Source organism: Ovis aries, chromosome 7 (assembly GCF_016772045.2).
Source record: "Ovis aries strain OAR_USU_Benz2616 breed Rambouillet chromosome 7, ARS-UI_Ramb_v3.0, whole genome shotgun sequence".
NCBI classification, from domain to species: Eukaryota; Metazoa; Chordata; class Mammalia; order Artiodactyla; family Bovidae; genus Ovis; species Ovis aries.
This window is the reverse complement of record NC_056060.1, coordinates 55831718-55975896: the sequence shown is the minus strand read 5'-3', so window position 1 is coordinate 55975896 and position 144179 is coordinate 55831718. Positions and strand designations below refer to the sequence as shown.

The window sequence follows — 144179 nt, the reverse complement described above, 5'->3', positions numbered from 1 at the left end:
ACATAATACAAACATAATGGTGTGACCCATCAGTGATTTCCAGAATAAAACCCATAGGCCCACCTACTTTAAAAGGCAGGAACTAGTGAAAGTTATTAAAATCAGCATTTTTATCCTTATCAATCCCAGTTTTACAAGGTGTGGTGTGGTGTGTCAGGGGGAGAAGGGATAAGGTGGGAGAAGGGACATGGGGGAAGGCTGGCAGTGCATGCTGAATTGCAGAATTAGGACAGTGGCTCAAAGCTGTCACTTCCAGATGAGGATAGTGTTTCAGAAAATTCTAAGTGGGTCTACAGTTGCGGTATATTGGGGAGAATATCAAAGGACTGATAATTTATCAAACCTAAACATTTTACTGAATGCCATCAGGGGGCTTAAGAGATAGGCAAGGATGGGAACGGGGGAGAAGTGAAGGAAAATGAGGTGAAGAAGGAAAATGAGGTGGAAAATGAAAAATGAAGAAATGTGTCTGAATGTTGGGGAAACGTGGAAAGGCCACCAGAGAAACTCTTTGCTGCCACTCAGACATGCCCTTCCTACAGGATACCTGCCCCTGAATCACCAGAGTTTGGGGCACAATTCAAGTAGCACTCACATTTCAGTGTTGATGAGACTTCACTAATTTGGACTGAGAAAGAATACCTGTCTGATTTAGTAAAAAGTATCAATAAACATTTAGAGGTATAGTTCTGTTACATCAAATAAAACAAGGAACAAATTCCAAGCTAAGTAAGGACAAATACAGGCCTTGATGAACAGTTAAAACGTTTTTTTTAGGTGAGCAGCACAAGAATATTGAGTAACTTGTAAAGAGACTGCAAACATGCTCCTTCCAGTTCATCAAAACAATCCAACAATTCTTACTATCCCAACATGCCAATAACTAGAATTGTTTTACTCAGATATAGTCTTTAAAAATGAAATGTTTCTAAGAACTGTACAATCAAACAGGAGCTACTGGACATGAAACAGGTAATTTATTTTAGCCGGTTTTCATGAAGTATTTTTCTCCGACTTGTTTATGCCAACATACATTTACAATAAGGACAATGATTTAAATTGGCCATTTCTCAAACCACAATTCTGAAACCATAAAAATGTTTGATGAAGCCCATCTTATTCAAAAATCTTCACTCAAGAAATGGTGAAACAGCCTGCAACTATACCTTCAATAAACTGAGCTAAGAAGCAGAACAGAAATATAAAAATGTATAACCTCTATCCCAAGCACCAATAATGGAGACTAAGTAATTACTTAGACCTACAAGTCCTACATGACCGCTCTCCTGATGGAAAATCCTGAGATTTCAATCATTGTGACTTTACAGAAGGCAGGCTGGTTTAATGAGGGAACTTACTTTTAATAAAAAGACAACAATATTTTATTTTGGGCACTTACTCAGTATTTCACAGATCCTCAACAAGTTTTGAGGTAGGTTAATATTAGTATTTATTTTACAAACTAAAACTCAGGCAGAGATTATATCACTTATTGCAAACCATAGCAGGAGTCCTACTATAACCAAGAACAACATGGTTTTTCAGATTAATCTGATGTGTGTGAATTTAACAGTGACAGCTTCCAAGTAGTCATTAAAAACAAAACCCAAACCCCACTAGAGATTGCAGAAATTCTACTTTGGGTATTTTGTAATTCATAAATCAATCCTATAATGATTATACATGCTTTTGAATAACCTACTTACTCTCATTACAAATCTATTTATGTATAACTGATCCTTACAATTGAAGAAGGAAATGGCAACCCACTCCAGTACTCTTGCCTGGAAAATCCTATGGACAGAGGAGACTGACAGGCTATAGTCCACGGGGTCGCAAGAGTTGGACACAACTTAGCGACTAAAACTAAAACCACCAATCCTTATAGTAACAAATTAGCACATTATTGATTTTGTTGTTCTCTTCTTTTGGGGTGGGTGGAGCAGGAAGATAGTCAGCAAGCTTTCCTCAGAGTGCTAGGCAGCCTTTAGGTGCAGGTGCCATGCTCTACGCACCATCTATGGTGATTTGGGATTAAAGGAAAGCAAGTATCTAATGAAGCCAAGATCCAGAAAAGATGCCTGGACTCAAAAGAGGTGGAGGCCCTGCACAAGTCAAAGGAGAAAAAAGCACTATCATCTCAGGCTACAGATCCTCTGCATCATGCTACATCACAACTTATGGGAAGAGCTCTTAAAAGACCAGTAGATTTGTCCCAGCAGTCTGTTAATTAAAGTTCTTACTAACTAGACAAACCACACATACAATTAAATTTACATTTTATTAAAATGACATCTATAGAAGCAAAATATCTAAATACATATTATCTGTTCCACCTATCATGTAAATTGCTCTAACTGTCACAAGTCTTAGCTTATTATTACTACTTAAAATTCAGCTCATCCTGACTAGATTCCTGGGCCAATCTTCTCAAATACTTGTTTTATTATAAATTTCCTTTTATTTAAACAACTGTCAGTTAGTAATAATACAGGATTAAGAGTGGTTAACAACTGAGAAATTATAAGGAAAATGTAATTATTGGGTTAGAAAATACAGCATTCAGCAGAGCAAATTTCAAGAGTGAACATACAGACACTTATGTTTCTGAAAAGGCTGAATCGCACAGCCCAACACAATGTGAGTCAAAGAAGCAAAAAAAAGAAGGGAGGGGCCACAAGAGGCGAAGTATTTTATTCTAGTGTCCCCTAAATTGACTGTGGAAGTAAAAAGTTTCTACATTAAAAAAGTTTATATAAATTACATGAATAGTAATTTTCATAAAAGTCAAAATGAAACGTTCTGCATAGGACAAAAGATACGCCTAAGCAACATACCATATTTGCACAAGGCCACTGAATGTCATGGGTACTACTAACAAATGAAAAAGCTTAAGTCTATGGCAGACTGAGCAAAGATTTCAGTTTGGTATTCTATAACCCCAAGACTATAAACCACTCTTACTATACAAAAGCTCTAATGACATACAGAGTTTTTTGTAGGAACTCTTGTGCTTCTGGTTGGCACATTATCTACTCTTTAATATGTGAAAGTAATACAGACAGTTGTGAGAGGCTGTGCAAAACTATTGTATTTACAAAAATGGCACAAAAGTGAATTCAACAGTCGATGCACATGCACACTTCATTCACATCTTCAATGACAAAAGGTATTCTGAACACTATAGAACTGAACAAGAACACTAGCTTCAACAGCAGCTGTTAAGCAATAGAGTCACGTAAGTTACACCAGAATGGGCAAATATTGCCCAAGTAAAGTTCTATTGTTAAAGCTGAAACAGATTTAAGGCCATTCACGTTCAAGCACAGGATACAAATCTTTTGGAGCCCCATTTATTTGTGTTTGAAATATGTGACCTTTCTTATAACTTGTGGTCTTAAACTTCTGTTTTACAAAACCCAAAAGGAAAATCCAGAAGAAACCAACAGTAGAGGTTATATCAAATAAGGATAACATACAAAGCTATAGTTAAGATGAATTAAAGAAAGCCAACATTAAAACTGCAAAACTTGTTAGTTACTTGTTGGATCCAGCCCTACACTAGAAGTTAGGTAATATATACAATTATTTTCAAGTAGATTACTTATTGTTGCTCTAACATGTTCTTTTCATCAGTGCACTGTTAAACGAATCAAAAACTCTACACATGTATATTCCCTTAAAATAGCAGCACACACTACCGCTACCTGCAAAGCCATCACTCTCAAATGACATAGGGAGTAAAAGGAAATAAAAAGCAGGGGAGTAACATATTAAGGAGAAATAATGGGAATTAGAAGATTCATGCAGTTCAGCTCTTTTTAATCAGCCAGCCAGTTTGCTAGCAACAAGAGATGGTTTCCGTTGAGGAAGGTCCTGTGGAGTGGGAATGTGGTCACCAGTGACCTCTGTCTTATCCGGGGTTGCAGTAGGAAGTTGCTTGTTCTTCATTTTTGCTTTAGCCATGTTGTAATCCCCAGAATCAAAATATTTTTGCTACAAGAGAAAAAAAGAAGAATTCAGACTAGAGTTTAAGAAGTTTTTATGCAATTACACTCATTTAAGATATAAATGTGACTCTATACTGTCAATATAAAACAAGCCTAAAGTTTAGAAAAAAAGCAAACATCAATTATGTGAAATAGTTATGTCTCTACAGTGAATTTTTTCTCAAGTCAGTAAGTGAGAAGTCAGGCAAGAATACCTTCTTCAGGCTTACTTACATCATTCTAGTTCCAGTATGGAACCCTCAAGATTAACATCAACTTCCAAATCAATCTATTGGGAGTGAATAGCCCTCGACTTTAGAGTGGGAGGCAAGCCTTTCATTTACTAATGTAAACACCTAGGTTAAATTCCTATTTAAATGATTTTGGGGAAAAACACACACATACTCACTAACTTGTGTTTGGGATGTGCCACCCACCTTCAATCAAGCTTACAATTATGAAAACTATTCATAGATGCTGGTACTCTGGCAACTAAGATGAAATTTTCTGTAAGGATTTAAACCATTTACTTGAATTAAAGCAGTTCACTAAAATTAAAGGTTCAAATATAAATGCTAGGGTAATAGAAGAAATAAACTGAATAGAAATTATCATTTAAAATACATAACCCTATTCTATACCATTTTTCACCTAAGCCACTAAGTATAACAATTACTCTTTTTAGTTGGAGAGATGAATAGGTAAACACCATACCCTTTTATCACTGAAACAGAAATTCTGGACTAAAGATCAACCTTAATATAGCTAATCTACATAAACTGGTCTGTTCCAAAGTAAAAACAGGTGAATTTGCCAGGTTCCTACTTTTCACCTATCGTGTTTAGCCTGCCTTTAATGAATGCCTGCTATACTACACAAGGCACTATGTGAATCATGAAAAGAGATACAAAAATGGACAAAAGCCACCTGAATCCACTATTATACTGTCTTAAATACTCAAGATGCTGTGGTTACTCAGAGCCCACAGCATAGGCAAGAATAATAATCCAGATATGAGATGAGGACCTGGACAAAGGGCGAAGGGGGGGAAATATAAATACTCTTTTTGAGATTTTAGAGATAACTCGGGTGGTAAATGGAGGAAATAGGAAATCACAGCTTAGTTTAAGGTTGTTCAGTGGCCTAAAAAAAGGTCTCATCAGCTGCCTTCCTCCAGGGACTATTCTTTTATAAGCACCTAACGTTAGGCCAAGAGACAAAGAGTAGGAAACTTGGACCAGGAAGATTTGCTGCAGCTTCATTTCTGTATGTTTTAAAATGAGTGTACTGTGAGGGGAGGGGTAAATTGTGAGACTGGGACTGATAATAGTATATACATTACTATAGAATAGATAACTAACAAATAAGAACCTGCTGTATAGCACAAGGCACTCCACTTAATACTCTGTAATGGCCTAAATGAGAAAAGAATCTAAAAAAACAAAAAGAAAAGTGGATATAGCTATATGTGTAATTCACTTTGCTGTACACATGAAACTAACACAGCATTATAAATCAACAATACTCCAATAAAAATTAAAAATATAATAAAATGAATACAGTGAGAGAAAAAAAAGAATCCCAGAATTTCTGATGTACTATATATTACATTAGTGAGCTACTTCTTAAGTTTAGTAGCCTCTAAAAGAGAAAGCAGCCTGCCAAATTTTTTAGAATCAAAAGCACAAAATGAGAAATTTAACACACAGTGCAAATTTTAGGCAGATTTTCTCCAATGTAGTAAAGTCAGTTTCTAACAATAGCTATTCTAGGTGGCTCAGATGGTAAACCATCTGTCTACAATGTGGGAGACCCAGGTTCAATCCCTGGGTTGGGAGGATCCCTGGAGAAGGAAATGGCAGCCCACTCCAGTACTATTATTGCCTGGAAAATTCCATGGATGGTGTAGCATGGTAGCCTACAGTCCATGGGGTCACAAAGAGTTGGACAAGACTGAGTGACTCCACTTCTACTTATAGTAACCAAAGATTCATCGTAAGAGGCTCTCACTTAACTGATTAGGCTACTCTGCTTGAGGTAAAGGAATTAAATTTATGTAATATGGCTAGAAAAAAACTAAAATCAATCAAAGTTTTTCATGTGGGAAAAGAAACAGTTCAAGATGGCAACGTCATGTCTTTAACAATTTTTAAATTTTGCTTTTAAGTGGGGGAAAAAAAACCCCAACATACTCTGTATCATCTTACTTTTTAAGAGCCTTCTCCCACTCCCAATTTAAGGGCCATACTTACAACCATATTATAACTGCATATTTATAACTGCACTGGCACGAACGGATCACCTAAGTGACAGTGTTTACCTTTAAGGTCATGTTTCTTAACACTGGATCCTCAGTTTTGGGGGACCTCTAAACTCCACAAACATAAAAAACATGGGACAGACTGCTGCTTGATATCCCTCACATCTCATATTGTTTAAAGCCTAAAAATAGGTATCTGAGTAACACGGAGTACATAAAACAGAAAGAAACTTAATATAAATGATATGCAACTGACCTTCTCAAATGAGTGAGAAACTGGTTAAAGATACTAAGACAATCTGCAAGTTTGCCATTACAACAGAAGAAAACTAAAATCATGTGACCAGATATTTTTTTGAAAAATAAAAATCTTTTAACATAGTAAGAAATGATATAGTTGAATATAAGATTTGACTTCTCTAAAAGTGCTTATTCACTGACATTTTGGTAAAATACAAAATTTTTCAAGAGCTCCCACCTCAAATTCTACATAATTATTTCTTGATTTAAGTGCCATTTTCTTACTGACAATTATTTACATCTATAACACCAACTCCAAGATACAATGTATATAAATTCTAACTTGAAAATACTTAAAAGTCATAAATAGTTGAAGCTAGAGAAAAATGACAAAGACAACAGCCTGACTGTGGAAGAAAGCCTGCTGGTATAAGCTGTGCTGGAAAATAGAGCTCCCTAAACACTAATAATCAGTTAAACCCTAAATTCAAATAGTAATTTAACAATCAAAGATTATTATATAATTCATATTAAAACCAAATCTGGTGGTATTATTTCAAAATGAGACTTGGCACAAATACATTTTACATAGAATGTAGAACATGTCTCCCATTCTGCCTTTTTCTATGTATCCCCTATATTATGGTCTTTATAATTATACTTTTTAAAATTACAGTTACTAATACAAAGAAATAATTGTTCTAATTTACATTTCATTTATTTTTATCCTGTATAAACACTTTTTTCTGTGTTTTAATAACAATACTTCCTCTGTTAAAATCCTTTATCTAGGGCATCTTAATGTTTTTCTTGTATATTTGAAAAACTATTTTATATGTTACAAATACTATCATTTTTGTAATGATTTTCCCATCAAATTACTTTTTACAGAATAAGGATTTTAATTTTAAATTGTTATAATTCTTCCTTGTCATCCTATTTTTCAAAGCTGTGAATGGCATTCTTTCATGCTATATAAAAATGCCACTCTATACTGTGCCACTTTTAAACTTTTAAAATTTTCTTTTCTTAGAAAGACAATTAGTGTGTGGTATTACTTATATGTAGAATTAAAATAATCAAACTCACAGAAAACAGAGTAGAACAGTGGTTGCCAGTGGATGAATGCTAGGGGAAATGGGGAAATTTAACTGTTAATGGGTGCAAACTTTTAATTATAACATGAATAAGTTCCAGGGATCTAAAAAAATGGACAACATGGTTCACTCCAGTTAACAATATTGGATTATATACTTGAGAGCAGAGCTTTAATGTTCTCACCGTAACAAGAAGAAAATGGTAATTATGTGAGGTAAAAGATGTGTTAGTTAACCTCACTATGTTAAGTATTTCATGGTATGTATATGTATCAAATTATCACACTATACTGTTAACTTACATAATGTTACATATCAATTATAACTCAATAAAGCCAGAAAAGATATTCTCTTGCAATTTGATTTGAGAAAATAATCCACATATAACTAGATTTCAACATGTAAGTGCACACACACATATCTGGTAGTAAGGTACAGAGGTATAAATACAGGCACCCATTTCACAGCCTCTTTCAGCACAGAGTTCACAGGGTGTAAACAGTTGAAGATTTACATGTGAGCACTTACCCCTTTCTGCAATCGTTTCCTTAAAAAATCGGAACCTCCAGGCTTTTGTCCCAGATGAGGATACCTTGCTTTTAATTTTGCTTCTTCAGCTTTCTCTGGACTAGTCACTTTATCTTCCATTTCCTGAAATAATTTTAAATAAATTACTTCTGTATTACAATTCAGTTATTTTAGATAATTCCACCTTTTAAATATCTGGATTCTGACTTTTGTTGTCGAATGCCAAATAATGCAGCATCTGACTAAGAAACCAAGCACAGAGGCTTTAAAAATCTGCCTTGTTTTTCAAATGATCCATGTGATAGTTCTATTATAGCTGTGATGCACCCCACACACTGGATAAAAATACCAAGATAGCTCAGCTCTGAAGTCTTGCTTGCCATTACTTTCCGGTCATGTATAATACATTTATAGTTATTCACCTTCTATGGAATGCAGCAGCTCTCTGCCCATATTTAGAGAACTACCTTAATAATGTTAAAATTTAAAAAATCTTTTTGACCTCGTGTTTATTCAAAATCATGTTTAATTGGAAGCTCTGAGATTTTTTAGTAGAAATTAACAGCAGCTTACTTATCTGATACATTTTCCTTGAATAACTCAATGCATAAGACCCTGTTATTTTTAAAGGAGAGAAACACCATCTGTCAATCCTTAGATTCTACTGCCTAATTTCTCCCCATATTTCATGGCAAGCACTGTTCACGCCAAAGATCCTATTCTTTAATGTACTGAAAATGTGTTTTCTGTTCAAGGACTATCAATATTTTAAAGACTATTCACTTTTAACACTAGTTGAGATATAGCCTTCTTTTTTCCAGAGAATGATACATTTGTTTTTTGTTTTTGTCCATCCCACACAGCATGTGGGATCTTAGTTCCCCACCAGGGATAGAACCCTTGACCCGAGAGGTGGAACCATGAAGTCTTAACCACTGGACTGTTGGGGCAATCCCCTGAAATGGTATTTTACAAGAAAGCAGTGTTTACCACTTCATGGCAAGTACTGCAGAAGAAAGAATGAACAAAAATAGCGCTGCCTAGATAGGGGAGGCTGGGCAACGGCAAGGTACACTTTCTAGCTAATGGACTCATTTCTGCCCACCAGCTCAGCAAAATCACACACCTCTGTATATCCTGATTCTTCTAGGCTATTTATGCAGTAAAAAAGCAGAAAAACTATCCATAAATATGCCAAGCCTACTGATCTTATAAAGCAGCAAGTAATCATATTAATCTAGGAACTGAAGAAACAACTTCATGTAATCTTTGCATATAACTTCCTTAAAAGTATATTCATGCATGTTTTATAATCAAGTTTATAGATGGTCAATATTTTTTTTCACCTGAGACAACTTCCTCATGCACTGTTACCTCTTCTCATTTTTAGTCTTAAGAGGATTTTGAGAATACAGCTGCTGCTGTCAAATATATCCTTTCTCTGGGGCTTCTTTTACATGTAAGCTTCCTTCTGTTTCAAGTGTTCTATTCCCTTGAAGCTGCCACTTCATGCATCTACATGTTTTGATTTTCATTCCTTTTACAGAGGTCACATCATTCATTCACTTGATGTATGTGTGCCCAGCCAGAGACTCAAAATAGTATCAGTGATTCTGCCAGTCATTCTATTCAAAAAGGGTAGCTCAAGTGTGAGATGTGTGATGTAAACCTGCTATTCCTATGAGAGTCTCAATCCCAGACTATGTCTCTTTCTGAGGTAAGCATATCAACATACTGTTTATCATTCTAGTGTTTCAAAACTCAGCCCATACAAAAGGAGTCAACTACCTCAGCTGGCAATCAGCTGAAAAACCAGCTGAACCATCTGTTCAAACACTAGACAAAAAAGTGACTATCACTTGACCTGAAAATTGACGTGGGGCTATCTTCAATGTGATCATGACTCTACCAGTATTATTTAAGGGTGATTTAACAAAGCCTTCTTCAGCGATCAATGCAAAGAAATAGAGGAAAAGAACAGAATGGGAAAGACTAGAGATCTCTTCAAGAAAATTAGAGATACCAGGGGAACATTTCATGCAAAGATGGGCTCAATAAAGGACAGAAATTGTATGCACCTAACAGAAGCAAAAGATATTAAGAAGAGGTGGCAAGAATACACAGAAGAACTGTACAAAAAAGGTCTTCACGACCCGGATAAACACAATGGTGTGATCACTAATCTAGAGCCAGACACCCTGGAATGTGAAGTCAAGTGGGCCTTAGAAAGCATCACTACGAACAAAGCTAGTGGAGGTGATGGAATTCCAGTTGAGCTATTTCAAATCCTGAAAGATGCTGCTCTGAAAGTGCTGCACTCAATATGCCAACAAATTTGGAAAACTCAGCAGTGGCAACCGGACTGGAAAAGGTCAGTTTTCATTCCAATCCCAAAGAAAGGCAATGCCAAAGAATGCTCAAACTACCGGACAACTGCACTCATCTCATATGCTAGTAAAGTAATGCTCAAAATTCTCCAAGCCAGGCTTCAGCAATACGTGAACCGCGAACTTCCAGATGTTCAAGCTGGTTTTAAAAAAGGCAGAGGAACCAGAGATCAAATTGCCAACATCCGCTGGATCATGGAAAAAGCAAGAGAGTTCCAGAAAACATCTATTTCTGCTTTATTGACTATGCCAAAGCCTTTGACTGTGTGGATCACAATAAACTGTGGAAAATTCTCAAAGAGGTGGAAATACCAGACCACGTGACCTGCCTCTTGAGAAATCTGTATGCAGTTCAGGAAGCAACAGTTAGAACTGGACATGGAACAACAGACTGGTTCCAAATAGGAAAAGGAGTACATCAAGGCTGTATATTGTCACCCTGCTTATTTAACTTATATGCAGAGTACATCATGAGAAACGCTGGATTGGAAGAAACACAAGCTGGAGTCAAGATTGCCGGCAGAAATATCAATAACCTCATATATGCAGATGCTACTACCCTTATGGCAGAAAGTGAAGAGGAACTAAAAAGCCTCTTGATGAAAGTGAAGAGGAGAGTGAAAAAGTTGGCTTAAAGCTCAACATTCAGAAAACGAAGATCATGGCATCTGGTCCCATCACTTCATGGCAAATAGATGGGCAAACAGTGGAAACAGTGTCAGACTTTATATTTTTGGGCTCCAAAATCACTGCAGATGGTGACTGCAGCCATGAAATTAAAAGATGCTTACTCCTTGGGAGAAAAGTTATGACCAACCTAGATAGCATATTCAAAAGCAGAGACATTACTTTGCCGACTAAGGTCCGTCTAGTCAAGGCTATGGTTCTTCCAGTAGTTATGTATGGACGTGAGAGTTGGACTGTGAAGAAGGCTGAGTGCCGAAGAATTGATGGTTTTGAACTGTGGTGTTGGAGAAGACTCTTGAGAGTCCCTTGGACTGCAAGGAGATCCAACCAGTCCATTCTGAAGGAGATCAGCCCTGGGATTTCTTTGGAAGGAATGCTTCTAAAGCTGAAGCTCCAGTACTTTGGCCACCTCATGCGCAGAGTTGACTCATTGGAAAAGATTCTGATGCTGGGAGGGATTGGGGGCAGGAGGAGAAGGGGACAACAGAGGATGAGATGGCTGGATGGCATCACTGACTCGATGGACGTGAGTCTGAGTGAACTCCGGGAGTTGGTGATGGACAGGGAGGCCTGGCGTGCTGCGATTCATGGGGTAAAGAGTCAGACACGACTGAGCGACTGAAATGAACTGAACTTAGTTATATGGATTTTTGCCTTATCATTAGATAAGCTGGAGACATTAATTAAGTATAACAGAGTAGTCACCACAGAGGCTTCACTTCGCTATTATGGCCCCAAGGTATTCACAGTGGTTAATTCAGAAGTGGACTTGGGAGGGACCTACTCTAGGGGTCCACTGTACAATGGCTTTTTAGATAGGCTGAAGCTAAATTTGGAAACTGGTTGAAAAGGACTCTAACCTGATTACAGCCTGACCACCTTCAAATTAAAGGATGTTAATAGAATCCTACATTTCCACTAAAACCATCCAGCTTTCTTGGGCCTGGGAAATGAGAGCTCTCCACTTATTTATCAGTTCTCTGTATCTAAGAAATATTCTTTAACTTTCCCTAGTTTCCAGTGTTTATTCAGGTTTCCCCATTTTATACACACGGGAAAAAAGTTGTATACAATATGCCATTTTATCTGGCATTCCCTTATTTTAATAAGAATACATTTATGCATATATTTATATATAATATCCAATTAAATGAAACAGCTCAATTAAGTCAAAACAGTTTACTACTGAAAAATACTTTGGGCAAAATAGCACCTACAGCTCAAAATATTTAGATTTACAATAAATCTGTAATGTGTCCTAGAAAAACAAAGCAATTCTTGAACTTTCTTTCCCAACTCACAGCATAATGGAAAGTACCTGCTAGCTGCAACTTTGTGGTTGGATTCAAAATTTCAGCTACATTTAATACCAAGAAGGTGCAAGATGTGACCAAAGTTACATTTTTAAAATGTAGTCAATACCAATCAAAACATCTACAATACTTTTAAAGGATCATACAGAAACATTCTTAAACCTTTGGCAGATGTAGACAGTTTCAGGGCTTATTAATAAGCAATTTCAAATGCTTGGATGTTCACCAATGTTTTGACATAGGTCCAGACTTGCTTGTGGAGAATTAATAACACATCTGGTAGTGGACTATATCCATGGACACTGAGCCCACACTTACCCTTCTCTAAACACTCTTCTGAATCACAACAGAAGCCTGAAAGCACATTTCCCAGACTGAATTCCTTTAAGAGTCTGTCAGTGGCACCTATATCAGATTAAAAGGCATTTTCTTCCTGGTGATGCCACACACATGCAGACAGCAGCAGCTCCTGTGTGTTTTGCAGAAGGGCATTAAGCTCACAATCAGGGGCTATGGTAGCTGCTACATGAGATGGGGGCTCAAGGACACTGGGTTCGGAATACTGCTCACTCTCGCAGGGTCAGAAGTTTTTTTAATTCCTCACTTCTGGAAACATCATTTTCCCTCTTTTGCAACTCTAACCTGGTAACCTAATCCCCTAAACCATATCCCTTTCTGTTTGATATACCCTCAGTGATTTCTGTTCTCCAGAGAAGGACACCAACTGATAAAAAAATCAGGTAAAATGAGCAATTTATTGAAATATCTCCTACAAAGCATTTGCATAATATAAAAGACAGGAAATAATGCAAAGTATAGAAGAACTGGACATGGAACAACAGACTGGTTCCGAATCGGAAGGAATGCTGGGCTGGAAGAAGCACAAGCTGGAATCAAGATTGCCAGGAGAAATATCAATAATCTCAGCTACGCAGATGCCACCACCCTTATGGCAGAAAGTGAAGAGGAATTAAAAAGCCTCTTGATGAAAGTGAAAGAGGAGAGTGAAAAAGTTGGCTTAAAGCTCAACATTCAGAAAACGAAGATCATGGCATCTGGTCCCATCACTTCATGGGAAATAGATGGAGAAACAGTGGAAACAGTGTTGGACTTTATTTTGGGGGGCTCCAAAATCACTGCAGATGGTGACTGTAGCCATGAAATTAAAAGACGCTCACTCCTTGGAAGAAAAGTTATGATCAACCTAGACAGCATATTGAAAAGCAGAGACATTACTTTGCCAACAAAGGTCCGTCTAGTCAAGGCTATGGTTTTCCAGTGGTCATGCATGGATGTGAGAGTTGGACTGTGAAGAAAGCTGAGCGCCGAAGAGTTGATGGTTTTGAACTGTGGTGTTGGAGAAGACTCTTGAGAGTCCCTTGGACTGCAAGGAGATCCAACCAGTCCATTCTAAAGGAGATCAGCCCTGGGTGTACTTTGGAAGGAATGATGCTGAAGCTGAAACTCCAGTACTTTGGCCACCTTATGCGAAGAGTTGACTCACTGCAAAAGATTCTGATGCTGGGAGGGATTGGGGGCAGGAGGAGAAGGGGACGACGGAGGATGAGATGGCTGGATGGCATCACTGACTCAATGGACGTGAGTCTGAGTGAACTCTGGGAGTTGGTGATGGACAGGGAGGCCTGGTGTGCTGTGATTCATGGGGTCGCAAAGAGTCAGAGACAACTGAGCAACTGAACTGAAGTGAACTGACAGAAGTATGTATGTAAATTGCCAATTATACCAAGTATGTATGGTAAACTGGCAAGTTAATTTAAGGCAATAAAACTGTTGTATAACTTTTGCTAGAACTATTACCAAAAAAAAAAAAAAGTCGCCTTGCCTCCAGGATGGTCACGGCAGGGCTGTGGGTGACGGGGGTGTACACAGGGGTAACGGGGAGAAGTGACCTGACAGCCTAGTCCAGATGCCTGACTCTAATTCCTATGAAACCTCATCAACATCGGAGCCTGGAGATGTCTGATGGGAATACTTCACTTCACAGTGATTTAAAATAAAAAAGCTGTAACAGAAATTAAAAGAATTGGGGCAATTTATCCTTACAATCATATTAAAAAACACAAAAGACACAAAATTTGGTGTGACTGCATTTCTAGACATCCTTCAAAGGAATTCTTGAGCATTTATTCCAGCTAGAATGAAAATACATCCTTCAAAAATTTTGAGATAAACAAGGAAGTAGCAAACAAACTGGTATATATGCATATATACTGAGTCAGTTTTCTAATTTTCTCTAGCTTTATTGAGAAATAATTAACAGATTCATTTTTCTGATTTTAAGATCTTCATATGTGAGGCTAAAAAAGGTCAGAGTAAAAGTATATATGTTTTTAAAGTATTGTTTGTGTCTCATTAAGAAAAAGATTTATGATACTAATTTTACAATTTGTTTAGTTAAGGATGCTTGATAAAATTTCAGGGGGAATAAATTTAATAACAGAACTAAAGTATAAAACTTCCAAATTAACAGTGGGGTAAAATGGAAGAAGAAAATCAATCAATTGAAAAAAAGAGGGGAGAACAAGAAAGGAGAAAAAAGACCAAAAAGCTTTATTAGGGATACAGAGGATCTAATGTTCATGCCTCTAATTTCAAAAAAGCATCAAAATATATAAATCAGTCAGATGATAGGGAGCAAATGACAAGCCTATCAGCATAGGAGATTTCAACACCTCTTCCTCATACAGACAGGTAAGAAAGACAAAGTAGTCAAGGTACAGACCACAATCTGACTACAATTCAGAAGTTAAAAGTCAATTATTTCAAAATTATTTCCCTGTCATTTGGAAACTAAAATACATTACTAAATAATTCATGGTTTAAAAAGGAATCATCGGAATAAAACAAATACTTGGAGCTCACTGATAATAAAAATTCTACACATACCAAAGTTGCAAACCACAAGTGTCTAAGGACTTAAAACTAAAACTCAATGAGCTAGGTCTAACTTAAGAAGTTAAGACAAAGAACAGAACCCAAAGAAAACAGGAGAAAATAAAGAACAGAAATTAATGAAATACAGATGCAACAAAAAGAATCAACAGAGAGGAAATGACAAGCTTAACCAAGAATAAAGTATTCTTAAAAATTCAAATCTGGTTTCAAAACTTTATTCTCCAGAAGCCTTTGTCCTTCACAGAAATTTTACTAAAGAAACATGCTAGAATGAGTGACTGCATTTAGCTAAGTAGTTTCTATATGCTGATCATAGCTTTGGGGGGAGGGGCGGAAGAAGCATCATTAGAATTTTGAAACTTCCATTCTAACCTATGAACTAGGAAGGAGAAATCCAGGATATCGCAACAGATACATGCTTATGATGTACAAAAAACCAAAAATTTAAGAACAATATTTTAAATGACTGATAGTCTCTTGACAAGTAACATATGGCCCCAAATAACCCTTGTTACACGCTCTACAACTCGCAAGGGCCTAACGTTTACTAATGTGAGGCATTTACATTTTTGTGAACTACTCCACTGAAATACTTTAGCTATCCTTTCTATAAGTAGCAGGGACATAAGGTATAAACACACAAACATATGTATACACAAACATATATTCAAATAATTAAGGATTAGTTTATAGTCTGTCATGGAACTGACAGCACGTTTGAATGATTATTACCACTCTTTGGCCCTGAGCAGAGAAGTTACACAGCAACATCAGCAAATAAAAATCTGACCACTTTGAACAAATTCTCTATCTGCTCAACAGTATGTTCACTGATGCACTGATTAATGAAAGCCAACAAATCCTTTGGTATACTGTCAGGAAGGTACTAATACTCTTATCAACCTCTAAGGAAAAACTCTAGTTCTACCAAGTCCTTGCTGCTTGCCCAATGCCTGGCGTTTAACGGATGCTCAATAAAAGTCTACTGAATGAACAAATACAATATATTCCAAATGGTTTTTAGAAGTTAAGAAACTTTTCAAAACTTTTCTGAGATTTACCTCTAGACTGCTAAGAATCAATGGCTGCACACAAACAGGAGTAGCAGGTTGTGCTCCTGAATGTATCTTGAGCCTTTTGCTTACCGAAGGTACTGTCAAAAACAGTCTCAGAAAATGCCAATATTAACCAGTTTTTTAAAAACTTGGAAAATGGGAAGGCAATTTATATTCACTCTTTAGTGATGACATAATGAAATAATTTAAACAGTATTTCTCTTCCTCTTTCACCACTCACAAAAGCACCACACATGCCTTTTATTTTTTTATTTTGGCCACACTGCTCTCGACATGCAGGATGATTCCTGGACCAGGGATTGAACCTGGGCCTCTACTGTGAAAGCTCGGAATCCTAACCACTAATCCACCAGGGAACTCCCTGGTTTTCTTTACAATTAACAAGAATCTTTTTTTTTTTTTTTGGCAAGTGGAATCTTAGTTCCCTAACTAGGGATCAAACCCATGCCCCCTGCATTGGAAGCAGGCAGTCTTAATCACTGGACTGCCAGGGAAGTCGACCAGCATACCTTTTAACCTACTAAGAACATGATGAACATTATAATAGAAACTGTTTTCTAGAGAATCTGCTACTAAGATCTTCTTTTAAAAAATTAAAAGCCACTATATGTGTGCATGCTAAGTCACTCCAGTTGTCTCAGACTCTGTGCAAGCCTATTAACTGTAGCCTGCCAGGCTCCTCTGTCCATGGGATTCTTCAGGCAACAATACTGGAGTGGGTTGTCATGCTCTGATCCTGTGGATCTTTCCAACCCAGGGATCAAACCCTCGTCTCTTAGGTCTCCTGCAGTGGCAGGTGGGTTCTTTACCACTAGAGCCACCTGGGAAGCCCTAAAAGCCACTATATATATACACACACACACATATACATACAGATGTATGAAAATATATATATATATAAAAATTCCCCTACTTTCATTCAGATTTAACTGGGTCTAAGGTTTTTTATATTACCATGGTCTAGCCTCTCTTTTTTCTAACTGCAGTACTAGCAGTGCCACTTGTATAGGCACAGTGCTTTGACAATGTGTTCAACCAGAAAGTGTGGAGAAAAATTCATTTAACCAACATTTTCAGAACAATGCCAGAGGCTATGCTAGGGGCCATGGGAGAAAAGATAAATAAAGGAGGGGCCCAAGCTTAAGATGCTCACTACAGAATTACATGTTTTAAATCTCCACATCCCCCTTCTTACCCCCAGGATCAGACTGCATGCCTGTCTCAGCTTAATGTTACTCAAAGTGGATGACTGATGGATCCACGAGGTCTCTGCTAGTATGTTTTGTTTTCACGTCACTGATAATCTAAAGAACAATATAAGCATATCCTAGGGTATCTGAATTGCCATCTTACATTTAAGCACCTCTGTGGTACTTCTTTGTCAGAGCTTTCATTTACTACTCCATTTGTCCAGAATAATGAAAAAAGAATAGAGCTAAATTTAAAATGTAAATGAGGTACCTACGACTACACAGCCTACTCTTACAAAAGGAGAATTGAGGGATCATTTGGTCCAGGAGAGTGTTAACCTGCCAAACTCAAAAATCTCCTGCACTTTAACAACTGCTACCATATTCTCAATATATTAGAAATTCAGTTTCAGCAAAAAAACATGCCACACTGAATCAATAATTCAGATTAGACAGTGACTCCATGCCAGGCTCATCTCTTCATTTTAATTTTTCAGAGGCAATAGGCTAACGTACCATAAAACTATAAAAATATTTTAGCTGACTTACTCTGGCTTTAATTGAAAGGTCAATTGGGTACACAGACAATAATCTAATTTTTTTTAGGTCATCTAACTATTCTTCCAAAGAGAAGAAACAGGTGATTTGGCCCACAGGAGCAGAGAAGTGACTCTGCACATTCTCCTCCTGTTTAGGGACGGGACCCATGCTACAGGCACTTAACAGCTACAGCCAAACCTTAATTCAAGAAGGGACATTATTATATTATTAACTCACACTGGAGTTAGTGACAACAGCCCTAAAACCGAGGACCTGAATTAAAATTTTAATGTAGATACAATAAGAAAACATTCAGGATAGCCTTAATCTTGTTAAGAGACATAATATTAGGCTGTCCCAAGTGAAAACATTTACAACGCAGAAATCAACACTCCACGCTTTAAGAACATAATAGCAAATCTCATAAAGGAAAATTACATAGCACATTACTGTACATCAGCAGTTGAAACTGGGGTTGATTTAGTGTTTAAGACAAGACAGCAGGGATATGGCTTGACCATTTTATTTGGATTCCTAAATCCTAAAGAAATAATGAACAACATGATAAACGATTGCAATCTTTATAGATATATATATATATAACATATATACTTCTCTTTATTTTCCCACAAGTTCAATTTTTATCAAAGTGTGAAAAATACCCAACAAACTTTTCATTGGACTATTCTCGAATAATGTAGTGACTTGGCCGATTATTTACACTGTCTCTTTTTTTCTCCAGTTACTTTACAAGTAATATCATAACAAAACCATCCAATTTAGGAAAAGTTAATATGGTAAAGAACATATGGAATGGGTTTAGAACACTAATCAAATTTCCAGCCTGATTAGGGACATGGCTGTAACCTTCAGCAGAAGTCCTTACAAAATCCAAGTATTAGACCAAATCCTATTTATGATAATGCCCTCTGAATCTCTAAATAATTACGGTGGAAGAAGCAAGCACCAGCCTACAAAAATATAAAGCCTTTATGTTCGTAATTTGAATCACACAGATCCGTGGCACATTTCTCTACACCAGCAAGATATTACAAGTGAATTTACAAAATATCCCCATGTTTCCACACCAAAAAAGCGATCAACTAAATTGGTTAAAAAGAAAAAAATAAATTCCAATTTTTAGTTATAGGCGAATCCCACTGGCTCACATTTCTAAGCACACGTTGCGCCAAAGCACTAAGTTACCCAGCGCACTTAAGCCTAACAACAACAGTATCAAGCAAGGACTTACTATTACTTTACAGATGCAAGAGTTCAGCAACTGACCAAGGTTACATGGCCAACGATGACTGGATCTGAAATTCCAACCTAGGTCTAAGTCACCGCCCAAACAGGAGACACGCCTTTGAAGTGAAGAGCACGCAGACAATACAAGTAGTTGAAGTTAGTTATTCCAGGGAAAAACAAAGGTTCCTAGGTCAGCAGCCCATGGGAAACCTTACGCTCCACGTACAAGGTTCAAGGCTCTAACGAAAAGATGAGTGGTTAAGAAAACCCCGAGATACCGAGGCGTTAAAAGGCACATTTCAAACGCGGAGAATACTCAATTCGGCACCAGGCCGGCGCTAACTACCCGAGCTCCTGCGGACCGCCGACCAAGGAGTGACGGGCCTGCCCACGGAGGAGGGGCGGCACACCCGCTCTGCACCGGCGCCGGGCTGGCTTCGGCCGCGCCCCTCGGCTCCAGGCAGGGCCAGGCCGCCGCCAGGCCGGGTTCCGGCAGCGACGGCTCCCTGGCCTGCTACGCGCGCACACTCACCTTCTGCTCCTCCGCGGAGGCTGCCTCGGGGACTTCCGCAGACATACTGCTCCCTCTATGGACGAGAGGCCGAGAAGAGAAGCGATTACCGGGTGGCCAAGGCCGCCCGACCACCGCGCCGTCGCAGGCCCGCCCGCTCCCGCCTCCCGCCAGCTCCCCGAGCGCCCGCCCGGGCCGCCTCCGCCCCCGAAAATGGCCGCCGCCTTATGACGACAGGCAGGCCCGGCGCGCACGGCGGGCGGCCACCACTGCGGCCCGCCGCCGCCCCGCCGTTTTTCCCGCGCCGCGCCCTCGCCTACCTTACTCCGCTTCTCCAGTTCTGCGACGCCCAAGCACTTCCTTCTTGCCTTCAAAGGTCGCGGCTCGCGCCTAACCTCACATCCGTCTGCCTAATGCTTCCTGGGAGCTGTAGTTTAAACGTGTAACCGCCTCTCCCCGTCCCGCCTGCCTATTCTGGTCCCTTCCTTTGGATCCACTGCTACTGCTACTGCGAAGTCGCTTCAGTAGTGTCCGACTCTGTGCGACCCTATAGACGGAAGCCCACCAGGCTCCCCCGTCCCTGGGATTCTCCAGGCAAGAAAACTGGAATGGGTTGCCATGTCCTTCTCCAAGGCATAAAAGTGAAAAGTGAAAGGGAAGTCGCTTAGTCGTGTCCAACTCTTAGCGACCCCATGGACTACAGCCTACCAGGCTACTCCATCCATGGGATTTTCCAGGCAAGAGTACTGGAGTGGGGTGCCATTGCCTTCTCCGCCTTTGGATCCAAGAACCTGTCTATTTCCACTTCCCCAGACTCGCTGAGTCCTGGATTCCTCCTACCTCATTGCGCTGTGCCCACAAAGAATTTCGGGCGCCCCAAAGCTCTGTGTTTCACAAGTCTTTCCCCACTCTACCTTGCCTCAGTTCGGTTCAGTCGCTCAGTCCTTTCTGCCTCTTTGCAACCCCATGGACTGCAGCACGCCAGGCCTTCCTATCCATCACCAACTCCCGAAGTTTCCCAAACTCATGTCCATCGAGTCGGTGATGCCATCCAACCATCTCATCCTCTGTGGTCCCCTTCTCCTCCCGCCTTCAATTCTTCCCAGTTTCAGGCTTTTTTCAAATGAGTCAGTTCTTTGCATCAAGCGGCCAAAGTATTGGAATTTCAGCTTCAACATCAATCCTTCCAATGAATATTCAGGACTAATTTCCTTTAGGATGGACTGGTTGGATCTCCTTGCAGGCCAAAGGACTCTCAAGAGTCTTCTCCAACACCACAGTTCAAAAGCATCAATTCTTTGCTGCTCAGCTTTCTATAAGTCCAACTCTCACATCCATACATGACTACTGGAAAACCATAGCCTTGACTAGATGGACCTTTGTTAGCAAGGTAATGTCTCTGCTTTTGAATATGCTGTCTAGGTTGGTCATAACTTTTCTTTCAAGGAGTAAGTGCCTTTTTATTTCATGGCTGCAGTCACCATCTGCAGTGATTTTGGAGCCCAAAAAAATAAAGTTTCTCACTGCTTCCCATCTATTTGCCATGAAGTGATGGAACCGGATGCCATGATCTTAGTTTTCTGAATGTTGAGTTTCAACCAACTTTTTCACTCTCCTCATTAATTTTCATCAAGAGGCTCTTTAGTTCCTCTTCACTTTCTGCCATAAGGGTGGTGTCATCTGCATATCTGAGGTTATTGATATTTCTCCCGGCAATCTTGATTCCAGCTTTTGCTTCTTCCAGCCCAGCGTTTCTCATGATGTACTCTGCATATAGGTTAAAAAAGTAGGGTGACAATATACAGCCTTGATGTACTCCTTTCCCGATTTGGAACCAGTCTGTTCCATGTCTAGTTCTAACTATTGCTTCCTGACCTGCATACACATTTCTTAAGAGGCAGGTCAGGTGGTCTGTATTTCCATCTCTTTAAGAATTTTCCAAAGTTTGTGGTGATCTACACAATCAAAGGCTTTGGCATAGTCAATAAAGCAGAAATAGATGTTTTCTGGAACTCTCTTGCATTTTCCATAATCCAACGGATGTTGGCAACTTGATTTCTGCTTCCTCTGCCTTTTCTAAATCCAGCTTGAACATCTGGAAGTTCACGGTTCACGTACTGTAGAAGCCTGGCTTGGAGAATTTTGAGTATTACTTTGCTAGCGTGGGGGATCGGAGAAGGCAATGGCACCCCACTCCAGTACTCTTGCCTGGAAAATCCCATGGACATAGGAGCCTAGTGGGCTGCAGTCCATGGGGCCACTGAGAATTGGACACGACTCAGTGACTTCACTTTCACTTTTCACTTTCATGCATTGGAGAAGGAAATGGCAACCCACTCCAGTGCTCTTGTCTGGAGAATCCCAGGGACAGGGGAGCCTGATGGGCTGCCGTCTATGGGGTCGCACAGAGTTGGATACGACTGAAGCGACTTAGCATCAGCAGCAGCAGCGTGGGAGATGAGTGCAATTGTGTGGTAGTTTGAGCATTCTTTGGCATTGCCTTTCTTTGGGATTGGAATGAAAACTGAACTTTTCCATTGCTGAGTTTTCCAAATTTGCTGACATATTGAGTGCAGCACTTTCACAGCAGCATCTTTCAGGATTGAAATAGCTCTTGGAATACCATCACCTCCACTAGCTTTGTTCATAGTGATGCTTCCTAAGGCCCACTGGACTTCACATTCCAGAATGTCTGGCCGTAGGTGAGTAATCATACCATCGTGATTATCTGGATCATGAAGATCTTTTTTTGCATAGTTCTTCTGTGTATTCTTGCCACCTCTTCTTTATATCTTCTGCTTCTGTTGGGTCCATACCATTTCTGTCCATTATTGAGCCCCTCTTTGCCTGAAATGTTTCCTTGGTATCTCTAATTTTCTTGAAGAGATCTCTAGTCTTTCCCATTCTGTTGTTTTTCTCTGTTTGTTTGCACTGATCACTGAGGAAGGCTTTCTTATCTCTCCTTGCTAGTCTTTGGAACTCTGCATTCAAATGGTTATATCTTTCCTTTTCTCCTTTCCCTTAACTTCTCTTCTTTTTTCAGCTATTTATAAAGCCTCCTGAGACAACCCTTTTTGCATTTCTTTTTCTTGGGAATGGTCTCGATCACTGCTTCCAGTACAATGTCACGAACCTCTGCCCATGGTTCTTCAGGCACTCTGTCAGATTTAATCCCTAGAATCTATTTGTCCCTTCCACTGTATAACTGTAAGGGATTTGATTTATGCCATACCTGAATGGTTTAGTGGTTTTCCCTAGTTTCTTCAATTTAAGTCTGAATTTGGAAATAAGGAGTTCATGATCTGAGCCACAGTCAGCTCCTGGTCTTGTTTTTGCTGACTGTATAGAGCTTCTTCATCTTTGGCTGCAAAGAATAGAATCAATCTGATTTCGGTATTGACCATTTGATGATGTCCATGTGTAGAGTCTTCTCTTGTGTTGTTGGAAGCGGGTGTTTGCTATGACCAATGCGTTCTCTTGGCAAAACTCTATTAGCCTTTTACCTGCTTCATTTTGTACTACAAGGCCACATTTGCCTGTTACTCCAAGTATCTCTTGACTTCCTACTTTTGCATTCCAGTCCCCTATAAAGAAAAGGACATCTCTTTTGGGTATAAGTTCTAGAAGGTCTTGTAGGTCTTCATAGGACCATTCAACTTCAGCTTCTTCAGCATTACTGGTTGGGACATAGACTTGGATTACTGTGACTTTGATTACTGTAACATTGAATGGTTTGCCTTGGAAATGAAAAGAGATCATTCTGTCGTTTTTTAGATCGCATCCAGGTACTCATTTCGGACTGTTTTGTTGACTCTGATGGCTACTCTGTTTCTTCTAAGGGATTCTTGCCCACAGTAGTATATATAATGATCATCTGAGTTAAATTCACCCATAGTCCAATCTAGTTCACTGATTCTTAAAATGTCAGTGTTCACTCTCGGCATCTCCTGTTTGACCACTGCCAATTTGCCTTGATTCATGGACCTAACACTCCAGGTTCCTATGCAATATTGCTCTTTACAGCATCAAACTTTACTTCCATCACCAGGCACATCCACAACTGGGTGTTGTTTTGGCTTTGGCTCCGTCTCTTCATTCTTTCTGCCTTGCCTACTTCACCCTATTTATCTTTAACATCCCCAATCCAACATCAAGGCCTCAGGCTTTTCTTGAGCCCCTACACTACGTCAGAGTCACCTCTTAAATACTGTCATATTTCTGCATAGTTGCTTAAGAATGTACACTTTATCATTAGACAGTGCTTGTTGTGGATTTCTTTATTAATGTCACATTTCCTGTTTAGACAAGCCACATCAGGGCAATATTTGCTTATATTTTGTCCCCAGAGTCCAGCAATTCCTACATAGTCAATAAATACCTGATGAAGGAAGTAAACTTCCATTCTTTGGTCAACTCCCAGGGGTCCATTCCCACTTTAGTGAAACTGCTGGCACCAAACTCCTCCAATGACATTTTAAATTGCCAAAAACTTTGGCTTTACATTTAATCCATATTCTACTTGACATCTGCTGCTGCTGCTGCTGCTAAGTCGCTTCAGTCGTATCCAACTCTGTGCGACCCCATAGACGGCAGCCCACCAGGCTCCCCCGTCCCTGGGATTCTCCAGGCAAGAATACTGGAGTGGGTTGCCATTTCCTTCTCCAGTGCAGGAAAGTGAAAAGTGAAAGTGAAGTCGTTCAGTCGTGTCCAACTCTTAGTGACCCCATGGACTGCAGCCCACCAGGCTCCTCCGTGCATGGGATTTTCCAGGCAAGAGTACTGGAGTGGGGTGCCATTGACATCTGAATACTGGCAATAAGTGGTGGATCCAATGAAGCCTCTCTCATAAAACTTGGAAATAAGATTGCCTTCCAAGTGTTAAGCTAGTTAAAAGCCACAGGTAATGCAATTCTGTGGGAATCTGGTAATCATCAAAACTCAAACCAGTGGGTAAAATTGTTACCTAGTCCAAGCTCTCTATGCTGGCTGCAGGACAGGCCAATGAATCTAAAATAAATAAATGGCAGGTTCTTTTATAGATCAGAGATTATGGGAGGTGAGGAAGCAAAGTAAAAAGGCCATTCATTACTCTTGCAAATATCTCCTAGAATGGCAAGGCTCAGGAAGGGGATGTGTTAATTTCCTTCATCCTGCCATCTACATGTGGACAGGCTTCTGGAAGAAGGCACTTCACCAGTCAGGCAGATGGGCAGGATTCTCTGAGGCAGGTCATTGTATATGATTATCATAACAAAAGCAACAAAAAGCAAGTCAAAGAAACAGTTCTAACATGGAGTCAGAATTGGCTTTTGCTCTCTACAGAACCTCTGGCAGGAAAAATTGCACTGGGGTTGCAACTTCAAAGACAAAAGGTCCACTTCTTTTGGGGAAAGAAAATGGGGATTGTCCGGCAAGGGAGTAATTAAAATAATACAGTTCAAGATGCTGGGCCTGAGCCCACTCTTCTACAGGGATATCTATTGAGATTGACTTAAGCTGGTCCAGCTGAGAAACTTCCCAAGATCAACTAAATATTTGCTCTCATTTCATACTCACAGAGAAGGCAATGGCACCCCACTCCAGTACTCTTGCCTGGAAAACCCTATGTACAGAGGAGCCTGGTAGGCTGCAGTCCATGGGGTCGCTAAGAGTCAGACACGACTGAGCGACTTGGCAGCTGAAGTCTGCTAAGTCTATGACTGAAGCAGTAGCAGCATACTCACAAAGGAACTTATTGGAAACTTGCCTTTACTCTATGCAGACCTACAAGGAGAAGCCAAGAATCACTTTGGGAGTATGAGGTGCCTAAAGGCCAATACTAATATGAAGAAGAGAAAGTGTGGACACAAATAAACATGTTCATAAACAACAGTGACATATAATGTTACTTGACATTTCTCCCACTTTTCCCAGTAAAGTGTGTGTGAGTTTGTCCTTCTGTAATCTTTTTTTTTTTAACTCTGCTGACTGTTACAGGGCTTGTCCCATCACAGTAACAAGAATTATAGGATTTAGGGCTGTGCAGCTTGCAATTAAGAAGCAGCATGATGGAATTAATAGAGATCACTGTTGTGAAGACTTGGATAAAGTATAGAGGGAAAAGAGGGCAAGTTATGTTGTTAAAAATCTCAGCCTGTTCTGTTAATGTTCCAGCTACTGTGAACCCAAAAGCTATTTCCCCCCTCTTTTGACTCCCTGTATAAATTCCTCTTGGGCTTCCCATGGGGCTCAGTGGTAAAGAATTCGTCTGCCAATGCAGGAGATGCAGATTGGATACCTGGGTTGGGAAGATCCCTTGGATAAGGAAACGGCAACCCACTCCAGTATTCTTGCCTGGAGAATTCCACTGGCAGAGGAGCCTGGTGGGCTACAGTCCATGGGGTAGCAAAGAGTCAGACATGACTTAGCAACTGAGCACAGGGAGAATGGAGAATGCACAAGTCAGGCTAACTTAACTAAAATTTTTATTGAGCAACTAAAATTTTATTTTTATTGAGTTGACATTGTGGTATATATCTATGTCAATGTATTTGTGAGATAAAATCTATTAGACATGTATATAGAAAATCAGTATATGTAACCTTAGATAAAGAGAATCTGGTCCTGAAAGATAGTGATACTCACAAGGGCAAATTTGAATTTCTGAAGGGCAATTTTGACCAATGTAGAATTTACAAAGACCAGTGCCCCATTGTGGGGACTGTCTGGGAGGCCATACTCCCCAAAATAATGTTCCTTTTGCATCATCAACCATGTACCTTAATGTTTAAAATTACACATTGATCACCAGTTCCCTGTTTCTCAGAACTTTTCTTACCTTGACCTCTAAGAAACCACTCTTTCTCTTACTTGTCTGGTCATTCCTTCTTAACCTCCTTTGTTGAATTTTTAAAAAATATTTATTTTTATTTATTTATTTATTTGGCTGTACTGGGTCTTAGTTGCAGCATGTGGGATCTGGTTCCCTGACAAGGTATTAAAACCTGAGCACCCTGCATCGAGAGCATGGAGTCTTAGCCACTGGACCATCAGGAAAGTCCCTCCTTTGTTGAGTCTTTATCTGCCTCTTAATGTGGGGATTTTAACAATTCTGTCCTTGGATACCCTTCTCTTATAATTTTACTCATTCTGAGAAATCATTTCCACCCTCATGGCTTCAATAGTCATATATATATTTTAGATCAGTGCTACCCAGGAGAACTTTATGTAATGGAAGTAGTGTGTATACAAGCTAGTCAACAGAGTAGCCACTAGCCATACATGAATGATGAGCCTTTGAACTGTTACTAGCACAACCAAGGAAGTGAATTTTCAATTTAATTTAATTGGCTACAAGGATTAGAATTATTGAGAAAACTTAGCAACAGAGATTCTCATTAAATCTGGGGCAAAGTCAAAGAATTGATGTTTAACCAAAGCTCCCCCTTGTGATTCTGATGCATACATGCACAAAAGATTTTTCAGTCTTGGAACTTGGTATATAAAAACTTTTTAAAGATCAGGGGTCTTTTTGCATTTTAGGTGCCCTAGTTCAAGAGTTTGTAGGAGTGAGTAAAAGAGGTAAGATGTTAAATCCAATCCACTCCTCACACAGCTGAGTGAAGTCTGTCTACCTGCATCACTGCTGGTGTTGTATCAAATATCAAGAACAGAATACATTTTTAAATTGAAGTATAGTTGATTTTCAATGTTGTGGTAGTTTCAGGTGTACAGCAAAGTGATATATCTATATGTTCATTCATGTATATACATATATATGTCCCTTTTCAGATTCTTTTCCACTGTAGGTTACTACAAGACATTGAATATAGTTCCCTGTAGTATATAGTATGTCCTAATTGTTTATCTGTTCTACATATAGTAGTATGTATCTGTTAATCCCAAACTGGTAATTTATTCCTATTCCCCTTCCCTTTCGGTAACAATAAATTTCCTGTCTGTAAGTCTGTTTTTATTTTGTAAATAAGTTCATTTATATCATTTTTTAGATTCCACATATAAATGATATTATATGATATGAACAGAATACATTTTTAATGAAAGGGAAAGACTGCAAGATCAACTCAGGGAAACCAAATGAAGATACAGAATGCCAGAAACCCTGAGTATAAACGGTGATGTCTGTGAACAAAATTCAGGGAACATACCTGACTAGGTCAGATAACTGTAAAAAGCAAAGTTTCAACAACTTGACTGTTGGAAGTAGGACTTAGAAAGTGGGGGATACCATCTCTCTAGGGATTCAGCGAGACAAGAGAACTTTATATGAACTAGAAAGGCTGGAATAGGAAATTCTTGAATGAAGTAAAAAGAATGAGGAACAGTGGGGTCTGGAAGAAACTTTTAAAACTTTAGGCATTGCCTTATTATATATCCTATTTCAGAGCAAATTAACTTTCTTTGCCAAGAATATTGATGAAAAGTATATTTTAATGCCAGGCCACAGTTACCAGTTTAAAAAAAAGAAAGAAAGAAAAGAAAAAAGGGACAAAATACTAGTGTAGTTGAATGGAAAAGTCAGAAGCTTTAACTGAGATTTGAATCCTGGCTCTTCAACTTACTGACCATGTGACCTTGGGCAAGTACTTCAAGCCTGTTTTTTTCTTTCACTGTAGACTATATCCATAATCTCTGAATCATGGCTTTAATACTGAATAACATAGAAATCACTTACAGAACCTGGCACACAGTAGGCATTCATATACTCCCTGCCTTTTCCCACAGTATTCATGTTTAAGACATACATCTCTCACAGATAATCCATGATGGAGAAAGTTGATTCCAACCCACACAGAGACAGTCTTAGGGATTGAGACTGAATTCCTATCATGATGAAAAGCCCGCTTCCCATCTAGACTGATATTGTGTCCCAGGTCCAGTAGACCAGTTGAGGTTTCATATACCAAAATTTGAACAGCTACCATCTCTGTAAAGAGATAGCTAGAAGGGCAGATGACAGGAGGAACTTTCACATTTACTTTATATAACTATGCAGTGTAAAAAGTTTTTAAACATGCATTGCATAAATTAAAATCAAATCATTGCTTCACTCACAAACTGACTAGAGAAGAGTGGGGATCCCAAGGATGGAGGTTTTGGAGAAATTACTTCCTTTCATTAACACTCTGGGAATGAGAGAGACCTGGTGGAATAAAGTGACAGTAGGAGGGAAGCTTCTGTTGGGTGCCTTCCAACCAGTCCCCACTGTCAGCATTTATTACTATTTCTCATTTTCTCCTGATAAAATCTCCAAAGATTTCCCAGAGGTTACTTGTGTCCTTAAGTCTCTTTTAAAAACAAGTTATCCCTCATTTTTTCAGTCTGCAAAACTGCCAAGTGAGCCTGCAGTGAGGAGAACTCTTACAGGTAGCAGTGTTGGTTGTCTTACCTGCATATGTCAAACACTCTCAATGCAGTGACATAATCTGTGAGTACAAAGAGGGGGAGTACAAAGTCTCGGCCTATGACAAAAGAAGGGTAGAAAAAAAACCCGTTATGATAGAGATAGTGCCAGGGCAAGTGAGAGCAGACAGGTGCTGGGTGACTGTACCTCACTGGGGAAAAGAACACAGACAAAAAAGGCCCTAAGAAGTAGATGGGTAAAAAGGTCAGCACGTCTTTACTATGCACAAACTTGGCAGGAAGAGCACAAGATGCATCCAGCTGCTTCAGTCATTTTCTTGAAATCTTCTTTAAAATGTCCAGAAAAGTGGAAAACCAAGCACTAGAAAAAATTCTAGAGGACTGCATTGTAGTATCTACATAAAAGACACCCGCAAACATATATATCACTAATTTTTGGATTACTAGAGAGGTTAAAGCAGTAATAACATTTTTTTAATTAAAAAAAGGCATTTTGATGTTTTAAATGTTTTTGTATTTTCCAAGTTTTATATAAAATGATCAATACTGACTTTTGTCAAGTGTATAAAAAGTCTATTGGGATTGACATATACATACTAGTATATATAAAATAGATAACTAATAAGGACCTACTATATAGCACAGGGATCTCTACTCAATATAATGCCTATATGGGAAAAGAATCTTAAAAAGAATGGATATAGATGTATAACTGAATCACTTGGCTATACACCAGAAGCTAACACAATGCTGTAATCAACTATACTCCAACTATTTTTTTTTAAACTCTAGCTACATGTATTTAAATACTTATTCTAATAATTAGTTGATAGAATTTAAGGAAAGGCACATTAATCTCACCTCATTTTCTCATGGCACCCCACTCCAGTACTCTTGCATGGAAGATCCCATGGATGGAGGAGCCTGGTGGGCTGCAGTCCACGGGGTCGCTGAGAGTCAGACACGACCGAGCGACTTCACTTTCACTTTTCACTTTCATGCACTGGAGAAGGACATGGCAACCCACTCCAGTATTCTTGCCTGGAGAATCCCAGGGATGGGGGAGCCTGGTGGACTGCCGTCTATGGGGTCCCACAGAGTCGGACACAACTGAAGTGACTTAGCAGCAGCAGCAGCACTTCATTTTCTCAATCACACAGACCCAGAAAGCTTAGAGGATTTCTGAAGTCAGTTCCGTCAGATACCATTAGAACTGGGACTAGAATCCAAACCTTTTGGGTCCTAATCCCATTTTGTTACCACATGGCTAAAGATTAAGAACAAATCTTTACAAACTTGTGCCACTGAAAACTTTATTTTTTAGTTTTATGGAATATAAAAAGCCTTTTCTCTTTAAGCTGGTATTTCAAAAGGAAATTTATAAGAGGCTTCTTGCTGACCACCCCCAAAGCCATCAGATACACGTTCATATTCAGTTCAGATTCTTTTGCATGGTCTATCCATTATTTGAGTACCAAAAATAAAGACCTTCCCATCTCCCAAATTCCAGACTGCTCACTTAGTTCTAGGCTCCCCGGTGTTCCAAATCTGGTCTACTTGAACGGTAAATATTTTCTAACCCTCATTCATGGCTTTGGGCATTCCCAGTATTCATCCTTTGTAAGCTGATCTGCTGTTACCCATTGTCTCTGTAGAAAGATCTAAAACTACTCTTCTTTCTGAGGGGACAGATGGAAGACTTGGAAGACTTGCATTCAATCAAGGTCTCTTACTCAGTGGTTTTCCCAGTTGCCAAATGCCTTCCATGTGACCCTGAATGAGAAACTGATAAATTGGGATGAGGCTCAAGACATCTTCCCTCTCCTCTTATCAGCTATAAATCAAGAATAGAAACTGTATGATGGGTACCAGAAATTCACTCAATCGCATAAATGTCTCATCCAAAAATAAAAGCCAAATACACATTTCTTTGTTTCTTGCATATATTTACAATATAAATACTAATTTGTCTTCAAAGTACATATTCTTTTAACAATTTGCAAAAGTTATCTAGAATGGGACAGCGATTTAAGGTAAATCCTCTGTAGTAGTGATTAAGGAAAAAATAGAACTGTTTTGGGGATAAGAGATTTTAGAAGGAATATGAATGGGCATGATGATCTGAAGTTGCAAAGGGAATGTGAAGCAGCTTAGTCCGCATTGCACTGCCAAGACAGCATGTTACAGGACTACTGTGTGAGACAGCAATCGGGACGAGGTGTTGTAAAAACTAAACCCGGGAGATATAAAAAGTACACATGCTTGCATAGTGCGTTAATCTTAAAGAAGCTCAACATTTCATTCTCATTTTCAATAACTTAAATGAACAGTACTTAAAACACATCACGCAAAATTAAAAGACTTGTGCATATATTTCAGATTTCAACAGTAATGTCAAAAATACACAGTATGATTTTACATAGGATTTGTGCTACATTAGAACACTAGAGACAAACATCACTTGAGTATTAAGGAAAACATTAAATATTAAATAACTGAGAAATAAAAAGTGTAAACACTAATCTAATTGTGGGGGGGAAGGGATTTGCTATTGCAACATGTCCAATGAAGTGGTTTCAACAGTACAAAAAGGATTAGGACATGAGTATTTCCAGTCTACTTGGAATATGTAGAGCTCATTCCAGGAATCCTTTGATTAAAAACTGGTCCAGGAAAACAGGAGAAGATCCACTCCCCTGCTTGTTAATTTGGTACACTCCTTTCTATGCTAATTTTTACTTTCAAACTTGGGTACTGGGCAAATACTTTAAGCTGTCACTCTTTATCAACATCTTGGTGAAAACTGAGGGTTTGTTGGTGATTCAGTGTAAGATTTGAGTTCATATGCAGCACCGCTATCAACTTCCATTGACTTTCTAGAGAACAGGAGCCGTACATCTCTATGGAGGTAGATCTTTCCAGATTTAGAACTCTGGAACCTAAACAAAGAAACAACAAAAAGATGCTTCATTTCAGGAAATAAGTGTTTAAAACAAACAGACCTGAGTAAGTTTTGAGTTTGAAAGTTTTAAGTTTTGAAAGCAGGAAGAATCAGTCTTGTTACAGTATTAACAGTCCCTCTTTAACAAAATATTTGACATCTAATATTGCCAAAGCAAATGCTGCTATGTTAAATGCTTCCCCTTCCCTATTCTGTACACAGTTCACACTCCCTTTCCCCCTTACAATGACAGAGGTGCTTTCTGTAAATCTGGGTTTCACATACAATCCTACTTTATATTCCTGACACCAAAGCACATGCATCTTTCCTCATCTATAGCATTAAGTTTCAGTTCATGTCAGCCAGTTATACTACATTTAGGCATCCTCTAGTTCATACAAAGAATGACCCATTTCACACAACCTGCCCTCCTACAATTTTGACTACAATAAAATGGATTCCACACTTGGAAAGTTACCACAGAAAACTATATCAAGCTTTGAGGACAACCACAGGCTGAGAAAGGACTGCTACTGTCCTTAGTGGCTAGCAAAGCCTAATCATCAATAGAAATCAAGAGGAGAAAGTTAGCGGTGAAATGAAAATGGTTATCAAAGCTGTATATGGAACTGTTTCTGTCTTCTGCTAACATCTATAGCATACTACAGGGATTGGAGGCTTTAATCACATAAATCTATCTGGCAGATTATGGGTATGTCAGACATACCCTTTAGTGCTAATTTTTGTGGTTTTCCCTTTGTCTAGTAGAAATATCTGGGACTGTGGATGACATTCCCAAATTAGCTGAAAAATCTGGTGGTCAGTTGTATACATTAAAGCAGACCTCAGGCTGGCTCACTCTCATTCTTTCTGAAGTTTTTCACCTTTTCAATCTGAAAAAGAACATGGTGAACTTTGGGCATTACACCATAGTTTCTAAAGTAGTTTCTTTACAGCATTTAAGGTATCTAATCGTTGGTTACATATGGCTAAGGTTGTTGGAACAGATTAAAGAAAAGGCTGGTACCTTCTCCTGATGAATGGGGCTTCTTGGAGTAAGAAGTTAAGATGAATTATTGTCACTGATATGATCAGTCTCCTCACTGATTGAGTTATGGACAAAAGACTATTGAGCTTTCTACTAAGCAACAGACTTGCTCATGGAACCTAAGAACTGCACTAGGATATCAGGGCTACAAGGGTTACCCCTGGAAGTATGAACTTCAAGAGCAAACAAATGGTTTCTCACAACCTAGAGCTATGAGCTGTGTAGTAAAAGTTTGAGAAAAACATCTTTCTGACAGAATAACCAGAATAAAAACTGTATGAGAACAGAGATTTTTGTCACTGCTGCTTCCTACAGTCTAGAAGCATGCCTGACACATCAATAGTTTTTGAATGAATGAATGAATAAATGAAGGTTAAGAATTTCCCTGTCCAACTCAGAAGCCACAAGTACCTACTGAGCACTTGTAATGTGGCTAGTTCAAATTGAGGACAGCAAATGAACATAAATATCTCACTGATAATTTTTATGTACATTACATTTCAAATTATAATACTTAAATGTGTTCAGTTAAATAAAACATATTAATCCTCTACTACCTATTACTTTTATTAATGTGGCTAATAGAAAATATAGAACTATTTATATGGGTCATATTACACTTCTATTGGGCAGCATTGCTTCAGAAAACTGTTTCACTGCCCCTCCAGATATATTAGCATTTTTTCCCTAGAAAATATTTTACATTACACAGCTACCAATAAAAACTCCCTTAAGTCAACAAGTAATAATGACTGCAGAAAAATATGCCATGTGCTTTCTGCATCCTGGCATATCATAAAGAGTGTCCAAGTTAAGCGAATTCCAAGGGGCAGTTGTCTAGTTAGAGAGAGAGTTTTTTAAACTAAAGTAAAAATTTTAGAATTTTCTTCTGAAGTAACGTATTTTCATATTCATTTAGAACATTACCTCAGATGTATGAGGTAGCGTAATAACCGTTCTTCTGTATGTCGGATGTTCTCTTTATTAACACTTCTTTTCATTTCTTGTTTAACAGGTACAGAAAAAGTTCTTTGTCGTAGGAATGTCTGATGATTGGCTGGCATATCTCGCAAGTCATATATCACAACAAACATCTTCACCACAGTCTTATTAGGATTAAATAAGGTCTGAAGAAACAATATAAAAATTATTTTTTAAACCCAATGATTTGTTGATTCGTCTTACAGTGATTATGCCAACAGTAAAATAGGCTTTGTAATAATAAATTAATCCCGGTGGATATAATTCAGTTTGAAGGAATAAAGCTAATAAAATTTCAGAAGTTTATGAAATGATATTCAGTATTTTTAATGGTTCAATTTATTTTTTATTTATATAAATAAGAGATCCTGTAACAAAATCTTTTAGTCACAAATCTCTTATTAATAATACACAATACACAACTTTCACTCTTGTTCATATATTAAGAAACAGTTCCATTAAACTATTAAATACAGCTTCACTGAATTAAAACATTCCAGTTCATATACTTCAAATATTATTTTATTAAAATTAACTGCAAAATGTTCAAAATAAAATTTCAGCTTTCCTCACATTTTAAGTGAATAAATAGAATTTTTTAAAAATAAAAAGTTTGGTACAACTAGACTTTGATGTTTTAGTTACATACGGTTATTATAAAATTTAAAATATGTTCTCAAAAAAGAAATTTTTGTTTGGAAATTTTTCCAAGTTTAGAAAATAAAGTTCATTATTATTAGTTACAAAGTACACTAAGTAATAATTTATATTCTTACAGTTGGACTCATTTCAGAAACTTCAGTGACACTAGACTTTTTTTTTTTACCACCATCAATATCATAATAGACCAAAATTAAATTCAATCGCTATTTGGCCATGAATAACTGAAGGAATATTATTTTTTTTAAGTACTAATTTTTAAACAAAATTCCAAGCTGCTGATTTGACTTTAACCAAATTACCAACACATCAATAGGTAACTTGGTGCCCATGCTTTCAGAAGCTCATCCGTGGCACTGGACATCACTCACTGAATCAAAATGAGAAATATATCAATATTATGATCCAATTTTTGAAATCTAGTGAGTCTTAAAATTAAGGCTAATATATTTAACAACTACAACAACTAGTAAGCCAGAAGTTCAAGCCATGTTTATACATAATTAAACTTACATAAGGAATGAAAGACATACCCAAGTTTCAGATTTAAAATAGCCAGCAGAGTTGGCAGTCTTCAAACAAGGGGTAAATGTGCTGCCTCTGGGTTTATGCCTCATTATTATGACAACTGATAGCTAGTTTTCCAGTGACCCACACTTTCACAAGAGCTACATAGCCAGAGGCAAGAGATCAGAAGATGATCACTCTTTTAGTTCAAGAAATCCATTCACATAAAAATCTTACTTTAAAATGTGATTTTCCCTAAGTAAAGTTATATATATGTATACATACACTCCAGTATAAACATGCATATAAATTGCTTAGTACTGTTTCATTTCTGTGTGACACAAAATAAACAAATGTACAGACTCTGCCATACTAGAACAATGGGGATGCATGAAAGTGGTCTGACAAAGAACTGATCACACTGCAGTCAAAAGTCATAGAAAAGCTTGCTGAATTAGACCAGATCCTTAGTGTGAGGAACTCAGCTAGACTCTTTTATTTTTTTTAATTTCAGCTTTTTTGAGGTACAGTTGACAAATACAGCTAGACTCTTTTGAAGAGTTACAAGAGTCAATACTGTAATAGACTTTAGACTCATAGGATTATTCTGGGTCTGACTTGGAGATGGACTGAATCACAAACGGGCCTTGATATAAAATTACTCTTCTAAGAGCTGGGGATCAAAGATGATGAAGGATTACTGCACTGGGCTAGAACAGTTCTCCTAAGGCAAAACTAGATCAACATCTAGGCCAAAAGGAAAGATGCATTCTTTACCCTGACGTCTGCAGGACTTCATTTCTGCTTTGTGTAACCATCTCATTAAATCAATTTTAGAAATTATTATAGTAGGGATAATTTTTCTTCCCAAGTTCCCTGCGAAAGCAATACTAATACTTGGGGTCTCCTTTTACATGGGTCAATCTCAATCTGTCTTATTATATTAAATAGAAGATACTGGTAATCTAAATTTTATTTATACTGAAAATAGCTCTATTTAAGTTAACTGCCATATGCTATTTTTCTAAACCATTCACCTTGATTAGCTTATTAATGCTTTCCTTTTATGGAGGTCCCCAAATGGTCATTCCTGAGGCAGAGCAGGGAAACTCCAAACAAAGCTGCAGCCCCACTGTTACTTACCAAAGTTGTTGCAGCAGCAGTAGCAGGAGAAAGGGCTAAGTTCTATATGTATGTGAGAGAATGATTATTGCAATTGTAGGCTATAAAACACATACCACTTGTATTGTTCCTGAAGGAGGTACTCGATAACCCCTTTTACCAAGGGACTCTAAAGTAATCACACCCTTAAAATAAAAGAAGACAAATTGAGTACAAACTGGTGCATATTTATACACACAAAAGACTAAAATAAAAATAATAAATTATGTAATTAATAACTTTTCACAACTGTATTTGTATGGAAAAAAATTCACATTGAATTAATAGAGATACATTCAAGGAATACAAAATAGTAAGGATTTCACCCATAAGGAAACAATTTACTATTTTTCCCGGAGATGTTGCAATAAACAACATATAACATCAATGACCATGCTGCTTGAAATTTCTATTAAGATAAGATAAGATATAAAAGTAAGAAGCTCCTTAACTAAAAAGGAGATAAAGGGAGATTATTCTCTTGTATCATGTGGGAGGAGGAAATGAAGAAGCAAAACAATTTACTGATCCTTGGACATATGAAAAGTCAAAACTGAGGGATGATCCTGTTTATGTCTGGCCCCAAAAATGAAGTCGATTATTCAGTCAGGAAATTAAGTTGTTATATACATAAATGACTTTCTGACTTAAGGTAGACCAGCATCATCAGCATCACCTGTGAACTTGTTAGAAACACAGCTTCTTATTTCTCCCCACAAGCCTACTAAATCAGATCTGCATTTTAACAACATTCCCCAGATGACATCATACGTACATTGAAGTCTGAGAGGTACTGTCATATTACACAAAATAATTTTCTGAGAAAGATGCTGTAATTACTGCAGAAGTCCAAACAATGGCAAACAGTATAAATTAAAACACAGGAAGCTACAATTGAATGTGTGAAAGTTTCTAGATAACCAGGATGACCAAATGACTACAGATGGTGATTGTGGTACTTAATTCTTAGGTAGCTTCAAGAAAAAAATGCTGATTCATTTAACTGGGTGAATAGTTTTCTTTTGAGTATTCAAGTAGAATAATTGCATGTTTTACAATTCATATCCCATCATTTTACATTGTACTTGCCAAAACATGCCAACCTTATGTAAAAGTAAATATAAAATAGGACTGTCCTATCAGGTAATATCTCTGTTGGGTTTGAAAGACTGACCAGGGGTAGGGGTGGGGGATAAAAGGGAGGGGACAAAGGTAAAAGGGAAGGCCAGACTCTAATATGTGAATACCTAACCTTCAAGTGAACAGCACTTGACAATCAGAATATTAAATTAGTATGTTGATAATAGGAAATGTTCATGTTCATTTCAAGGGCACTGAAAAGACATGTGGTTCTTAATGAATCTGATATATCAATGGTCATTTAAAGCATGAAAACAGCATGTTAACAAACTGCATCCCTAACCAAAACAGTAATGAAGCTTTAATAATTTTTCTCTTACAATTTTCTCTACATGAAAAAATGCTATGGTATATATAGTGCTCCTCTTTTTCCTAGTTCCAGAAAGAAAAGCAAAATATATCTAAATAATAGCTACCTTTCTAATTACATTACTCCAGCCAATACACTACTGTATTTCCTTGCCATCCTCTGTTAAATATATATAAGAATATTGGTGAGGGAAAATCTACTACCAAGCCTGCACTTATTTCCTTTAATATAATTCTAATAGTTTTTAGAATATAATAATAATACATCAATTTATAAGGGAAGAATATAGATTTTTCTAAAACCTCAAATTTTAAGGCAACACTTCACAAAATTTCTAAGCAATGTAAGACTAGTATTGACAATGGCAAGTTTGGAATTTTATAAAGAGATTAGGAAAGTATTTGGAATTTCATTAGTATTATTATTAAATTTATTATTTTAACAATTTAATTATTTTAATTGGTTGGCATATTAATATTTATATCTAGAAAATTGCTGTATATAACATAAGGAAGAAAAACATTTCCTTCTGGCATTTTAGAATGGAATAGAAGGATTAAGAAGAACTCAATTTGGCCAAAATCTTACACAAAAACTCTTTCTCAAGTGACTGTGTAATAGAAAATATGCAAAACTAAGTAAAACTGAAGGAAGATATCTTAATATGGCTAATTACAAATAGAAAAAACATATAAAATATATAGTGTTGCTTTTAAAAAATCAATTAATTTATTTATTTTCGGCTGTGCTGGGTCTTCGTTGCCACACAGGCTTTTCTCCAGTTACAGTGAGTGGGGAGTATTCTTTGTTGCATGTGGCCTTCTCATTGTGGTGGCTTCTCTAGTCGCAGAGCAGAGGCTCTAGGGTGCATAGGCTTCAGTAGGTGTGGTGTATGGGCTCAGTAGTTGAGGTTCCTGGGCTCTAGAGCACAGGCTCAATAGTTGTGGCACAGAGGCTTAGTTGTTCCGCAGCATGTGGGATCTTCCTGGACCAGGGATTGAAGCTGTGTCTCCTGCTTTGTCAGCTGAATTTTTTTTTTACCACTGAGCCACCAGAGAAGCCCCTACAGTGTTGTTAATATGATCATAATGCAAGTTATACCATGATGCTGCCATGAGCAAACCTGCTTTAGACCTTTCTAACTGGTACATGCAATAGCTTCTAAACAGTGAAATGTCACATTACCTAACACTTGGAGAATATTCTTAGCATTAACACTGGACTGGAGAGAGAGATTTATCTGGCTTTCAGCTAATCTTAAAGCCCGATACTATCTCCACACCACAAAGACAGAATTTTCTGTGCTAAAATTTCACTTTTGTGAGTCAACTGTATAATTTGTTATGAGAAGTCCCAAGGTCATTATTAGAGTAACAAAGAGGGATTTGGTGTCTCAGTTCCACTGGTCTATGATATATACTACCTTATCAAAACATGATCAGTCCTTTGAAAACAGACAACTACCAAAATATAAATAAGATTCCCTAAAATACAAGATTAATTTTATTAATATACAGTAGGAAAGATCTGTGATCTAAGATTTGGACTGGGTCATTTGCAAAGGCAACTCATTTTTAATGAGTAAAAAATTACATAATGGAAAATTTATTAAAGACAATTATCAGAGAAAAGTAAAAGATTCTTAAAGGATATACTAACTTAACCTAATTTAAACTCTTTTCAATATTTATTCAAAATCTGTGATCACCTGGATGTACCTTCTGGAGACAGCATGATAAAATCCTTTACCTCTTAATCCTTCGTTTTTTAGATGTCAACCAAGGTCAAGGATAAATGTTTTGCTTTTTCTAAAGCACAGTTCAAATTACCTCTTGCTCATGAATTTCACACCAAGATATTTTTTGAGCTCATTTTCAGACAATTCACTCTTTTATCTTGTTTCTAACTCCCCTAACGGTCGTCAGGAACTCTGTACACTAATGACCTCAGACCTTATCTTTCCATTTCTATATTAGTATGTGCCAACAGAATATGTGAAACTAATGAGACTCCTTGATGTTCTAGTAAAGCAAAATGGGTATCTTTATAGATGTATTTTAATACCGTAAGCATTCAGTATGCACATTTTTTTGATATTGAGCTTATCTTAATGATATTTCAATGATATTTTCCATTATCTAAAATTAAGGTTTTTTTTTCAAAATTATACTGAAAAGTGGATATATCTTTCTATGTTAAGTGAATATCGTTTGGTGGATATGATAACTGGGCAAATTTGTGAAGAACTGAGCCTGTTTTTTGTAACAACCATTGTTATGCATCTTCACGATTATTACTCACAAATATAATTATTATCAAAGAAAGAAAACTTTGAATAAATGATTATATATCATTGTGCTTTTTTGATTAAAGTATGAAACACACAGACTCCTGACTCTCAATTATGTAATAGAATTTCCTTTTCATAGCTTTTATTCATAACAAAATGCACTGTTGCTAATGTCCTTGAGAATCTAGAAGATGGGGGGAAAAGGATATTAGAAAGAAAGAAGGAAAGAAAGAAACTGGATCAGGTGATAAGCTAGGAAACTCAAATAGGAAGACCAGAAACATATATTTCTATGTCTATTGAAATTTGTATTTCCCAAAGTAAGGCCTAACATAAAAACCCTGATCTGACTCCATATTTTATACCATCAGTGCAAACTTCTTAAACATTTGTATTAGTAGCCACTGACTTGTCTTTTGGAAAGGGGCTGACAGTAATCACACACCAGGACCTGGTATCATTTTTGCAGTTGAGGGCTTATTTTATCCTCAAATCTGCTGGAATAAAAAAATGAGAAAGATAAAATTATAGGATCTTAAGGTTCAAGACGCTGCTCTTATTCCCCTGAGGTGTTTTACTCACCACTAAAGCATTGGCACAGAGTCAGACACAGCTAGTATTCTAAAGAACCTTGTTGTTGTTCAGTCACTCAGTCTCTGAGACCTCAGACTGCAGCACATCAGGCTTCCCTGTCCTTCACTATCTTTAGGAGTTTGCTTAAATTCATGCCCACTGAGCTAAAAAATCCTGTTCAGTTACTCAGTCATGTCCAACTCTTTGCAACCCCATGGACCGTAGCCACCAGGCTCTTCTGTCCATGGGATTCTCCAGGCAAGAATATTGGAGTGGGTTGCCATGCCCTCCTCCAGGGGATCTTCCCAACCCAGGGATCGAACCCAGGTCTCCTATACTGCAGGCAGATTCTTTACCACTGACCCACCAGAGAAGTCCAAATTCATTTCTACTTGATGTTATTGGCCATATTTAGCAAGCAGGTAAACTTGTTTGCCGTCCTGAGGGTAGATTCAGAATAGCTTGCATTTGTGGCTAATTGTCATAAATCAGTTTACGTACTCTGCACAGATTCCTCATTCTTCCCTAACTCTGATCAGCAGGGCTGTGCTGTTAGACGCTCTCAAGTCGGAGCCTCAGGAAACCAGGCAGCTTCTGGTGTAAAGTCTCACCCTTTTGCATTCCCCGGGTCTGGGCCAATTTATCCATCAATTTCAAGAAACTACACAAGGCCACATTCAGAGCTAAAGAAATAAACTGTGTAATATAGTATCCTCGTCTGTTTTAGGGATCCTAGGATTGGGACTGGAAAAAAAAAATGGTCCAAAGATAAACCAAACAGGAGAAAGGGAGTGAAACGGTTTCACAGAAAACGTAGGTCACTAAATCCTTATTTAAACTCTACTGAGATGAGGCTCATAGTGAAGGCAACACTGATAGGACTAGAGTGCACAGTAAGAACTTAAGAATTTGTGTGAACTCAGCAAGATATGGAATTACAGTGTCACTAATCAAAATTTTATCATTTCTTCGAATTACATAAAACAAGTAAATTTTCAGCATCATCTCAAATACAAGAGAGGATATCTATCATTGGAGCTTGCTCAGAAAGAAGTTGTAAGGTGCTATTTTGGCATATTCGTCTCTATTTGGCCCTCAATCCACTCTTGGGAAATGGTTTATATTTTCAGGCATTGTACCAAAGCAGTACTAAATCTCTTTAAACTTAAAGGCATTTGTCATTAAGATGGCTGATTTCAGCAGAAGACAATTGAAAAATACTTGCCATATAAGGAGAGGGAGCATTATCGTCGGAAACACTGTAGAATGACACTTCAACTGGAAGAGTCAAATGGGTGGGGCAGAAGACACCACTTGCCCCTACCTCTGCAGTAAAGCCATCAACAATGCCGAGAGGATCTAAACGATAGTTCAAGACAGACTCCTGGGAGATAAGATAAAATAAATTTTAAGGAACAATTAAAAGTTAACACGTTCTTTCTATTTAAAGAAATATGTTAACTATGCTTTCTGGCACTAGGAGAGTGGTCACTGCCATTGCCATGCCCCCATTTCAAAAGTTCATCTGGCCAGAAATCAATTTCCTCCCACATCAATCATATAAAGTTTGGCCTTCTTACTATTCCAATCTACACTGAACTATCTTTAAACTTAACCACTGTTTAGACATAATTATGTAATAAGTTATTCTTATCTCTGTGAAGAAAAATATGCTCTACCAGAGCAAGTATAATATTACAAGTTTTCTTATTCCTCACAGAGTATACTCCTAGTGTTAACCACAGAGAAGCACTTGAAAGCTTGTTAACAGGTTATATTACAGAAGTTGCATCAAAACAGAAAGTCAAGTACTCAGCTTTGAGAAACAAGTGCTTCTTAAAAACTGCTGTATGTGACATATGTTTTATTTTTCAGTTTAATTTAAAAAACAGCAAATACATGTTGGGGAGAATATTTAAGAGTATATAAATAAAAGCAGTAGAGAAGCTCCTTATCCATCTCTCCCAAGTTCATTCACTGAGGGAACCACTCTGTTATTTAATATTTATCTGCTCAGGTATGAGAAAAAAGTAAATCTTTTCACAAGCTCTCTTTATGGATACATCATGAAATGTGAGTAGCATTTCTTTGATTCAATAATTCTTTGAAAAGAAACACTCCAAGCCCTCACGAGTCTAAATTTGAAAGAGATATCAGCAATTCTCAAGTTCCATGGTCAAAAAGACCATCCAAAGTAGTCTCTGACTTTAGATTTTTAAATGAATATACTAGCATGCATGCTTGGAGAAGGAAATGGTACCCCACTCCAGTGTTCTTGCCTGGAGAATCCCAGGGATGGGGGAGCCTGGTGGGCTGCTGTCTCTGGGGTCGCACAGAGTCGGACACGACTAAAGCGACTTAGCAGCAGCAGCAGCATGCATGCTAGTCCCTATTCAGTGCAAAACTATAAGAAAAGGAAATAAAAGGCATACAAATTACAAAGTAAAAAATAAAACCTTTCCTATTTCTAGATGATTTGGAAATCTACATACAAAAATCTCCCCCCATGAACAAAATTAATAAGCCAGTTGAACAAGGTGATTGGTGGTTATATATGTGTTTATGCATGCATGCATGCTAAGTTGCTTCAGTAGTATCTGACTCTGTGCAACCCTATGGATTGTAGCCTGCCAGCCTGCTCTGTCCATAGGATTCTCCAGGCAAGAATACTGGAGTGAGTTGCCATGTCTTTCTTCAGGATATGTTTTTATACATGCATATATACACATACAACATACATATGTACACACACACACACACACACACACACACACACACCATCATTGTTGTTTAATTGCTAAGTCCTGCCCAACTCTTTTGAGACCCCATGGACTGTAGCCCGCCAGGCTCCTCTGTCCTACATGCATATATATACATACAAACATACATATGTATATATACACAACACACACACATATATATACACCAACTGCTATTGTTTAGTTGCTAAGTCATGTCCAGCTCTTTTGAGACCCTATGGACTGTAGCCCTCTAGGCTCCTCTGTCCATGGAATTTCCCAGGAAGAATCCTTCAGTGGGTTGCCATTTCCTTCCTGACCCAAGGATTGAACCCACGGCTCCTGCAGTGGCAGGTGGATTCTTTACTACTGAGCCACCAGGGAAGTCTCAGTTCAGTTCAGTCACTCAGTCATGTCTGATTCTTTGCGACCCCATGAATTACAGCACGCCAGGCTTCCCTGTCCATCACCATTTCCCGGAGTTTACTCAGACTCACATTCATCGAGTCCGTGATGCCATACAGACATCTCATCCTCGGTTGTCCCCTTCTCCTCCTGCCCCCAATCCCTCCCAGCATCAGTCTTTTCCAATGAGTCAACTCTTCTCATGAGGTGGCCAAAGTACTGGAGTTTCAGCTTCAGCATCATTCCTTCCAAAGAAATCCCAGGGCTGATCTCCTTCAGAATGGACTGGTTGGATCTCCTTGCAGTCCAAGGGACTCTCAAGAGTCTTCTGCAACACCACAGTTCAAAACCATCAATTCTTCGGCACTCAGCCTTCTTCACAGTCCAACCCTCACATCCATACATGACCACAGGAAAAACCATAGCCTTGACTAGACGGACCTTAGTCGGCAAAGTAATGTCTCTGCTTTCAAATATCCTATCTAGGTTGGTCATAACTTTTCTTCCAAGGAGTAAGCGTCTTTTAATTTCATGGCTGCAGTCACCATCTGCAGTGATTTTGGAGCCCCCTCCAAATAAAGTCTGACACTGTTTCCACTGTTTCCCCATCTATTTCCCATGAAGTGATGGGACCAGATGCCATGATCTTCGTTTTCTGAATGTTGAGCTTTAAGCCAACTTTTTCACTCTCCTCTTTCACTTTCATCAAGAAGCTTTTTAGCTCCTCTTCACTTTCTGCCATAAGGGTGGTGGCATCTGCATATCTGAGGTTATTGATATTTCTCCCGGCAATCTGGATTCCAGCTTGTGTTTCTTCCAGTCCAGCGTTTCTCATGATGTACTCTGCATAGAAGTTAAATAAGCAGGGTGACAATATACAGCCTTGACGTACTCCTTTTCCTATTTGGAACCAGTCCGTTGTTCCATGTCCAGTTCTAACTGTTGCTTCCTGACCTGCATACAGATTTCTCAAGAGGCAGTCCAGGTGGTCTGGTATTCCCATCTCTTTCAGAATTTTCCACAGTTTACTGTGATCCACACAGTCAAAGGCTTTGGCATAGTCAATAAAGCAGAAATAGATGTTTTTCTGGAACTCTCTTGCTTTTCCATGATCCAGCGGATGTTGGCAATTTGATCTCTGGTTTCTCTGCCTTTTCTAAAACCAGCTTGAACATCAGGGAGTTCACGGTTCACGTATTGCTGAAGCCTGGCTTGGAGAATTTTGAGCATTACTTTACTAGCATGTGAGATGAGTGAAATTGTGCAGTAGTTTGAGCATTCCTTGGCATTGCCTTTCTTTGGGATTGGAATGTGTGTATACACACACACACACACACCCATAAATACAAAATCATTCATTTATTCTTTGGCTGTACCTCATGGCATGCAGTTTCTTAGTTCTCTGACTAGGGATTGAAACCCTACGCCCTGAAGTGAAAGCAGGGAGTCCTAACTACTAGACTGTCAAGGAATTCTTTAAAAACACTGTTGGTGGGAGTGTAAATTGGTATAGCTGCTATGAAGAACAGTATGGAGGTTCCTTAAAAAAATAAAAATAGAGCTACCATATGACCCAGCAATCCCACTGGTATACCTGGAGAAAACCGTAATTCAAAATGATACACGCACCCTAATGTTCACTGTTGCACTATTTACAATAGCCAGGACATGGAAGCAACCTAAATGTCCATCAACAGAGGATTGGATAAAGAATATGTGGTACATATATACAATGGAGTAATACTGAGTCACAAGAAGAATGAAATAATGCCATTTGCAGCGAAATGGAGGGACCTAGAGATTACCACACTAAGTGAAGTAAGTCAGGTAAAGATAAATAAAATATAGTACCACTTAAATGTGGAATCTAAAAAGAAGGTACAAATGAACTTATCTACAAAACAGAAAGAGTTAAAGATGTAGAAAAAAAACTTATGGTTACAGGGGATAAGTGGGGCAGGATAAATTGGTAGATTGGGATTAATATATACACACTACTACATATAAAACAGATAACTAAGAAGGACCTACTGTACTGCACAGGGAACTCTACTCAATAATCTGTAATGACCCATATGGGAAATGAATCTAAAAAAGAGTAGATATATGCATATTTACAACTGATTCACTTTGCTATATAGCATAACCTAATACAACATTGTAAATCAACTGTATTTCAATAAAAAAATTTTTAATGTCATTTACAAGTACAATGTTTAAGACTTTTCTAATTGAAGACTACTAAACCCTTGATATACTTGATCTCAAGTACAACAGTCATTAAATAAAGCAGCACATGTATGAGAGACCATTTGACTTTTAAAAAATAATCTCATTTTAGAATAAATTAAGATTAACAGAGAAGTTGCAAATAAAGTACAAAGAATCATTTGATTTTGAAAATCAACCTCCTCTGATGATGAATCAGCTTCTATCAGCCCATCATCAATCCCTTCTGGATCCCAGAGACAGTTTTACCAGATAAGATGTGGTCAGGTCTATTTTCCAGGTAGAGTAACGGATACCTCCATCCAACCTGATTTCACCCATGTGCTCCATCTCTTCCCACCAGCTACCCAACTGTACGTTATCACTGCCAACAATCTCCCAACTTCACTTGTCATGAAAAGGAAAGGGAAAAGGAAAAAAGAAAAAGGAAAAATAGGAAAGGAAGAAAAGAAGGTCATTTCAAGGCTTTAGAAAAATATAATCTATTTATTTCCTTTTCAAAAACAAATGATATAGCACCATGGATCTAGGTTAAGAAACATCAACTCTTAAAATAGTTTTAAAAAACATTACCTCAAAATTTCCTAAGAGACTAAGACTTGTTACAGGTGGAGCACTAGAACTGAGAAGTGGTTTTTCATGAATATCTGGATCATCTTCAATGTTTAAACATGGTTGAGGACTATTTAAAAACAGAACAAAAAATTAAAAAAGAAAAAATCAGCAAATGGGCACATTAACAATACTGTTTTCTAATTTACTTTTGTACAAAACTAAATTAGGAAGATCTGATCAATTTTACTTGAAGTATCATAATCAAAATTTAATGTAATCAAATGTTAAGATATGAAATATCTTAAATTCTGGATTTTATAATCTTTGTTATTGTATTTGATAAAGAATATATATAAAGCATCCTAGATTTCAAGGTGGAATTTATAACATATCACATAGAAGCATCTACTGGAAATATATAGTAGTATAATGTAGTCTTCTTGGACTGCAAGGAGATCCAACCAGTCCATCCTAAAGGAGATCAGTCCTGGGTGTTCATTGGAAGGACTGATGTTGAAGCTGAAACTCCAGTACTTTGGCCACCTCATGTGAAGAGCTGACTCATTTGAAAAGACCCTGATGTTGGGAAAGACTGAAGGTAGGAGGAGAAGGGGACGACAGAGAATGAGATGGTTAGATGGCATCACCAACTCAATGGACATGAGTTTGGGTACACTCCAGGAATTGGTGATGGACAGGGAGGCCTGGCGTGCTGCAGTTCAAAGGGTCGGAAGGAGTCGGACATGACTGAGCGACTGAACTGAACTGAATGCAGTCTTCTATATCAATCTTCATTTTAAGTTAAGAACTAGAATACAAAGCAAAATTATGTGACTAAGGCATATAATGAGAGTATTATTTGTCAACATGGAACAAACTGCCAAGGCTGTTTTGCAAAGGCGTGTAAGACAAAGGAGGAGGTGAATGACCAGAAGCAGACAAACCCACTTAAATGTTAAAACCAATGTTAAGTGTTTGTTTATTATGATGCCATTATATAGTTAGCTATGCATTGTCTTAATCTCTCTCATCTTTAATAACTGAATGTGTGAAATCATCTTGAAAATGATAAAATGAAAAATAAGACTCCTGTTAAAATTTTTATTTTCAGAATCAACATCATTTACTATGAAAGGCTAGAATTTTGTGTAATATTATTTCATATATACAAATCAATTTTAAGATAAATACCTTCTAGATGATAAGCTTTTCAGATGCAGGAATGAAGAATCCAGATCAAAGCAACCTGATTGTGCCTTTCTTTGAGGAACCTAAGGTTAAAATAATCACTTGTTAGGTTTCAAAAGAATTTCAAAAGACTATTTTTTTCTTGACTTGATCAAACAAATTTCAAATGAAAGCTAAGCATATCTTAAAAAATAATAGAACTTCTCTTAATAGCGTACTTAAAATCACCCTTTTTATTACATGTTGTCCCTATGTCTTCATTTTATTAACTAGTTAAAAAATAAACAAGTGATTAATAAAAGCACTTTTACTGTGTTTTTTTTTTTTTGGCCACGCCTCGAAGCTTGCAGGATCTTAGTTCCCTGACCAGAGATTAACTAGGGCCACTGCAGTGAAAGTGCCAAGTCCAAATCACTGGACCACCAGGGAATTCCCTAGGTTTTGACTTTTTTTAAGAACCAGACTGGGGACTTCCCTGGTAGTCAGTCCAGTGTCTTAAGATTCTGGGCTCCCAATACAGGGCCCTGGGTTTGATCCTTGGTCAGGGAACTAGATCCCACATGCCACAACTAAGACCCTGGTGCAGTCAAATAAATGAATAAAGAATCAGAACCAGTTTTCTCTAAAACCAAGTTTTACATGTAATCTTAATATAGAATAAGATTTTTACTTTTTACTTTACATACTTCTGTATTGAATGTGGTAGAAATAAATGATTTATAGTTTTACAATAAAAGGGGGCAAAAGAATTAAACAGTGATGGGAGCCTGGGGTCCTGGCAACTCCACTGTTCCTTTACCTATCCTTACCCCAGTGCACATTTCTAAGAACCCTGGCTGGGGCTTCACAGAGAATAGTTTTGAAAAATACTATTCTGGATTTTCAATCACTATTGTATACCAAATTACATTTAAGACAAACCACCAACTAGCTCAAAATATTCTAAAAGTCAAAGATCCCAGTGTAAATTAAAAGGTAAAATCACATACAACATGCAGGTTAGATGAATTTGTCTCTAAAATTAAAGTTAAATATGTATTAAAGTATCTGAGTTATTGGTCTAATTTGTGATACAGATGATACTGAAAGTCTAAACAATCTCAATATTTTTGAGAGTTGTATAAGTATACCATGCTATATTTTGGAGTCAGAACTTAATGTGAAATAGTCAATCCAAATTCTCATGTCTTCAATTCAGGAACATTTTCTACTTTAATTTCTTCTAATACTGCATTTTCTTTATCTACTCTTCCTTTTGGAATTTCTACTAGGCTTATATTGAACATCTCATTTTATCCTCCAGGCCACTTTCATACTGTACCATCTCTCTTTCCTTTTGCACTTTATTCCAGGTGCTTTCTTAACATGTGTCTGTCTATTTATTAAATCTCTATTCAGATGATTTCAGTCTACCATTTAATTCATGTATATGGGTATGTGCACATATGTGTACACTTCAATTATATTTTTCATTTCTATTTTTCCAATTCCACATGTGCTGTTATCTCAGTTCCCTGTCTTTATCTTCATTTATATCCCGGAAAATTTTACAAAGAATTATTTTTAATTATCTTTCATGCTGCTCTGATAACAAGATTCCTAAATATGAATTCCCTTCCTTCTTTCTCTTGTTGATTCTTTTAAGGTGCTTTGTAATTTTAATTCCCCTGAGATCATCTTTAGCAGGAGCTATTGTTGAAAATAAATCCTTGGTGCCATGGGTTATAGATGTGGGATAATCTCATGTTTTCTCATATATAGCACAAATTTGGAGCCCCCTATCTTGGGGTGATTTAGGCTTAGGTCCAAATTCTTTGGGGGACTTGTTTTCCCATCTAATCTATACCTTCCTGTTGTACCTTTTAATTAAATAGGTGATTTTTTTCCCCTCCTCTCTCCCATTTCTAGAATGGCTGTCCTCTTCTGTTCTGGCTTTATGGAGTTTGGTTTTAGGTCTCAGCTATGACTGGTATAGACCTGACTCCTGACCCAGCAGGAACATTAAATCTTAGCATTATATTAGATTTAGATATTCTGGAAAGCCATAATTAATTCACCCCTAGTTAGTATTTGGAAATGTGTCTTTCCTGCTCATATACTATATTATGTATTTATAAGTTGTGTTATATTTTATCCAGTATTTCTGCGTTTAGGAAAGAGGAAGGATCTTGTATCAACTCAGTTGACCATATTGAACAGAATTCTGCATGTAGTGGTCTTTACATCAGCATGATGCAAGTTTGTTTCCTGATCACTTGGGTATTTTGAAAGCATCTCATAGGTAGGTCAAATATTTGGGATTATTTTATATTGTTTGGAATTCAACTTCTCTAAAACAAATACCTAAGGTCCTAGTTATAATTTAAATCTAGATCTCTTATTCAAAAATTATTTTTTAAACATATGCTTTGCCTTTACTTTAAACACTCACATAAAAACAAAAATTATTTTATATTAGTAGCAAAATAACAGTTTACCTTTAGTTTAACTGAAATGGCAGCACTAGTGACTAACTATCAAATGCTTACCATATGTCAGGAATGATACTAATCATCCTCCTAACACTAAAGCAGACATTATCACTCCCTTTTTACAGATGAGGAAACTGAGGCTCAGAGAGATAATATTTCTCAACTAATGTCACGGAAACAGTGTCAGACTTTATTTTTGGGGGCTCCAAAATCACTGCAGATGGTGATTGCAGCCATGAAATTAAAAAACGCTTACTCCTTGGAAGAAAAGTTGTGACCAATCTAGATAGCATATTGAAAAGCAGAGATATTACTTTGCCAACAAAGGTTTGTCTAGTCAAGGCTATGGTTTTTCCAGTGGTCATGTATGGATGTGAGAGTTGGACTGTGAAGAAGGCTGAGCACCGAAGAATTGATGCTTTTGAACTGTGGTGTTGGAGAAGACTCTTGAGAGTCCCTTGGACTGCAAGGAGATCCAACCAGTCCATTCTGAAGGAGATCAGCCCTGGGATTTCTTTGGAAGGAATGATGCTAAAGCTGAAACTCCAGTACTTTGGCCACCTCATGAGAAGAGTTGACTCACTGGAAAAGACTCTGATGCTGGGAGGGACTGGGGGCAGGAGGAGAAGGGGACGACTGAGGATGAGATGGCTGGATGGCATCACGGACTCGATGGACATGAGTCTGAGTGAACTCCGGGAGTTGTGATGGACAGGGAGGCCTGGCATGCTGCAATTCATGAGGTTGCAAAGAGTCAGACAGGACTAAGCGACTGAACTGAACTAAACTGAACTGAACATCACATGGCTAGAGAATAGTCGGTGTGACTCCAAAACAAAGCTGTTAACCATCACACTCAGATCTGTATTTGTAAATGTAGAAAGGGGAAACCTCTATATCTCAAAATAAGATGATTAATTATACAGGTCCTAAATCAAAGACAGCCACAAATCTGAATCCCAGATGATTCAGCTGGTAGTGTCAACAAGGCTCAGTACTATAACACAAATCTATTTATAAAAAATATACTTGACACTTATTTTCCTTACATTTAGTAGGAATTAATATGCTAGACATTGAGAATTTCAGACAAATTTTATAATCATAACATAATAAATGCATTTTATCCACTTTTCCTTTTTCCATATTAACATTTAGGTATTAAGTATATCAAAAGGTAAAATGATTTCCCACTAAAAATTTATTTTGAAGCACTTAAATTTAAAATTTTCAATTAAAATTTGGATAAAATTATTTGCAAACATTTTACATAATAAGAGAAAAAAAAAAATAAGAGAAAAACACTTACAGGACTGGAAAGAAGAGGCAATCCAGTTCGAGGATGAAAGGCTCTGGTTGAGGTTCCATCCAAGGAATGAAAATTATGTTTCTGCCAGACACTTGAGTGTCTAAATGGTATAGTTTTCTGCTAGGAAAAGAATTAGATTTTAATAGTAACATTCAAGTTTTTTGTTTTCAGATTTAGTCTTAATATGTACTGAGGTATTACATCCTTGGTGGTAAAGTTAATGACCTATAAACCTATCTATACACACATATTCATTATTTGTTGTTAAGTCGCTAAGCTGTGTCTGACTCTTTTGCGACCCCATGGACTGTAGCCTGCCAGGCTCCTCTGACCATGGGATTTTCAAGGCGAGAATACTGGAGTGGGTTGCCATTTCCTTCTCTGGGGTATTCTCCCAACCCAGGGACTGAACTTGCATCTCCTGCAGTGGCAGGCAGGTTCTTTATCATCTGAGGCACAAGAGAAGACCACATACACAAACATTTATATACACTTTAATTAGAAAACAGAGTTTACGAGTTTTTTCTAGATGCTGAATAAACTCAAATAAAGAAAGTATGTCTAATGTATGCCTTGTTGTTGTTCAGTGGCCCAGTTGTGTCCGACTCTCTGTGACCCCATGGACTACAGCATGTCAGGTCAATGTATTTTATACTTAGTCTACCATTAGTAAGCTAATATTAAATTCTTTTAATCTGTGAAAAAAATAACTTCTCACAGTTAGAAAAAATTAGTACAATATTCTAAAATACGAAACTATGTCAATAGCAAGAGCCCTCCTCAGAAAATATAATTTGGTAGTTAGTGCATGATACAAGAATATAAATGTGAATTTTAAAATATACTTAAAACAGTCACAGTACCATGTTTTTGAAGTGATATAAGAAATAGACTATTTCTTAAGAATTTATGCAAGTTTATACTCAGAAATCAAAATTTCATGAAAACACATGAATATAAATCAGAAAGAACTAATGGGTCCTGGCTTTATCATTTCCTAGCTTTATTACCTTGGGCACGTTATATAACCTCTCTAGGCCTAGAGTCCACATTTGCAAACTTTAGTTAGCAACAGCACTTAATCTCACATCATAGTGAAAGGATTTAGTAAGCCAACATGTATAAAACACTCATAAGAATGCCTAGGCACATAGCAAAGGTTATATAATTACATTTAAAGTACTGCTAAGCCACTCCAGTCATGTCCAACTCTGTGCGACCCCATAGACGGCAGCCCACCAGGCTCCCCCCATCCCTGGGATCCTCCAGGCAAGAACACTGGAGTGGGTTGCCATTTCCTTCTCCAATGCATGAAAGTGAAAAGTCAAAGTGAAGTCACTCAGTCATGTCTGAGTCCTAGCGACCCCATGGACTGCAGCCTACCAGGCTCTTCTATCCATGGCATTCACCAAGCAAGAGTACTGCAGTGGGTTGCCATTGCCTTCTCCAATATTTAAAGTAAGAACATGAAAAAAACTAATCACAGTGGCTTGAAAAATACCATGGTCAAAGTAAGCCTCCCTATAATGTACCAGAAAGGGTCATGAAAAGCTAGTATTCTTAGGGTCAGGGTAGGTTTTTGTGACAATTAACGTTTTAGTAAATTGGAAACTGAAATTTGATTAAACCCATGTGTTGGAGGAGAGGAAATCTTCTGTTGAAAAACAGCAATTGGCAACATGGCATAATTTTAAGACTCTAATGTCCAACAAGACTAATCTGCCTGATAAAGAAGATGAACCAAGGTCATTGAGATTTGGGATCAAGGCAGCTAAGTAGTTTTCCATATAACTGAGATATAAATTTGTAATGCTTTTTAGAGAAACAAAGGAAATTTAAGTCTAATAATAATTTTCTAAAGTTAAAAAGTGGTTTGGTGGACAAATAAAATGGAAATAACTTAAGTATGTCTGATTTATGTAGTAAAGTAAAAGTTTAAAAAATGTTTAAAAATCTACAATTTAATTATTACCACAACTATAAGCAAAAGAGATTCATCATTCTTACTTTAAAATTGAGGAGACTGGAAGTTTTAGAAGTGAGTGATTTATTCAGCTTCACTCAAGGTCCAAATTTGTCAGGACTGGAATGTAGGTATTTTGACCACTGGTCAGTGATTTCACTAGATATTCCTTAGCTGGGCAGAGGCATAACACAATGGGCACTCTGCTCGTAAAGGGCCAGAGTTGCTAACAAATAACACATTAAGCTAATGATAACAAGTTTCATTTCTGACTCCTTTTTACTCTCCAGCAACCGTTCCCAGTATTGAAATAAACAAAAAAGGGCAAGAGGAAGAATTTACCTAGCATTTGCTCTTAAGTGGGTAGTTTAATTTATAAGGATGTTGATACTAGATCTGTAGCCAGATAGTCTGCTCTATAGACAATGGGCACCTTGGGCCTTTATAACAAGATCTTCTGTAAACAAAATTTAAACCATAACAAGTATTTGAGGATTATATTTGAAATGTTAGAAATTACTTACCAACACCTCTTTATTTTTCAGTTGTTCACATGTGGACAAACAGTCTTTTATATTCTTTCTCTGAGAAGAGTTTTGAGAGTTTTCATCAATCGGATCTTTCTTATCCTGTTCATTTCTTAATTGGTCTAGCTTTTTGCATTTGAAACCTTCACTATCTTTAATAAGATAATTTTCTATACTATTAAGTTGAGTGTTTTGTTCACATGGCTTAGGCCTTTTTGGGTCTTTATTTGAGCACTCGTTTTCATGTTTACTCAGATATCCAGACATTTCCAACACAGTAACTTTTACTTTCAAGTCATTTTTTTTTGAATTATCACACTGGTGATTGCTAAAAGATTCTGGATTATAATTTTCATTTATTATTTTGTCCTTATACTTATTTGTGTAAATCTGTTTGTCAATACTGTTACAATTTGAATGCTCTTTATCAATCTCATCGTTAATTTCTTGCTTCTTAAATTGACACTCAGAACATGTGTTTTCTAACCTGATTGTCAAATCAAAGTTATTTTCTTTGCAGTGAGATATATTTGAAGGGGTCATTAAACCAGTAGCTTTGTTCTGTGTCTCCTGAAACGTACTTTGGATTTCACTAGGATTGTCCTTATACAGATTTCTTCTTGTTTGAGTTTGCAAAGAAGGCTTGACTTTACTGTTGCAATTAAAAGAACTAAAATATTTATTAGATATTGAGTTTTTCCCTTCACTGATGTCATCTAACAAGGAAAATTTTGTATTAGAAATGGAAACAGAGGTGTCATCCTTGTTTTTCTTCAATAAATTTTTGTCTTCATAGGAACTCCTAAATACTTTAGAAGGAACTGAACTGGAGTCCTGCATGTTGAATGATTGCCGGGGCATGTGAGATGCCATTGGATCAATATGCTCCAAGTGTTGAGCAATCCTTGCAATGATATCTTGCCGTTCTTGGAGTAAAGAGCTTATCAAAGGATTAGTCTCACCAACAGACTGACGAGAATGAAGACCATTAGAGATGCAAGTGTCATTTCGAGGAGTTTCTGGTTTTACTCGAATCTTCCCTTCACTGGTATCTTCTGAAGAGGTGAGCTCTGGACTGCCAAAAGAGACAGAGAATGTTTCTTTACATCTTCGTACACTTTCATTTTCTTGTGAAACACGGAAAAGTTTTGAATTAAGTGAACTAGATTCTTGCATATTAAGTGGATGTCCAGAAACATGGGAAGTACTTGGATCACAATGAATCAGATGCTGAGCTATTCTTGCAATAACTTCTTGCCGCTCCTGAATTAAAGAGCCTATTAAAGGATTAGTCTCACCAACTGACTGCCAGGAACTCTGGCGACTAGAGTCACTGGAATCAACCACTGAAAATGATTTTAAGGTTCTCACTGATGTTTCATGTGACTTTTTCTCTCCTATACTACTGAAGCCTAAAATATTGCCTTGAGATGTTCCATAGTCAGATTTACTACCAGTGCCTGGATATAGCTTGACATTTTTGACAGCTGCACTATATTCTGGAGTTGTGCCATTTTTTGCATGTAATATTATGCTTTCAGGTGCCATGGTCCAAGTTTGTTTGCTGCAAACACGTTGTGAACTGTCTGTACTACAATGATCTGCTTCTGTAGAATTTCGGTGCTGATGGGTTTTAAGTTCATGTTCTTGAATTCTTTTCTCATAAAGGCCAATGTTAGTGTGAATACTACAGGTCAAAACTGGATAATTAGATTGTCTGGGCAAGGACTGAACGCTGACTTTCAAGGCCACATTGTGAGAAACATTGGGAACAGGAAACACATGTTCAATTGGAGTCTGTGAAAAATTCCACTGTAGGTCTACATCAGCAGCACTGATTCTAGAATCACACAGAAAAAAATGGAATCAATGGATTATGAAACATATAATTATTATATATTATTTTCAAAACTTTAAACAATCATATACTTACCTTTGTTTGCACTAATTACTATTGAGATTTTAATCTACTTTACCATGCATGTCACTCTAACAAAACCAACATAAATAGACTATGCCTGCAATACAGACAATCTTCTTTTTAAGAACATTATAGTAATAAAGCACTAAAGTTAAAAAATAGTGTAATTCAAAATTAGTTGTCAAAATAGAAAAAAGGAACTTTCCATTTGCTTCTAAATAAATGAATTCAGTTAATTCTATTATAATTATATGCTTTCTGTGAGGTGATTTAGACATACTCTCTATCTCATGGCTACTGCCTAAAGAGACAGTTAAGACAGCTGTTCAGCAGCTTGTGTGTTTACAGTTTTCAAGATCTAAAAATTAAGTAGGTTTACCATTGTGAAAATTCAGCAGCCCAGAAAGTTTTTCCACTTTATTTACAATGGTAGTATGAATTCATTGTTGGTTCTACAAAGTAAGCTTAAAAGTTCTCTGAAAACTACTCTACACCAAATTTAACCCAAGAAACAAAACTCATCTTGAGTCATATCATATCTAAACTTCTCTAACATGCTTTGAGAAAAACTTGAGTAAATTTTATCCACTTACATTTAGAAATGAAGGAAGTAAACTGCTTAAAAGGTCAAATACCACTCAGTAGTTAACCACTGTAGCTGAATACGCATGGTTCTTTTTCTGCCCTAGACATACCTGTAAAGAATATTTCGTGGAGTAGCACCATGAGAAACACTCAGCCAAGCACTTAATTGAGAAAAAAACACAAATGAGCGGACAGCCAACAGGAGAGTCTTCTCTTCAATAAATCGATCACCACTCCTAAGGAAAGTAAAAAAGCATCATCTAAATGTCAGCAAGTATAAAGTGACTGAATTTTAGAAACGAACTGGTAAATATATCACTCAGGATATATGCTTTCAAGAGTGTGCGAGTACATTTACAAGTGTCACTTGAAGTCACAGAAGTACAAAATAGGTAAATTTTACTACATAAATATAAGGATTCAAAGACATATCATTAAAGTAATTTATAGAAAGTAATGGAAAATCTAATTTACCAGGGACAACTTCAAACTCAGGTCAACTTACTGTCGAGGAACTGGCTCCAATATCCATCTTTCTAATAATAACGCATCTTGTTTAATAGCAGGATCATTTAGATCAATTCCTTCGGTGGTGGGCCCATCATCACTGTAGCAGCAGTCTGGTAGTAGCATCACTTCCACCATGATTGGAAGGTTATTCTTCCACAACAATGCGACCTCAGACCTAGTTCGTCTGGCTTGGCGACACTTGGAGAAGATGGAGGTAAGCAAAATGGCTCAATAGCCCATCCAGTTTTATATTTCAATTCGAAAAGTATAATTGTAAAGCAGACATCTGTATGAAAATGAGTCGCCTATTCAAGGGCTTTGCTCAGGCTTGTCTGTCTGTTTAGGTTTCCTCACTGAACAATGCATCAGCACTATTAACTCCAGAGTGTGGGGATTAGTAGCTAACAACAATTATGATGCAAATTTTCTTGTGGGAGGATATCTTTGCTCTATTTTGTGAAAAAATAACTGCCATGCACAATGTCTGACAGGCCTCAAGATGACCCAGCCTTGTCTCATCTTGATATCATTAATTATAGATGAAAGATTCAGTCTAAGAGCAAAATATTAAAAGTTCATTTTCACTAAACACTCAAAATAGACAAGATTTTAGAAGTTTAAAAATTTGGACTACATTTAAAAAACTAACTGGCAGAAATATCTTTACAGCAAATTATATGCTACATACCAAAATAAATATTTTTAACAGTATTATACAGAAACATTAATGACAGTAAAAAGCATCCTCCCATTAATGTGGGGAAAATAATAATAAACATAAATTGAATAAATAAACAAGAACATAAAGTTGATGAACTAGGGCTGAGACTAAAACTAATGAAATCTAATTCACAGTTAACAAGGATCATCTTAAATCTGATGTGTGTGGACAAAGGTATGAAATTAGCAGCACACTTACCTACTGATGGAAAAAATATGTACTATACTTTTCTTTATGTTGTAACCAATTTTATACTTAAATGTGAATGTTAAAATTGTAATAAAGGTGATGACAGAATTTAAACCAATTTATATAAAAGGCAGATAAAATGCATTCAACACACAATTCTCACCTGGGCCAGCTTGTCACTACATTCATGTTTTGTAGTTATTGGGTAACAGGACTGTGCTGGAGGACAATGGAAACTTTCTGTCCGACCTTTAACAGAACATTCAGGTGTTCGTCCTTCTGTTATTAACAAGGCCAGAGAGACCAAGAATTCCTCTGCATCATACTCAAAATATTCATCCAGAGTATCTAGTATTAAAAGAAAGAAAAGAAAGAAAGATGGGTCCTTGCTTTAAGGTATCCTTGATAAGAATTCATTTTTTAATGTCTACAAAAACTAATACCACAGCCCAAATTCAATTATATCCACTAACAAAGAGTGAAGCTATTTCAAGTCCTAAAAGATGATGTTGTGAAAGTGCTGCACTCAATATGCCAGCAAATTTGGAAAACTCAGCAGTGGCCAGGACTGGAGAAGGTCAGTTTTCATTCCAATCCCAAAGAAAGGCAATGCCAAAGAATGCTCAAACTACTGCACAATTGCACTCATCTCACACACTAGTAAAGTAATACTCAAAATTCTCCAAGCCAGGCTTCTACAGTACATGAACTGTGAACTTCCAGATGTTCAAGCTGGTTTTAGAAAAGGCAGAGGAACCAGAGATCAAATTGCCAACATCCACTGGATCACAGAAAAAGCAAGAGAGTTCCAGAAAAACATCTATTTATGCTTTATTGACTATGCCAAAGCCTTTGACTGTGTGGATCACAACAAACTGTGGAAAATTCTTAAAGAAATGGGAATACCAGACCACCTGATCTGCCTCATGAGAAATCTGTATGCAGGTCAAGAAGCAACAGTTAGAACTGGACATGGATTAACAGACTGGTTCCAAATTGGGAAAGAAGTCCGTCAAGGCTGTATATCGTCACCCTGCTTATTTAACTTTTATTCAGAGTACATCATGAGAAATGCTGGGATGGATGAAACACAAGCTGGAATCAAGATTGCCAGGAGAAATATCAATAACCTCAGATATGCAGATGACACCACCCTTAGGGCAGAAAGCAAAGAAGAACTAAAGAGCCTCTTGATGAAAGTGAAAGAAGAGAGTGGAGAAAAACTAAGATTGTGGCATCTGCCATCACTTTATGGCAAATAGATGGTGAAACAGTGGAAACAGTGTCAGACCTTATTTTGAGGGGCTCCAAAATTACTGCAGATGGTGACTGCAGCCATGAAATTAAAAGATGCTTACTCCTTGGAAGAAAAGCTACGAACAACCAAGACAGCCTATTAAAAAGCAGAGACATTACTTTGCCAACAAAGGTCCATCTAGTCAAAGCTGTAATTTTTCCAGTAGTGATGTATGGATGTAAGAGCTGGACCATTAAGAAAGATGAGTGCCAAAGAATTGATGCTTTTGAGCTGTGGTGTTGGAGAAGACTCTTGAGAATCCCTTGGAGTGCAAGGAGATCCAACCAGTCCATCCCAAAGGAAATCAGTCCTGAATATTCATGGGAAGGACTGATGCTAAAGTTTAAACTCCAATACTTTGGCCACCTGATGCGAAGAGCTGTCTTATTTGAAAAGACCCTGAAGCTGGGAAAGACTGAAGGCAGGAGGAGAAGGGGATGACAGAGGATGACATGGTTGGATGGCATCGCCAACTCAATGGACATGAGTTTGAGTAAACTCTGGGAGTTGGTGATGGACAGGGAGGCCTGGTGTGCTGCAGTCCATGGGGTCGCAAAGAGTAGGACACGACCAAGTGACTGAACTGAACAAAGAGTAAAAACAAGGCAATTAAAATACAATAAACTCTTAATTAACCAGGTAAAAAAATCAAATGTTGATGGATAATCCTCAATTTCATTTATAACAAACCTGCTTAAAATTACGGCATAAAATTATTTTTATGTAAATGTCAATTAAAATATTTAATATTAAGGAATAGAAAAAGCAAGGGAATTCTAGAAAAACATCTATTTCTGCTTCATTGACTATGATAAAGCCTTTGTGTGGATCAGAACAAATTGTGGAAAATTCTTAAAGAGATGGTAATACCAGACCACCTCACCTGCCTCCTGAGAGGCAGATCAAGAAACCACAGTTAGAACAAGACATGGAACAATGGACTGGCTCCAGATCGGGAAGGGGTACATCAAAGCGGTATATTGTCACTTACTTATTTAACTTATATGCAGAGTATATCATGCTAAGTGTGGGGATGGATGAAGTACAAGCTGCAATCAAGATGGCTGGGAGAAATATCAATAACCTCAGATATGCAGATGACACCACCCTTATGACAGAAAGCAAAGAGGAACTAAAAAGCCTCTTGATGAAGATTAAAGAGGAGAGTGAAAAAGCTGGCTTAAAACTCAACATTCGAAAAATGAAGATCATGGCATCTGGTCTCATCATTTCATGGCTAATAGATGGGGAAACAATGGAAACAGTGAGAGACTTTATTTTCTTGGGGCCCAAAACCTCTGCATATGGGGACTGCAGCCATGAAATTAAAAGATGCTTGATCCTTGGAAGAAAGGTTATGACCAACCTAGACAGCATATTAAAAAGCAGAGACCTTACTTTGCCAACAAAGGTCCGTCTAGTCAAAGCTGTGGTTTTTCCAGTAGTCATGTATGGATGTGAGAGTTGGATCATAGAGAAGGCTGAGCATTGAATAATAGATGCTTTTGAACTGTGGTGTTGGAAAAGACTCTTGAGAGTGCCTTGGACTGCAAGGAGATCCAACCAGTCAATTCTAAAGGAAATCAGTCCTGAATATTTATTGGAAGGACTGACGCAGAAGCTGAAACTCCAATACTTTGGCCACTTGATACAAAGAATGTCTCATTAGAAAAGACCTTGATGCTGGGAAAAATTGAAGGCAGGAGGAGAAAGGGATGACAGAGGATAAGTAGGTTTGAAGGCATCACCAACTCACGGACATGAGTTTGAACAAGCTCCAAAGACGGTGCAAGACAGGGAAGCCTGATGTGCTGCAGTCTATGAGGTCGCAGAGTCGGACACAAGTGAGCGACTGAACAACAACAGAAAATCCTTTAAGATAATAATATTTTTAGATGTCAAATATAATAGCTTTCATGAAGAAAACTTCGCCAACAGCCAAAAGGTTAAAATGTCTTATTACATCTTATATTTTTAGTTAAGATGTTTTATTACTATTAAATATTAGAAAAAGAGGCAGATCCAAAAGTATGTTTTTCCCTTTCTCTCCTTTTCTCATTCCTTAACTAGTTCCTAGTTCTTAGAGCCCTAATTCGGTGATGTGGACATTCACAGTCACAGCGTTCTTCTTTTTATTTGCCACACAGTAGCAGTAGTTGCAGAGGTAGACATTTCATAATTATCCAACAGGAGATGCAGGCCTGATTGTAATATACGAAGTGTGATGTTTTTTGGTTCCTATGCAGTTTCAAACAATCTAACCTGCAAATGTTTCACTTAGTTATATTAATTTTAAATTTCTTACAAGTCCTCCAATTTTAAAAGTACAGTTAGTTTTCAAAACTATTAACCTGCTATGCAGATTGGACATGCATGCATATGTACATGCACACACAAAATTCAATTTATAGTACAGTCTTAAAAAGGCTGCTTTCTCTTATCTCTACCAATTAAGCAGTACATACAGGAGACACATTCCTGTAATAAAGGAGACATGCGAGATGGAGGTTTGATCCCTGGGTCAGGAAGATTTGACGCTAGTGGTAAAGAACCCGCCTGCTGATGCAGGAGATATAAGAGACTTGGGTTTGATCCCTGATTCGGGAAGATACACTGGAGAATGGTATGGCAACTCACTCCAGTATTCTTGCCTGTAGAATCCCATGGACAGGGGAGCCTGGTGGACAACAGTTCTTAGGTTCACAAAGAGTTTGACATGACTAAAGCAACTTGGCACACAAGCGACTAAGCACATCCCAAAGTAGATGACGAGAGAACACAAAGTTGTACTGCATATAGCTACTAGTCTCAAATGGTTTGACTCAGAGATGATTTTTAAAACAGTGGAACATTGAAGCACACAATAAATTCCAATGAAGTTCAGATAATACTGGTAAAATTTTGCAAAAGAGGCAGATGTTGGGCTGAACTAGTAAAGGGTAAGTACAACTTGAGGGGAGCATTTGTACAAAAAGAAGTATAGAAACGGTAGGAGTGGAGCCTGATTGTGAATGGCCTTGAGGGGGGTATGATGATAAGCATCTAGATCTAGCCTCAGGAATGCTTATTAGGAAAAGAAGGAACCTTGAGAGCCAACTTGATTGAGCTGGTATTTTAAGGCCATTCCGAAAAGTTTCCCTAAAATGAGCATTTACAACATATAAAATAGCAGTCAACATGACTTGGTGAAATTGTCAGGCATTGTCAATTCTCACTACTTTCTATATATTAACTTATTTAATCCTCAGAGCACCTCTAGAAGGTGGGGACTATTACCACCATTTTTATAGATAACCAAAGCATAGAGAGATTAAATAACTGCCCAAGATCACCCTGCTAGGAAGCTGCAAAGTTGATATTTGAACCTTCGTAAGTCTGGTTCCAGAATCTGAGTCCCTAACTACCCCAAAAATGCTTTCTTTTTCTGTGGCTACAAATTTTGCTTTTATATACTTTAATAGATACTTGTAAAAATATAAATATAAGTAATATATATTCAACATATATTTTAATAATATATTTTGGAATATTTGTGGTACAGGGTTTGTTTCCAGGAAAAGGACCATAATTTATAATATTGTGCCAACTGGGGATAAAAGAGAGGTGTGAACTTTCATTTTTCCTCCAGGAACCAATTAGGTCATAAGTCAAGGGTCTCCTGTGGTCTCCTGAGACACAGTGAGTTAAATCATGATGTCCTGCAGAGGGAATCAAAAGACATAAAAAGAAATCCACTCATCCTTTTTTCTCTGATGGTTCTGTGAGTTTTCAAGACTAGCACAGCTTTGCCATGGGCTGGCAACATGGCGTGATTTTAGCTCTCAGAAAATTTCTCTGGGCTCATCCTTTTCCCTCTCTCAAACTGTGGGGTAATCTTGGAGAGCTAAAAACTGTGTCAGAACAGTTGCTCCTAAGCTATGAAATGCTGAGTGTTGCCAAGATGTCAACTACTCCATGTGAGTACTAAGGATGGTCCACAGCCTAAGTAATGTCTCATACATATTTGATACTATTTTTAAAATTATAATTCATCTTCCAAATGGATAAAGATGTGGTGCATACATACAATGGAATATTACTAAAAAAAAATTAAATAATGCCACTTGTGGCAAAATGAATGGACCTAGAGATTTTGATACTAAGTGAAGTAAGTCAGACAGAGAAAGACAAATACCATATGACATCACTTATATATGAAATCCAAAAAAATAATACACATGAACTTATTTACAAAACAGAAACAGACTCACAGACTTAGAGAATGAATTTATGGTTTCCAAGGAGGAAGGATGGAGGGAGAGGGTCAGATTGGGAGTTTCGGATTAACATGCATACACTGCTGTATTTAAAATAGATAATCAATAAGGACCTACTGAAAGACAAACAACAACAAAAAACAAGCCTAGTAGGATATGGCTTACTCACATACTAGAAATTATTAAGTTTAAAATTATAAAAACCAAACTAGAAAAAAGCATTTTTGAATAATTTAATATTTGACTGAAATTGGTTGTTTTGGTCGTTACCTCCTCAAATAGGAAACTAAAAATACTCCAAAACCATGACTGGAGTCTACAATCCTTTGGAAGGCTTACTGAATTTAGCCAGGGTATTAACTAACTATATGAAAAATGCCAAACAAAGATTAGAGATGACAGTGGTTACCTATTAGTTATCTATGTAACTATTACAAAACTACTGCAAGGAATAATATGGACTAACAATGGTATCATGAAACACATAAAATACTAGCTAAATGCATGTGACAACATGATGACAGCCTTTAGGAACTTGTCAGGAAAAACTTATGGGTATCTGAATTTTAACAAATGATAATACTAAATGACACTAGTCATTAGAAAAGTTGCCTTATTAAAATTTTGAAAATTTCAATTTCTAAAACCTCTGCCATACAGTAGAGTTTACTGTAGTAAAGAATATGACTAATGAACTGGGAAATTTTATGACATAATAAAGAAAATTCATTAGATATGAATTGCTATCTTAAGGACATAGATTATCCCAGAAATAAGGTATAATTTGGGGGGTCTCTGTAAACAATTTACTTTTATAAAAACAAAAAGTGTTTGAAACGTAGACAAACATGGGCTGCAAAGGCTTACCTATTAGCCTTTTTTTTTTAAGAGATAAATTGATTTAAAACATAACTGAACAGAAAGGTTGTTATAAATTTTCACAAGCTATCATTGACCGATCATTAGAGAATAGAAGTCAATCAACTAAAGCATAGTTCTTGAGTCCCTCTCCCCCAAAGACCTCAATGGGGACACTGCTTACACCACTGCCTGACTAGAAGCTGTGACCAGACTGGCTCCCTTTTAGTGGCGTTCTCTTCTAGCTCTGGAGTTCAGCCATCTTAAAGTTCTTCATCGGTTCTCTCCAACAAATAAGTGAATAATTTTCCCATTGGGAAAATCTTAAACAATCAGAATGATCCACAGGTGAAACAGGCTAACCTGGGAAATAAATTCTTCATCACTAAGGATGCTCACAAACAGACAGATAAATAATCGCCCGGGTGTAGCTGAAGGGATTTAGCTGTCAAGTGATAGCTGAATTAGACATCCATTGGTTCTTTCAACCTTGAGAGTCTATGAATCTCTACTCTGAAGTACTTCATAAAAATCCCAGGGGAGAGGCCAGAACCACCATTTCCTTCTTGGGAGGACCTAACTGGAGTCCCTCTGAACCAGAACTTATCATAAACACTTAATGGTGGTGTCTGAATCCTTGATTTAAAAAAAATTCTAGAATACTTCAAAGCTCTGTCCAAAGGAAATGGAAGAAGAATGTCCTTCCTATCACTGGGCTGCTGTCTATGCTGTTAAGTTTACTTCTAAAGTCTCCCAAGGTAGTAGATTTCACATCCCTCATATATGGAATAAAATGAAGCATGAGAACACCTGGGGGACTGCTAAAAAGAAAATTTCTCTAAAAATCACGTCCTTTCAAACATATAGTGAACAATCTGGTAATATGAATAAAGATTCTCCCATGAATTTATTCCAAAGAAATAACAGAACAAGTACACAGAGTTGAATGTCGAAGGATATTTATTACAGCATGTATACCAGTCAAAAAATGCAATCAATCTAAATGTCCAAGAAAATGCCCTGGTTAAAAAGGCACTGTGGTAAAGTTTTACCTAAAATAATGATATAGACCTACTTTTGACAACGATTATCCACAACATAAGTGAAAACACAACTCTCAAAAGAAATAATGTCATGATCATGTGTTCATGGGATTACATATGCACACATGCATAGATTCCTATAAAGCAAACAGACAAACTAAATTTTAAATAAATTTCTAGTCTCTGGCATTAGACAAAAGATAAAACCTATTAGCTGAAAATAATATATAAATAAAAGAATTGCATAGTGTCATATACATTAATTAGTTATTGTTCTGTAAAACCCCTGCTAAGTAGATCACATTAATAGTGTGGTTACTTAGTAGAGGAATTCGTAACAACAGACATAGACAATGGCATTACTGGTTCTGGTGTTGAAATTAGAACTTAGAAGTTTCAAATACTTTTCTGCTTTGTTTTCTTTCTTTTTTTCTCTTTAAAAGCAATCTTTTAAAAATAATTAGGTAAGAACTAGTATCTTATATTGATAATATGAAAAATATATGGATGAATCTGAGAAAGGGTGTTAAGATTTAGGAGCAGAGGTTATGGTTAGAGAATTGGGCTCAGTTGATATAGCCAGTATATAGGTATGAAGACGGTGTTAACTGCTATACTATAACTGCAAAAACTGAGAGGAATTATGTGAATGCTTTATACTGACTGTTGAAGGATGGCTTTTCTCAGCAGATAACATTTAAGCCAAGGTCAGAACAAGGAACAAACCATTAAAAAACTGGGAGAAAGAGCACTCTGAGCAAAGGGTCTAAGGTAGGAATGAAGCAATAATGTCCCAGGAACTAAAAGAAGGTGAGTAAGGATGGAAAGGCAGTAGCAGAGAGGAAAAGTGGTAAGAATTATAGTTTAGAATGGTGATCAAGGCAGTGCAAGTTTGATGCATGAAGTAGGGCACTCAAGGCCAGTGCTCTGGGACAACCCAGAGGGATGGGGTGGGGAGAGAGGTGGGAGGGAGGTTCAGGATGGGGGGACACCAGTGGCTGATTCATGTCGATGTATGGCAAAAACCATCACAATAATGTAAAGTAATTATCCTCCAATTAAAAAAAAAGTGGTCAGCGACTATATCATACAGAATTTTGAAGCAAGGGGAAGGAAATTAGATTTTATCCTAAATGCAGTGGGAAGCTGTTGGACGGTTTTAACTAGAGAAATGACATGATCTGATTTACATTTTAAAATGATCGCCCTGACAGATATGTTAATAACAAAATAAGTGAAAAAGAATCAGAGTGGGTATACTAGTTAGGAGGTTGTTTTTTTTCCAGGGTTAGAGATATAGTTTTAGGAAACATTGGCACTTGGACAGCATTTAGAGTGAAGAGTCACCTAGAAGCACATAGTGAGAATTCATGACAAAGGCCTGAGGCACTCTAACAAGTAGAGATCTGGTAGAAGATGATAAACAAGCAAAAGGAGCTGGTATATGTCAAGTATGGTATAATGGAAGTTCCAAGAAAAAAAAAAAATGTTTCATGGAGGGTGTGGTCAACTGTCTCAAACAGTAATGAGGTCTAATAAAACATAAACACAGAAATGACCACCGGATTTGACACTAAGGAGGTCATTGGTGACTTTGACAATAGTGATCTCAATAGATGGTGATGATGGAAGATTAGATAGACGTGGCTGCTGCTAAGTCTCTTCAGTTGTGTTCGACTCTGTGCCACCCCATAGACGGCAGCCCACCAGGCTCCCCCGCCCCTGGGATTCTCCAGGCAAGAACACTGGACTGGGTTGCCATTTCCTTCTCCAATGCATGAAAGTGAAAAGTGAAAGTGAAGTCGCTCAGTCGTGTCCGACTCTTAGCGACCCCACGGACTGCAGCCCACCAGGCTTCTCCATCCATGGGATTTTCCAGGCAAGAGTATTGGAGTGGGCTGCCATTGCCTTCTCTGATAGACGTGGCATATATTGTCAATTATTCTGAAGGGTACACATGATAAACACAAAAGCCTACTTTCCTAGTCCTCACTTAACACAATGACGATTCATGTATCACAATATAAGTACTACACATGTAGAATCCTCACTCATACAAAATTGTCTCCAAATCCCAAAAGAGAATAAAAGAAGTTCCCTTCTAAGTCTTTGATACAGGGGCAGGAGATTCTCCCTCTTCAGGGCCTAAAATCCAGTAACTGAATTTTACTAATTTGTTCTTCAAATGTCTCTTGAAATTAAACCTTCCTTTTCAACTTCAAATCAGTTACCAAGTTAGATTCTTATTATTTACACCAGTCTCCTAGCTATGGTCTAGGACTCTAGGCCCTTATTTGTCTTGCACACTGATGCAGATTAATCTTCCTGTAAAGCCATTCCACCACATTCCTCTCAGCTCAACATTTTTCTGTTTGTTTTTTGTTTGTTTTACTGGCTCCTTAACTGTCAATTAAACCCAGTGTAAATGCTTAAGCCTGACACTAGGGCCAGGGCCACCATACAGAGCCAGCTACTCTGGTTGTGCACTGGCAGATTCTGATATGAACACTGCCTCCAGAAGTTATAAACCGAGGTGAGCCTGCTTAGGACTTCAGCTCTGGTTCTTAATCTCTTCTTTTACTGCTCCCTACATGTAACCCTGTTCTATCCAAACTACTGTCTATACCAAGCTCTACTCATTTCTCATCTTGTGCCACCACCTTTTTTCTTTTACCTATTAAATATGCCTCAAGTTTTCTGAAGAACTTTCCTGACTCCATTTTTCCTACAAGAGTCCTTTCCTAACTCATTTCCACACTGATCTTTCACTTACTTGGTACTCTTCCCCAGAACTTATGTAAGCCATTACGCCATGAATGGTTACTTCGGGGTATTGGCACGCAATCCTAAGGTCATAAATTTCACCTCCACCTGTATATATTTCACTCTGTTCCATACACAGACTGTACTGCTAACTTGAGCCAACTCTCTCCCAAACTGCAAGAACTTCCAGAGTTATAGTAACCCATCCATTTCTTTATAAAAATATACTTAATATTCTGTTGATGTTTATTTCCTAATGAGTGAGGTTCTACATACTCTGAAATATTCTCGGTTTCTCATTTACATGCTCCAGTCTCATAGGTATGTGTTGAGTGTTTCTGTTTTAAGTTAGAATTGTAAAAGATCTTAGAAATTATGTAGCCTAATCTACCTTACTTTCAAATGAAGAAAGGTAAAAAGACATTAACTTCCTTTTTCTCAAAGTTGTATGTATACTGCTGCACAGGATCTAGGTTTTTTCATTCCCAGTGCAACTTGATTTATACACTATGAGAAAACTTTAAGAAGAAAATAAAGGACAAAGTTAACTTTAATGACAAGCGCAAAAATTAGAGGCTGTGGCTATAAATGAAAGCAACTTTATATGTACAGTATTATTTTATTAATACTAGTGACATAAATATTTTCACTAGAAGAGTACCTTCAAGTACAAAAATATGCTTTGTTTTTGTTAGCCAAGAACAAAGCTTAAACTGATCCTCAGCATTCTATTCTGAAAAAGGCAAGTGATCTGTAAACTAACTTATCACAGACTGACTTTTAAAAACAACTTTCTAGACTTGTGTGTAGTTTGTTTAAATTCAACCAAATATTTCTGCTGTACATATACATTATATAGCAACCACCAAAATTCAAGATTATGATTAAAGCAATTAATATTCTGAGGTTCAATCAGAAAAACAAAGTAATGTGCATATTTTTATAATAATCTAGCTCTTTGAAAATTAGCTACAAATTTTAACTGTCACATAATCCAAACATTCAGTTAGACAAAGATGATCTCTATCATTTTGAGTTGTGGAGTATTTTATCAAGTTCTTCCTCATCTTAATTCTCATTATGTAGCACAAAGTAATAGTTAAGAACATGGACTCTTAGATCAGGCAAACAGTTCTGCTAGTTGCTGGTTGGTTTTGCACAGGTTATACCTCTTATACTTCTCTTTGTCTTAGCTTTTAAAATATCTATTAGATGGCAATAATAACAGTATTGACCATCAGAGGGTAGTTAAAAGGACTGCATTGCTATTTGTAAAATATTCTGAATATTGCCTGGCACATAGAGTGCACCATATGGCTTCTTAAACTTAAGATAAAAATAAATGCGATGACGTGGGTCTTTCCCTCACTTTACAGATGAGAAAACTAAATTTGTAAAATCATTCGCCAAGGTCACAAACATTATCAGCAGAGAACCATCTCTAAGAGCCCACTTTACACTACCAATAGTTTCTAATAATTCTCAATTATGAAAGTTCATTCTTATTTTTCACCTCAGACAAAAAATGACTCATTTTTAGAGTAGAAGTTACCCTACCTACTCAGGGCATAGATTCTAGAAAGCCCCTCAGACAGACATATCTTCAAGGATTCCTGGTATTAGAAGAATTTTCAATGTTTCAATGTTCTGTTTGTGTACTCAAAACCACTTACAGTTAATTACAACCAAGCTTAGTCCCTTTATTATCAAAGAAAAATGAGCAGCTTCTGTGGGCAAGACAACAGGGGTAAGTTAAAAAGTGGGGCAGGAGTGGAGAGGGGGGAGTCTTGGCTTTTGTATATAATTCAGTTTAAAAACTCAAAGGAACATTGTGAATTTTAATTAATCTACAGATGAAGAAATTAGACTTCATAGAAGTGACAGTTAGTCCAAATCCAATTCTAGCTCAGTCAGCCTCATGTATTTGTTAGTATCAAGGTCATTCTTACTGCTCATTCTGTACTGGTTATCCAGCTCTAAACATTGATTCTAGCCCTTATTGTAAAACATCTTGATGTCTAATTCCCAATCTGTTTCCCTTTGAATTCTCACTGGACTTTCCCGTTTACATGGTTGCTCTGCTGCAATCCTAACAGAATTTTCTCTGTTTCTTTGCTCACGCACTGAGACATGAGGATTGTGTCTTCAATATCTATTATATCTATAGGGATTCCTATATGCAATCGCTACCCAAGCTAAACCTGGTATTTTGAAAGCTGCAAAAGAAGAGTTGTAAATGAGTTGGGAAACCAAAGCCGGAAGATAAGCAGGGGTTAAAAGCCTTACCTAAGGAGTACACTGTTACAAACTGTGTATTTTCCAACGGAGAAGTTGAAAATCTGCCAACTTTTTTCTAGCACCTGATTGCAGTGAAATTTCAACTCAGATGGGAAGTAGATCCAAAGGGAAATTCTCTCATAAGCTTCAGGTGTTCCTATTGCTCTAATGGCTGTTTGTCTCTAATGAGACCATAAAATCCAGGCATGCTGAAACCAGGTCTAACACAGCCATCATTCTATTACCAGTGTCTAGAACAGTGGGCTTCCCTGATAGCTCAGTTGGTAAAGAATCCACCTGCAATGCAGGATACCCTGGTTCGATTCCTGGGTCAGGAATATCCCCTGGAGAAGGGGTAGGCTACCCACTCCAGTATTCTTGGGCTTCCCTTGTGGCTCAGCTGGTAAAGAATCCACCCGCAATGCGGGAGACCTCAATCCCTGGGTTTGGAAGATCCCTGGAGAAGGGAAAAGTTACCCATTTCAGTATTCTGGCCTAGAGAATTCCATGGACTGTATAGTCCATGGGATCACAAAGAGTCAGACACGACTGAACGAATTTCACTTTCAGGACAGTGCCTGATATATAGAAGATGCTCAATGAATACATAAGCATAATGAAAAACAATTAAGCATAGTTATTTAACTAATAAGATCTCAGGTGTAGATCAAAGATTACAGACTGAAGTATGTGAAGTATGGCCAAGTTTGATTAAAGTAGATTAAACTGAGGAATTCAGGTTTTATAGGACAAATGAGCTCAGATTATTAGTTCTGTAACAAACGGCACACTGAAGGTGTCAAAACATCAGGCAATGCACAAGAAGCTCTTTTAACTTTTATTTTACTATGTTTTTTAAGACAGAATTTAACTTATTCACACTGACATTTCAGCAAAAAGTTGTTAAAATACACACACATACCCAACCAAAATGATTATTTCAAGTATGTTCCTGGGACCCAATCATCAGTATCTCAAGAGAATTTATTTCCTAAATTCCAATTTGACAGCCATTTCTGCCATCTGATAGTGTATTCTCTAAAATGCTGACAGCAGGTAATTTTGAGGGTCTGATCTTACATATATCTCACACCAAATCTCATAGAAACCAAAGGAAAAAGCCTTGGTTAATTCTCTAATCACTAATTCTCTATTGTTAACAATCAGTAGAACTAACCAATGGAAATACACTAAAGAAAAGCAGTGATTTATTAAGTGACAATTTGGACTTTCAATTATCTTCAATGCTCTAAAATGTTTCTTAAATTTTTCTAAATCTGTTCATGTTTGTAGATGTTCTATCAGGCTCACAACTGGTATTGTGCAATTTTCATATATATGTGTATATATACACACACAAACACACAAAATTTTAATTATCGTGAAAAAATCAATATAAGATATACATTCCATCATTCTTAAGATATTTTAAGATTAATAGTATTTTCTAAAGCACTATGAACTTCTTGATACAAGGATCTAAAAGTTAAAAGTCAAATAGTTCTAGTTCTAAAACTAAAGAACATAAGAGAATTCTGGAAGTATACAAGGTGCTCCTTTGATGTGAGGTATAACAAGACTATTTACTCAGAACTCAGCCCATGCTAAGTTCCTCTGTTCCCTAAGTTATTCACAGTCAAATAATAAGTACTATCTTTTTTCCCACCTTTGCAAATGTCACATAATATAAAATAGCAACTACCTACCAATTTGAATTTGTTTACCATAACTATTAAATAAACTACAGTAATAAAAAAATACAATGCTGTGTAGTTTCCAAAACACTATCATAGGCTACAGTAAAACTTTAAAAAAGCATATATTTTATGTCATCTAAACTGCTCAGATGATTATATTATAGATTAAAAGCTTGCATAACAAAGAAATAAGGCATTTATGATTAGTATTTACATACCTTCCATCAAAATAATTTCTAACTAAAAGTGCTCTAAAGATATAACACAAAAGAAACTACTCTTTATAGTAGTAAAGCAACTGGTGAGTTCATTAAAAAAAAAAAAACCTCAATCTAATTATTCAACTACTTATTATTGAATTTTTACCCAGTTGTTAACAAATCGATATTTCCTAGGCACAGAAGAATAAAAAGAGTTCATCAGAAGCCAAGGAAGCTTATACTTCACACAGTTCTGCAAGGCGACTCTCTTCCCAGAGGACTATAATTGTCTGTTGCAACAAACATAATTTCTTTTACAATCTGAATTCCCAACTACATGAAACCTCTATATACGAGTATCCACGTTCCCCTTCTGGCTCCTTACCAATTCAACCACAGTAATTCCTGTGGAGATAAGGGAATTCTTATAGAAAATAATCAGAAAAGAACAGAAGGATAAGTAAGAATTGTGATCAAAATAAAGAGAAAAAAGGGGGAGGAAAGGGACAGAGATAGAGAATAGACAAAGAGGAAAGAACAAATAGGAAAATAAGAAGGGGGAAATATAAAAGGAAAAATAAACTGAATAAGAGTAGAACTATTTATTATTTGACAATAAGAGTAGAGATGACTTGTTTGACAATTATATTGCTTATAATGATTTTTCTGTTGGCTTTAGACAAATGATCTCAAAAGATAATTTTTCTAAGGGACACATAAGATGCCAAAATTATAACTCATCTTAAACCTAAAATATTAAACTTTTATATTCTTCTATAGAACTGTGATGGTTCTAAAATGTGGCCTAACTGGGAGGTAAATACTGACGTTATATCAAACAGAGGTAAATTCAAATACTGAGTAACTGTAGGCAAGTTAAAATAATAATTCTCTCAGAAATTTCTGAGAAAGAAAAAGATTCTCTGGCATATCTTGCTATGGTGAAGTGAAAGTGAAAGTCGCTCCGTTGTGTCCAACTCTTTGCAACCCCCTGGACTATACAGTCCATGGAATTCTCCAAGCCAGAATACCGGAGTGGGTAGCTTTTCCCTTCTCCAGGAGATCTTCCCAACCCAGGGATGGAACCCAGGTCTCCCGCCTTGTCGGCAGATTTTTTACCAGCTGAGCCACAAGGGAAGCCCCTTGCTATGGTAGGAATTATCATATTAAATTTCAGTAATTATTTAACCTTCAAAAGCAAACCTCATTGAAATGAGGTTATATACAACATAACTGATGTCCGAAGTAAAAAAATTCATGTAAAGTTCTGAAAACAAATTAACCTTTAATAACTCTCACAACTGCAAAAGTAAAACATTCACTGCAGAATCTGATTTTACTGTTTTCACAAAGAAGACAGCAGGATGTAGTGAGGACAGTCCTGGGCAAGCTGAGACATGTCACTCAATTTATGTAAATACTGATAATGGTAAGTGTGAGGGGAGAAAGGTACTTCTCCCCTTTACTTGGGTTGGGTCTCTGTACATAGGAGGAGAGCAAGACTTCACCACAACCCTTATCTTCCCACCAAGGAACATACTGGAGAGAAATGACTAATTTCTATATTCACCCATTTTATGAATTCTTCCACAAGACTGCTAGGATGGGTAACATGACTGGCTTGGTTTTGGTAGTCATTAGGCTAGTTCCAGTTGAAATGGAGTAACAGGGACTTGATTTACCTACATGCCTAAACCATGATAAAATACAAACAACTGTTTCCAGGCATTGGACAACAGACAGTGCAAGACAGTGATCTCTGAGAGAAAAATAAACAGGTGACTCCTACAACTGCCCAGCTTTAATGCCTGGAGAAAGTTTCCAGGCTGAAGAAAGGAGAAAGTTTCCAGGAGAGAGGAGAAGGCAGACAGAACCCAGCAGTCTCCCTGAGTAAAGGACAAAGGAACTAAGGGAAAGGGAGGTTAGGTGGCTAGAGTCACAGGGCAGAGTATCAGACAAAGGAGAGTAGGGCGCGGAAGTCGAGCTCAAGAGAGAGGAGTAATTAAAAAGTATAATTGTAAAATTCAGCACATATATATATATATATATATATATATATATATATACACAGCAAGAGTGAACCCTAACATAATGTATAGACTTTTGATGATGATGTATCAATGTAGATTCACTGACTAACAAATGTACCACCATGTCATGGGGTATCCATAGTAGAGGAAGTTGTGCATGTATGGGCAACAATGTGTATATGGCACTTTGTGCTCACAGTTTTGCTGAGAATCTAAAAATCCTTTCTAAAGAAAATTTATTAATTAAAAAAAAATTTCCCTTTTATACAATTCCAGGAAAATATTCTTTTTTCTTTCTGCAGATTTAAAAAATAAAAATCAATAATGAAAATAATCTATTCACTTATCCCAAAATTGTACTTAAGAAGTTTCCTTCAGGAAACATAAATTATAGAAAAAAAATAATTGAAAGCAACGTCACAAGCCAAGAAAGAAAATGATCAAAGCTCAGGTGAGTTTTTACCTCCCAGGACCAAAAATAAAAGGACATTCTGTACAAACTTAAATTAATATAATTTATGTTTTATATAGAAGGACTGATGCTGAAGCTGAAGCCCAATACTCTGGGCACCTGATGTGAAGAGATGACTCATTAGAAAAGACCCTGATGCTGGCAAAGATTGAAGGCAGGTAGAGAAGGGGACAACAGAGGACAAGATGGTTGAGTGGCATCACCGACCCAACGGACATGAGTTTGAGCAAGCTCCGGGAGATGGTGAAGGACAGGGAAGCCTGGTGTGCTACAGTTCATGGGGTCGCAAACAGTCAGACACTACTGAGTGACTAAACAACAACAACATGTTTTATATTAAGCACTTTAATGTCTGATAGGTATGAATATACTTAAAAGTGTTCAGGGCCTGAAAAATAAGTGTGAGTTACTGAAAGAAGAGAGAAATATTACTCCTGCAACAATTATTTGCTATTTAACTTGTATTACAGGTAAAAAAAAAAAAACTGTTGTGTGACTGAGGGAAGCAAAGCTCTTATAAAAACTGACATACTCAAAGTCTACTGACAACAATCTTGTTTCTCATATGTGTAATCTCTGGTGCTGCGTTTCTTGGACAAAATTCCCCTGGACTAGACTAGTGAATATCTATATTCAGTTCTGTATTTTGAGAATATGCCAGAATAAGAGCCCATAATGAGCAGTACAGCACAGTATATTGTATAATGGTGGTTTTCAGCATTCTATATATACAGCAGTCTTGGAAATATTAATTTAATGCCAGTCAGATTTGTTTATAAAAGAACCTGCCTACAGGAAATAACTGAAAGAACAGTTAATTTCTTTCACTTATAAACTGAAGGCTGCTGGTCACCTTTCTCTGGTCTATAGCTGTGGAGCCATCATGCAGTTATAACACTAATATTTACAATATCATAACAACAGCTGACATTTCCTAAGCTCTTACTATGTGCCAGATATCATGATGATTATTTTATCTTATTTAATCTTCGCAATACTGAGAATATATCATACTGTTTTACCTCCCAAAATAGGCAGATTATATATGGAACAGTCATTCATATATAACCACTACTGTTAATTCATCAAATCCAAGATATCATTAATTTTAAGACATATAACTATTTTATCTTTCATTAACAAAGAAAAATCTGCCAATTTAACTACAGTGGACCATCAAAATGTAAGAAACAAATTTATTTCTGACTTCAAAGATGTAAAATATAGAAAATGTGTTAAAATCAACCAAATATGGTAACCCCAAAATTATAAGTTTAATCAGAATGTGATTCAAATGCAGTATTTCTTAATAGACTTGAAAACAAAGTGAGCTAACTAAGTGAATGCTTTTCAGCCTCTTTTGAAAAGAAATCCAATCTTGGAAAATGAAATCATTTATCCAGCAAACAGAGAGAACTATAGCTGCAGGTGTTCATATGAACTGCATTCATACTTTATGCTTACACATTTTTAGTCAAAATATGTAAACTACTCAAAGTAAAAATGCCTTCATCAAAGTGTGCATTTAACAGGGATTGGTTAAAGTAAATCTATATTGTAATAAAAGGGTGAAATAAGACTGAATATTTATAGTGTTGTGGTTAAGATAATGATTAACAGACAATCTGAATCCCCATTCTGCTGCTTAATAATGCAGCCCAAGGGAACCTAATTTGTCTCTCTAAACTTAACCTTTCTGAAAAATGGAGCTAATACCAATTTCATAGCATCACTGATTTTATGAGGTAATAATATGTGTTGAACAACACAGTGCCTGGCATACAGTAAGCAGTATTATATAATACACAGCCTTACTGTTCCTTAATAAGCCAAATATCTTGATAGAAATTTTCAATAGTTCCAGAACCTTGTGGTTTTGAATCCCAGGCACACATTGAACAAACTGGAAAACTAAAAACAAAGTATAAGACAAAACAAACAAACGAACAAAAAACAGAAACAAAACTTGGACACATCTAAGACTAGATATTATATTCGCATAAAAGCTCCCTATGTAATTCTAATGTGCAACAAGGACTGAAAACCACTGCTCTAGTTGAAAACTTGCGGCTAAGTAAAGGGAGAAAATGAGGATATTAGGCAAGGTAGGATATAGGGAAAGCAGAGGTGACATTAGAAAAGCAAGGGACCTGCTTTACACTGGAATTATGTTCTCAGTTGTAGCTGTGAATTTGCATGTATCAATGTATAACATGTAACTGGGTAGAACTGGTTCTCAGACTGGAGTCTGTGGACATTCTGGGGATCTGACAACTCTCTCTCCAAATTTAACACATGATTTATTTTCAATTAAAATCTGAAAAAAAAAAGCATAAACCTTGTCTGGAACATTGTAGACAATGATAATCAAGGATTGCTTTCTTATTTCAATGTTATATTCCTATGTACAATTATGACTTACATTGACAGTTTTGCTGGTGTTTAAACAGTATGACTTGAATAGCTCTTGGCTGGTAAGAAGAGAGGTGGACTTAATATAGTCCACAGAACAGTGACCTGGGGTACCAACAAAAGTTGACAGTGAGTCAAATGGGACAAGCAAATATCAAGCCATAGTATCGTAGGCATGTTCAACTCAAAAGGACTTGGCCCATAATACCAAGCATGATAGTCACATTTTGACCAATAGCTTTGTAATACATCACAATGACAAAGTTTAGTGGTTCTGTAATTTTATCCACATTTATTATTTTGAAAAAATATTTTAATTTTATTGTAGTTGATTTACAATGTTGTGTTAGTTTTAAGTGTACAGCAAAGTGATTCAGTTATACATATACATATATTCATTCTTTAGATTCTTTTCTCATTAGGTTATCACAGAATATTGGGTAGAGTTCCCTGTGCTATACAGTAGGCTCTTGTTTGTTATCTATCTTATATACAGTAGTGTGTATGTGTTCATCCCCAGCTCCTGATTTATCCCTTTCCCCTATGCTTCCCCTCTAGTAACCATAAGTTGTTTTTACTATCTATTAAGTCTGCTTCTGATTTGTAAATACATTCATTTGTATCTTTTAAAAATTGGATTCCACATATGAGTGATATCATATATTTGTCTTTCTCCTGTTTGACTTCCTTCACTTGGTATGATAATCTCTATGTTGCTGAGAACAGCATCACTTCATTTTTTATGACTAAGTAGTACTCCATTGTATATATGTACCCCGTCTTCTTTATCCATTCCTCTGTTGATGGACATTTAGGTTGCTTCCATGTCTTGGCTACCGTTAAAAAGTGCTGCAATGAACATCAGGGTACATGTATCCTTTCAGATTATGGTTTTCTCCAGATATATGCCCAGGAGTGGGATTGCTAGATCATACAGTAGCTCTGTCTTAATTTTTTAAGGAACCTCCACACTGTTCTCCATAGTGGTTATACTAATTTACTTTCCCACCTGCAGTGTAGGAGAGTTCCCTTTTCTCCATACTCTCTCCAGCATTTATTTTTGTAGACTTTTTGATGATGGCCTGAATTTAGCTTTTTCAAAATTATTTTGGTTTTATAGTTGTATGAGGTCTAAGAAATATGAAAATAAATATGGAGTTCATTTTTCTAAAATGAAATTAAAAAATTATGTCAGCTGGCCCCCCAAAATTTCTTTAAATAGTTGTGGGGAGTCCTGGAGGAAAAACTAAATGGATTAAAATCTCAGTTCCATTATATAAGGAAGAGGCTTTCAACTTTTTATGAACTCTAGAATATCTCTTTTTCTCTCTCAGATATTATCTTGAAGTTGACAAAAAGTCATATTTGGCACACCTATCAGAATGGCTACTGTCAAAAAGACAACAAATAAAACAAGTGTTGGCAAGGATGTGAGAAAAGGGGACCTTCATGCACTGCTGGTAGGAAAGTAAATTGGTACAGCCACTATGGAAAACAGTATCAAAATTCCTCAAAAGATTAAAAGTATCATCCACCAATTCAACTCCTGGGTATTTATTGAAAGAAAACAAAAACACCAACTGGAAAAGATACATGCACCCCTATGTTCACTGCAGCATTATTTACAATAGCCAAAACATGGAAGCGATCCAAATGCCCAGCAAAACATGAATGGATAAACAAGATATGACTTATTTATACAATGCAATATTACTCACCCACAAAAAAGAATGAAATTCTGTCATTGCAACAACAGGGACAGACCTAGAAGGGTATCACGCTAAGTGAAATACATGAGACAGAGAAAGACAAATACTGTATAATTTCACTCACATATGGAATCTAAAAAACAAATGTATGAATAAACAAACACAAAAAAACAGAATCATAGATAAGGAGAACAAACAGGTGGTTGCCAAAGTGGAAGCAGACGGGTGAAGAAAAGAAAGAGGTCATCGGTATAAAATGAACAGTGTAAGGAAGACAGCTGGTAACTATGCAGTACCTTTGAACGGGTGACATATCATAACTAGACTTATTATGGTGATTATTCTGAAAGGTATAGAAATACCAAATCACTGTGCAACAGGAACTAACATAATGTTGGATGTCAACTGTACTTCAAAAACAGAAAAACTAACTCACTCACAGAAAAAGAGATCATTGTGGTTATCAGAGGCAAGGGGTGGGTGAAGGGGAAGATGGATGAAAGCAGTCAAAAGGTACAAACTTCCAGTTAGAAGACAAATAAATACTACGGATATAAGGTGCAACATGATAAAACCAAGCCAAACTCAATTATTAAAGTGATTTTTCCTCATCTGCATCTAAAAGTCCACCTCAATGTAAAATTTATACAGATTTTAATACTGTAGGCCTTATATTTTTAGAATTAATCTTATTAACAATTGCATAAAAGTCAATATATCACATTTTATTTACATTATAATTCTTCTGAGTCAGGAGTACTTTCTTATAGTTTACCTCAATTATTTTCACAAATTCTCTCAGATGAAAGACTAAAGAAATAAAAAAAAATCTAGAAAAGGTATGTAATCTTCCAAAAATACATAGAAAATTTTTAGACTTGATATATCTTAGTTCCATTTCAATATTTAGGTCCCTAGCCAATATGCTACTGATCAAATATAGGCCTTACTACCAATTTTCTTGTTTTTTTTGTTTCAGCAATTCTTTTTCATTTGTTTTTAACAACTGAAATAGAGTTGGCCCAGATGAGGTCTCTGAGTCATCTTACAGATTTAGAAATTGGTTAAATGCATTGTTTTAAGCCATAAAGTTGCAGAAATTTCTTACAGCAGAAACAAGACCCTAAAACAAGTATTATCTTAGGAGTTTGCAGAAAATGTATATTCCCAGGTCCTACTCCCAGAGATTCTGACTCAGGAGTCTGCATGTTTAATAAGAAAGCTTTATGCCTCTGATGCAGGTGATCTCTGAATCACACTTTGAGAAATAGCACTTTAGATCATACATGAAAATAAATACCTCACAGGTAAAAAGAATCACATCTAAGTTTTAATGGGGAAAATATCCAATATGTATTTATTTAGTGAAATGAGACATTTCTTAGCTTGAAAAGAGAAAAATATATACAAAGGAAAATATTGGCAGATTAAAATGTATAAAATCAAAGTATTTCTTAAAAAGTAGAAGGGAACATATTTCTACACTATATGGTTGACAAAGTGTTCCTACATATATTAAATTATTCCATATGCTGTTTTAATTAAACTTGCTATTTTCAAATTTGAAAAGAAGAATTCACATAAGTAAACACAGACCGGAATGTTTAATCTCTCTAGAGAGGATATTTAATCAAAGAAATACCAATTAAAATCACAGTGAAAAGCCATGTTTTATCTACTATAATAGTAAAGTATTTTTAAAAATTACTATGGAAAAAGGTTTGAGTGATGTTATATCAACATGATGGAATATCCTACAGCCATTAAAATAATTATATTGTTTATAAAAAGGCATAAAAAATCTATTAAGTTAAACAGCAATACCCATAACTTTATATTTACTTTTTTCAATAATGTATAAACTTAAAGATTATCTGAAACAATAAAATATAAAACATTAAAATAAACTCTCCAAAGTTTGCTAAAATAAGCTTTCTAAAACTCCTGGAGATTTTTAAACACTGCATTTCATTTCTAAAATTAAAACAAAATTACAAAGAAAAAACATGATTTCATAAAAGAAAAGGCACTTAATAACAAAAAATTGACAGTCATGATCACAGAAAAGGAGTCTCTCTTGAGAATGGCTGCCATCTTTGCCATGGACAAATGAAAAAAACTTACATTAGACTAGCACAGGTCTGAGGACCAAACTTCAGGAACCACCACCACTATCCTGAAAATGATTTGACTTCAGGCCCTGTGTGAGTAATAACAAAGAACCCAACTATCATTCTCCAGAGGTCCCTCCCCTCTCCCTCTCCACTGCTCCCACTTCAGTCAGCCTGAGAAGCTTATCCATCATTTAAAGGAGCAATGATGGGGAAGTAGAGACCACAATGTTCCACAAAAGTAGAAAACTACCAATCCGTTAAAAAAGGTGGGGGGGGGGGAAGGGCGCAATGGATCAGAAGTCAATGAGAACAATAGCTTGCCAAAAATAAAATGAGATGATGTAATAGCACCAAGAAAGAATACCGACTGATTCCTTCAGTGATTCAACCAGTTGAAGCAAGCAGACAATGTCACCCTTGTATCCATTTGTTCAAGTGGATTCATTCATTGATCTCTGCACAAGTGTGGAGAGATCAATTATTTTGAATAGAAGTTACAGTTTAGTTGAAAATGGCTATTATAAAGATATCACCTTGCTATATTAGGTCGGTAAGATGAGAAACAATAGTGTTTCTATTTTTTTCTTTAGTTTCATATCGCTCTATTTCCCCTGCAAATGTGTAATTCTGCCAAGGCAGTATCCTTTGATAATGATCAAGCAGTGGGATTTAATGCTAATATAATGCTTTTAAAGTAATGTTTTATTGAATAACTCCGTGGTCATTACCATCAACTTGAATCAGCCAAGTATACGATACTTCTAGAATCAGATTCTATGGTTTTGGGAGCCCAAAAAGATAAAGTCTGATAAGTGAAGAGGAACTAAAAAGCCTCTTGGTGAAAGTGAAAGAGGAGAGTGAAAAAGTTGGCTTAAAGCTCAACATTCAGAAAATGAAGATCATGGCATCCGGTCCCATCACTTCATGGCAAATAGATGGGGAAACAGTGGAAACAGTGTCAGACGTTATTTTGGGGGGCTCCAAAATCACTGTAGACGGTGATCGCCACCATGAAATTAAAAGACGCTTACTCCTTGGAAGAAAAGTATGACCAAACTAGATAGGATATTGAAAAGCAGAGACATTACTTTGCCAACAAAGGTCCATCTAGTCAAGGCTATGATTTTTCCAGTGGTCATATATGGATGTGAGAGTTGGACTGTGAAGAAAGCTGAGTGCCTTAGAATTGATGCTTTTGAACTGTGGTATTGGAGAAGACTCTTGAGAGTCCCTTGGACTGCAAGGAAATCCAACCAGTCCATCCTACAGGAGATCAGTCCTGGGTGTTCTTTGGAAGGAATGATGCTAAAGCTGAAACTCTAGTACTTTGGCCCCCTCATGTGAAGAGTTGACTCAATGGAAAAGACTTTGATGCTGGGAGGGATTGGGGGCAGGAGAAGGGGACAACAGAGGATGAGATGGCTGGATGGCATCACTGACTCGATGGACATGAGTCTGAGTGAACTCTGGGAAATGGTGATAGACAGGGAGGCCTGGCATGCTGCGATTCATGGGGTCGCAAAGAGTCGGATACGACTGAGGGACTGAACTGAACTGAGAACCAGGTTAAACTCGTTTTAGTTCAGTGGACAGATCCACAAACTATCATCAATTGAGCATAGCTATTATTTATTGTTAGATTATTCTAAAATCATATGTTTAGAAGATAAACTTGTCAACTGGCTTTAAATCCATATTTAACTTACCTAAATTTTTTGATAGCTAAATAACAGATCTGACACTGACCTTTACTTGTAATAGATCTTGAAATTGATTGATCTCTCAATAAAACAGAAAACAAATGAAAACAAAATTTCAGTAACTTGCAAAAAGTATGAAAAATGCTATACTAGAAGCCAGAAGATCTGGATTCCAATTTCAGCTTTCTCATGAACTAGTTCCAAGACTTCGGGAAAGGTCAGTTAAACTCTGTGACCCTCAACAAACTTACTTGTAAAATGAAGGAATGCGAAACAAGATGCCCATTCCAATTTAAATAATATTTGATTCTACCTGTGCTGATTTTTGAAATTATAAAATACTACCATCCCATTTACTGTCAGTACCACTTTGGCCACAAGCACAGACTGATCCTGGTACATATAGCCTACCACAAACTAAAAATAATCATGGGGGTGCTGGTCAGAGTACAAAACTTGTTTCCAACTACAGCTGTTTTTGCTTTTTGTGACTTAAAATCTTAGAATGATCTATGCTTCCTCCTTTTCCTGTCTCCAACAAGTCCTCAATGGTAAAGTCTGACTGCTTCTACTAACAACCTCCCATATCTCATCTCTCAGCATTCTCAGTTTGGTTAGAGCATTGGATTCATAAAGGGGACCAGTGAGAGATGAGGTGAAAAGGGATGCTATCTCACTTTTTTAAACCTCTTTAGTCATTACTGCCCTTTATGCATCCAATGTTCTGGCCCACCTGATCTGTTTCTCTCACAGGGCCACCTCAAGATATCTTACCCCTTCTTTATTCCATTGAATAACTAGAATTCCTTGTTTCCAGCACTCTCCTCCTCACAAGCCTCATAGCCCCATCTCATTCTTTTTATCTTTCTCTCCAACTATGCCAGTATTCTTAAAGTCACACCATGGAAAAACTTTGTGGTAAGGAGGTGATTCATCCTCTGTGTATTATTTTAGGAGAGCAGTCCAACTCTCTAACACTCACTGCTTTTCCATTCTTGATACCTCAGTAATTTTTCAATGAGTCCCCCAGATCAGAGTTACCAACTCAAAAATCACTTCAACCAACTTTTTAAAAACTGCATTTTAAAGGTTCAAATCTCACCATTCACATTCTTTGGAAGATTAAAAATTTTTTCTTCATAAAGAATTTTCCAGGGCTTCCCTGGTGGTTCAGTGGTCAAGAATCTGCCTTGCAATGCAGGGGACTGGTTTGATCCCTGATCCAGGAAGATCCCACATGCTGCAGGGCAACTAAGCCCGTGTGCCACAACTACTGAGCCTGTGCTCTAAAGCCCAGGAGCTGCAACTACTGAGTCTGTGCACCTAGAGCCCAGGCTCCCCAACAAGAGAAGTCACCGTAATGAGAAGCCTGTGCACCGCAACTAGAGAGTAGCTCCCACTTGCCACTACTAGCAAAAGCCCACATGCAGCAAAGAAGATGCAGTGCACCCCCAGAATTATAAATAATTTAAATATTAAAAATTTCTCTATTAAGTTAATTAAAAATTAGATTTGTTACTCTTGTGCATGAGTTTTTAAAATTACATTTTCTAATGACCTACACATTTACGAAGTTAAAAATTTAACTTTACCATGTGATCAAAGTTCTAAAGATTAAGAGAATAGGGTATAAAATAACGTGATGAGCTCTAGTTTAGCTTAAATACACAATTCTTAGTTAGGTCTTATCCAAGATCATCTGGTCCTATTATACCCTCCCATGATGCTTTATTGTTTTTAGGAGATGAGCCCATTGTATCTTATGCTTTTCTTTCCTAAATTTTAGCACACACACACACACACCAATAAATCACTATTTACCTCTCTTCTCTAACACACTAAGGTCCATGAGAAGAAGGATCATCTCTCTTACAGTTGCCCAGCATAGTACTTGGCACGAACAAGCTCGCAAACACTTGCTAAAATAATGAATGGTTAATATTCCATCACATTTTGTTTTCTCCCTATTTCAGCTTACTTCCGGTTAAAGTGATAAAGGCTTACTGTTTCCCTGTCCAGATAATTATCTTGAATTTGATATTTTGCACTGAAATAGTTTTTTGTGAGTTTTTAAAATGCCCTTATCTATATGATTTTCTTAAATGGGACAAGGAAATATCTGTTTTTAAAATTTTTTAAATTGCATTAGGTAGTCATCAAATCTCTAGGCCAGGGCAAAATATTTAATTTAAACAAATAAAAAGGAAAGAGAGCATTTTCTGAGTTCTAATTTCCATATCTGTTTTTGGAATTTCTAGGTCTCAACAGTCTTTCAAGGAATAACAGAATTCTTCATACCAACCTATTTGCTTATGTGATGAGGTGAGGGCAACTTAAGCTCTAGAAAGAAAACTAAATTTTAAGCAATTTAAAGATTAGCTAGAAGGTAAGAGTGGAAAACGAAGTCTCTATGTGTCAAAAAATTCAAGTGAAACCCAGCTTGTCTCCCGAAGGCAATGGCAGAATCAGCTGTTGTTCTGCCTTCAAGCAGAGGACAGTCTTGTGGAGTACGTTCAGGTAAAGCTAATTCAGGGTGACGCTTGATAAATAACAGAAGTATATTTCAGTGCTATGGGAATGGTTAGGTGGGAACTCCATCTTAGATATCAGAGAAAGCTCCCAGAAGTCTTGATATTTAAAATGAAACAATTAGAACCTGTCAGTGTCATTGACAAAATTTACTAGTGTCCATTTGTTTTGCCTCCTTAAGTTCAGGTTACCAGGATTGTGCTTTTCGCCATACACCACAGATACACGGACACAAACAGAGCTATACAGATTTTATTCATTTCTTTCTTACTTGCACTGATCTTATTTTCTAATTTCTCTGTTCTCTGTGTAAATCATTAAGCCTGATTCACTACTGTTTCAGGGCCTGAAAATACTAAAGTAGAAAATATTGTCCTTTCTACTGTCTTTTGTGGGAATATTTCTGATCATATGGGAGTTATCACTCTATACCACATGCAGAAAGAAGTAGGGGACGAAAAGCTGAGAAAACACTGCCACAAAAGGAAGCAGAGTCCTGTCTCTCAAAACCACAAGTTCTAGATTTAGCTCTACACTCAAAAGATGACCCTGTGCTAAAAAAGCAACCATCTACTATTCTAGTGCTGTTTTGTTTTGTTCCAGCTTTACTAAACTCAGATAACAGGCACAGAGCTTTCCAAAATTACCCTCAAGCTTAACCTAATTTAGTCTTTCTTACATTTTTACCTCATGGGAATATGGTTATAACATAGGCTGGTCCCCAAAAATACACTCTGTCCTTTCAATCTCCTTCCCTCTGCCACATGCATGACCCCTTCTTCTAAGCACCCTCAACATTTGTATTTTCCACTGACTGTTGGTATGTGTGAATCCTAAAACTCCAGCAAAAATAAAAAGTGGATGTAGAATTGTTTTTAATTAAGAGTTGAAAACTTGAGCACATACACTAAGATCAGTTCTGCTCAGTTCTCTAGAACAAAGATGGAACTAGGTACCATCCACTGCAGTGGGTCTGTCATCTCTAGGACAGAGCAATTTCTGGAAGAGCATTCAGGTGAAAGAAAGTCTAAGGCCAAAGGAGGTGTCTTTGAGATTTCCTGTAATCTCAACCTACAACTCAGAGAAGATATGTAGGTCCTCAGATCTAGGTATTACACATTCTAGGCCTGGTCCTTTTGACTAGGTTCTCTATCAGAAGCTCATCCAGAATAGAGGAATCAGCACAGGAATGTGGGGTCCTCCCCAGGACAAATCCATCTGCAGGAGTACTAAAATGTATGGCGTACATGTTAGAACATTTCCCCTCTCCTCAAAAGTAACAAAACAGCACTGCACACTCACTGCTTAATACTTGCTTCCATTCATATCCTGAAGTTCTTATCCAATCTGTTTTAAACCTCAGTTCTCTAAAATTAATGCTTTTATTCTCTGACTAAAACCAAATTATGCCTAATAAGATTTCTTAAGAGAATTTATGAACCTTTGGCTATTTTCCACAAAATTATCTATGTATATACATAGATGCATTTTTTTCTAGCAAGAGGGTTGATATTTTTCATCAGATTCTCAAAAGGGTCAGTACCCAAAATATAAAACAATGACATAGATCAACCTTTTTATTTTTTTTCTATGTGGTTATTTTCAGAAAAAAAATGATTTAAGGTAAACAACCACACCAATGTAATGCAGTCAGGTAAAACCAGGAAATGTATTTCTAAAAAGGTTCTCCTACCCTTTTTGTTAGATGTAAAATAGTTTCTGGATCCAATGCAGAAGCCACTTAGGCAGTACCACTGAATGCACTGAGAGTGAAAAAAATGGAGTAAACCTGTAAAAGATTTGTGTTTTCTTTACATTTGCTGGTCCTCTAATTTTCAATAAGCTAAACTTTATCTTCAGCTGAACTGAAAGACTAAATATGTTTATGTAAGAATCACAAAATCTTAGCACTTGATGAAAATATGAAAACCAGGAAGGGAACCAGATTGAACCTCTCTCCCAAAATAACATAAAATTATCACTTCCCAAAGCAGTGAAAATAATGTGATCAGTTGAAAAAGAACCTGAAATTTTGTGTACTTATTAAAATGACAAAAGACCATTTTCTGAACATTTTGGCTTGGAATTTTGAGTTTTTAAATTTTAGCCCCTATATCACCAGATTTTTATTCTGTAAGTTCTTATATTTCAAAACAGTTACATTCATCATGTATGTGATAAAATTTAATTTCTGGTTTTCAGACAGCTGACTGACTTGTCCCTTGTCATTAATGAGTGGTAAATACAAGGTCATCCTTATCACAACCTAGTTGAGGAATTTAAAAGAAAAGTCAGTAAACAAATCCCTGGTGAATTTACCAGCTCTAGTCAGTCAGCCTAGCACTGGTGGGAACTTTTATGCATAGACACACCGCCCCCCCCCCCCCCCGAAAATAACACTGTATCAAATAAATTTTTTTCTGCCTCCTCTTCTTCATTTATTTTCCCATTTACTCATTGTTTCCTTGCCATTATTGACTTATCTTTCTTCAGAGGTTTAGTCACATACTTCCTATCAGCCTTGCCCTATCTTATTCTTCTTTTTTGTTTGTTTTTTTGGCCATGCCAAGCAAGGCATGTGGGATCTTAGTTCCTCAATCAGGGATTGAACTCACTCTGCCTTAAGTGGAGGCACTGGAAGCTCGGAGTCTTAAACACTGGACTACCAGGGAAGTCCAGGTCTGCCCTTTCTTCTGCCCAAACCCCCAAGTTTCCAAGACTTCCTGGGTCATAAAGTATCTTAGAAGACTGAGATTCTGCATAAAAGTATATCTGCATATGTGAAACTTAGAAGAAAAATATAAAAAATTATATTTATAGTATACTTAAAATTCTCGGAATTTAAAAATGTAGAATAATTTTTAAAGAAAAGAGAATGACTAATATTTAGCAATAAAATGTTACATAAATAACAGGGATTGCAAATAACTGGCAGAGTTTTCTTTTCATACTCTGGATAACAAGAAGCTTACAGCAAAATGCGAGGCCCAGCTATACATGACTCTTTGGACCCAATTCTTTTTTCTACTCTATCTTGACTACCTCCTGTAATTTATAATTTTAATGTCCCTGTGCTTATCATAAACCTTATAATTCAAATCCTTTGATGTTCAGAAATCTTTGAATGAGTAAAACTGAGACCAGCGAAGAAAACTACAAGGCAATATTTCCAGTTTATCAAGTAATAGCTTATAACTCAGCCTCATCACAAAGGGTTATATAATCAGATTCAAGCAATACTCCAAACAACTATGTTTTTAAAACTTGGGTCTCCGATTTTAGATACAATGGCATCTGAAGGTTTTTTTTAAAAGATTATACTCTTGCAAAAGCAATACAGTTTACATAATAGCACTGCTACTATATGAAAATGTCTGATCAAAAGTTGTTAAGACAAAACTTACTTGCCTAGCTGACTATAATATTCAAATATTTTCTGGGTTCAGAACAGGAGTAAGTGAATGGAATTTCTACAAGGAAGAATCAAAGAAACACTGCATATAGTGTTACAATACTTAGAGCATACATGTAGGAATCAAACACTTGGGGATAACACTTGCTGTAGGAATTATTTTTTAAAAAAAGATTTCACAAAAGACCAGAAGAAAAAGAAATACTTGGATTGTTACCCCTTCTTAACCTGAAATTCTAAATAAGAGAAATTTTTTTGAAGAATTATAAATGTAATACTATTTACATATTCTGTATTATTGCCTGGTGATTTAAAAATTAAAAATATTTTATTTGAAATAAAATCTGTTACAGCAAACACCGCATCGGATAAATACGAGAACTTCTATTGCTATCCTATCAAGTGGCTAAGGCAAAAAAGAAATCACTACTTTTGAGAACTGAAGTATTTTTCTATTTACAAGTACAAACAAAGCCAGAAAGATTTGACACAGAATAAGACAATTAAAATTCTATAGTCAAATAACAGATAAATTCAAAGAGTTGAAGTATGCTAGCAATGTCACTAGCCTTGACCAGATTTTTAAAAATCAGTTATTACCCCTGAGGTTCTGTTACTCAACAGGAACTCTCACATGTATAAGACATATAAGAACCATCTTTAGGTGATGAGCCCAGAAATAAAATCTGGGATTCTGCCAAGACTATTCCTCCTACAACACAATTGCAAGGCTTTTGTGTGACACAGAAGCAGATCTAAATTTCTTGCCAACATCATGTTCCTTTTTTTTTTTTTTGCAGCATATGAATGAAATCATCCTTCTCTTGGAAAGTCTGTTAATTCTTAAGAAATAAACCAAGCAGATGGGGAACCAATACGAGCAACACTTTGGTTTCTGTGGTTGTATAGTTAAAAAATAAAATGAGTAATTGATGAGAGTGATAGCTCAAAAAAGGGAAATAACTAGACTGACTTCCATGGGATTAGAGCTATATTTGATGAGTTTGGGCCCATTTAACATCCCTCTGCCTCCCATCCCTACCTACCCACCCTCCAGCTTCTCTTCTGCAAATGAGTGCTTTATATCATGAAGGCTAGCAAGTACAACGTATATAACAGCTTTTTTTATTTTGCCATAATTTTTATAACTCCTATCAAGTTCAAGTTTTGGCTACATGTAAAAAACTGAAAAAAACTATGAAATGCCAGATTTTTTTTAAGTTTAGCAACATGTAGGTTCACATAAAATACCTTTATAAATGTACATGTACCCTTAAAAATGGTCAGTAATGCGCACAAAAGCATGAAATATACTTTGAGTTCTTTCCGAGGAAAAAAAAGCCTCTCTTTGCTTATCAAATAATGCTAACCCTTCCTAATGACAAGCACTTCTTGAAGACAATAATGTCAAAACCAATCATACTCCAAAATATATAATTTGTAGAGATAAAATGTAAAGCTTGCATATTAGCTTGGAATTTGCATTACACTAACTTTACTCAGACATAAATTACCCAGTGGATTAAAGGGAGACACTCACACAACCAGGTGAAATAGATGAAAGAAAACTGCTTATAAACGGGCAATATGTTAATTAGTATTCTGTTCTGCTTTAATTAATTTAGAAGAATCATTAGCTAAATCAACTATGTAAAATATAATTTTACAGTATTTGAAACTATGTGAAGATTTCTGTTTATCTAAGATATTTTAAAACTTGCCTGTAATTAGTTGGATAAACTGGTTTTTCCAGATCTCATAAACTGCAACCCATATTTTGTTTAATTATTACAAATATTGAATTGGTGAGGTTTAATTTAATAAGACTACTATATCTGCAGTATTAACTAAGTCAGATAAGGAATTATTACATTTAATTAAGGCTTACTTTAATTTTAAAATAGTATCTTATACATTTCTAGTTTGTCTGCAAAATCCTTTATATTTTCAATTTTCTATATGGACATTTATTTAGTAGAACACGCCACTGTTTTTGCAGTTGGATTATACTACTATACTTTATCTGAACTGAGAAGAACTAGCCAACAGATCAAACAATTAAGAGCTTATACAATTTGAGGTTGCATCTTCAGAAATCCTTTACAGAAAGACAGAACATCAAAACTATGTAAAAATTCTCACTAAGCTAAATTCTGCTAATCTCTTCAAATTTAGAAACAATGAATTTCAGTTAAAAATACGTAACTTCTATAAAATATATTCTCCTTAACAGCTTCTATTTAAAAACAAAAACAAAAACAAAAACCTCCCGCACCCAAGGACAGTTAATACTTCTGTTTAAACCTCATTCTCTTCCCAATTTTCTTATTTTTGTCATATTTTCCCCCATTAAAGTAAGCACATTGTATTTTGGTTTCTTTTCTCCCTCCTTATTGTTCAGATGAGCATTTTAATAATCTTTTAAGCCATGCTGTTCAAAGAAAACAGGCTATTTGAAGGTAAAGAAAATTCTCTAAGTTCAATGTTTTTCAACATGAGATCATTTTCCTAGACCCGTTTATTAAAAATCCACGCAAAGCAAACACTGCAACTGTAAACAGCTACTGAAAATTGGAAGTTTAAAAATAAAGCCGTTGAAAACACTTCATTACACACCTTCTCTGTGAAGCCCTTTGTTTCCACTGAAAACCATACTGGAATCCTTGTACAAAAGAAGTTGCCTTCTGGCTGTCAATAGCTATACAGTCAGTAACTGAGGGATCCAGATGTCTGCAGTGGTTAAAACAAATGTTCAGCCGTGGGTGCTGATTTCGCTTCGCTCTGTGTAAGGTTTTTCACAAAGGCAGCAGAGTAAGAGCGCACATAGCAACAGCACTCACAGCTGATTGGATGGAGGGTGTGCTCTGCCGCCCATGCTCGTTGGGTCCACTACAGCTTCCCTTCTACTTGGCAGCGCTATCTTGTTGTCTTTGCTCCTCTTACCAACTCAGCTGTGTTTAGGCAACGTGAAAGGAAAGATTGGTGTGACGATAATGACAAAGTATTCTAGCATGAGCCCCTAAAACGTGCGTCTCTGGGTGCTTTTAAAATGGAGAGAAATTCACAGGGCAAACATTCACTTCAGTCGGTGTTTCACATAAAACAGAGGACAAAGGGGTGGTGGAGGGAATCAATTTATTACTTCGCATTTCAAGTAAATCAGGTTCTACCATGTGAAACCCTCTGTAAACAAAGCATACAAAAATTTAGGACAATCAGGATAAAGCATCAACCTCTGTCTACCCAGAACTATGAATTACTTTACAACAAACTTAACAAATTCCAAGAAAAGCAAGATTAGTTAGTTAAAACAAGACAAGGCCTAAAAATAGCCCTCCCTCAAATTTATGTAGTGCCTTTTAAGAGGGCAAGAAAAACTGAGGTTCACAGATTGCTTAGAAAAAATTGCTCAGTAAACTCTGACAATAAAAGATTTAACTAGGTATCTGCATTAAAGTATCTCTTCTTATACAAACAATGACAAAAAAACATAAAACAATGACACTGAGTCTGAATTAAATTTATTTTTCAGGAATTTTTTTCCCTCTAGGAAAAATGTTTGGGGGAGTCAATGCAGGTAGTAGGAGATAAACAGTTATGAAGAATCAGAAAAATTTCTCATTTAGGAAATATTTCCCATGAACTTCACACAAACTAAGATAGTGTTTTTCAAACTTTTAAAGCAATGGAATCCTTTAAATTTGCATTCTTCCAATAAAATGCATTATTGTGGTGGCATTAGGATTTCTATACAGGAGAGAGCAGGCAGAGGCAACTGCAGAAGCATACTATTTATTACTCAGATCTTTGTTTATGTGGAGTGTCTTGTGGATAGGGCAGAGAGGCTGATGGAAATGTTGGCACTATTAAAGTACCCCATGAGCACCATGAGGCTATTTTTAAATAAGAGGCTACAAACAACACTGCAGTTTCATATCAGTCCCAGAATCTACAAAATTCCTACCCTTGAAAAAGCTTTCAGGATCCCTGGAGTTCTACAGAATACAAGTAAAAGATATAACCTGTAAGAGTTAAACCTTACTACCTTAGTAGTATAAGGAAAGAACCCGATCGTTGTTGGCTTAACAATTAGCCAGAAGGAGAGCTGCTAAGCCTTTTGAGAAATAAGGAAAGAGATGTGTTTGGGAACACAATAACCTCTGAGATAAGTGACTCAGAGAAAGAATGGCAGAATAGAGAGAACAAGGATGTTGGAGTCAGGCTGACCAACTTGGGTTCAAAATATGAATCTGCCATTTACAAACAGTAAGACCCTATACAAATTAGCAAACTACTCTGAGCTTCAGTTTTCTTGTCTATAAAATGGAATTAATTCACAGGACTATTGTGAAGGCTAAAAGGTGCTCTTTGCTAGTCAGACTGCTTTTTTTGGTTACTAAGGACTCTTAAGGTTCTTCAAAACTTAAGAGCCTTTGCAAATTCTATTCCTCATTTGCTTGGAGTGGTCTCCCACAATCCCTTCCACTGATAAGTCTCCTTTAAATTTCTCTTCCCTAGGGCAGCTTTCTCTGAGCTTAGTCTCAGTCTCTCTATACTTTTGTTCTTAGTACTTAGCTCACAAAATGTTAAATAACTATTTGCAAAATGACTGGTTGGACATTCTCCTCCACCACACTGTAAGTGCTTTGAAGGGAGATACTACAACTGTCTACATTATTGCTTACCTAGCACCACGACTGATTTATATTCCATATACTACTTTATTTGATTTCATAACCATGGAAAGTTAAACAGAACAAGTTCAAATAAGAATATCAATTCCAAACATTTATTCATTCAAGTCATACAACTAGACTCAAAGAAAACACATTTAAAAAAATTTTTGGATACGTAATTGCATAATTCAAAATTAACTTCTTATATCTATGAAAAAAAGAATATATGATCTCTAAACTGAGAATACTTCCTTTCAGTTTAAATTCTTAAAATTTTTAAAGGTCAATAATAGACAGTTTCTATAATCTAAAACTATTAACATATTCAAAGAGAACTTATTAAAAATACTAAATTTAATCAGAAGCATGTAATTACAAGTGAATAAAATGAACTGGAAGAGACATGCCACCTTAAAAAGCAAAACGCAACCAAGAGATTTATTTAGCAAAATGCTTCCTCTGCTACCAGTTTTCTAAATGATAAATCAATTTCAAAATGGCACTTTATATAATTCTGAAGAATGGTTGCTTTTCCCCCTGGTTCATTGTGATACACAATGCTATAAATAATCTCAACAGTCAACAAATTAAAAATCTGAATAATATATCAATAAAATGCTATACTAAGTACTAGTCTCAGATTCTCAACCCTCAACGAGGGAAAAAAACCCTTTTTGCCCAGTATGGTCAATAACTGTGTTCTCCAAATGGGCCAGTTCAAGAAATGTAAATTATTTATATTATACTAATGTAAGGAAATAAGAAGGAAGCAGATCTCCTATGAGTTTTTTTAAGCTACATATTCCAAATACAGAATGGAAAAATTTGAAATATTAACTATTTCACATAATCCGAGTCCTCTGTTAGCAGAAACAATTGAACTATCTACTTTTAAGATGCTGTGCTTAGTCACTCAGTCATGTCCTACTCTTTGTGACCCCAAGGACTGTAGTCCGCCAGTCTCCTCTGTCTATGGGATTTTTCAGGCAAGAATACTGGAGTGGGTTGCCATTTCTTCCTCCAGGGGATATTCCTGACCCAGGAATTGAACCTGGGTCTCCTGTGTCTCCTGTATTGCAGGCAGATTCTTTACCCACTGAGCCATCGAGAAAGCTTTTTAAGATACCTTATCTTTTAAGGCATCTAAGCCTTTTAAGATATCTCTCTTTAAGAGATAACCATACTAGCTTGGATAGTTTTTAAACAAAAAAGATTCATTGCTAGAAGAAAAAAAGAACCCTTCAAAGGTAATTATTACATAGCTACTATATATATTGCCAGAGTTGGACACAACTTGGTGACTAAACCCCACCACCACCACTATATATGTAGGCCCATGGGCCAGGCATAGTGCTAATTTCTTTAAATGCCCATCTCCTCTGACTCTGGTAGTTACTATCCTCACAGATGAGGAAACTGCTTTATAACCTGCTCAAGTAGGCAAAACTAAGTGGGCAAAGCCAGGAAACAGGTATTCCTAAATCTGTGTGCTTTTAACAATTCCTTTCATAGTTATATTTCCATAAGACAAATATGGCATCATGTAAGAATAAACTTGAAATACAAAAATCTCAAGCTAACATTTTCTGTTTATTACTCATTCAATAACCACCACTACAGCCCCATTACACCTCAGAACTGTCACTGATGTTACTTACAATACAGAAAAACAGGATTTGACCGATAAACAGGGAGCCAGGCTATAGTTACATGAAGGACACAATAAAAGGTTCAATCTGTGAACTTCACTATTTCATAATCACAGATCACATACCTGATTCAGAGAAAGTAAAGGCGGTAGAAACGAACATTGAACCAGGAACTAGGGATCTGGGTTCTAGACTAAACTCCACCTTAAGTACTTCTCTGAAATTCTTCATTTCTAGGTCAGAAATATTTTTTTTCTTCTTCTTTTGACTGCAATGTTGGTATGTTGTAAGGATCAAATGGGGCAAGATACAATAATTTTGAAAAACAGCACAAATAGGATATTGTCATCCCTGGTGGTCAGTCTTCTAGGGATTGACAGTGTAAACATGTTTGCACAAAATACAACCTAATTACTGAAAAGATCCCTTAAAGCAGCAAGAGATAATGGAGAAGAGCTAGAGAGTCTAGGGTTCAAGTTCTTTCCACTTAAGAAGCTGTGCTGTCAAATGATTTAAGCTATTTGAGCCTATTTCTTCATCTGTAAAGTGGCAGTAATAATTTCTCTAGAGTTATGAGCCATCTAGCCCAATACTTGGCTCTCAGTTCAGTTCAGTTCAGTCACTGAGTCGTGTCCGACTTTTTGCAACCCCATGGACCGCAGCACACCAGGCTCTCAAGCAACTTAAGTTTCCTCTTTTATTTTGCAAACATCAGTTCTATAAATATGTTCCTAAACAGCAAATGTATATTCATACATACACACACCAACAAATAAAAGGGTAATACATTAGTAGTATCCCATATTAATATCAATAGGAATAAAATTTAAATCTTGACTATCATAGAAAGATTTTTATGACACTGACATTTTTCCAGTTTGTTAAATAATGTCACTTTAACAACACATTTCACAGTTCACTAACTTATTTGCAAGAAAGACTAAATAAAACTAAATTTTACAATTTGAGGAATTAAAAAATTTATGGCTTTTCTCATTAAATCAGTTTTTGTTCAAAAATTATGCTGTTAGGTCAGTATTGGATAAATTAAGCCATAAAAGGCTACATTAATTTCCACTCACATAGAGACTTCCAGCAATCATTATTGCTGAAATGATTACCCAGTGATTTGTATTCATTATTACATGGTACAAATAAGCCAAGTGACTATACAATCCAAACATATTGTATTTTTAAGACCTAAAACACTTCATAAATTTGCAGGATTAAAAAGAACCTAATAGGCTTAATTGGGATTGTCATCTTTCAAAAGATTTGGGGTTATGATGACCTAGATTAGTTTTAGGAGCAGAGCCTTGTTTACAAAATCTAAGATCTTGGAGAGAAGAAAATGTTCTAGCCTGTTTTTTGGCATCATTCATACTACATTGTTTAAAATGAGCAAGAACAGGGGTTATTTATAATCTACGCTACTGGACAAACACTCTAATAATATCTTATCTACACACTAGTCAGATTTAATAAGTATCAAGACCAGGAATAAGAGTTAATTTTTAATATCCTATACTACTTGGGTCTTAATAAAAATATCATCATTCTTAAATAAAATATGTGCCAGGATGCACATGGATTCCCCTTTACCTAGACCCATATTTCTTTAAAGACATGGTCTGGGATATTGTCAGTCTTTCACTATTATAAAGAACGGTATGTTTGATTCAGTCTTAAAAGTCCAGAAACAATCAAATATTTTTTATCCTGATAAAATGATATGTTAGTAAAAGTATTTCCATGGAGATAATGTATCTTACATTTACTTGTCCCTTTGACAATCACAACTTTGTGAAATAAGAATGAAGAAACAGAATCATCTAACCAAGGTCTAATTCCAAGTCCTGTTTGTTTTCCCCAACCATCATCGCCACCCCTCTACAGCTAGCTATCACTAGCCATAAATTCGAGTTATGCCAATAGTCATACAAATGACAGTTCCTGAATTTAAAATTTTGAAAAATGTTAACAAAATCTAGTAAAGTAAAACAGTTTAGGTAGAATTAAGAAAACCTCATGTAGCTTTAAGACTCAACTGTTAAGTCCTCAAAGCTTTAATACTGTTTACTTGCATTTTTAAAAAATTTGTTAATTTCAGGTTATTTCATACACTCTTGTTTCCAAATGATGTGACTGAACTCTTATGGCTATCTGTGTGAATACAAACTCTAATGTATCTAAAACTGAATTAATTTTCCTCTAAATAGGATTCACCATTATTATAATTTTCCCTTTCCTAAGCTAACAAACTGGAGAGAATAAAAATAGCCGTTGATTATGTGTTTAAGAGCCTGGTACAACTACTTTCCTCAGGTTATGTCATTACAACAAACTTCTAAAATGAATACATTATCTCAATTTTAACCAATGAGGAAACTGAAACTCACCCACCTTGCTTATTTAATTTATATGCAGAGTAAAGTAGTAAAGTCGCTCAGTTGTGTCCGACTCTTTGCGACCCCATGGACTGTAGCCTACCAGGCTCCTCCCTCCGTGGAATTCTCCAGGCAAGAGTACTGGAGTGGGTTGCCATTTCCTTCTCCAGGGAATCTTCCCAACCCAGGGATCGAACCCAGGTCTCCCGCATTCCAGGCAGATGCTTTAACCTCTGAGCCACCAGGGAAGCCCATCATGAGAAACACTGGGCTGGAGGAAGCACAAGCTGGAATCAAGATTGCTGGGAGAAATATCAATAACCTCAGATATGCAGATGACAACACCCTTATAGCAGAAAGTGAAGAAGAACTAAAGAGCCTCTTGATGAAAGTGAAAGAGGAGAGTGAAAAAGTTGGCTTAAAGCTCAACATTCAAAAAACTAAGATCATGGCATCTGGTCCCATCACTTCATGGCAAATAGATGGGGAAACAGTGGCTGACTTTATATTTTTGGGCTCCAAAATCACTGCAGATGGTGACTACAGCCATGAATTAAGAGACACTTACTCCTTGGAAGAAAAGTTATGACCAAACTAGGCAGCATATTAAAAAGTAGAGACATTACTTTGCCAACAAATGTCCATCTAGTCAAAGCTATGGTTTTTCCAGTGGTCATGTATGGGTGTGAGAGTTGGACTATAAAGAAAGCTGAGTGCTGAAGAACTGATGCTTTTGAACTGTGGTGTTGGAGAAGACTCTTGAGAGTCCCTTGGACTGCAAGGAGATCCAACCAGTCTATCCTAAAGGAAATCAGTCCTGAATAGTCATTGGAAGGACTGATGTTGAAGCTGAAACACCTGATGTGAAGAACTGACTCATGGGAAAAAACCCTGATGTTGGGAAAGATTGAAGGCAGGAGGAGAAGGGGATGACAGGGGATGACAGAGTATGACATGGTTGGATGGCATCACCCACTCAATGGACATGAGTTTGAGTAAACTCGGGGAGTCGGTGAAGGACAGGGAGGCCTGGTGTGCTGCAGTCCATGGGGTCGCAAAGAGTCAGCCACAACCGAGTGACTGAACTGAACTAACTGAAGTTCAGAGAAGTTAGGTAATTTAATTAAGCTTAAATAGATCAGGTGACAAAACCAGAACTTTATTTTTTTTAACTTTTTATTTTATTTTGAAATATAGACAATCAATGATGTTGAGAAAGTTTCAGGTAGATAGCAAAGGGACTCAGCCATACATATACATGTATCCATTCTTCCCCAAACTCCCCTCTCATCCAGGCTGCCACGTAACATTGAGCAGAGTTGCCCGTGCTACACAGTACGACTTTGCTGGCTATCCATTTTAAATATAGGAGTGTGTACATGTCCATCCCAAACTTCCTAACTATCCCACCCGCCTATTGTTCCCCCCCAGTAACCATAAGCAAAATCAGAACTTTAACCAAGGTCTTTCAAGTTCTTCTAAATGCTAAAATAATCTGTAGGACTATATGTGCTGTGAAATTAATCTAAAGGGCTGGGACTATCATTTTCTTTTTAAATAAAATGGGAAAAAGAAAAGATCAGTTATCACTTCATGAGCAAGACTGAGTACTGAATTTTGTTTGGGAAGAGGGAATGCTGTTATAGGACAGCAACTTTTAATTGTTTTTGCAATTGTGAGCAGTCAAAAAAAATTTTAACCTACTGCTCCATGTGATACCACCTCTCAGTGACCCTCCCCCTACCTTAATTATCTCCAATAGGTGTTTGGTTCTACCTTATCACATTCAACCAATATGGACTTTGGAAGTACATATTAAAGGCTGATATTAAGTTTTACCGAGTCTGAGAAAGAAGTAGCTGCTAGAGATTTACCACCAGAATGCATGAATTCTGTAACTACTGCATCTACCCTTTTGTGTAGAGGGAGCATTTTCTTTTTATTCACACAAATGTTGTAGTCAGCCTTTCAAAGCTTTCCATTTTAGATACAATTTCAATTTACACAATTATTTTACCTAGCAACCTTGTGCAAAGTACTTATTTTTTGACTACCTCAATAGCTTCTAACCTTTTAGACCAGGAAGGTTTTAGTTGCATCACCTAGAGGGGAAAGTCAACAAAGTATCATGAACTAAGCACCTAAAGTGAAACCTGCACCTACTGAGAATAAATTTCCATTCCTTATTCTCAAAAACAAAAACAGAACAACCAACACATACACACATAACCCTATGTTCAAACCAAAAATATTTGAAACAACAAATAGAAAAGAGTAGTGGAATGTCAAAGATCTACAAGTCTGTGCAGGCCATCTGCTACTTTTTTCCTCTGGGCCAGTTCCCCTACTGGCCCTTTGCACCTCTTCCAAAACAGCAAAGGGTAACCTCCACTCCTAATCTGACTCAGGAAAAAAAGTCAGGAAAGACTATATTTAACTATAGGTTCCAGAGGGCAAAGGTCATGTTAGTTCTTGCTCGTCATTCTATTTCCACCATGTATGTGCCAGGCATGTAGCAGGTACTCAATGAACATGATTCAGGAGAAGAGAGGGAAAGGAATCCAACTGTCCAAAGTTTTACTATATTTAACAGTAAATTCTAAAAATAAGTCATTTTACCCATACACTGTGTAATCACTAATTTAACATTTATCACAGAAGACACTGTTCATAAGACTTTGAATAAAATTTGTTTTGCTAAAACATGTGCAGTTTGGTAGAAACATTTTAGAAATCAAAACTTTCTGAAACAAAGTCCAGGTGTTTTGACTAAGTCAAAGCAAGCATTCCAGTCAATACCTTGATTTAGTACAAGAGTCCACATAAATTATAAAATATTAGATACAATATCCTACACAACACAGCAAGCTAGCTAAATACAGAATAAAACATAATTTAATAGAAGACAAGATTTGAGTGCACTAGCAGGACAGCGCAACACTAGTGTGAACATAAAATTCTTTGTACAAAACAATAAAAAAAGGAGAGACACACTGTGAAATAGGATTGAATACAGGGACATCAGGCATAAACCAGGACCAACCCAGGTAGCATTTAACCCATCCCATCCCCCAAGAAAATGTGAACTTCATGGTTAAAATAGATATATAAAACAGTTAATTCAAGTTAAAATCTTAATGTAATTTTTTTATTCCATGAAACTCACTAATCTGAGTCAAAATATAAAATTTATGATATTTTATGGTATGTGAATACTTTACAACTGTGCATCAGGTTTTCCAAATAGCCTTTAAAAAAGTAACCATAAGCAACTCACTACATCCTAGCTATCTTGTTTGAAGGAAAGATCAAGTCTTGAAAGATCAAGCACTGACAGTGCTGAAATGTTTTCTCAACTATCTAATAAATGCCAGCCCTGTGCCAAGGACCATAACAGGTGTGAGGGAAGAAGTCAGATGCTGTCCTGCCCTTGGAGAATAAGTACTCTAGTGAAGGAGACAGTCTAAAGTGAGCAAGTAAATGATGCCCAAACAGTGGTATGTGCCCTGGTCTTCTTTTGTTTCTTAGAGCATGCCAGGCTCTTTCTACATTCAGGACCTTTGAACATACTTCTTTGGCCTGCAATGTTCTCCTCCTCACTCGTTACACAGCAGGCTCCTTCTTATCTTTGCCTCACTTTCTCAGAGAGACCTTAGCTAATCATCCCAAGCAAGGGGGTCTTCTCCCTGCCCTAAGTTGTCACATTCTTAATCTTTGTATATTTCCTTCAGAGCACTTACAACATGTAATTTTCTTACTTGTTCAAGAAATGTTAATATATTAACAATAATACATCACATTTATTGAATATTTCTTCAGAGTCAAATACTATTTCAAGCACTTTACATGGATTACCTCATTTAACCACTATGCCAGTCCTTTATTTAGGTACTATTACTAGCCCTATTTTTCACATGACAAAACTAAAAATGGACTTCTTCCTCTATAATTCTTAATAATAAGCTTCACATTATTTCCTAACTTTTAAATTTTAGACATTATCTCTAATTTCTTTATATTCCTTTCTCTTTTTAGCATTCCAGTTTCAAGTATTAAATATTTATTTCACATTGAGTCTATTTATTACCATTTGACTTTTGTTTAAAAGTATGTACACACTACTTGGAGAAGAATGGTAAAATATAATCACCTAGCCTTTGTTTCTTCCACGTTCCTTGAGGAAGGCTAAATGATCATGATGTCATTTCTGGGGCCAGAATCTGGAGGCAATTGTGTTCTTGCCAGAGGTAATAATATAGTATAGAAAAATTCTCAACTGGTTAGCAAGTAATTTGTTTTACTTTTGTAGTTAGATAGGTTACTTTTTTTTCCTTTGGGCCTTATGCTTTATCAACTGTAAAAGAATGAAAGAGACACACTAAGGACCTTTTCAATTCTGATTTCTGGCAACAGCTTAACTTTGAGAGTAATCTCAGAATCACAAAACCATTTTCATGTTCTGAGCTCTTCAGAATGGAATTTAATTTGCACCATGATATAACCTGATGACTTTTTTTTTTTTCTCCATTGTTAGTCATTCAGAGTCCCCTAGCAGATACCTGAACTCTGCAACATAAGCTACAAGAAAAAGCACAGGAGGGTTGTTATATGCTGGACTACAGAAATATGTCTCCAGGACCAGCATTCAATCAACAAAATAATTACTAAGATTTGAGTGCAGATTGCTCAAAGGCATAGCTATGTTCCTTATTCCAACTTCTAAAGAGCGAGTATACTAACTTAAGAACATACATGCCCAGAGAAACAATTTTTAAGAAAGGAGTTATGAATGACAGAATCTAACATTTCCTGCTGTGTTCTTTCTGCCACAATACACCATTGAACAAACCCCTTGTATGACCAAAATTTTTTTCTTAAAGCTTTGGTGTGAAATGTTTATTGGGTTGGATAGGGGAGAAGATATATGTTCATTCTCTCCTTAACAAAGATAGAAGAGCTTATCAATATTGAGGGGATCTCCTCACTCTTAATAGCTCACATGAGGTTGGGAAGTATAAAGGCTTCTAATCCTGCAGAGTTCATTAAGTTTCTGCCACGAGAGAAGGAATCTCAAACTTCATCTTGTTGTTTTCCTCTTATTCGTTCTAACACACAGCTATTTTAAAATGAACCATGCAGTTTACTACTCTGAACAAAGCATATCATAAAACAAGAGCCACAGTACAATCAGTATTGTGTACCATATTAATATTCCCAAGAATTTTCATAAAAGGCAATAATTAATAATCCCTCATATATTACAAAGAATGGTGGTGAAGGGAAAACATACAGGGGAGAAAACAATTAGCCAACGGTTGAGATGAGCGTGCTGCTAAGTCAGTTCAGTCGTGTCCAACTCTGTGCGACCCCATAGACGGCAGCCCACCAGGCTCCGCGTCCCTGGGATTCTCCAGGCAAGAACACTGGAGTGGGTTGCCATTTCCTTCTCCAACGCATGAAAGTGAAAAGTGAAAGTGAAGTCACTCAGTCGTGTCCGACTCTGTGCAACCCCATAGACGGAAGCCCACCAGATTCCCCCGTCCCTGAGATTCTCCAGGCGAGAACACTGGAGTGGGTTGCCATTTCCTTCTCCAGAGATGAGTGTTAGGTAATTTTTATCATACCAGGTTATAATGTAATTTTGAGAGCTAAAAAACTGACTTTTTAAGACTGTCAGATATTCAGTATCTGTACTGGTTTATAATGAAATAATAGAAATGTACTGAAATTATTCTTCCAAGAAGTTCTTTTTAATCATAGAAAGCTAGTTAATGGTGCCCTGCTATCGAATGAATGAAGCTCAAAGTCCTTGACATTCAAAACCCTAATCTCCCCCATTCTTAAGTAACCCCTCCAATTCACATTAGTCAACCTGCTATCTCTGGAACATCTTTATTGCTCCTTGTGTCCTCTCTTCCAGTCTTCCCCTTCTTAGTCTCTGTACATTTCCATCTATCCAAATCCTACTGTGTTTTAAGGCTCAATACAGCTGCTATCTCTGCCAAAAGATAGGCTTTCCCTGAAATTAATCACCCCCTATGAACTCTGATAGTAGACATTACTTTTACTATTTACTGTATATAAGTATCTTATACTATGTTTGTTTATAGTTATCTCATTTGATCCACCCAATAACTTTGAGAAGTAGGGATAAATATTCCCATTTAGAAACAAAAATGGACACTGTAGAATTAATTCTTACAGTTATGAAACTAACAAATCATAGAAAAATAATACAAAAATTTTTCCAGTAATAAGTTTTATGCTATATCACAAAGATAATAAAATGCATGCAGGCATTCATTCGATGATAAATATTTACTGACTAGCTACTAAATGCCAGACATCAATCCATGCACTGGCAAACATAGCAGTGGTCAAACACCGCTAAGCCCCTGCCTTCGTGGAGTTTATATTCCTATTGAGAGAAAAACAAAAAAAGCAAATAAATAAACATAAAACATCAAGTCAAGTAGTAACAAGTACAATGAAGAGTAATGCAGAGTCAAGAGACAAGAAAAGACCTGTACTCTTTTGATAAGATGGTCTAGGAAATGACAACTTCCTCACTTTGAGGAAGTGACAATGAGTAGAAAGTCAAATGATGTAAAAGACAATCTTGAGACTTATAGTCCAAAAGGGAACAACAAATGCCAAGACCCCATGATGTCAATGTGTTTGTAGTGACTGAAGAACAGCAAAATCGTATGTGCCTAGAGTACAGGGAACCTTAGAAGAGTACCAAGAAATGAGGTCAGAGAGGTAGCATGAGGCTTCAGGGTTAAAAGTGGAATTCTTTCCAATCCAAAAATAATTTAAAATATAATTCTTTTTCAACTGGGAAGTCCTAAATTTACCAATACTCATTTTCCTCTTAAATCCACTTAGTCCAAGTAATTTTTTTTTCAAAAAAGTTAAACAAAACAAGGAAAATACCCTAAAATCCTAATTAACTGTCCTATTTACATGACCTATTTTTTTTTTCCCAAAAACCAGTACTTTTACTCACTTGTACCTTTATATATTCTTATGGTATTCTCCAAAAGCTTTCTAAATGTCCAACACCAGGGTCTAACTCCTTTTTTGTGACAGAAAGCAACTTACTTCCTTAAAAGGCAGTATTACTGTAGACAATACTGGGACTACTAAGGAAATATGAATATAAACAATAAATTAGATATTAGCGTTGTGCTAATAGATTTCTTGGATATGATGACTGTATTACAGGTACATAGGAGAATTTAATTTTTTAATTGGAGGAAAACTGCTTTACAATGTTGTGTTGGTTTCTGACACACAACAACTCGAATCAGCCATAATTATACATATATCCCCTCCCAAGAATGCTTATTTTTAGGAGATACACACAGTAGTATGATGATAAATGTTTAACAACTGGTTCTGCAAAGGGAAAAAAAAAAAGTCCTGGTCTGTAGCACTGCCAATTTCCATGGTGTAAATACTGGTACCTTTGCTGATAGTAAGCAACCAACTTGACAGAGTTGAGAAGAAATGTATACAATCAGCTGTCACATGTTGCTACTAGCCAGTTTCATACTGAAGTACACAGGGGTTGAAGTGTCATGATGTCCACCACTTACTCTAAATTTATAAAAAAGTAAAAATAAAAAAGCCCTTATGTCTGTCTGTCTACCTACCTACCTATCTACTGACCTACCACTCAAGAGAGGTAAAACAAAAGTGGTAAGATGATCATAATCTATGAAAATTATGATTCTAATGTTTTTTGTGGGTGTGAAATACAGCGTGCAATGTATGGAAGTTTAAAGAAATCCTATGGCTAATTTTTTCATATATCAAAAAAATTATACATCAAAAATTTTTTTGTATGGCAAAATTTTGTGACATATACCAAATATGATATAGAGCTTTAACCTCAAGCTATGTTTAAAGTCAAAATCTTGGGAATTCTCTGACAGTCTAGTGGTTAGAACTTTACATTTTCACTGCCAAGGGCCAAGGTTTGATCCTTAGTCCAGAGATAAGATTCCGGAAGCTAGTGTGGCCCCCCCAAAAAACAGATCAAAATTGCCAATATTGAGTGCTGAAGTTACACATTCTCTTACTATTATGAATTTAAGTAGAAGTGACCCACTGGATCACTTCTTTTCACAAAACCATGATATTTCTTCACAAAAGAAAATGGCTAATTTGGTTTTTAAAACATACAGGAATTCTCTAATGTCAAGATAAAGTTTTATAAATAGCCTGATTTCAGCTATTATAAAATTTTAATTCCATTCAGTATAAGCTTAATAAGTAGGAAAACAAAAAATGGAAACTTCATACTAATTTAAAATGTCAATTCCTAACTATAAACGAGTAGTACTCTCAAAGAAAATAAGTTTTGAAGTCCAAATAATGGTCATACTTTGAATAAATATTATTTATAAGTAATAGTACATAATAAATAATTACAAATAATAAGTTATGACTAGATTCCCAGGCTAGCCTACCAAAAGCTTCTTAACCTATAATATTAGGCCATTTCTTGCAGCATCAGGAACAAGTCTAGATTCTGACTCACAGAAACAAAAGGGCCATGCTCCAAACACTGAATCAATCCTTGCTAATGTTCTAAAATAAAGAAAAAAGCAATTTGGGGCACCATCTGACCATTCTAATAACTTTCATCAACCTCCTTCTAGTGTCCACCTCCATCCCAATCTCTCTGCCTTAATGCTGCTCTAAATGCTCACAATGGTGTATGATCACCCAGAAATAGTTGGTGTGCTCCACTTACCTACTTTCCCTCTCCCCTTGCATGCACAAGATGTGTAGTTCCATATTGGTTTTGAATTCCTCTAGTTGTATATTCCAGAATGCAAGGTTCAGAGTGACAATAAAGATCTGTTGATCTCTTATGCCTTTTATGATTAGCTTTCACAACACAGCACTGAAACATTCATTTTCTCAGTGCAGCTGATTCAAGTTGCTTATCCTTGGAAATGAAACACTAATCAATCCCTATATCATGCCAGGAACATGCTAGTTGTTGAACCTTGGGTTCTCAGTTCACCTTTCCCACAATCCTTAAAGTTAATGGTATTTGAACAAAAAGAACTGAAGTTCTGACAGGTTATGTAATGTACTCAAGATCATTTGGCTGATATCTAAGTTTGATCCTCAAGCCTTAGGGTCTTAACTCTATGCTGCTATAAAGGACACATTTGAGCCAATTTTATAACAGAAGGTAGCCATCATTTCAATATTCTTCAAAAATATATAATTAAATATACACTTATTAATCTAAATGGTTCTCCTATTGGTGTAATTTCAATCAAGATAACAAGGGGAAACTTTAAAAACTGTAAAAACCAGGTACTGCATAAATGGGTATTTTTAGACAGAATGACCTCCCCTAAGATACACCTGAGAGCACCTAGCTCTTTGCTCATGACTACAGATCATCCTGTCTATACAGCAAACCAGTCAATATTTATAGCATTTCACACATTATAAAGTTCTTTGACACATTATCTTACCTGCAGCTCAGAAGCAACACTTTGAGCCTAGTACATTTTACAGATGGGAAAACAGGTTTGGAAATTGATCCAAATCATAGAACCTGTAAGTGACAGAACAGGCCCCAAGTCTACACTCTAAATCCTGAGTCTTTATCCTACTTGTACTCATAAATCTGAAGTTATCCAATCAATTTAATCTCTCTCTCTTTCAAAGAAATAGCAACAGGAACAAATTCAGTATGGTGGTTGGAGAGAGGAGAGCTACCAGCAAATGCTTCTGTGTGGATTATTTGTTAAGTAAATGTATATAAACTTAGAACCACCTATACCAAACAGCTTTTGCCTACACCTTAGTTATTTTACAGGATTTTATTTCAACTTAGTGAGATTTAATCAATTTTAAAATATTATCTTCTTTTAAGTTATAGGCAAATATATTTTAAATCTATTTTTTTAAATTAGGTATAACGTTGTGATAATAGCCTGCCAATAACGCAGCAAATCCCTAAAGTGAGAGAATTTCAGTTGGTGTCAGTAAAACAATCAATTATTTCTAGTCATCTGCTTCTATTCCTATTTGCTTCACAAATATTGAGGTAAACTAGTGATTCATTTTTTTTAAGCACCACCTACACACCTACCATGTATAGGACCATCAGCTAGGTGATAGAAATCCAGTTGTGAACAAGAGACAAGGTTCCTGTCCTCATGGAACTTAAAATCTAGTTGTGGAGACAGACAATAAACAAAGAAAAAAAAAATCACGTAATACAGTAAATGCTACGAAAGAAACTGTGGAGACACAGAACAAGGACCCTAATTTAATAAATAATAATAGCTGCTAACTTTTAACTGAGTACTTTAGACATAGTCAGAGAATATCTCTCTGAAAAATGATATTTAAACCAAGATCAGAAGAATAACAAGGAGCTACCCATGTGATGACTGGGGAGAAGGTTTTTCAGGCAGAAGAAATAATGGACACAAGGCTGTGAATGGTCACTGAAAACCAAAAAGGTGGCCAGTGGGACTGGGCAAGTTGAACAAAGGTAAGACATTCAAAAAGCCTTATTATAATTTTACTGAATGAGTTTCTTTTATATGAAAAGGAATATATGTGAAATCTCAACTCAGGTTATTGCTGGGTCTGTTTTTGGCATTACACATGGATTAATGTCTAATATTTTGAGCAGCTACTGGCATTTTTAGCCAGTTGATTCTGTTTCAGTTTAATAAGAAAGTCTGACATAATCAATGTCAGAGTTTTTCAACCATTTGAGGAAAGACAGAATTAACTATTGAAAAATTGACTTTGGTTTACCTACTGAGAAAGAAATACTGTTTCCTGGTACTGTGATTTTGCTTTCTCATTAAAAAAAAAAAGTCAGTGGGGAGGGAGGTGGGAGGGGGGTCATGTTTGGGAACACATGTAAGAATTAAAGATTTTAAAATTAAAAAAAATAATAAAAAAATTTAAAAAAGTCAGTATTCAGTTGGAATTTCTAAGTTAAACATTCCCTGTTTTTAAAACCCTCAGCCTTAATTGAGTGGAAAATACTATTGTAATTAGATGCAAAGTTGAGAAGGACAAAAGAATAAATGAATGTAAATATTCCTTATTTAACAACTAATTTTTTCCTATACTTGTTCACAGTGCAGAATGTTCAGGCCCCACAGGTTTCTTCACTTTTTGAAAAGGAAATCGGCTTTTGAGTTACTCTCCCTGTATACACATTAGCTTCTCAATTCTGCCTTCCAGTTATCTTTTTTTCTCATCCTTCAAAGAAATGACAGTGTTCTATCCACTGAATCATATCTTTCTTACAGGATGACAGGAAAAAACATAAGGAACCTCTATGTTAATCCCTTTAGTATTGAGTCTCAGAAGTTGTATCAAGCCAGCAATTATCTGACAGATACTGATGTGTCAAGACCCATCAGTATAAGTGGATGAAAGGTCAACAGTAGTCATTTTCGGACTTGAGATCACAGTGAGTATATAAAACACGTACAGCTGAATTAGCCCCTTTCTTTTGTTTTCCCCAGCCTTCCCTAAATAAGTGACTTAATTAGAATATGTCCAATTGTAGGAAAAGCTGTTCACACATGAATGTTTACTATGTCCCAGCCATAGTTCTAAGCACATTATATACACTAACTTATTTACTCAAATAACTCTAAAGGCAAGGTACTATTACTTCCTCCATTGCAAAGATGAAAAGGGTAAGGCACAAATAAGATTTATAGTTTTCTAAGATCATAATAATTAGCAAGTCTGTTTTTTATTTCCCTTGGGCCTGTTTTTAAACAAATGTGGCCTCAGTATCTTATAACATTTTAATATAACATATTTATACCAATCAGAGGGTTTACAGCATGTACCCAAGCTTGACTTTTCATACTGTTCATGGGGTTCTCAAGGCAAAATGCTGAAGTGGTTTGCTATTTCCTTCTCCAGTGGACCATGTTTTGTCAATACCAATAACCTCAGATAGGCAGATGACACCACTCTAATGGCAGAAACCAAAGAGGAACTAAAGAGCCTCTTGATGAAGGTGAAAGAGGAGAGTGAAAAAGCTGGTTTAAAACTCAACATTCAAAAAATGAAGATCATAGCATCTGTTCCTGTCACTTCATGGCAAATAGATGGGGAAAAAGATGGAAACAGAGACAGACTTTATTTTCTTGGGCTCCAAAATCACTGGAGACAGTGACTGCAGCCATGAAATTAAAAGACACTTGCTCCTTGGAAGAAAAGCTATGACCAACCTAGACAGCATATTAAAAAGCAGAGACATTACTTTGCCAACATAGGTCCATCTAGTCAAAGCTATGGTTTTCCCGGTAGTCATGTAGAGATGTGAGAGTTGGACCATAAAGGAGGCTGAGTGCCTAAGAATTGATGGTTTCGACTGTAGTGCTTGGAGAAGACTCTTGAGAGTCCCTTGGACTGCAAGGAGATCAAACCAATCAATCCTAAAGGAGATCAACCCTGAATATTCATTTTAAGGACTGATGCTGAAGCTTCAATACTTTGGCCACTTTATGTGAAGAGCTGTCTCTTTGGAAAAGACTCTGATGCTGGGAAAGATTGAAAGCAGGAGAAGGGGATGACAGAGGATAAGATGGTTGGATGGTATCATAGATTCAATGGACCTGAGTTTGAGCAAACTCAGGGATATAGTGAAGGACAGGGAAGCCTGGCATGCTGCTGTTCATGGGGTTGAAGAGTCGGACACGACTGAATGACTGAACAACAGTGCAAGCTTACTTTGAATCTGGGCTAGCTCTCTTATTAGCTGTGTAACCTTGGATAAGTTACTGTGACTATTTCATTTATGAAATGAAGATGAACAACAGCATCTAGTTTCTTGAACAACTGTGATGTTTAAATGAGTTATATAAACTACTTGGATCAGTGCCTGGCACACAGTATGTAGAAGACTTAGCTGTTACTAGTAACAGTATCACCACTACCTTCAATGAGGGAATTTAGCAAAAGGCTGTTCTGTTTAATCTAGTCAACACTTCTTGTCCTCTGTCATCTCTGTTGCTTGATTTACATTGGCTAACAATGAACTATTAGCAAGTTAGAAACTCATCTACCTCCCATGCTATTTTTTTCTAGTCCTTACCATTTCTTTTTCCATTTCAGTTGCCCAGGAAGAAATGTTTGAGATTAAAATGATTTGCATTATACTATAGGTAAGTTCATAAGCCACTGCAATACTAAAGCTAAAGCCTAAATTTGTAATATAATCAAAAAGGGGGTATCTCAGTCCATTTAGTCTGAAATAACAAAATACCATAACTAGGTAACTTATAAACAGCAGAAATTTATTTCTCACAGTTACAGAAGCTAGAAAGTCCAAGATCAAGGCACGAGCAGATATGGGTACCTGGTGAGGATCAGCTTTCTCACTAGGTATTTGTCTTTTCATTATAACCTAAAATGGTGGAAGGGGTGAGAATACTTTCCTGGGTCTCTTTTATGAGGGCACTAATGCCATTCATGAAGTCTTCACCCTCATGACCTAATCATCTACCAAAGGCCCTTACCTCCTACTACCATCATCCTGGAGCTAAGGATTTTAATCTGTGGATTTTATGGGCACAAAAATATTCAATGTACAGCAGAGGGGGAAAAAAATTAAGCATTCCTCTCAGTTTAAACCTCAAAAACAAAATAAATTGCTTGGTATTTTATTTGTGCAACAGGTTTTGCATTAATAGTTTTCACTTAATACTCATAAATGAATGACTCATGAATTGAAACACAGTATGTTTAAATTATTAATGTTTTGATGATTTCCTAGATATTATAGGCCTTAACCTTTGATAAGCTCAGACAACTGAGCTTTGATAAGCTTTGATAAGCTCAGTTGATAAGCTCAGACAACTTTCTTGGAAATGTCTGATGAAGAAACTTTAACCAAAGCAAGCATGCATGCATACTAAGTCACTTCAGTCATGTCCAACTCTTTGTGACCCTATGGACTGTAGCCTGCCAGGCGGCCCTGTCCAGGGGATTCTCCAGGCAAGAATACTGGAGTGGGTTGCCATTCCCTCCTCCAGGGTATCTTCCCCACCCAGGGATCAAACCCTGAGCATCTCTGGTAGCTCCTGCCTTGCAAGTGAATTGTTTACCACTGAGCTACCAGAGAAGACCAACAAAGGATAAAGCACAGCAAAACTGACATTTATCTTTTAAATTAAAAAGATTTTGATTCTACTTAAATTGTTACACAATACCATGAACTTAGGAATTCTGAAACCTTTGGGACCTTGAAATCAAAACATAAGCTTATATTATTTTGAAATACATTTTTATAGGAAAAAAACATGCATTCAAAATATACAAAATTATAAATACCACAGATTTATAACATAAATATTAAATGTTAAAAAGTAAAGTACTTTAATTACATCTGTGCAAAAACCATACTTTAGACATCTCTTGAAACACTGAGTATTCAGTATCTAACTAGGATCAGATCCAAACTTTACATCCTTGAGTACAAGGTGAAATAACATTGTTTAACCTCGCCAATTGCCCAGCTCTAGTCAGAATTTAACACCACTTAAACATGTATTCCTAGGAAGCTTGATCCGCCCACGCCACCCTCTACACATAGAAATTAACATATATATACTTGTAGTGACAGAAAAATAAATTCCACATCATATATCAAGCATTCTTTTGTAGCTTTTATATATTCTCAGATACCTATACATTAAAAGCCTATTAAATCTGCTTGAGCCTTAGCAGGTTTCAGGCTATGAATGTGGAACAAAACAAGGTACTACTAGGTTATTGCACATTTGACTAGTTCTGTACCTTTTCTGAACATATTTTATAACTGAACATATAAGCTTCTGTAATATCTTGTTTAACATGATTATCATTTATTTAAAAACTACTGTGTGCCAACCAGTGTCATATTACTTTCTAGCAACTATGAGAAGTTGGAATTATCCCTGTTTTACAGAGAAGGAACCTGAAACTCTCAGAAATTTAGTAATTAAATGAAGATTACAGAGCTAGCAAGTAATGGAACAAGGATACAAATAGAAGTCTGATTCGAAAACCTGTGCCAATGATAACATCAAAGATTCATCTCTGGCAGCACTGTGCAAGTAATGTTATATAACTGCTTAAAAATCTTAAAAAAAGAAAAAAGAGAAAAGAAGATTTACCTCAGACTATAATAAAATTCTATTGAATACTGTAAAACATTGCCATTGTACAGTTACATCTTAATTTAGAAAGTCTCTTAATTTTCACTTAATCAACTAGCCATATTATCCAGTGCTTTCCATTTCCTCCATAAAGTAAACTGACAGATACTAGCAGCTAGTAAATTACTTCCAGTTTCCTGTGCACTTCTACTCCTGCTAGTTGAGTTGCGTGCTTAACTAATAGCTAATATCTGGTGTTTATTCCCAAACTTGCTTATGCCACTCTATAGTAATGAACTTACTTGAGTGCAAACAAAAGGTTATTTCTATGAAAACTATGTTGACTGCTTTGGAAATAGAATATTTTGATGAACATAATTTTGATGAATATATATTCCCTCTTCCCCCAAGACACACTCCTGTTGACTACACAAATATCTTTATAATTCTTGGTATACACAGACATCTATGAAGTTGCACTAAACATTAAAAAAGAATTTTACATTTTTTAAATGTAAAATATTCCACCCTTCAATTTGTTTACAAAGTCTCATTACACTTTACAGAAATCAAAAGTAGAAATCTTTAGGTTTACATTTTTGGTGTGGTTTACATAAGAAAGATCACATCTAACTCTGATTAAACAGGTTCCATTCCCTGCCAATCCCATTTCTAAAGAAGGGCCTTTAGCCTGCATCAAAAGACAGGCAAAATAATTAAGGCATTATTTTTTTCTGATTCCTCACTTTAACTTTTTAGATTATCCAACCAACTACCACATGCAACTGTATAGGATAAGAGGCTCTTTTTGTACTTATTTAGAAACTCTGATGCACATCTGTATCCCACTTAGGAAATATCTCAGACTTTCTACATTAGAATTCATATACATTCTCAGTTTCTGAATATCTGAAGGTTCCCCATTCAATCTCATTTTTTAGAGAACTCAGTGAAGTATGGTTATCTAGTTTTTAAACCACAGATATTAAAAGCAAGAATAAGCATATTGACAACAAAGACTACTGACAGCATGGGAATTCAAAAATCAGATCTTAAAGTAAACAGGCTGAAGGGGTTTAAGTTAGAGGCAAAAAAAATCTTTGTCCACATATTATGAGTACAACAGAAAATATTTTTGGCATTTAAAGAGTGAAGTTTCAGTCATCCAGAAAACAAACTCATACAGACTAGTTTCTTAGACACCAATGTAGAAAAAGTGAAGTATTACTGTTGTCTAGCTCTCCCATAACTGTCCCTTGCCAACCACAGATCAAGAAATCAATTAAAAAAAAAAAAAAAGAAATCAATTCAATGGGTTATGCAAGCAATTTTTAAAAATTGAAATAGAAGAGAAAAATACAAGACCACAATGCACATAGTAAGTATGTTTTCTGAAACATTTATTCCAGTATTTCTGTACTATTTGCAAAGTAAAAGATATTACTTACTCTAGGTCATGGTCAAAAGAAAGCTATGGGCTAAAGACTCATAAAATATAGTCACAGTACCAAACTTTTGATTCCCTCATTTTTACATCATAATGCTAGAGAAAGCTACAATTTTAATGAGGAAAAAAGTCACTTCTTTAGGAATCTTGATGCATAAATGTATTTACTTTTTTTAGTAATCTGCATTAATAGATAACATTTTATCATGCTTAGTACTTGTTTTGGCTAAAATAGAGATTTTGTGTAAGTATTTAAAGTAACTTTTAAACAATGACTTTGATTTTATTTGTTTATTCTGAGACGCAATCACTGACTTTGGTGCCAGCTTTCCAAAGTCATGGATGTAATCTAAAAGTCTCAATTTGGCAATCTACATAAGCAACCTGATTAGTAGCAATATAGTTGCTAATACTTAAAACATACAAAGCTGATTTTAAGAATCAACCAAACACTTAAAACACTTAAAAACAAATTTAAACCTCTAAATTAAGTATGGCTTTCCTCACTTCTTTCTAGTGCATTTTAAGACAATATCACCAAAGACATATTTGCGTAGAAAAGAGAATTTGACTTTCTAATCCGCTTTGAAAATAATATATGGAAAAAATAACCAGTTTAACACATATCTTTAGAAATTATTTTATTTTTTAAAATTATCATGTCTTTTTTTTTTCTGTCTTATTTATTTACTTATTTACTGCCACACTGTGCTGCCTGGGATCTTAGTTCCCTACCAAGGATCAAACCTGTGCCTCCTACAGTGCAAGCACATAATCCTACCCACTGGATCACCAGGGAATTTCCTATATCTTTTTTTAAAATGAGCATCTAATTCATAAGGATAAATTAACATTTCCAATCCAAAAGTTTCATATTTGGAAGGGACTCTGTCATCTAGCTCAACTCCCTACCAAATACATTAATCCTCTTCTTATAATATTCCTTAAAACCAAATTCCCATATTACTGAAACTCCTAACTACCACTATATTAAAATCTTCTAAAGTTGGTCCTTGCTATGAATCAAAAGCAGACTGATAAATGGGTTTTTCAATTCCTTTGAAGTGCTTGAAAAACACAGTGTATACATTATTCCCAGAAGTCCTGAAAATACAGGTTTAGAAAGAAAATGGCAGTACTTATTATAGGGATTTCAGTAGCCCTGTCCACATACTGATATACTGCAAAGTACTCCAGGGATTTGTTCAAACTTTGAGAGTTTGCTTAAAGCACAAAAATCAGCAATGACAAATAATATCTGTTAACTCAAATGATCTTAAATTTTCTGTTTATCAAGTTCAAATTCTCAAACTGAGGAAACTTGTAAACTTTTTAAAAACTTAAGTTAGATTGACTTTACCTAAAAATGTGTAACTCTCAAATGATATCAAATTTTGTGACACCAGATAAAAATGCTTTTATTGAAAATTTCACTTTTAGTATCTCTTGAAACTAACATTCTGAAGACAGTTTTGAAGAATGTTTTCTCCCATCTAGTTCCTAACTCTTCCCTGTGCCCTTCTCTACCTTACCAGCTGGAAATCTGTAACAGAAATAATCATATGTAATTCAGTTGATCCTGCCGCAGAATTAGGTTAACCTTTCTAAAATGGGGCACAAGAAAAAAAAAATCCTACTTAAATTATGTACCTCGGTCTGGCTTCATTTTCACGTCGATATCCACCCAAGGTGCTGTGAAATACACGTGTGGGTTCTCTTCAACAGGCTCGCCGCTGATTTTGCAGCTACTGCTTCGTTTTCAAAACGCTAAAAGAGGTCAAAATAAAATTAATCTGGTCCTGCCCTAACACTCGATCTTGCAAGAAAACTACTGCTAACAGGCCTCTTCCTGGCAGTAAGAGCGGTGACAGCACCATCCGCAGGTCTGAAAAAAGCAAAACTCTACACCGCCGCCTCTCCACCCCCCCACCCCAATCGACTCCGGACCAAGCACCCTTCTTCCCCGCCCCTGTGCTCTCCAGGCCAAAGTGTCCTTCTTTGACACAGCGTCTCCAAACCAAAAAGAAGATCTATTTATAACTTGAATGTACAGGCGAGGGGGCGGGGGGGATCAAGCAACTCAAGCTAACTAACCCCTTTGTAAAAAACGCCTCTGGGAACAGTGGCACCTCCGCAGTGACTTCGTATAGAAATGCTTGGACCTGATGACTTGAGCGCAGGAGACTCTTCAAGACCCCAAACGCCTCGCCGACGCTCTGCCCGCCCCGCAAGGCCTCACCTGTGTAATTACCCTCCGGCTAGTCTTCCTGCCTCAACCGCGGCCAAGTTTACACAATAAGAGGGTCAAAAAGAAACGCGAGACATCTCCTCGCGCCCAGCCCCCAGTCCCAAAAGAACTGTACTGTGCTGCCCGGGTCGCCCCTGCAACACCCCTGGCCCTGAGAGGCCGGGCCTGAGGGTCGTCCCGGGAAGGTGTTTACAGCCGGGCGATCGCCCCTCCTCGGTGCAGCCTGCCGGTGAGGGCCCCTTCCGTCCCGCCGCGGCCCCGGATTTCCTTCAGTCCCGCCGTCCGGAGCGCCGCGCCGGCCCCTCTCCCAGCCGGAGAGTTGTTTTCATGGCTCCCTCGACCGACCTCTGCTGACTAACTCTCTCGCCTCCCGTCCCAATACCTCCTACTCCAGGCACTTGACTCCGCCGTTCGCCCAGCGGCTCACATCACACTCCCACCTCAGACGTGAGGCTCCGAGAGGCGCAGGGCCGGCAAAAGCGGAGCGTGGCGCGCAGCGGCCCCCGAGGCTGCGCTAGGGGACCATGGGGGCCCGAGACGACAAGCCCGACGCGGCTCCCCGGCGCCCCTGTGGCCATCCACCCCCGCCTTGGCCGCCGCCTCGCTCCGCTCCCGACGCTCAGCCCTCCGTTCTGCCCGACTCGCACCCGAGCCCCGCGGCCCTCGGGCTTCGGCCGCCTGGCGACCTGGCCAGCCCGTTCGCCCCGCGCCTCTGCCAGCTCCTCGCCCGCCCGCTGTCTCTAGCTCTGGCGCCCCAGCTCCCTGGCCCCCTCGCTCGCCCAGTTCTTTCTCTGCTGTTTGCCCTGTCAAAACACTGCCCGGGTCACGTGTCCCAACAACAGCCAACCCACCGCTCGTCACTTCCTCCCCGGCGGCCTCAGCTGCTGGCGCCCGGTTGTTATGACAACGCCCGGCGCGCCCAGGGGCGCTAGCCTGGGGGCCTGGGTTTCCTTGCAGGTACAGCGGGTTGCGAGGGGCTGGCGGAGCCCCGAAGGCCCGCGAGGCGCCAGGCGCATCGGCTGCGCTCGCTTCCTGTCTGCCCTTCGAGCTGGCTGAAGCGCGTCTGGGACCAGGAACCAGAGCTGCGCTATTAGAGCACAGGGTAACCGAGGAGATGTCATCCGAGGGCCTGCCCCAGACTTGGAGGATAATTATAGTCGTCTCCTCCTCCTCCTCCACACGGGATGCTGGCGCAGAGTTGTGACCCATCCCCGAGTGGCTTGCAGTGCACAGTGGAAGCTGGATCTAATTGTGGCCGGGACAATAGCGTGGGCCTCCATACGCTTCAGGGACTGGGGAGTTTAAGAACAAGAAGCCCTCCTCACCCTAAAAAAACAAATTTTTTTTTTTCCACATCACTAGGGATTTTAGTAGGATTCAGAACCCAAGCTCCCGAGGCACTTGCAGTGCTAAAAATAACTTTTATAATCTCTGAAACACTGACTCATGGCAAGAGGACACTTTTGACACCGTGTTATTGTTGGGGAGCTGTAATTTTGTTGTTGTGCTATAACAATGTGACATGATGACATTTCGTGTTGCGATGTTGTATCATCATTTCAACACAAACAGATGACAAGGATCTGCTGTAATTAAAAAAAGCAACCCTAGCAAGGACTGAAGCTATTAGCTACTCAGTTTATAGACAAAGTACATACCGGGTTGTGAGCTTAAAATAGAGACAAAGTACAAAATTTACAGTCCTCTTGGTTTCAGTATAAAAACTCTTTTAAAAAAAGAAACAATTTTGCATACAAGAATCACAACAGGATGAGAAGGAAATAGCAATCCACTCCAGTATTCTTGCCTGGGAAATCCCGTGGACAGAGGAGCCTGGCGGGCTATAGTCCATGGGGTAGCAAAAGAGTCCGACACGACTTAGCGACTGCACCACCACCACCATCATGTATGTTGGGGGTAAGTGTCTAGCGCCACAGTTCCATCTGATGTGGTTCCCACTTTGAAGATGTTTCCAACAGCTTTTTGTTTTGTGCACTTCTGTCCTCTAAAATTAAATGGAATTAATATTGAAGGTGTAAACGTTCTAAGTATTCAATAAACCACTGTTTTTTTTTTACAAACCCCTATCTTTTAATAGTTGATAAGTCAAGAGAGTTTTGAAAACAAAACTGTTATATTTGTTTTCATTATATTTAAAATATTCAGAAGTAAACTAAATTATCATTTTTAAAAAATCACAAGAAAGTAATTAGGATGGGTCTAAAGGTGATTTCCTTTAGTCTTTGTACTCTCCTGAGGTTTCCGAAGTTTTACAGTGAGGATTGTTTACTTCTACATCAGAAGTAACAATTTACAAAAATTGTAGTTTTTGTAAATGACGTTTGGGATTGCATTTTTTGCCTCAAATCAATCAAATGCATATATTTTTTACTATGAAAAAATAATATTTTCTGGATGTTTTCATATGTACAGTAGAATTATGTATGCAACTGCATTTAAAAACCTTAACTCTAAGATTGTAACTAGTCAAAACTGGATGGAGCATTCAGGAGGGTAACATGTATTTTCATGAGAAATGTTCTGGCATCTTGAAGATGAAACTTCTGACAAATGGCAACAGTTTGTTAATCTAAGTAATAGCTACAAATGTTAACTCCCAGTGGATTTGACTTAGATATTATTGAATACTATATTATGTAGTTTATTGTATGAACTGAAGTTTTATTTGTTCTAACATCAATTCTCAGTTAACCTTGGTAATGGGAGACAGAAAGGACAGTTACAGATAATCCAAAATCCTAAATTTAGCACAACAGCTGGGACTAGATAACAGCTATTGTAAAGGCTTACTGGGTGAACAGGCAGCAAGATCTGTGATTCAGCTCCTCTTCCTCTGCCAAATTTGCAAGAGGTATAAAGAGTAGGAAAAAAAAGAGTGGAGGCTTAGAGTATTGGATAATCTGGAAAACAAAAGAATTATCTTTTAAACAATTAAGTTTTACAGCACATGGATAAATGATGATGTCTGAACATTTGTTAACTTGAATCTTTTTACCTTGAAACTTTTGATTGAGAATCTTAAATTTGTTGAAAAATTGGAGTTAATTATGGCAGTGGAAAAAGTATTTTTAAAGAGATATATTTTTGACTCATTAATTTATTTTTCAAATTATTTTTTTACTCACTCAACTCTCCTTTATAGAACACTCACTATCTGCTAGGCATATGCTAGTCTCTGAAAGCACTAAAGTCACCAAAAACAGGGTCATTACTCTGATGGAGCTTACAGTATTGACTACTGCAGTTGCATGGTCTAGGTCAGGTCACATTCTACAGCCTCCCTTAACCTATAAAAGTGAGGTATTTGGACTCAGGCAGTAAATAATCTCTTTCTAATTCCAAAACAATTCTATAATTGTTTAAAACATTTGAAGAATGGTTGGAAATAATGACCTACCTACCATGGCAACTCTTAAGTGTTGGTGATAAAGTGTGTTTGCGCCTTGGAGCACCCAAGCAAAACAAACATCTGTTTCCTGCCTGCTGAGGGGTGAAGGTGGGTGAAGCAAGTCAAAACAGCTGGCAGGAACCTTCCTCCTTTTCTATTTGATTTACTCTCCATTTTTACCCCCTTAGTGTTGAAAAAAAAAAAAAAAAGTGAAGTCACTCAGTTGTGTCCAACTCTTTGCGACCCCATGGACTGTAGGCGGCCAGGCTCCTCCGTCCATGGGATTTTTTCCAGGCAAGAATACTGGAGTGGGTTGCCATTTCTTTCTACAGGAGATCTTCCCCACCCAGGGACTGAACCCAGGTCTCCTGCATTCCAGGAAGACTCTGAGGTGGCTCAGACGGTAAAGACCCCGCTTTGATCCCTGGGTCGGGAAGATCCCCTGGACAAAGAAATGGCAACCCACTCCAGTCCATGGGGTCACAAAGATTTGAGTAATTAACTTCAAAAAAGCTAGCCTATCTTCAGCAAGGAGGTAATCCCTTCAACTTTGATAGGTTTTGCTGAAATGGGCACAGTAAACAAAACTATGTATTTAATGGAGGTCTTTTACTGACTAAAGTGATGGAAGATAACTGGTTTACTCACTTTATTAGTGCAAGGCTGTTACTGTTACCAAGGTCATGGAACCAGTCCAGGCTAACAGAATGAGCTCCACAAATGCAGGGACTGGTACCTTTTTCTTCTTGCATCTCTAACACCAAGTAAATGACCTAGCCCAGAGTAGGATCTCAATACATGTTAACTTTTGTATTCACCGATAAAGTTTTCTTGTACATGCCCACAAACTGTACTTGTAATACCAGTTGGCATTTTATTCCCTAGGGATAAAGCTAGAGAGCTGGGAAATCAGTGGCTGGCACAAACTTTTACATGAAGGATATGTTTTCATTGTACTTTTGGTGTTGTCTTATAATAGTAGGATCTTGTGAGTTGAGTTGTGTCTTCCAAAATAATATGTTGATATCCTATCCCTGATACCTGTGAACGTGACCTTAATTGGAATTAGGGTCTTTGCAGATGTAATCAAGTTAAGATGAAGTCATGTTGGAGTAAGGTGAGCCGTAAATCCAATTATAAGTGTCTTTATAAAGTAAGAGTTATTTGAAGACAGGATACTCACGGAAGATGGCCCTGTGGCCAGGCAACAGAGATTGGAATGAGGTAGCTGCAAGCCAAAGAATGTAGAAGATTGCCGCGAGCCACCAGAATCCAGAAAGAGGCAAGGAAGGATTCTTCTCCGAGATTTCAGAGGGAGCATGTGCCTGAAGTTATCTTGCTTTTGTCCTTTTCATCTTCAGAACTCTGAGAGAATAAATTTCTGTTGTTTTAAGTCATTCGGTCTTGTTGTATTTATTTACTATGGCCCAAGAAACTAATATAGAACTCCAGCGAAGGGTTTATTGTTTAGTTGCTAAGTCATGTCCGAACCTTTTGTGACCCAGTGGACTGTAGCCCGCCAGGCTCCTCTGCCCCTAGGATTTCCCCAGGCTCGAATACTGGAGTGGGTTTCCATTTCCTTCTCCAGGGGATCTTACCAACCCTGAGATTGAACCCACATCTCTTGCGTTGACAGGTGGATTCTTTACCGCAGAGCCACCAGGGAAGCCCCCAACAAAGAATCTTGCCATAATTTTTTCTTGGCCTGTAAGTTGCACTGCAAATACTGCAAGCTTTCTAAGCCTTTCAGGTTCTGAATGGTCACGGAATCGTGGGGATCTTTAATTAAGTAAAAATTACAGTAAATAAGTTGAAAATGTGAAGAAAATCTCTTTAGTGTCACAAAAGAACAACTTTATGATCATGAATAAGTGACTGAGAATCATCACATGAAAATAGACTGTTTTAAATATGGTAATTGGTAGATCTGTTTCACCATATTGTAGAAATAAAGACTAGTATAATTAATTAAATTGTATAGATAAATCTTCTAAGGTAAGTAAAAAACCATCAAACTGTGTACTTTTAGTTCTTGAAGCAACAAGAGGAAAGGTAAGCTATTTTTTCCATTTCTAAATTGTTTCCAATTGTTCACTCATACTTATTACAGTTCATTTCTTCCTAAGGGAGAAGGATCACAGAGTCATTGCTAAGGTATCGGTTCATGTAAACAATTCTCCACCTTCTTGTAAATGAGTTGGCTGATTTGTCCTTTTTTGAGACTCCTGTTTCTCCACCTTCTTTAACCACAGGTATAAGGAAGTGTAAAATGACTCTGGTTCCTGCCTGCAGAAGTGACTGTACTTCTTAGAGATATGAAAGCCTCTAAACTTGAAGTCATGGAAATCTTTAATCTGAAGCTTTGCTGAACTGCTAGAGGTCTCTGAGCCATCAAGACTTAAGATCTTTTCAAAAGTTAAAAATAATTGCACATTTTTGTGACAGTAATTGTGCTCAGCACTTCACATATATTATACATTTGATCCTGAAAGGGTGATATTATCATTTAGATTAGAAAACTGGGGCTCTGAGGTGAATTTGTTTCCCAAGGCTGTAGTTAATAGGTAGAAGAAGCCTGCTTCCTAAATGGGCTCATTTAATTTCCATTACAACTTTACAAAGTAGGTTAAATTATTCCAAAATTTTCAAATGGGGAAACTGAGACTCAGTAACATTGAGAATGGTTGTATATTTGGAATATAAATTGGTTTATGTAAACATAAGCTCAATGCTGTAAGAGATAAGTTTTAAAGAGAATGGCTCTGGCTTGTTTTATGTAAATTCCAAAGAGCAAATAGTCACACTTAGTTAATAACAGCAGCGAATGTATCTTGAGCGCTTAAGCAGTAAGCACTACACTGAATGCTTTATAGGTATTAGTTCATTAGTCCTCACAAAATCCCTATGAAGTATTACTCAGTATCAGTCAGTTCAGTCACTCAATCGTGTCCGACTCTTTGTGACCCCATGAACTGCAGCACGCCAGGCCTCCCTGTCCATCACCAACTCCTGGAGTCCACCCAAACCCATGTCCATCGTGTCAGTGATGCTATCCAACCATCTTATCCTTTGTCATCCCCTTCTCCTCCTGCCCTCAATCTTTCCCAGCATCAGGGTCTTTTCATATGAGTCAGCTCTTCGCATCAGGTAGCCAAAGTATTGGAGTTTCAGCCTCAACATCAGTCCTTCCAGTGAACACTCAGGACTGATCTCCTGTAGGATGGACTGCTTGGATCTCCTTGCAGTCCAACGGGCTCTCAAGAGTCCTCTCCAATACCACAGTTCAAAAGCATCAATTCTTCAGTACTCAGCTTTCTTCACAGTCCAACGCTCACGTCCATACATGACCACTGGAAAAACCATAGCCTTGACTAGATAGACCTTTGTTGGCAAATTAATGTCTCTGCTTTTTAATATGCTGTCTAGGTTGGTCATAATTTTTCTTCCAAGAAGCAAGTGTCTTTTAATTTCATTGCTGCAATCACCATCTACAGTGATTTCGGAGCCCAGAAAAATAGTCAGCCACTGTTTCCAGTTTCCCCATCTATCTGCCATGAATTGATGGGACCGGATGCCATGATCTTCATTTTCTGAATGCTGAGCTTTAAGCCAAGTTTTCCACTCTCCTCTTTCACTTTCATCAAAAGGCTCTTTAGTTCTTCTTCACTTTCTGCCATAAGGGTGGTGTCATCTGCGTATCTGAGGTTATTGATATTTCTCCCGGCAATCTTGATTCCAGCTTGTGCTTCCTCCAGCCCAGTGTTTCTCATGATGTACTCTGCATATAAGTTAAATAAGCAGGGTGACAATATACAGCCTTGACGTACTCTTTTTCCTATTTGGAACCAGTCTGTTGTTCCATGTCCAGTTCTAACTGTAGCCCTATTTTACGATCAAATAAATAGGAAAAGGGAAGTTAAATAACATGATCATGGTCAATTAAATAGGAAGTCTCAGAGCCAGGATTCACACTGAAGGAGGATGACTATGGGGCTTAAGTTCTTAAGCACCACCTAGTAATGGTCCCATATAGTTTGGTTTTCCATGTAAACCCTGTATCTTCACCACCAAACTTTTGCCATATTCCCCACATAATGTCCCTTCCTAAATTCTTTCTGGGCATCACAGGTGGCTCAGCAGTAAAGAAGCCGCCTGCAATACAGGAGATGTGGGTTTAATTATGAACAACCCACTCCAATATTCTTGCCTGGGCAATCCCATGGACAAAGGAGCTTGGAGGGCTACAGTCCATGAGGTCACGAAAGAGTTGGACACGACTTCTAGTGACTAAACAACAATAACAATTCCTGTCTAAACCCTTGTGGACTTCCAGGGCCCAAAGCCTTTCTAATGCTCACACTCACACACACCCATTTGTCTTTTCTCTGAACTCATGTTTTATTTATGATATAAAACCACATACTATATACTGTTTATCTTTTTATGAGATGAACTGTGACCTCTGATTCCTTTTTATTTCTTGTGCTGATGGACAGCAGCTGGGCACAAATCACTGAAGACCTGAGGCCATCACTTTTCTCTAGAATTGCTCTGGCCAACACAGTGGCCACTGGTCACATGTGGCTGCTGAGCACTTGTAACGTGACTAGTGAAACTGAGAAACTAAATTTCCCAATTAATTTAAATTGAATGACTAGTTATTCATTCCATTATTAGAAAAGTCTGTTTGGAACAACTTCGGTATGTGAATCTACTTTTTCCAGCTGCAAATTACAGAAACTGTAAACATTGATCTATTATTTCTCTTTTTTCCCAACCAAGATATAGTTTTTTATTCTAGCAAAATTCACATAACATAAAATTCACCATTTTAAAGTGCACAGTTTAGTGAGTGGCATCTAGAACATTCATTCACAGCATGGTGTAATTATCATCATTGTCTAGTTCCAGAACATTTCCAACACCCTGAAAAAACTCCTGGTACCCACTGTTTCTTGTGGCTAAGACGGTAAAGCATCTGCCTACACTGTGGGAGACCCGGGTTCGAGCCCTGGGTCGGGAAGATTCTCTGGAGAAGGAAATGGCAAACCACTCCAGTATTCTTGCCTGGAAAATCCCATGGAAGGAGGACCCCTGTAGGCTACAGTCCAGAGGGTCGCAAAGAGTCGGACACGACTGCGTGACTTCACTTCACCCACTGTTTAGCACTCACTCTTTATCTTCCCTCCTCCAAGTCCCCGGTACCCACAAGTCAGCTTCCTGTCTGTGTGGATTTGCCTGTCTTGCACATTTCACATAAATGAATCAGTCAACTATTTTTCAGGCTCAGCACTTGCTAGGAACCAAGGGTACAAAGATAAATATGACAATCTGCTCTTAACGAGATCACTTCCAACTGGGATGCAACAGATTTTTAAAAAGCTGTAGTACAATGTGATGTGATGATTATTGTAATAAAAATACAAACATTGTGAGAAAACAAATGAAGGAGATGAGGGATGCTGTAAGAAGTCAGGCTGAACTTGGGCATGGGGGCAGAAGTTTGCTAGACCAGTGAGGACCAGGCACGGTAGTGGTGTGAAAAAGAAAGAGCCAGAGTAGGACAGGAGAGTGTGACCAAGGCATTAGATCAGTTATTTCTAATGAAAATATAGCATTCAAATTGAAATGTGCTGTAAGCCTAAAATATACATCGGATTTCAAAGATTTAGTATGATAAAAAGAATGAAAAACATATTAATACTCTAAAAATGTTGATTCTGTGTTGAAATGACCCTACTTTAGATAGATTTGGTTTCTTTAAAAACATTTTTTTTAATATGGCTACTGAAAAATATAAACTTACATCTGTAGCTCACATAGTACTTCTATTAGAGAACACTGCTCTAGGACTTAGTGACTTGGTAGCAATACCACAAAAGACATTTAAAAATGAGCTACGCTCCCCAACCAAGTGACGCCTTCTAGCAGGTCAAATTTAGGGCTCAGAGAGCTTACTGCTTACTCTATCCTATCAAAAGTTCTATGCATCCTATGGGAATTCCCTGGAGATTCAGTGGTTAGGACTCAGCACTTTCACTGCTGAGGGCACAAGTTCAATCCCTGGTCAGGGAACTAAGATCCTGCAAGTTGGCCGGGTGCAGCCAAAAATTAAAAAGTTATATGCATCCTAATGAAACTTGAACGTACCATAAAACGGTAAGAGCACACCTTAGATACAGTAGACACAGTAGTGAATGACCCTTCCAAACACACACGTTAAATTCAGTAGAGTTTTCATAGGAATTACTTTCCCCTTTATGCCTGTTAAAGGATCACATAAAACTACCTTGCCCCCAAATACTGTGAGCTGTTTTCAGAAGCAGTGATGAGTGGACTCCAATGCACAATTAAACTCTCAATGAGCTAGTATAAGTCTGTTATAAATCAACTTACTGTTCCTTTAAATCTTTTCATCAGAATAAACCAGTTCATCATATCTTAATGAGAACTCTATGATAGTGCTTTTCATTGTTAAAAAAAAAAATCCATACCATTTGACTTGAACAGGATATAACAACAGCAATGACCTCTTTTTTCAAAATGTACATGATCAGATATTTCAGAAAAAAAAATTTTGAGCAGAGTCTAATTCTTCAAAAGTTTTTAAGAAGCAATCTTAGGTTATTATGCTATTAGGCTTTAGGAAGGAAAAAAGGTTTGTAAGACTATACGAAAATAATGCAGAAAATCTCCAACTCCTTTTCACAAATGGGAAAACTCATAATTGAAACTAAATTGTTTTATGTAACAGAGCATGGTAGAACAATCTGTAAAGTATTTTTTAAAATCAGATTTTTGCTACTTCTATCAGAACCCAAAAGCTCAGTGCAGCATAAAAAGAATTCTAGAAGAGATTCCTTTATTTGTCTGCTGTGTGTATCTCAATAATTTTATACTGCCATGCTTCAGAGAGAACAGAACATTAGCTGCCTTCTTATTCCAAATTGCACAGGCAAAATTCTCTACTTGCAACTCAATGTAATTGGTCTTATTTCTAAAATGTCATTTCTGTCTAATGTAATTTTAATTCAATTCAGCACTCATTGAACTTTGCATGCCAAACACTTTGCTGGGCCCTAGAGACACAGAGATAGAAAAGCAAATACTTAACCTCAAAAAGATTTATTAATCTAAAAAAGGAGGTGGCAATGTAAATAAGTAATTGTAATTTATTTGATAGCAGGAGAAAAATTCATGCATAAAGAAAATAGGTGGCACAGAGAAGGAAATTGCTTCTCTCTAGGAAAGGGGGTTACTTAGGAACAAGAAACAACATATTAGCTATGTTTTGGAGAATGAAGGGGTCATCATCAGAAAAGCAACATGGGGTGGGGTGGAGATGGGAGAAGCTGTTCCTAGCATGTCATTCAAGCATGTCACTGATGTATGACAGAAAATATTTTGTTCAAAATGTCATATTAGAAGGTCAGATTCAAGGAAGTTAAGTGCAAGTGATAGGTACATTAGACAGCCCCCCTCTTTTTTCCCCATTGGCTTCAGTTTTTCATCCCTCTTTGTATTCATGCTTTTCCCTTGTAACTTGCAGTCTCTCCCAGTAACAGGTCAAAATATATTTCCCAGATCCTGATTCAGTCACATGACTTTGACAATTAAAATGAGAGTAACATGATAGCTTTCAGTTAGACCTTAAGAGGACTTAGCTGTTTGCGCTCTTGTGCCTCTGTCTTTACCACGAAAAACAGATACCAAGGCTAACCTGCTGGTCCTTGGAAGATAAGAGTCAAGTGGAAGGAACTTAAGCCACCTCACGTGATCCACAGACCATCCCCAGTTTTGATGAGCAGAACTACCACAGCCAACCCATATATCCAAGAATATGAATTGTTGTTTTAAGCCATAAAGGTTTGGAGTGGTTTGTGACACAAGATTATTGAGGCATTAGCAAACCAATACAGCCATAGCAATGAATTTGGGTTTTATCTTGTGGATTACAGAAAACTATAAAGGATTTTAATAAATCAGTAATGAGATTATTTCAGAAAGATGGTTTCAGCAACAAAGTGGAAGATGGAGATCAAGGTGGTGACAAAAAAAGCTATTATAGTGCTCCAACCCCAAGAACACGCAAACCTGAACTAAGGCAGTGGCAATGGGGATGGAGTAGAGGAAGCAGACTGGAGAGACGGTTTGGTGATAGACCTGGTAGAATCTGAGTGGTGATTGGTTGTAGGCAAAGAAAGAGGGCAGCAATCCTACCCCTACCATTCAATCCTACCCTGATTCAGAATAGTTGGTAGACCACCATATACATATAGATAGGAAACACACGGAAAAATCAGATTGGCCTCTGAGGGCTAGGGTAATGGTGGGAAACAGGAGTATAATGTATTTAGTCAAGACATATTGTTTGAAAGACCTTTAATTGTCTAGACCGACAGTTTGAAGGCAGAGGAGATTTCTGCCCTGAAACTTGGGGATGGGGTCTCATCTGGATGTACAGTACTCAGAAACCATCACTCTACAAATGGCAGCTACTCTATAGAAGCAGATGAAGCTATCATGAGATAGAAGAAGATGCTCAGAAATGCTGGCTGTTGTGAAGTTAAATAAGGTAAGGACTGAGAAATATTCTTTTGATTTAGCAATCACGTCATCCTGATGAGAAGCAACAATTTTGAAACTCTTTTTACAGATGGACAGTGGTACCCTGGGCCTAACTGAACTCACTGTTTATTCAGAAAATATCCCATAGTTGGGAAATTCATAGCACCAGTGCTTGACTCAGATCCCTACTTTATACCAGGTCAATGTGGCATAATTCTGAGAATAGCTGATAGATTTACTATGGGCACATGTTTTGGGAATTCAATATCATTTGTGCTGTATCCCAGAAAGACCATTATCCATAATTTCATGAAGTATACCAGCAAAAGCCAGCATGCAGAGATTTCATGGAAATTGTTTTTCTGAGAACAAGATACTTAGAAATGTTTTCTGATTTATAGGAGTGTCATGTATGAAAAGCTCCCCCTCCAAAAAAACCCTCCCTAGCTCTTATTCATAAGTTCCCATATTTTGAATTTCTCTTCAGCATGCTATATACATGACATTTTTCTCTCAATAAATCATGGTTCATTTCTATTCATCAGAATACACCATCATGATTCTAGGATACATGACTGGGTATTAATGGCTTGACTAGTAAATGAAATCCACACAGTAAAGATGTGGCAACATGAATATGAAATGAAACCAGTATGGCTGTTTGGTCTGTTAGATGTTGATGCCGAACAGGCCCTGGTGATTGCTTTACATAGAAAGGTGGTACTAGGTCACGCAAGGTGCCTCAGGGTACCTGCCTCACTAGTGGCCCCTCTTTTACCATGTGACTACTCCCTTCACCACGGGTGACTGAACCTAGGATCATTATCTCACCTGAAGGCAACCCTATACAGGTTGGAAAGTGACCTGTGAAGTGGCTCAGTGCTGGAGAATTAGACCCATTTCACTGTTAGTGATTGGCTAATCATATTCATTATGATGGTGGTGGTAGGAGGGTGGCGATGTACTCAGACATGCAGAGTTAGTAGCAGCTGAGCAAACATAGAGGCCTCCTGAATGATGAACGATGGGAAAGGGGGCAACAGAAACCCAGTTCTGAAAAAGCATGACTCCCAGAGGTACCACCAGTCCAAAATGATGGTCAATCAGCTGTATACCTGTTGAGATTTTTTTTTTTGTCTTCATTTTATGGCTGCATTAATCCTTCCAATAAACCCCTATAACAAATGTAAGTTCTGAAGATCTCTGATACCTGAAACTTGAAAGCATCTAACATAATTTTACGTTGTCATTTTTAATCATGTGTGACAATGTTAAGATACATTATTGAATTAGGGTCCCTATACACATCAATTGATTATTCAGCCAACTGTATGTACTGATTAACTACTATGTGCCAGACACATACTAGCATTAGGAATTTGGTAGTAAACAGATTGACGTGACCCCTGCCTGTATGATGCTATGGAATATGGACTGGAATATGTAGACTGTTTGGGTCTTAATATGTACTTTGGTGGCTCATATGGTAAAGAATCTGCCTGCAATGCAGGAGACCCAGGTTCCATCCCTGGGTCAGGAAGATCCCCTGGAGAAGGGAATGGCAATTCGCTCCAGTACTCTTGTCTGAAGAATTCCATGGACAGAGGTTTGTCCATGTACTATATGGACAAACCTAAACTTAATATGTCTCAGAAGCTTGTGGTCTACATTTTTTTCTTCTGTGTTAAATATTTATGGTTTTCCAAATATACTGATAAAGGTATAGGATTAATACTTATGTTATGTATACTATCATGTAAGAATTGAATCGCCAGTCTATGTCTGACTCAGGATGCAGCATGCTTGGGGCTGGTGCATGGGGATGACCCAGAGAGATGTTATGGGGAGGGAGGTGGGAGGGGGGTTCATGTTTGGGAACGCATGTAAGAATTAAAGATATTAAAATTTAAAAAATAAAAAACTAAAAAAAAATACTTATGTTAATAGTTTAAGGATACCCTACATCTGTATCTGGGTAACTTTTAGTTCAGAGCTTTCTAAGATTTACCATATTAGAAACAGAGCAAACAACAGAAATCAGAATTAACAAAACTACAAGCTATTAATTAGAACCTGGCCCGAGTAGAGCCAGAAATATAGTAGTAAGATGAGGCTTGTAGAAATCAAACAAAGGGAATAAAGTGATGACATTTATATGCCAGCATCTTGCAACAATGGTAATGTGTCACCTATAAATGAAAGTGAGTCTTGAAATAGAAAGGCTGAACATTTTTCTTCATCCTAAGTAAAAGATAAACTGAAAATTAATGGCATGGATTGCCCAAGATAACAAGGCTGAAAATAAAGATATAGGTGATTCATTAAATTAGACTGAAGAAAAATGGAGAAGATGGAATCAGATACTCGGTGAAATTGAAATGTCAAAGGATTGACATTGATGCATCCTGCTGGTAACTCAATAGTCAAGCAAAAATTTTAATGCTGTATTTCTTAGACTGACTAAAATTAAGAGTGAATGTCTTTCTCAGTGCAGATAAGATGGTCCAGTGAGAGCAGAGAGTTGAGGGGATCACTGTTAAGCTCTTCAGGGTTTCTTGGACTCTATTTCACTTGGAGCATCAAGGGATTGAAATGCTCTTAGTTATATTTTACCATTCAAACTTTTTTATGTTTCCCTTTCAAGATACTCAAATCTCTAAGCCCTTGAACTTCTAATTGCTGTAAGACTTAGTCTGGTTGCTATCGTAACATTATGGAAATTATCTCTTGTCTTCAATTCAATAGGTTGCAATTTAAAGGTCTGCAGCTCTCTAAGCAGAGAATACAGACAATGTTGGAAATTAGAGATGACATAACCACATCTACAGAAGATAATTTAATTAGCACAAACTTTATGTAATTTTTTACAATTAATTATAAAATTAATGTGAAATAGATAATCTTACAGAAAATATAAACTAATAATATGGAATCAAGAATAGGTAGAGAAACTAACTAGCCTAGTCGTCATCTAAGAAATAGAAAAGTTAGTCAAAGATTTACTTCTTTTTTCAATATAAATTTATTTATGTTAACTGGAGGTAATTACTTTACAATATTGTACTGGTTTTGCCATACATCAACATGAATCTGCCACAGGTATACACGTATTCCCCATCCTGAACCCTTCTCCCTCCTCCCTCCCCGTACCATCCCTCTGGGTTGTCCCAGTGCACCAGCCCGGAGCATCCAGTATCCTGCATCGAACCTGGACTGGCAATTTGTTTCATATATGATATTATACATGTTTCAATGCCATTCTCCCAAATCATCCCATCCTCTGCCTCTCCCACAGAGTCCAAAAGACTGTTCTATACATCTGTGTCTCTTTTGCTGTCTCGCATACAGGGTTATCGTTACCATCTTTCTAAATTCCATATATATGCCTTAGTACACTGTATTGGTATTTTTCTTTCTGGGTTACTTCACTCTGTATAAAAAGGCTCCAGTTACTTCTTAGAAAAAAAAAGATAACAGACCCAGAAGAGTTTGAGAGAATTCTACCATACGATTGAAGAACAGGTAATTATTTTGTTGTGTAAATAGTCCAGGGCAAAGAAAGGAATAAAAAGCTTCCTATTTCATTCTGAGACCAACAAAATCCTGATAACAAACCCAAATGGAAAGTACTGCTTTCCCCCTAAAATCCACAAGAAACTAATGCCACTTATGTACATAGAAACAAATATCCCAAATATAGTATTAGCACAGAATATGGCAGTATATTAAAGGACTCTCACATTAAGACCAAGAGAGTTTGTTCTAGAAATACAGAACTATTTCAACATTCTGAACTCTATTAATACAATTCACCATACTGATTAAAGACATAGAAACCAAATGATCATCTGACGTTGAAAAAGGAACTTGATAAAATTGAATACTGTTTCTATTAAAATGCTTTAGAGAGCTAATGAGAGGGGAAAACTCCCTTATAGAGAATTTATCACAACCTTAGAGCAAGCATTATCCTAATAGACATTCAAAGCAAGCATCCCCTTGAAAGAACAAGATAAGAATACCTACTTCCACCATAACTATTTATCATTGTATTTGAGGCTTTTGTCAACACACTAAATCAGGGAAGAAAGACACAAATACAAGTAAATGGAAAGGTTGAAACAAACTATTTCAGAGGTTATGGTTAAACTAGTAGAACAAACAAGGAAATTTAGTACCAATATGTGATCAACATTTGAAAAATTGATAGCTTCTAACACTAACTTACTAGATAATGTTAGAGGAAAGGGATCCATTCATTATAGCAACAAAACATTGCATCACCTAGAAATAAATCTAGTAAAAATGTTGAAGACTTACATGGGAAAACAATAACAAGGAAACAAAATGACATAAAAGATTTAAATAACTGGAAAAGCAGACCATGTTCCTGATAGGAAGAATCAGTGTTTAAAGATAAGATTTCTCAATCAGTATAGGTGATTCTTATCTTCTTTATGTTTACAGTATGTATTTTCTGATTTTTCTATAATTATAAATTACCTGTAAAATAAAAATGAAAATACATGCATACATGAGAATGAAAAAACAAATACATACATACACACAAAGATGTCTCAATCAAAAATTAAATATAGCCTCAATCAAAATCTCTACAAGGTTTTTGAATGGAATTTGTTAAGTTGATTACAAAAGTTTATATGAAACACTGAAATTGCACTTAATACAGTGAAATGCTTACACTAAGAGCATGTGAAAACTAATACCAATCAATGGAATTGCCTCTTCAAACCTTGCTTCTCATGCTTACACAGAGAAAGATATTAGTCAAGGGGGATGGCAGATAGAAGTGCCTACACTATTTAAATCATTTCTCTTCTCTCTCTCTCTCATACCTAGCTCTACTTTCTTTTGTTCAAAGACCCTGTGAGTTATCTAAATTAAATGCAATATATAATGTGACTCCTTTGCATTTTGATACATTTTCTTCAAAAATACAAGCTAGAATTTTGCAACTTTTCACATCAATCTCTTTGCATTTTACACTTAAACCTCCAACTGAGTACATTTTTAATACAAGATCACTTAGAATTAAAGCAGATAATTACCATTTCTCTTCTGAGTGTCAAAAATTCACAGAAATGTGATCTGGCACTTTTGTGTCAGCTAGAAAACAGAAAATACAAACAAAAAGAAAACAAAACATTTTGACACAAACCCTGCTGTTTTACAAAATTGGAAACTTTCATTACATGTTTAAAATCTAATTTTGAAATATATTTTGTCCTGCCTATTTCCCTAGATTACTGTACATTTCCACTTTTAAATTTAATAATTACTTTATGTTTTCTGATAGCTCTTTCTAGTGTTTTTGTTTTGCTACCACATCTTTTTTGATGAGTTTTCTAATTTTTTTTACAAATTTTATTTATGTAGAAATTTGGATATAGTGGGGGTAAGAAGAAATTCTCTGTTCTTTTTTTTTTTTTTGGCCTGAACTAGCTCTTTGTTGCTTTTTGCATGGGCTTTCTCTAGTTGTGGTGAGTGAGGGCCACTCTTCATTGTGATGCTAGGACTTCTCGTTGTGGCTTCTCTTGCTGGGGAGCACAGGCTCTAGGCAAGCAAGCTCAGTAGTTGTGGCTCCTGGGCTCTGGAGCACATGGGCTTTGTTGTTCCGCAGCATGTGGAATCTTCCTGGACCAGGGATAGAGCCCGTGTCCCCTGCATTAGCAGGTGGATTCCTAACTGTGCCACCAGTGAAGGCCCTAACTACTTTTTAAAAGTTACTTTTCCTCCAGATTTCTCAGTTTCCTTCTGTCATCAGGCAACAGGTACTCTTTGAACAAGCCCAAGCTTCAATTATCTCCCACATGCTAATCAACTTTCAAATCTAAAATTCTGTACCAGCAATCCTTTCCCTCAAATTCCAAACCAACTAGGTATCCACCAGGGCAACCCACGGATCCTTCTTTAATGTATTAAATCAATAATATTCTCCTTGTTCCCTGAAAGCGTCTTCTTCTTTTCTGCCTTTCCTTTTTTGGAGCTGCATCACCATCCACACAATGAATATTGTATTCATTCTTACAATATCTATTGAACACCTGCTGTGTACCAACCACTGTTCTTGATATTTTAGACCACAGTACCAAAACAAAGATTCCAGTCCTCATGGAGCTTGCATTCTAGTGAGAGAATATAGACAAAAAATTGAAGAAGGGATATCATTTGTGAAAGGCAGGAAAAAAAATAAATCAGAGTAAGTGAGATTTGAAGAAATGTTACTGAATCAAACTTGGGTCCACTAGCCCACATGCAGTAAAGCCTATCTACTGACATGGGCTGAAGGGATGTGCAGCATTTATTGTTATGGTGCCAGACAAGGAGAACTGGTGGCTCACGTTCAAAACCCTCAAACTCTCCAAAGGATTTCAGCAAAGCATTTTCACATGCAAGGTGAGAGAGGCTGGTCCCAGGGAGTGTAATCAACTCATGCACAATTCTGATTGGTTGATGGTGAGATAACAAGGTGTTGTCACAGGGGTCAACATCAGTCCTGAGTAGGTACAGTGTAGTCCAGTAGGTCTGGGGGATACATTCTCATGATCACAAGTAATTAATTTCTTCCATGGGGTAGTACTTTTAGCATCTGAAAAAACTCGGGAAATATGTGTCAGATGCTATCATTTAGGAACTTCAGCGAGGAGCTAAAGCAGAGATATGGGGGAGGGATCTGTCTCAGAAAGGCCCCATAGGGTCCTTCTTAGTTACAGAGATGCTATTTCACATCCAGTTATCATGGTAAACCTCACTGGTGTGATTTGAAGGAGGTTAAGGAAGAAAGGACTTGAGTTTTGAGCAAAGATTTGAAGGAGTTAAGGGAGTTAGCATGTGGCTGCTTAAAGGAAGACTGTCCCTGACTGAAAAAGAGTCCAAATGCCCAAGGCAGAAACATTGTCTTGTTTGTTTGAGAAGAGCAATTGTGTCTGAAACAGTGAATAGGGGAGGGTGAAGGAGGAGAGAGAGAGAGGAGAGACAGAAGGAGATAAAGTCAGAGAGAGGATGGACACTCAGACCATGAGAGGCCCTAAGGACTATTGTAAGGACACTGGTCATTGCAGGGCTTTGAACTGAGACATTTTGTAATCTTACTTCTGTTTTAAAAGTCCACTTTGTTCGTTTGAAATTAGACTGTAGGGGGGAAGGACAAACACTACCAGCCAGTTAGTAGGCTGTTACTGCAGTCCAGCTAAGAGCTAGTGTGGCTTGGACTGCCAACTTCCCTCTTAACCAAGCTCTGAACCTCAGCGAACTCCTCTAGTCAGGCTTTTCTCCTGCTTCCTCAGCCATCTCCCCACCGACTTCCAAGACACACACTCCTAAATTCTCTTTCCCAACATTAGACACTGCCCTTGACTCCACTACCATGGCTTCCGTTTAAACTTGTCTGGACTATTGAAATGGCCTCCCTGCCTCCAGCTTATCCCTTCTTCTGGTCTATTCTATTGGCATGGGTATCCTGATTACAGGAAATCTTCATATGGGAGGCACAATGAGTGCCTGCCTCAGAATTCACTGAGTTTGTGACCTTGATGAGAAAAGAACATTCTAATTTTTGCTAACATTTAACTGTGGGGTCGCGAAGAGTCGGACACAACTGAGCAACTTCACTTGACTTTTTACTTCCATGCATTGGAGAAGGAAATGGCAACCCACTCCAGTACTCTTGCCTGGAGAATCCCAGGGATGGCGGAGCCTGGTGGGCTGCCGTCTATGGGGTTGCACAGAGTCGGACACGACTGAAGTGACTTAGCAGCAGCAGCAGCAGTATTTCTTTCCATTATGAAGGTAGGCAACAAACTATAGTAATGGTAGAACCTACAATTGTCAACAGAAATTATAGATATTTTCATATCCCATTTAAGTTGAAACATTTCAAGATATCATTTATAGCCGTGACTACTTTGAAATTATGATAATCATTAGAGCTACCACTAGATCTTTTTATGTACCAATAATGGAGCAAACATCATAATTAAGAAATGTTCTGTATTTCAAGATTATTGGATTCCTTTTAATTGTTATATAGTTTAATTTATACATTTTAAATTATTATTTTTAGGGATTCATAGGCAGACTTCCAAAGGGATTCAAGGCCAGAAAAAATTAAAAAGATTAAAATTATAGCTCTAATTATATCATAATTCCATTTGCTTATAAATAAATTTGCTTACAAGTCACAAAATAGAAGATATTTGCAATACACACATCTGACAAAGGATTCAGAACTACCTTTAAAGAAAAAACTTTTCTATAAAGCAATAAGAAAAAAGGCAACAAATTCAATAAAAATATTGGGTAAAAGACTTGAATAGGAACTTGGAAAATGAAGATATCTAACTGGGTAACAAAATTAAAACTTAACAGGAATTTATATGACTCATCAGGGAAATGCAAATTAAAACTACAACGAGATTGCCAGGGGAGAAGTGTGGTGGGGAAGGACAGACTGGAAGTTTGTGATTGACATGTATGCACTGTTAAATTTAAAATAGGCAACACAGAGCTACTGTATAGCACAAATCTAAATGGGAAAAGAATAGATACTTGCATACATATAATTGAATCAGTTTGCTGTATACCTGAAACTAACATAACAGGCTATGGTTCTTCCAGTGGTCATGAATGGATGTGAGAGTTGGACTGTGAAGAAGGCTGAGCGCCGAAGAATTGATGCTTTTGAACTGTGGTGTTGGAGAAGAGTCTTGAGAGTCCCTCGGACTGCAAGGAGATCCAACCAGTCCACTCTGAAGGAGATCAACCCTGGGATTTCTTTGGAAGGAATGATGATAAAGCTGAAACTCCAGTACTTTGGCCACCTCATGAGAAGAGTTGACTCATTGGAAAAGACTCTGATGCTGGGAGGGATTGGGGGCAGGAGGAGAAGGGGACGACTGAGGATGAGATGGCTGGATGGCATCACGGACTCGATGGACGTGAGTCTGAGTGAACTCCGGGAGATGGTGATGAACAGCGAGACCTGGCATGCTGCGATTCATGGGGTCGCAAAGAGTCGGACACGACTGAGCAACTGAACTGAACATAACACCTGAAACTATCATAACATTGTTAATCAACTATAAGTGAGTGAGTGAAAGTCACTCAGTCATGTCTGACTCTTTGCAACCCCATGGACTATACAGTCCATGGAATTCTCTAGGCCAGAATACTGGAGTGGGTAGCCTTTCCCTTCTCCAGGGGATCTTCCCAACTCAGGGATAGAACCCAGGTCTCCAGCATTGTAGGCAGATTCTTCACCAGCTGAGCCACAGGGGAAACCCAAGAATGCTGAAGTGGGTAGCCTATCCCTTCTCCAGTGGATGTTCTCCACACAGGAATTGAATCAGGGTCTCCTGCATTGCAGTCGGATTCTTTACCAACTGAGCTTTCAGGGAAGCCTGATCAATCAACTATATTCCAATTAAAAAGCAAACAAACAAACAAACAAAACCCCAATAAGAGACCACTAGTCCCTTCCCAGAAAGGCTAAGATTTAGACCACTGACAATATCAAGTGTTTTCAAAGATTAAATCTCATATTTTGTCAGTGGGAGCTGCAAAGTAATGCAATCTCTTTGGAAAATCATTTGTTCATTTCTATTAGAGTTAAATATGCATTGGCTTTAGGATAAAACAATTCCATTTTTTAATCCTCCAGAGAAATGAATGCATATGCTCTCTAATCTGTTCACTATATTCATAGCAGCTTTATTCATAATATCTAAAAGGTGAAACAGCACAAATACTCATCACACAAACAGATAAATTATGATATTTTATATAATGGAATACTACCAATCAATTTTTTAAAAAAGGCTCCAACACAAGTTAGAGAAATCTCAGATGCAGTATTGCATGAAACATGCCAGATACAAAAAAGTTCTAGCATGTGATTCAATTTATATACAGTTTGTGTGTTTGTGCTCAATCATATCCAACTCTTGGACACCTATGGACTGTAGCCCACCAGGCTCCTCTGTCTATGTGATTCTCCAAGTGAGACTACTGGCATGGGTTGCCTTGCCCTCCTCCAGGGCATCTTGCTGACCCAGGGATCAAACCCATGTCTCTTATGTCTGCCGCGTTGGCAGGTGGGCTCTTTACCACTAGTGCCACCTGGGAAACCATATACGGTTTCAGTTCAGTTCAGTCGCTCAGTCATGTCCGACTCTTCGTGGCCCCATGAACTGCAGCATGCCAGGCCTCCCTGTCCATCACCAACTCCCGGAGTTCACTCAAACTCATGTCCATCGAGTCGGTGATGCCATCCAGCCATCTCATCCTCGGTCGTCCCCTTTTCCTCCTGCCCCCAATCCCTCCCAGCATCAGAGTCTTTTCCAATGAGCCAACTCTTAGCCTGAGGTGGCCAAAGTACTGGAGTTTCAGCTTTAGCATCATTCCTTCCAAAGAACACCCAGGACTGATCTCCTTTAGAATGAACTGGTTGGATCTCCTTGCAGTCCAAGGGACTCTCAAGAGTCTTCTCCAACACCACAGTTTAAGAGCAGGTAAAACTAAAAGATGCGTTTAGAAGTCAGAATAGTGATTAACCCTTCAAGGAAAAGAATGAAAAGTGCACAAAATAACCTCATAGGGTACAGGAAATATATAGTTTTCCCTCAATGGTGGTTATTTAGATGTGCACAAATGTTAAAAAGAAACTACATGCTTAAGATTGGGTACTTCATGCATTTACTGTGTGTACATTATTACTCACTAGGTAAAATAAAGTTGGTCAAATCTGCAGAAGTGGTAGTGTTTCAGGAAACTCAAACCATGGCAAAACCATTTGGAAAATGGTTTTAATTTAGTCCAAAACAAACTGCCAGTTGACCCAGTGGAAAAAATAAGAAAGTTATTCTTGGATGAGTAAAGAGGAGAATGAAAAATAGAAGTATTTTGAAAGCAAAAGCACACCACACAAATGCACTGTTAGGACAACATGCCCCAGCCTTGGATCAGTGAGAATGTGGGTTAAGCCATTGGCTCAGAAATCGCTCAACACAGTGACGATATTGGCCTCCAAGCTATTAAAACATATGCTGTTTTGTTTAGTTTAACTTTTTATTGAGATATAATTAACACATAACATTGGATAAGCTTACGGTGTAGAATATGTTGATTTGATACATTTAAATATTGCAATATGATGACCACCTTACCATACTAGCACCTTTATCATCTCTGCTTCCTTTTTCCTCTCTCTTCTTTCTTGTCTGTGGCTTCACACAGACAGCACTTAGGATGAAGAATACTTTATTCCTTTTGCAGTGAGGCATGAGATGGGAAAATGTCTTTGAGGGAGATCATTTGGCTAGGGAAAATGGAACTCAGAGTGCAGTCTCCAAGGCCCACAACACTCCCACATCCTTGTTAAGTGCACTCAGCCATCCTGGATGGGCCCTCCTAATGCGACCTTCAAATCCTTCCAGTCCTACCTCTGGCCTGCCACTGTCTTTTACAGCCCTTGATGTTCCTCTAAGACTGATTAGTCTTCTTGCCTCAGATGTCCTCTCCAGCCCCAGGTTCACTCTCTAACCCCCAGAGTGAGTACCCCCTAAGCAGGTCTGATCATGTCATTCCCCTTAAGTGGTTCCCTTTGCCTCAGAATAAAATTGAAACTGTCTGATGGAGAAGGAAATGGCAACTCACTCCAGTACTCTTGGCTGGAAAATCCCGTGGATGGAGGAGCCTGGTAGGCTACAGTCCATGGGGTCACGAAGAGTCGGACATGACTAAGCGACTTCACTTTCACATTTCACTTTCATGCATTGGAGAAGGAAATGGCAACCCACTCCGGTATTCTTGCCTGGAGAATCCCAGGTACAGAGGAGCCTGGTGGACTGCCATTTATGGGGTCGCACAGAGTCGGACACTACTGAAGCAATTTAGCAGCAGCAGCAGCAGATGGTAAGCAAGAACTTTTACCATCTGTCCCTGTATATCTCCCTCTCCAGCTTCATCTCCCTAGTCGCATCCTGTGACATCAAGAGGGAATGTCCCCAGGTTAGCCTTCAGAGGATCATCATGACCCAGGATTCTCGGGGTATCTTACTTTTGACCTTACTATAGCATTTGGGTTTAGTATTGGTGAGAAGCTGAAGGATGCTGGCCACAGCACCAATTCTGTTGTTTGCCTTCTGGCCTTGGAATGCTAGAACTGTCAGCACTAGAGTGAGGTTTCCAAACCTGAAAGAAATTAAAACTAATCATGGGGGGCTCCCTGGACATAGCCCCATTTTCCCTAACACTCAGAATATGTATGGGTGTAGCATCAAGCACTTTATGCTCAATGTACAAATCCTTTAGAATCCAAAGTGTAGATTCTTAGTATAGAATTAGATTAACCACCAGTAGGGGAAGAAGTCTCCTTCCTTTACTTTCACAGGGACAACACTGTGATCTTCTTGGTGGAGCTTTGCCAAACTAAAATCTATTCACATCCAAATTATGTTAAACGATAGATCCCTCAAGAGAAACTGGAAAATATGAGTAATACGAATTAATATCAGTGAGTAAAATGTCCAAACCTAGATAGACATTGCCTCTGCAGCACTAGGTTTGTAAGCCTGTAATATATAATCCATAGTATTGTTGTTTTTCACATGCTAAGTCCCGTCCAACTCTATGTGAAGCCATGGACTGTAGCCTGCCAGGCTCCTCTATCCTCCACTATTTCCTGGAGTTTTCTCAAATTCATGTCCATCGAATCAGTGATGCTATCTAATCATGTCATATCCTCTGCTGCATTCTCCTTTTGCCTTCAATAATCCATAGTGCAGGGGTTCAAAACTAGCATCTAAGAATCAGCTTCATGGCACCTCTGCCCTCTCCTCCTACATGAAAAAATTTTGAGCTTATGTATTTTGGGAGACATGGAGTCCATGGCTTTCAGATTCTTAAAGGGATCCAAGGTTCATTCATCTGTCTGTTTATCTATTTATCTACCTGCCATGACATGTCCCTTGCAGGATCTCAGTTCCCCAACCCAGGACTAAACTTTTCACTGCCTTTTCCAGTGAAAGCACAGAGTCCTAACCACTGGACCACCAGAGAATTCCCCAAAGTCTCCTTAAATAAACAAAAAAGACTTAAAGTGATTAGGCTTATTATTTATATTGAGGAGCAATTGCCCTCCATATTGACCCAGAGCAGACCCAAGGAAGAGACATCCAGGAAATCTGAATGCTGCAGACCAAGATGCTTAACAATTCCTGAACACAATTAAAGCTACTCAAGTAGTGTATTACTACTGTTTTCAAATTGCTTCCTTCCTTTATTGGAAAGAAAGCAAGATAGACTTCTTGCTTTTTAATATGTCTCATGGAAGTAATCTCTGGTTCAATTTTTAAATATACTTACCTAAAACATATCCTATTTAACAAAAGAAAACTTAAGAAAACAAAAGGAAAGATATCTCTTGCTCATGGTTAGAATATCTAATCATCATCAAAGTATGTTTTCCCTATGTTAACTCGTAAATTAAACATGATCCCAATAAAATTACTAATAAACATTTTTCCCCCTAGAGCTATACTGGTTGATATTAAAGTTCATGTAGAAAAATAAACACATGACAATAACCAGGAAATCCGAACAGGGAGCTCTGCTGTGGTGAGGGAAAGAGAAGGGACTTGTCTGGCCAGATAACTAAACATACAAAAAAGCCTCTATTCTTTAAACAACATGGTGCTGGTACATGAACTAGGGTAAACAAAGGAATAGAATTGGAAAATCCAGAATAATACCAAGGAATAGACTAGAATGGAAAAATCCAGAATAATACCAAGTATGTACAGAAATGGGTTTCCCTGGTGGCTCAGTGGTAAAGAATCTGCCTGTCAGTGCAGGAGACAAGGGTTTGATCCCTGTGTGGGGAAGATCCCCTGGAAAAAGAAATGGCAACCCATTCCAATATTCTTGCCTAAGAAATCCTATGGACAGAGAACCTGGTAGGCTACAGTCCATGGAGTTATCCACAAAAGAGTCAGACATTCTTGAGGAAGAAACACAAGCTGGAATCAAGATTGCCGGGAGAAATATCAATAACCTCAGATATGCAGATGACACCACCCTTATGGCAGAAAGTAAAGAGGGGCTAAAAAGCCTCTTGATGAAAGTGAAAGAGGAGAGCAAAAAAGTTGACCTAAAGCTCAACATTCAGAAAACGAAGATCATGGTATCCGGTCCCATCACTTCATGGCAAATAGATGGGGAAACAGTGGAAACAGTGTCAGACTTTATTTTTTTGGGCTCCAGAATCACTGCAGATGGTGACTGCAGCCATGAAATTAAAAGACACTTACTCCTTGGAAGAAAAGTTATGACCAACCTAGATAGCATATTCAAAAGCAGAGACATTACTTTGCCGACTAAGGTCCGTCTAGTCAAGGCTATGGTTTTTCCTGTGGTCATGTATGGATGTGAGAGTTGTACTGTGAAGAAGGTTGAGTGCTGAAGAATTGATGCTTTTGAACTGTGGTGTTGCAGAAGACTCTTGAGAGTCCCTTGGACTGCAAGGAGATCCAACCTGTCCATTCTGAAGGAGATCAACCCTGGGATTTCTTTGGAAGGAATGATGCTAAAGCTGAAACTCCAGTACTTTGGCCACCTCATGAGAAGAGTTGATGCATTGGTAAATACTCCGATGCTGAGAGGGATTGAGGGCAGGAGGAGAAGGGGACGACCGAGGATGAGATAGCTGGATGGCATCACGAATGTGATGGACGTGAGTCTGAGTGAACTCCGGGAGATGGTGATGAAAAGGGAGGCCTGGCATGCTGCGATTCATGGGGTCGCAAAGAGTTGGACACGACTGAGCGACTGAACTGAACTGAACTGAAACAACAACATCAGTAACCTGTGGACATATAATGTATGATAAAGGTGATTTTTCAAATCACTGGGGCCAAAAAAAAATAAAAGGGCTTTTGATATTTCAATACCACTTTCTTCACACCACAGACAGAATAAACTTTAAATGGATCTGGAATTTGAATATAAAAAGGGAAACCAAAGTAATACTGAAAGAAAACATGGGTGAATTTCTCTGTAACATGCATAGAGGGTAGACTTCTAATTGTGATTCAAAATCCAGATGCAATTAGAGTAAAGACAAATACATTTGACTACATAAAATTTTAAAATTTTACATAGAATCACCTTAAGAAAAATTAAATTACAAATTACAAGCTGGGAAAGAATATTTGTAGCATATATAAAAGAAAGGCCTAATGTTCCCCATAGACAAAGAACTTTAAGAATAAATAAGACTAAAAATATTACAAAAAATTAGCAAAATGAATAGACAATCACAAAAGATAGAAAATGGCATTTGAAAGATGTCCAGTTTCACTCACAACAAGCCATTTTTCTTCCCTTTGGGTAAACACCCAAGGAAGACAAAAACATATGTCCATGCAAAGCTTTGTACACAAAAGTTCATGGCAATTTTAATCATGGTAATTCCATACTGGAAAAACCCAATGTCCATTATCATAATAGATAAACAGCTTTCCTTTTGTTATTTATTCCTAACTTCATCCCATTTGTAGTCAAAGAAGATACTTTG

The 144179-nt window shown here is 37.3% G+C and overlaps 2 protein-coding genes across 23 annotated transcripts in view; both read right to left on the bottom strand.

The window, feature by feature from the left end:
- The window catches only part of ARPP19 (cAMP regulated phosphoprotein 19), a 20582-nt gene extending 249 nt beyond the window's left edge, over positions 1-20333 (bottom strand). The window contains exons 1-4 of one of the 5 annotated variants that reach the window (XM_060417937.1): positions 20004-20333; positions 19476-19587; positions 8115-8237; positions 1-3996 (exon numbers count right to left, since the gene is read on the bottom strand). The exon at positions 1-3996 is cut by the window's left edge and continues 249 nt beyond it. In XM_060417937.1, coding sequence (XP_060273920.1) covers positions 3826-3996; positions 8115-8234 — 291 coding nt within the window. In that variant the 5' untranslated portion in view covers positions 8235-8237; positions 19476-19587; positions 20004-20333 and the 3' untranslated portion in view covers positions 1-3825. Of the gene's footprint in view, positions 3997-8114; positions 8238-8321; positions 8355-19475; positions 19588-20003 lie in introns of those variants that run through there. The other 4 variants (XM_004010601.5, XM_060417935.1, XM_060417936.1 and 1 more) reach the window with 4 other exon arrangements.
- A 10937-nt stretch (positions 20334-31270) lies between these two features.
- ATOSA (atos homolog A) lies at positions 31271-117675 on the bottom strand. 18 transcript variants are annotated; one of them, XM_042252449.2, is made up of 13 exons: positions 117462-117675; positions 116013-116129; positions 58431-58615; positions 57353-57555; positions 56958-57083; positions 54339-56181; positions 51852-51971; positions 48075-48154; positions 46902-47010; positions 42182-42340; positions 36721-36789; positions 34262-34461; positions 31271-32284 (listed from the first exon to the last, which is right to left on the bottom strand). In XM_042252449.2, the coding sequence occupies exons 2-13, from the start codon at positions 116026-116028 to the stop codon at positions 32131-32133; spliced, it is 3264 nt and encodes a 1087-aa protein (XP_042108383.1). In that variant the 5' UTR covers positions 116029-116129; positions 117462-117675; the 3' UTR covers positions 31271-32130. The 18 variants fall into 18 exon arrangements, with proteins under 18 accessions (XP_042108383.1, XP_042108382.1, XP_012036924.2 ...); XM_042252448.2 differs by lacking the exon at positions 117462-117675 and adding an exon at positions 117258-117410; XM_012181534.5 differs by lacking the exon at positions 117462-117675 and adding an exon at positions 116993-117358.
- Between the last annotated feature and the right edge of the window lie 26504 nt (positions 117676-144179).

Excerpts from the sequence above, each read along its gene's own strand:
- ATOSA (XM_012181531.4), bottom strand. The coding sequence starts at position 91,689 with ATGGTTTTCAGTGGAAACAAAGGGCTTCACAGAGAAG. Across the intron at positions 58,616-91,652 it reads CAAAGGGCTTCACAGAGAAG|ATACTCTGGATGAATATTTT; the intron begins GTGTGTAATGAA and ends TTTTAATACTAG. Across the intron at positions 36,790-42,181 it reads ATGCTCCCTCTCCTTATATG|GGTGTGATTACTTTAGAGTC; the intron begins GCAAGTATTTTT and ends TTTTATTTTAAG.